The 120,433-nt window shown below is 43.1% G+C and overlaps 4 protein-coding genes across 5 annotated transcripts; all 4 read left to right on the forward strand.

Annotated features, from left to right (window-relative positions):
* The first annotated feature begins 1,487 nt into the window (after positions 1-1,487).
* LOC139459404 (uncharacterized) lies at positions 1,488-12,007 on the forward strand. Its single transcript, XM_071240856.1, has 10 exons — positions 1,488-1,594; positions 7,266-7,370; positions 8,429-8,489; positions 9,200-9,410; positions 9,613-9,879; positions 10,255-10,402; positions 10,559-10,671; positions 10,896-11,162; positions 11,538-11,685; positions 11,842-12,007. Exons 1-10 carry the CDS (start codon positions 1,488-1,490, stop codon positions 12,005-12,007), a joined length of 1,593 nt encoding a protein of 530 aa, XP_071096957.1.
* A 13,789-nt stretch (positions 12,008-25,796) lies between these two features.
* Positions 25,797-86,514, forward strand: LOC139458741 (coiled-coil-helix-coiled-coil-helix domain-containing protein 5-like). 2 transcript variants are annotated; one of them, XM_071240150.1, is made up of 5 exons: positions 25,797-25,848; positions 26,883-26,951; positions 30,368-30,508; positions 31,262-31,407; positions 86,141-86,514. In XM_071240150.1, coding segments are annotated over exons 2-5 (318 nt in total). In that variant the 5' UTR covers positions 25,797-25,848; positions 26,883-26,949; the 3' UTR covers positions 86,170-86,514. The 2 variants fall into 2 exon arrangements, with proteins under 2 accessions (XP_071096251.1, XP_071096252.1); XM_071240151.1 differs by lacking the exons at positions 25,797-25,848; positions 26,883-26,951; positions 30,368-30,508; positions 31,262-31,407 and adding exons at positions 80,488-80,525; positions 81,559-81,627; positions 83,774-83,914; positions 84,693-84,838.
* Positions 42,586-43,667, forward strand: LOC139459373 (uncharacterized). The gene is made up of 4 exons (XM_071240833.1): positions 42,586-42,620; positions 42,890-42,942; positions 43,141-43,203; positions 43,429-43,667. The coding sequence occupies exons 1-4, from the start codon at positions 42,586-42,588 to the stop codon at positions 43,665-43,667; spliced, it is 390 nt and encodes a 129-aa protein (XP_071096934.1).
* An 8,496-nt stretch (positions 86,515-95,010) lies between the features above and the next one.
* Positions 95,011-96,098, forward strand: LOC139459405 (uncharacterized). The gene is made up of 4 exons (XM_071240857.1): positions 95,011-95,045; positions 95,328-95,380; positions 95,579-95,641; positions 95,866-96,098. The coding sequence occupies exons 1-4, from the start codon at positions 95,011-95,013 to the stop codon at positions 96,096-96,098; spliced, it is 384 nt and encodes a 127-aa protein (XP_071096958.1).
* Positions 96,099-120,433: the final 24,335 nt, after the last annotated feature.

Consider the following 120,433-nt stretch of genomic DNA (forward strand, 5'->3'; position numbering starts at 1 on the left):
AGAAGATATATTTATGAAAACATAATGTAAGCTGTTTGTTTATGAAGGGATGTAGAGGATTTGTTTGTGACGGGTGTTTGTTTGTTATGGGTGTTTGATTATGATGGGAGGCTGGGTGTTTGTTTGTGACGGGTGTTTGTTTATGATGGGATGTAGGGTGTTTGTTTGTGACGGGTGTTTGTTTATGATGGGATTTTGGGTGTTTGTTTGTGATGGGTGTTTGATTATGATGGGATTTTGGGTGTTTGTTTGTGACGGGTGTTTGTTTATGATGGGATGTAGGGTGTTTGTTTGTGACGGATGTTTGTTTATGATGGGATGTAGGGTGTTTGTTTGTGATGGGTGTTTGTTTGTGACGGGTGTTTGTTTGTGATGGGATGTAGGGTGTTTGTTTGTGATGGGTGTTTGATTATGATGGGAGGCTGGGTGTTTGTTTGTGATGGGTGTTTGTTTCTGATGGGTGTTTGTTTCTGATGGAATGTAGGGTGTTTGTTTGTGATGGATGTTTGTTTATGATGGGATGTAGGTTGTTTGTTTGTGATGGGTGTTTGATTATGATGGGAGGCTGGGTGTTTGTTTGTGACGGGTGTTTGTTTATGATGGGATGTAGGGTGTTTGTTTGTGATGGGTGTTTGATTATGATGGGAGGTTGGGTGTTTGTTTGTGACGGGTGTTTGTTTATGATGGGATGTAGGGTGTTTGTTTGTGATGGGTGTTTGATTATGATGGGAGGCTGGGTGTTTGTTTGTGACGGGTTTTTGTTTCTGATGGAATTTTGGGTGTTTGTTTGTGATGGGTGTTTGTTTATGATGGGATGTGGGTGTTTGTTTGTGAGGGGTGTTTGTTTGTGACGGGTTTTTGTTTCTGATGGGATGTAGGGGATGTGTTTGTGACGGGTGTTTGATTATGTTGGCATGCAGGTATTTGGTTGTGACGGGTGTTTGTTTATGAAGGTCATTCACACTACGTACGATCTTCTAGCATTCAATCAACATGTGACCAGCCTTTGCAGCATTATGTACTTTGCATAACTTAAAGAGATTTGTTGGCGCCACACGACATCAGTTTTTATATTTGCACAGACAAGAACAGAATCATGCAGTACGGGAAGATGGTGGTGTTGAGGATGTACCAGATGAGTTCCCCCCGGAGGACACCCCCGATATGCCCCCCTCTGTACACGACGCAGTGACCGAGGGGGGACACAAGCAGCAGCACTCCGGTGCCAACAGCCAGACAGGTCCGACATCAGCTTGACCACAATGTTGTTATGGTAGAGACTGTAATGTAGAAAATGTTCGTATCCATGAAAAGTATCAGTTGTTCTATTGCTTTCATACATATGTTCAAAAGTAAGAAGTTATTTTTTTTTATACGCCATCTCTTGGGGACAAGGTAATACACAGATTCTGATGGTTAATGGTTAAAATCACAATGATAAAAGTGCACCATGTCTGTCTTGATACCATTTCCCTCAATCTACCATTATGTTTAGGGCTGCTCCCCGCGCGGGACACGAGAACAGAGATCTCGGGGCTGGGGATGACTGCAAGGATGAATTGTCCCACCCCAGGTCACCAGGCCCTCCACCCAGGTAAGATAGCGATCACTGGATGTATTGTTTCCCCCACAACACATTATGTTTCAGAACATCCATTAAGTCCAGTGAACGGGAATAATATGCAAATATAAACTTTTGATGAGATTTGTCTATACCGGTTTTTAATGAATCCAAGAATTATTATCTGGCATCTGTTGTTTCTATTGACAGACGGGTTATATAACATAGGAAAATTAGACTGGAAAGTTGGTTTTAACGATATCGTATTGTTGCCTATCGCCACAAATATGCAAACTCCACAATAGAATAACGAAATTTACAGTATTCACGAAGGTAGAAAAAAATGTTTCTTTGTTGTTTAACCCCGCTCTCAGCAATATTCCAGCTATATGACGGCGATCTTTAAATAATCGAGTCCTATAACTATATTTCGTTATACTTTCTGGTCTTTGCAGGGATCCCGAAGTTGCCTTGAATCGAAGCACAGACAACTTGTAAGTTATAAACCATTAACTAGTTATTCTCCACTAACTTAACTGTTTTTTTTCTCTATACTGACATCAGCCATGACCTGTTGGATACAGACAGTGATACACCATACATTGTTTATTCTCCACTCTCTATACTGACATCAGCCATGACCTGTTGGATACAGACAGTGATACACCATACATTGTTTATTCTCCACTCTCTATACTGACAACAGCCAGGACCTGATGGATACAGACATACATACACCATACATTGTTTATTCTCCACTCTCTACACTGTCATCAGCCATGGCCTGCTAGGTACAGACATACATACATACACCATACATTGTTTATTCTCCACTCTCTATATTGACATCGGCCATGACCTGATGGATACAGACAGTGATACACCATACATTGTTTATTCTCCACTCTCTATACTGACATCAGCCATGACCTGTTGGATACAGACAGTGATACACCATACATTGTTTATTCTCCACTCTCTATACTGACAACAGCCATGACCTGATGGATACAGACATACATACATACACCATACATTGTTTATTCTCCACTCTCTATACTGACAACAGCCATGACCTGATGGATACAGACAGTGATACAACATACATTGTTTAATCTCCACTCTCTATACTGACAACAGCCATGACCTGATGGATACAGACAGTGATACACCATACATTGTATATTCTCCACTCTCTATACTGACATCAGCCATGGCCTGCTAGGTACAGACATACATACATACACCATGCATTGTATATTCTCCACTCTCTATATTGACATCAGCCATGACCTGCTGGATACAGACAGTGATACACCATACATTGTATATTCTCCACTCTCTATACTGACATCAGCCATGGCCTGCTAGGTACAGACATACATACATACACCATACATTGTTTATTCTCCACTCTCTATACTGACATCAACCATGACCTGATGGATACAGACAGTGATATGTCATACATTGTTTATTCTCCACTCTCTATACTGACATCAGCCATGACCTGCTGGATACAGACAGTGATATATCATACAATGTTTATTCTCCACTCTCTATACTGACATCAACCATGACCTGATGGATATAGACAGTGATACACCATACATTGTATATTCTCCACTCTCTATACTGACATCAGCCATGACCTGTTGGATACAGACAGTGATACACCATACATTGTATATTCTCCACTCTCTATGCTGACATCAGCCATGACCTGTTGGATACAGACAGTGATACACCATACATTGTATATTCTCCACTCTCTATGCTGACATCAGCCATGACCTGTTGGATACAGACAGTGATACACCATACATTGTATATTCTCCACTCTCTATGCTGACATCAGCCATGACCTGTTGGATACAGACAGTGATACACCATACATTGTTTATTCTCCACTCTCTATACTGACATCAACCATGACCTGATGGATACAGACAGTGATACACCATACATTGTATATTCTCCACTCTCTATGCTGACATCAGCCATGACCTGTTGGATACAGACAGTGATACACCATACATTGTATATTCTCCACTCTCTATGCTGACATCAGCCATGACCTGTTGGATACAGACAGTGATACACCATACATTGTTTATTCTCCACTCTCTATACTGACATCAGCCATGACCTGTTGGATACAGACAGTGATACACCATACATTGTTTAATCTCCACTCTCTATACTGACAACAGCCATGACCTGATGGATACAGACATACATACATACACCATACATTGTTTATTCTCCACTCTCTATACTGACAACAGCCATGACCTGATGGATACAGACAGTGATACAACATACATTGTTTAATCTCCACTCTCTATACTGACAACAGCCATGACCTGATGGATACAGACAGTGATACACCATACATTGTATATTCTCCACTCTCTATACTGACATCAGCCATGGCCTGCTAGGTACAGACATACATACATACACCATGCATTGTATATTCTCCACTCTCTATATTGACATCAGCCATGACCTGTTGGATACAGACAGTGATACACCATACATTGTATATTCTCCACTCTGAATACTGACATCAGCCATGGCCTGCTAGGTACAGACATACATACATACACCATACATTGTTTATTCTCCACTCTCTATACTGACATCAACCATGACCTGATGGATACAGACAGTGATATATCATACATTGTTTATTCTCCACTCTCTATACTGACATCAGCCATGACCTGCTGGATACAGACAGTGATATATCATACAATGTTTATTCTCCACTCTCTATACTGACATCAACCATGACCTGATGGATATAGACAGTGATACACCATACATTGTATATTCTCCACTCTCTATACTGACATCAGCCATGACCTGTTGGATACAGACAGTGATACACCATACATTGTATATTCTCCACTCTCTATGCTGACATCAGCCATGACCTGTTGGATACAGACAGTGATACACCATACATTGTATATTCTCCACTCTCTATGCTGACATCAGCCATGACCTGTTGGATACAGACAGTGATACACCATACATTGTATATTCTCCACTCTCTATGCTGACATCAGCCATGACCTGTTGGATACAGACAGTGATACACCATACATTGTTTATTCTCCACTCTCTATACTGACATCAACCATGACCTGATGGATACAGACAGTGATACACCATACATTGTATATTCTCCACTCTCTATGCTGACATCAGCCATGACCTGTTGGATACAGACAGTGATACAACATACATTGTTTAATCTCCACTCTCTATACTGACAACAGCCATGACCTGATGGATACAGACAGTGATACACCATACATTGTATATTCTCCACTCTCTATACTGACATCAGCCATTGCCTGCTAGGTACAGACATACATACATACACCATGCATTGTATATTCTCCACTCTCTATATTGACATCAGCCATGACCTGTTGGATACAGACAGTGATACACCATACATTGTATATTCTCCACTCTCTATACTGACATCAGCCATGGCCTGCTAGGTACAGACATACATACATACACCATACATTGTTTATTCTCCACTCTCTATACTGACATCAACCATGACCTGATGGATACAGACAGTGATATATCATACATTGTTTATTCTCCACTCTCTATACTGACATCAGCCATGACCTGCTGGATACAGACAGTGATATATCATACAATGTTTATTCTCCACTCTCTATACTGACATCAACCATGACCTGATGGATATAGACAGTGATACACCATACATTGTATATTCTCCACTCTCTATACTGACATCAGCCATGACCTGTTGGATACAGACAGTGATACACCATACATTGTATATTCTCCACTCTCTATGCTGACATCAGCCATGACCTGTTGGATACAGACAGTGATACACCATACATTGTATGTTCTCCACTCTCTATGCTGACATCAGCCATGACCTGTTGGATACAGACAGTGATACACCATACATTGTATATTCTCCACTCTCTATGCTGACATCAGCCATGACCTGTTGGATACAGACAGTGATACACCATACATTGTTTATTCTCCACTCTCTATACTGACATCAACCATGACCTGATGGATACAGACAGTGATACACCATACATTGTATATTCTCCACTCTCTATGCTGACATCAGCCATGACCTGTTGGATACAGACAGTGATACACCATACATTGTATATTCTCCACTCTCTATGCTGACATCAGCCATGACCTGTTGGATACAGACAGTGATACACCATACATTGTTTATTCTCCACTCTCTACACTGTCATCAGCCATGGCCTGCTAGGTACAGACATACATACATACACCATACATTGTTTATTCTCCACTAACTATATTGACATCAACCATGACCTGATGGATACAGACAGTGATACACCATACATTGTTTATTCTCCACTCTCTATACTGACATCAGCCATGACCTGTTGGATACAGACAGTGATACACCATACATTGTTTATTCTCCACTCTCTATACTGACATCAGCCATGACCTGATGGATAAAGACAGTGATACACCATACATTGTATATTCTCCACTCTCTACTCTGACATCAGCCATGGCCTGCTAGGTACAGACATACATACATACACCATACATTGTTTATTCTCCACTATCTATACTGACATCAGCCATGACCTGTTGTATACAGACAGTGATACACCATACATTGTTTATTCTCCACTCTCTATACTGACATCAGCCATGGCCTGCTAGGTACAGACATACATACATACACCATACATTGTTTATTCTCCACTCTCTATACTGGCATCAGCCATGACCTGCTAGGTACAGACATACATACACCATACATTGTTTATTCTCCACTCTCTATACTGACATCAGCCATGACCTGATGGATACAGACAGTAATACACCATACATTGTTTATTCTCCACTCTCTATACTGACATCAGCCATGACCTGCTGGATACAGACAGTGATACACCATACATTGTTTATTCTCCACTCTCTATACTGACATCAGCCATGACCTGATGGATACAGACAGTAATACACCATACATTGTTTATTCTCCACTCTTTTTACAGACATCAGCCATGACCTGATGGATACAGACAGTGATACACCATACATTGTTTAATCTCCACTCTCTATACTGGCATCAGCCATGACCTGCTGGATACAGACAGTAATACACCATACATTGTTTATTCTCCACTCTCTATGCTGACATCAGCCATGACCTGATGGATACAGACAAACATACACCATACATTGTGTAATCTCCACTCTCTATACTGGCATCAGCCATGACCTGTTGGATACAGACAGTGATACACCATACATTGTTTATTCTCCACTCTCTATACTGACATCAGCCATGATCTGCTGGATACAGACAGTGATACACCATACATTGTTTATTCTCCACTCTCTATACTGACATCAGCCATGACCTGATGGATACAGACAGTGATACACCATACATTGTTTATTCTCCACTCTCTATACTGACATCAACCATGACCTGATGGATACAGACAGTGATACACCATACATTGTTTATTCTCCACTCTCTATACTGACATCAACCATGACCTGATGGATACAGACAGTGATATATCATACACTGTTTATTCTCCACTCTCTATACTGACATCAGCCATGATCTGCTGGATACAGGCAGTAATACAGTGTTATTCTCTGTATGTAGGCACAAGTCATCTGGCCTAATCTCAACAAGCAGCATCAGCATCAGCAACAGCACCACGAGCAACATCAGCATCATATCGTTCTACTACATCGATGAAGTGGATAGGTGACTTATACTCATTTACTGTGTTTTAATTATCACAGTATGTACAATAAAATTGAAAACAACATGTCTTGAAAAGAATTACTAGGTTAAAGAGCAGTTAATTATGGCCGACAGTTCGATCCCAGACAACAAGTTGGTCGGACAGCCTCTTGCAAAGTTGACAATAGCTGTCGAATGTTTATCATCACTTATTATTAATAATTAACAAATCATACAACTTTAAGACATGCATGTGAGTTATTCGCGTCAGAGCCGATACGTTTAATGATTAAATAATTCCATTAACTTTTCATCAAACTTGGTATGAGACTGAGACAATAGGGCTAATAATTGAGATACTTTTTGTACGAACATCCTGATGCCCTCTATATGCGTCCTCATCTTTCGTAAAGGCAATGACACTATGGAAGCAGTGACACTATGGAAGCAGTGACACTATGGAAGCAGTGACACTATGGAAGCAGTGACACTATGGAAGTAATGACACTATGGAAGCTGTGACACTATGGAAGCAGTGACACTATGGAAGCTGTGACACTATGGAAGCAGTGACACTATGGAAGCAGTGACACTATGGAAGCAGTGACACTATGGAAGTAATGACACTATGGAAGCAATGACACTATGGAAGCAGTGACACTATGGAAGCAGTGACACTATGGAAGCAGTGACACTATGGAAGTAATGACACTATGGAAGCTGTGACACTATGGAAGTAATGACACTATGGAAGCTGTGACACTATGGAAGCAATGACACTTTGGAAGCACTGACACTATGGAAGCAGTGACACTATGGAAGCAGTGACACTATGGAAGCAGTGACACTATGGAAGTAATGACACTATGGAAGCAATGACACTATGGAAGCAGTGACACTATGGAAGCAATGACACTATGGAAGCAGTGACACTATGGAAGCAATGACACTATGGAAGTAATGACACTATGGAAGCAATGACACTAGGGAAGCAGTGACACTATGGAAGCATGCACGCTGCCAGATTACCTGCTAGAAACTGTAAACTGGTTGGTAGACAATGACAATTCTTCCTACAGTGATTTCATTGGATTCCTCCTCATTCCAGAGTTCCTGAAGCACACTCCGCCACCTTCTCAGGTACCTATATTGTCAAGAGTTTGTAAACCTGTGAATATCCGCCCTTCCTTACAATACAATACAGATCTGATGAATTTGTGTGGGAAGTTGTAGAATTGCCATTACATATTTCTTGTTTCATGACAAAACGTATATGTTCATTTCCCTACGGGAATACGCGTAGAGCTACGAATAGATAGTATAACATGTGAAATACATGAACTTTGAATCGCGAATTGGAGATAAACCAGAGACCATATGGCCACTGAGACAAACAAATGTGCTTTCTTCAACAGCCAATTCCAACAAAAGGAAGTCCAGGATTCGCCGCATGGGAAGAGTGATTCTCAGGGTACGTACATCTATAATGTATCAACCACACGCGTTACCAACATCCATCAAATACACACATAACACACGTGTATCATGAACGAATCGGTGAAACTAGTATCCAACATAAAATTTATTTTTATGTTTGATGTGTCAAGACTCGACCTTTTTTATTTCCTTCTGTTTCAGGGACTACGTATCTTGGCCCGACCATTTGTTGCATGCTGCAGCTGCTAAATGTTCCGTTAATGTTGACTACCTGACATCTTTACATGGAACAAAAAAACGCTGAATTTATTTCGATATCTCTTCATGCACACTGTAATAATAATTTTATTGTAATACAAAACTGTAGCTGATAAATTCAAATCTCTGTCGATGTCGGGTTGTCGTCCGGGTAGGTTGTCAAGCCAGGAACTGACCCAGTACCCGGAAGCGGCTGTCCAGGGGGACCGAGTTGTGATGTTCCTCGCCCACCCTCCGACTGTCTGACGACCCCCACCCTCCGACGGTCTGACGACCCCCACCCTTCCTCAGGGCCAGGACTCGCCGGTCAACTGGTCAGTCTGACCGGGGGACCGTGTTCTGATGTTCCTCGCCCACCCTCCGACTGTCTGACGACCCCCACCCTCCGACTGTCTGACGACACCCACCCCTCCTCAGGGCCTTGACTCGCCGGTCAACTGGTCAGTCTGACCGGGGGACCGAGTTGTGATGTTCATCGCCCACCCTCCGACTGTCTGACGACCCCCACACTCCGACTGTGTGACGACCCCCACCCTCCGACGGTCTGACGACCCCCACCCCTCCTCAGGGCCAGGACTCGCCGGTCAACTGGTCAGTCTGACCGGGGGACCGAGTTGTGATGTTCCTCGCCCACCCTCCGTCTGTCTGACGACCCCCACCCTCCGACTGTCTGACGACCCCCACCCCTCCTCAGGGCCAGGACTCGCCGGTCAACTGGTCAGTCTGTCCGGGGGACCGAGTTGTGATGTTCCTCGCCCACCCTCCGACTGTCTGACGACCCACACCCTCCGACGGCCTGATGACCCCCATCCCTCCTCAGGGCCAGGACTCACCGGTCAGCTGGTCACCCTCCGACTGTCTGACGACCCCCACCCTCCGACGGTCTGACGACCCCCACCCCTCCTCAGGGCCTTGACTCGCCGGTCAACTGGCCAGTCTGACCGGGGGACCGAGTTGTGATGTTCATCGCCCACCCTCCGACTGTCTGACGACCCCAACCCTCCGACTGTCTGACGACCCCCACCCTCCGACGGTCTGACGACCCCCACCCCTCCTCAGGGCCAGGACTCGCCGGTCAACTAGTCAGTCTGACCGGGAGACCGAGTTGTGATGTTCATCGCCCACCCTCCGACTGTCTGACGACCCCAACCCTCCGACTGTCTGACGACCCCCACCCTCCGACGGTCTGACGACCCCCACCCCTCCTCAGGGCCAGGACTCGCCGGTCAACTAGTCAGCCTGACCGGGAGGCCGAGTTGTGATGTTCCTCGCCCACCCTCCGACGGTCTGACGACCCCACCCTCCGACTGTCTGACAACCCCCACCCCTCCTCAGGGCCAGGACTCGCCGGTCAGCTGGTCAGTCTGACCGGGTGACCGAGTTGTGATGTTCATCGCCCACCCTCCGACTGTCTGACGACCCCCACCCTCCGACTGTCTGACGACCCCCACCCTCCGACCTTCTGACGACCCCCACCCCTCCTGAGGGCCAGGACTCGCCGATCAACTGGTCAGTCTGACCGGGGGACCGAGTTGTGATGTTCATCGCCCATCCTCCGACTGTCTGACGACCCCCACCCTCCGACGGTCTGATGACCCCCACCCCTCCTCAGGGCGAGGACTCGCCGGTCAGCTGGTCACCCTCCGACTGTCTGACGACCCCCACCCTCCGACGGTCTGACGACCCCCACCCCTCCTCAGGGCCTTGACTCGCCGGTCAACTGGCCAGTCTGACCGGGGAACCGAGTTGTGATGTTCATCGCCCACCCTCCGACTGTCTGACGACCCCAACCCTCCGACTGTCTGACGACCCCCACCCTCCGACGATCTGACGACCCCCACCCCTCCTCAGGGCCAGGACTCGCCGGTCAACTGGTCAGTCTGACCGGGGGACCGAGTTGTGATGTTCCTCGCCCACCCTCCGTCTGTCTGACGACCCCCACCCTCCGACTGTCTGACGACCCCCACCCCTCCTCAGGGCCAGGACTCGCCGGTCAACTGGTCAGTCTGTCCGGGGGACCGAGTTGTGATGTTCCTCGCCCACCCTCCGACTGTCTGACGACCCACACCCTCCGACGGCCTGATGACCCCCATCCCTCCTCAGGGCCAGGACTCACCGGTCAGCTGGTCACCCTCCGACTGTCTGACGACCCCCACCCTCCGACGGTCTGACGACCCCCACCCCTCCTCAGGGCCTTGACTCGCCGGTCAACTGGCCAGTCTGACCGGGGGACCGAGTTGTGATGTTCATCGCCCACCCTCCGACTGTCTGACGACCCCAACCCTCCGACTGTCTGACGACCCCCACCCTCCGACGGTCTGACGACCCCCACCCCTCCTCAGGGCCAGGACTCGCCGGTCAACTAGTCAGTCTGACCGGGAGACCGAGTTGTGATGTTCATCGCCCACCCTCCGACTGTCTGACGACCCCAACCCTCCGACTGTCTGACGACCCCCACCCTCCGACGGTCTGACGACCCCCACCCCTCCTCAGGGCCAGGACTCGCCGGTCAACTAGTCAGCCTGACCGGGAGGCCGAGTTGTGATGTTCCTCGCCCACCCTCCGACGGTCTGACGACCCCACCCTCCGACTGTCTGACAACCCCCACCCCTCCTCAGGGCCAGGACTCGCCGGTCAGCTGGTCAGTCTGACCGGGTGACCGAGTTGTGATGTTCATCGCCCACCCTCCGACTGTCTGACGACCCCCACCCTCCGACTGTCTGACGACCCCCACCCTCCGACCTTCTGACGACCCCCACCCCTCCTGAGGGCCAGGACTCGCCGATCAACTGGTCAGTCTGACCGGGGGACCGAGTTGTGATGTTCATCGCCCATCCTCCGACTGTCTGACGACCCCCACCCTCCGACGGTCTGATGACCCCCACCCCTCCTCAGGGCGAGGACTCGCCGGTCAGCTGGTCACCCTCCGACTGTCTGACGACCCCCACCCTCCGACGGTCTGACGACCCCCACCCCTCCTCAGGGCCTTGACTCGCCGGTCAACTGGCCAGTCTGACCGGGGAACCGAGTTGTGATGTTCATCGCCCACCCTCCGACTGTCTGACGACCCCAACCCTCCGACTGTCTGACGACCCCCACCCTCCGACGATCTGACGACCCCCACCCCTCCTCAGGGCCAGGACTCGCCGGTCAACTAGTCAGTCTGACCGGTAGGCCGAGTTGTGATGTTCCTCGCCCACCCTCCGACTGTCTGATGACCCCCACCCCTCCTCAGGGCCAGGACTCGCCGGTCAGCTGGTCAGTCTGACCGGGGGACCGAGTTGTGATGTTCATCGCCCACCCTCCGACTGTCTGACGACCCCAACCCTCCGACTGTCTGACGACCCCCACCCTCCGACGGTCTGACGACCCCCACCCCTCCTCAGGGCCTTGACTCGCCGGTCAACTGGTGAGTCTGACCGGGGGACCGAGTTGTGATGTTCCTCGCCCACCCTCCGACTGTCTGACGACCCCCACCCTCCGACTGTCTGACGACCCCCACCCTCCGACTGTCTGACGACCCCCACCCCTCCTCAGGGCCTTGACTCGCCGGTCAACTGGTCAGTCTGACCGGGGGACCGAGTTGTGATGTTCCTCGCCCACCCTCCGACTGTCTGACGACCCCTACCCTCCGACTGTCTGACGACCCCCACCCTCCGACGGTCTGACGACCCCCACCCCTCCTCAGGGCCAGGACTTGCCGGTCAACTGGTCAGTCTGACCGGGGGACCGAGTTGTGATGTTCCTCGCCCACCCTCCGACTGTCTGACGACCCCCACCCTCCGACTGTCTGACGACCCCCACCCTCCGACGGTCTGACGACCCCCACCCCTCCTCAGGGCCTTGTCTCGCCGGTCAACTGGTCAGTCTGACCGGGGGACCGAGTTGTGATGTTCCTCGCCCACCCTCCGACTGTCTGACGACCCCCACCCTCCGACTGTCTGACGACCCCCACCCTCCGACGGTCTGACGACCCCCACCCCTCCTGAGGGCCAGGACTCGCCTGTCAACTGGTCAGTCTGACCGGGGGACCGAGTTGTGATGTTCCTCGCCCACCCTCCGACTGTCTGACAACCCCCACCCTCCGACTGTCTGACGACCCCCACCCTCCGACGGTCTGACGACCCCCACCCCTCCCCAGGGCCTTGACTCGCCGGTCAACTGGTCAGTCTGACCGGGGGACCGAATTGTGATGTTCCTCGCCCACCCTCCGACTGTCTGACGACCCCCACCCTCCGACTGTCTGACGACCCCCATCCCTCCTCAGGGCCTTGACTCGCCAGTCAACTGGTCAGTCTGACCGGGGGACCGAGTTGTGATGTTCCTCGCCCACCCTTCGACTGTCTGACGACCCCCACCCCTCCTCAGGGCCTTGACTCGCCGGTCAACTGGTCAGTCTGACCGGGGGACTGAGTTGTGATGTTCCTCGCCCACCCTCCGACTGTCTGACGACCCCCACCCTCCGACTGTCTGACGACCCCCACCCTCCGACGGTCTGACGACCCCCACCCCTCCTCAGGGCCTTGACTCGCCGGTCAACTGGTCAGTCTGACCGGGGGACCGAGTTGTGATGTTCCTCGCCCACCCTCCGACTGTCTGACGACCCCCACCCTCCGACTGTCTGACGACCCCCACCCTCCGACGGTCTGACGACCCCCACCCCTCCTCAGGGCCTTGACTCGCCGGTCAACTGGTCAGTCTGACCGGGGGACCGAGTTGTGATGTTCCTCGCCCACCCTCCGACTGTCTGACGACCCCCACCCTCCGACTGTCTGACGACCCCCATCCCTCCTCAGGGCCTTGACTCGCCAGTCAACTGGTCAGTCTGACCGGGGGACCGAGGTGTGATGTTCCTCGCCCAGCCTCCGACTGTCTGACGACCCCCTCCCTCCGACTGTCTGACGACCCCCACCCTCCGACTGTCTGACGACCCCCACCCCTCCTAAGGGCCAGGACTCGCCGGTCAACTGGTCAGTCTGACCGGGGGACCGAGTTGTGATGTTCCTCGCCCACCCTCCGACTGTCTGACGACCCCCACCCTCCGACGGTCTGACGACCCCCACCCCTCCTCAGGGCCAGGACTCACCGGTCAACTGGTCAGTCTGACCGGGGGACCGAGTTGTGATGTTCCTCGTGGGGGAGACCGAGTTGTGATGTTCCTCGCCCATCCTCCGACTGTCTGACGACCCCCACCCATCCTCAGGGCGAGGACTCGTCGGTCAGCTGGTCAGTCTGACCGGATGTTGCGTTGTACAGTCCTGATTGCACTCGTCTGGTGATAGTCCCGCTTCGTCCTTCAATGTCGAAATTCGAACTTATCATTGGAATACTCATATTTCTGGCACATTGGCACACGTTTTTCATTTTGGGGTAATTGTAGGATGTCAGTTCAGTCAACGTGCTTGAACATCATTGGGTCACCTCTATACTTGTGCACTTCATAGACTGAGCAGTTCAGTCTTTTATTTGTTTACTTGGATTCATATTTATCATGTTGTATTTTCTTATTGAATGAATGTTTATCACTTTTCAAGAATAAATGTGTTGTTGTATATAATTATTTAAATACACAACAGTTAATTTACATTACACAAAGACTCAATTCTGAGCCTTATACTTACCTTCAAGGAGAACTTATGAGTCGAACAAAGTATTTTGTAATCGTAAAGGCGGCTTCACACGGAAAACATACGTTGGCAAACATGCGTTGGCAAACTCCAAAATGTTTCAATGGTGAGGTGGAGCCTGTAAAGTTTCAGCTTCATTCGTCCAGTGGGTTCTGATGTGATGTTTACAGTGCGAGCACGTGCATTTTGAGAGAATTTCGGAGCATGGTGCAGAGGTCAAATCAAGGTCAAATTTTAAATATCGCAAAGAACAGAACAGAAATCGGATTTGGACATCCTGAACGGATTCGAGTATCACAGAAGCACGTGCAGTTTCAGCTTCATTGGTCAGGTGGTTTCTGTGGAAAGATGGTCACAGACGACGATGCCGGACCCCGGACAAGCAGGCCAAATGTGGCATAGGCTCACGTGGTTTTCAGTCGCGTGAGACAAAGTCTTAGTTAGGGGAATGTTTAGAATATGATCGTCATTAGCCAAGTTTTAGAAATATCAATACAAGGACCATCAATGCAAACCATCAGCACTACAGGGTTCGTGGTTATAGTGAGAGATTGACTATGGGCTAGCTTTGAACAGTGTTTCAGTAATATCCCGGCATGCCAGCTTTATATAGAAGGAAAGTCCGAAGTGATGCGGGTCTAAGATATTTACTACTTGGTGAAACACACGAGCACGAGCACGGAGCTGAGAAAGATTCACAAGATATAAATACTACCGACATATCAAACAGATTCCGTCATGTGCATAGCTTTATGCTGTTGCCCAAATCAATCTCTTGTCTAACTCTAGGAAGAAGACATCATCAGCAAATAGTACCAGAATATATGCCACTGCCTTTAACAAGGTATTTGCCTGATGAAGAACATACTTTTCTACAGACACTGGGCAATGAAAGAATAAGTAAGTTGAAATCAACACGTCCACTCTGTCTTCACTGATACTACAGTTTCTACACTTACTATACCATGTGATTCACCAGTCAGTGTCAACGAATATCACTACTTCTTCAAATTATCTTGATGTCTATATAACACACTGAACTATGGTGCCTATAACTAAGATGCATATAAATGAAATAGCTCTATGTATATAGGCCTATATATACATTCCTGCTTTGTATTGTGTCCGCATTTTCTGAAAAGAGTCGAGTGGTTGGACGTGTTGAAGAACGGGACGGAATCTCAAAACATATCTTCAGCATCACCGTCAATAACAGATAATAGAAAATTGTCTTCAGCGATAGTACTGGCGTTTGAATGGGCTGTTTTTCAGCACCGACTTCTGTGAAAAATTGCTAAAAGCAAACCGAAATTCTATAACCATCCAACATTTGTATCTACCGTTTCTCAATTAGCGCATGTGTTCAGGCTCCAATACGACTTCAGCTGACAATACAATAGCCTTTCTGTGGGACTAGGGTACCGTTGGCGTGGACAGCACCCGTAACTCATTCTTACACTTCACCATGAATGCGGAAGGTTATACTTTCCCGATTACTATATCTACTGACCACATTCTTAACATGGAAAGTCCAGCATAGCATGGCTTTCGCAGAATGGAGCCCACGTGACCATGAGCAGTTATTGATGCACCGGAATGGACTTGATCTTCACAAAAAACAAAACTGTAATGAGATAATGTTCTCCAGAAAAAAAAGATAAACAATTTGTGGTTAAAAACTTCGTTCCCATAAATAGCCACACAACCTAGGGAGAGAATTTACTAAACTGACAGACTATATTTGCATTGACAAGTCTCATTTATCACAAGGTAACGTGTCCCCCAAAGCAACTGGGAGGTGTTTTTCATTTAATTCAAATAGAATCAGAAAATTGGGAATCGGGACTTTTCAAAAGTTGTTATCCTATCCAGAGTGCTGGGGCCTTTTCTAACCCGGGTTCCAACGAGTTGAGAATCAGTAATAGAGTATAAACCTAAGTCATTTTTTTCCAAACTTTCTATGTTAATACACTGTATATTTCTGATGAACCTCTGCCTATTTAAATACCTATAACAAACTTTCTATTGTTACGTCGTAATACGCTTTTACGATCCGGGATAGAATAGGTCTTCACGAACCCATGCTTGCCGTAAGAGGCAACTAACGGGATCGGGTGGTCAGGCTAGCTGACGGTTTATGCATGTCATCGTATCCCAATTGCGTGGTCGCAACTTGATGTGTAGAGTGTAGCCAACCTACCTTTTTAATATGGTTCTGAATAAACAAGTCGTCTAAGTGTCGCAACTTGATGTGTAGAGTTGCGTCCCTTAGGCGTACCAGAACCCTCTGATCGTGGTTCCATTCCTTGTTTCGCCCTAATTATGATTCTTGGTTTGCCATTGCAATACCCGGCTCTTAGGTTTCAGGAAAGAGATAAATGTCTTAGACCTGCGTCAATTCCCGAAAACTCCATTGACATGCTCGGATATAATTGAAATATTGCATGTTCAAAGGGTCAGTAAACTACACTCACTCACAAGATCACTTTGCTCCTGTCCTCTTGAGCAGTATATGTCCTTCTGAGAAAGCATCATCTTGCATCAAATACTGACACCGATTTAAACCATGGTCCCCGAGCGGGAAGAATGAAAAGTCACACTACACCTAACGCTAACTCTTTATTTTCATCCTCACAACATTTTACAATTATTGAAGTTTGACTAAAAACCACCATGTTAATACATCAATAAGTTCGGATAAACCGTATGAAATTGTAATGCTGATATGAATGAAAGGGGCTTTGTGAAATGATTAAACTTTCATTAAAATAAACAGCCGGCAAGGAAGTATACACCGATGTTGATGGCTAAAACTGAAACAATCAAGAATGGTTAATTTATGGTGATGTATTGGATACGGGCATCAAAGTCGTGTCTTGGACCTAAAGTACGCTGTGTTTCGGCCACTGTTTTCAGTCTAATAAGGGGGCACGGGTGGCCCAGTCGTAAAAGGCCCCGCGATTTGCTGTGCAGAGTTGCGTCCCTTGGGCACGCCAGAAACCTATGATTGTGGGTTCGAACCCCGTTTCGCTCCGATTATGTTTCTAGGTTTGTCAGCACTATACCCGTGCTCATGGATTTCACCGAAGTTGTTAACGTCTGAGACCTTCATCACTTTCCTCCCACATTAAACTGACACGCCGCGATATAACTGGAATACTGTGTAATTTTTTGGTCAAATCGCTGTTCAAGTCCCGACAGTTTGGTTCATGGTGACCCTCCAAAATGCGTGTCTACTTCAAGGAATATTGATGAATCACAAAGTGTTTTCACCATTCCCTACTTGTCCTACCACCACTTTCCCCTACTGGCGAATGAGACACGAATGAATGTCCCTCAGTGTCAAAGATCACAGTAGCGATGACATTCTTAATTCTCACCAATCCGTGATCAACTCAAAATGTACAACAGCCAATGGGAAACGTTGCACAATTGCCTAATGAAAAGAAGCTGCACATGAGAGTTGGCGCTAAAGTACACAGGGCATTGAATGAGGGCCTGATTCGGACAAAGTACACCATGGCCAGCTACTTACAAACTCGCAAACAAAGTCAAAACTAGTTTCTTAGTACTAAAGAGTTTATATTCGTCGTAAAATAAACTTCCCATCGAATTATCTCTAGCGCTATGGAAACCAAACTATGCTTTGTTTGAGTAAAACATGGAGTAAACTTGGTACCCACGCAACAAAATTCCAACATTGTTGAAAAAGTCAAAGATGATCTATCACGAAGACATATATGAAGAAATCTGAAATACTATGGGTTGTTTCATTGACATTAAGGTGTTGTTTTAACATTGGAAACTTATTTTTATCCGGAAAGCTCAACTATTTCTTCAATGTCTGAAAGCAGCATTTAGAGACACCACTGTCCAAGAATCCTGGGTTAATTGGTTTCATAGATATCGTATATAAATCTCAGTATGCGAAAGTTAACGGCCAACTACAGACGTGTAGGGGGTGGGGGCGGGTGTGCGTGTGTGTGTGTGTGTGTAATGGCCAGTATTCAAATCGAACCTGAGATGTGTTTTAGAGACACCGGTCTTGAGATGAACCATGCAAAAGTCGGTCGGTCAAATAGTTTCCTCTGTTTCATCTACTGGTTACAGAAGGCCGAGATGTACAACTGTATGCGAATAAGCTTCGGTCATATTGGACATCGGACAAGAGAGAGTTATCTCCCTTTACCTATTTCCTCCAAGTTTGAAAGCATGTTGTGGAGTCCTAAATGTTAGGCTTTAGTTAAAGGAGGAAGTTAGAATTCTATAATCTTCAACAAAACAAATGAAGACCAATCTAAAATCTACTTTTCCATTTTATATGTCAACAAATTAATTTCATTAATCTTTGCGTTTTCTCATTTACCTGTTGTGTTGTGAGACCATTCAAGTTGAATCATGATGGTTATTTAGTCATTAATGCCTATTGATTTAACGTTCTTTAATGTGTAAAAGTAATGAATGATACAGTGTCCTACATGGAATCTGGCAATAATTTCTAGAAATCATAACATACTCCATTCAAATAGAAACACTTTTGAGTTGACAAGCTTCAGCTAGTCTTCAACCAGTTCAGATCAGTCTAATCTGCCTAAACAGGTTTAGTCCGACCCCATGGATCCAGTTTTGTGTTTGATGTCTTCATCTTCTTCTTCATCATCGTAGTCCCCTTCTCCTTCCTCGTCGTCGTCCTCCTCCTCCCTTTCTTCCTCATTCCCTGCCCGGGGGCCGGCAACAAAGCCCTGCATGGCCGACCCAGCCCAGGTCATGCCGACCTTCTCTGACTTCAGAGAGGCTAGGTCAGAGTGACCTGGTTGACTGTCACTGCGACCTAGGCTGTGAGAGGGCACCTGCAAAAATCAAATGGAACGTAAAGCAAGTTTTCTTAGCCAGTCTGAAACAAGTATTATATCACTGCATTTACACCTTGACATTCCAGTAATGTGTGTAAGACTTTACACATGCACGTGCACTGTGCCACACTGGACAAGCATGCATACATATGGCAGTAAGTAAGAAGGAATGTACTACATCACGACATCTACACTGTCCTGTTATTCCAAGGCTGGTAAAAATCCGGAGGTACACCTAAAATGCAAGTTAATAATGGTATTGTGCCCATTGTCGGTCAAGGTCAAGACGTTGTAATTAGTGCCTTGTGTAATGGTTAGTCATGAAGTGCATGATTTATGTACAACATACTATTACATATAGATTTTGCAGACTTACAAAGTGGTGTTGTGGAATTTTAATCAAACCTACAAGGACTCCCAATTGGCCCAAAACTATAGTCCTCATCTTTACACGACAGCGTTACTACAATTGTAATAAGGAAATAGATACGATCTTGTTAGGAGGTGTAAGTGATATTGGTCACTATCAATGTTGTCTTGTAGCAATTCGTGTTACTTACCACTGATTTTATTCTTTGAAAATAAATAGACAGATCTTAATTCGTGCTTTATGAGAAAGGATATCTCAAAGCACATTCTCACATTTCTAAAGGTGAAAGAATTTATCAAATGATCTTTGTATCACAACTGTCCATGGGAGGATAACAATACACTGATAAAATATCAATAGTTAACATTGATGCTGCACTACACAACACTTCACTACCACGTTACAGTTCTGTGATGTCACACACGTTTACAGTGTTTTGACGTCACACAAGGTAACATTACTGGGATGTGTCACATGGTTACAGTGATGTGATGTCACACAAGGTTACAGTGATTTGACGTCACACAAGGTTACAGTGCTGTGATGTCACACAAGGTTACAGTACTGTGATGTCACACAAGTTTACAGTGATTTGACGTCACACAAGGTTACAGTACTGTGATGTATGGTCCCTCACTTTTCACACCCGCATAGTGCCAGGGGACCATATATGGTCCCGAGAAAATGCCCTTTTTAAACTGTGAATTTTGATATTTAACACGGAGTGCGCAAAGTCAAAACTATAACCATCATCACCCCAATCATCTTAGCTTTGAAATTGTGTAACTCATACTTTATACAATGCTACGGATTGCGAAATATGGCGAGATTAGTAAAGTGGCTACCGCTCTTCTCGGCCTTTTCTGCCATGTTTGAACACCAAACGAATGACTGCGAATTTTGATTATGCACCAATGGCACATACACGTAAATATTTTCAGATAAAATCCTTGTTCATAAGAACAAATATGACCTGAGTGATCAGAAAGACATATTTTTCCAAACTGTATACTTATTCACGTAAATACAATTCTGTTCACTCCTTTATGAACAAGTTTATTTACACGTTTTGTATATTTTTATCGACTATCGGTAATGGCGGAATGGTCGGTACACATGAGAAAACGACAGTGTATATTTCCATTACATTTATGACGTACATTGAATGAATTTATAACCATCATCACCCTTATCATCTCAACTTTAATATCGTGTAACTCATATTTTATGCAGTGCTACGGATTGCGAAATATGGCGAGATTAGTAATGTGGTTACCGCGCTTCTCGATCGTTTTCTGCCATGTTTGAACACCAAGCGAAAGAAGGCAATGTTTATTATGCACCCATGTCACATACACGTAACTATTATTATATCAGACAGCCAGTTTGAAAAAGAAATCTGATCGGACTGATCAGAAATGATTTACTTGTCCCCACTGTACAGTTATTGGCGTAAGAGTACTAAGGTTTAGTCGGCCACGGTAGTTTTTTGTTCCAAGTATTGCATATGTTTATCGACTGTGTGTCATGGCGATTTAGCACGGCGCTACATACCAACCGACAGTGCAGATTGTCTTTTTGTTTATGATGCTGATTTACAGAAAATATTCAAATCAAAGATACGGAAATATAGATATAATCGTTAATATTAAGTTGGTATAGTGTATATTTATGGGCAGGAGGTTCATGATCAAAACCTAAACATTGAATGGCCAAGCCCGAAGTGATGAACAGTACACGTTCGCATCATAGCAGTGCCGCGATTTCTTGTTTACCGGTTGTCCTACATACTCGCTCGTTCAGACAAATAACTGCTACTTTTCTCATATGAAATGACTAAGAGTCATGTGTGATTGCTCAAACTAGCTGATCGTGTGAGTGACTTGCCCTAACTGTTTCACATTTTGTCGCAAATGGAGATTTTAAAAGTGTGGCCACGACATCTAACGTGAGTCGACGCAATATTGTAAACAAATTGTGTCAAGGTCGGTTCCACATGTGGTAGCTCGGCCCCCGTTTCTGTCGATGGTACACGCGTACAAACCTAATGCAACTACTGAAAACATCAACATAACTTCTACAATGATGCCAGCAATACCTTTTTGCATTTGGGTTAACCGCTTATGGATACGATGTGTTGTAAAGTTCGATTTCGATCTGTTTTTCCTTTCATTGAAACTGTGATAATGGCGCTGTGATTGGTTTGCTGAAATAGTATTTTCCATGTGTCTAATGTACATGGTACATGCTGTGATTGTAGGAGATAATTGATAACCAATTGTGTATGCATATATATCATCAAATACACATTACTAATCTCTTCAGAAAATGGAACATATTATAGCTCGTTTTCAAACATTCTGCCATGGATATTAGATCAAAAATTAATATTAGATTTACAAATTATTTATGTACACTCTACTCTCGATTAACGTATGATAATCAATTGCAAGTCTTCAACTCTTATTTGATATGTCATCGGAAATGTCAGCAATGATTAAAATTTATTTTATTTCGTTACAATCTGCAATTTTATTCAAATAGGCTAATAGACGGTCGGTGATTTCCCGCCGCTGTGAATTTGTCGTCTGGACAGGTGCGCGTGATTTGACCTCGCGTGTTGTGACGTGGATGACGTCACATGAAACAGCTGATCTAATGTTGTGGTAGTATAATGGATACACGTGGTTTCATTTTCCAAATAACTATATTCTCTTTGACTGAACTAGACAGCATATCTAGAACATCACGATTGGAAAATGTCTACGGCGACCGAGTGAATGAGACCGCATATCATTTGACGAACAGTGTTCGAATATTTGGTGCAGTTTTCTAATTTTGGTATGTTGACATGTGCTTTTCATATCTCTTTGAATGCTTGATATTCCAAAAATATAATGTGCATTTAGTTGAGTACAGTGAGAAAGCTGTCAAAATGGATCCAATATTAAACAACCTAGATTTTTAACATTTTAGCTTCATCTATTGGAATCTCGAATGGTTCAATTTATAACATAAACAGTAAAAGTAATTAGATCTACTCACAATATATAGATAATCAATTTCTGAAAGACAAAAAGTTTTCAGTGTAAATGTGATTTTGTTTTGATGTTTTATATAGTTATATTTATTTCTTTTTTTTCACTTTGCATTATCTAAATTACCAAATACTTCGACCGGTGACATAGTAGTAATTAGATTCCACTTTGTTTTGTATCCTAAGTATGAAATAGATATTTTTTTTTAAATAGATATTTGTCTAAGAGCAAAATCAATGCATTCTTGTGGGTTTTTTTTCACCATTTTAATTTGTATAAAATTCCCTCCAAGCTGTAGTTTAGCTAGGCCAAAATTAATAATAAACCATTTTTATTAAAGATTTTGCTGGTTAAATTTTCGAAGTTCAATACCAAGAATATATTTTTCCTTTTATGACAAATAATTCCATTACTTTCATTGACCTACGATCATTATCTATTTCAAACTTTTCCTTTAGTAGAATGGGATGGAATGGGAAACTAGTGGAAATAAACTATCACGTATGTCCTTAAATGTACATGTACATATATACCTGGCTAGGTGTGAATACACTTCTAAAGTCGTATTTATAAATCAAATGAATAAATGAAAGAAAAAGTGGTATTTCATGGACTGGCCATACAAGTATATTTTGAGCAAAGGTCAAAGTTAGGCAGCCAAGTGCGAAATACGAGCCGATACGAGGATTTATCATATAATGGGTAGGTTTCTCGGCAGGATAAAGCCAACGGATAAAAACGATATCCGTTGGGGTCATCAGTGGTCATATGCGGATAGAGATGCAAATATCAAAGGTCAAGTAGGGACTACTTTCACTGTTTATAAACAAACATGGCGTCGCACTCGTCATTCGGCGATCGAGTCAGAATTAACCATCGTGAATCTGGATAAACTACAGGGATATTTGATACAATTATTTAAAAAAACAGTCTTATATACTGAAAGTCAGTGTCGAACTGCGACGTAACTAAGGCATTTTATAAGTTTGGGCAACTTTGGAGATATAAATTTCGAAACAATTTTGCGAGGGCACTAGGCCTAGCCAAGCCGGATCAGAAGCCATATCTGTGCTTGTAGACCTCTGCGGCTTGAAACCTTTTCCACAAATAAAAATAGTTGGGTTTAGGCGAAATATGTATGAATTGTTACCTTGTTTCGTTTTGGCGCTGTGTATACATCTGACTACACTTCTTAACGTTATGACAGAACAGGCCGACTGTGAACAATCACAGGCCGTGATGTCTCATAGACTAGGGTTAGAGTAGCTTCCCTTTGACAAAGGGCAGTTACTCTAGCGGACAGACCGATGGATTGTCGCGAAAGGCAAGTAAAACAACTGTTGTTTTGCGTGTATGTTGCTTCGCCACTGTATAAGAAACAGATTTCAGTTTGAACTATATTGGCTACTGTCACTGTCCGATTGACACATCACCTACCCTGTGACGTAATAAATATTAATGCGCGCATTCCAGGAAAACTCGCAATGTTTAGGTAATGTTTGTGAGTGAGGGGAAGCGATTTTCAAGCACGGAATTGAAGAATGACATTATATGATAAAGAGGTTATCACGCTTGTGTGTTTAGGGATGGTAAATATCCTGTATTAGGAATAAACACTATGTATTTAGCTCGCCAAGGCTCGCTAAATACAATGTTTATTCCTAATGCAGGATATTTACCATCCCCAAACACACTCGCGTGATAACCTCTTTGTATGTTTTCTGGTGGCCATAGTGAAACAATGACATATGGCGCCCGAGTTGCGAGTGATCGAAAATAGTTTTGTTGAATAGATTTGCTGCCCATGAAAACGTTTCAACAATTTTGATTGAATCTACATGTACTTACTCTTGGGTTGTGTAGCGTTAGTATAATCTTGTTAATTATTAAGAAATAATAATGATGCCCGATATTGAGCGATGTCAATTTGAGTATTGTTAGGGCTGTTTAGCGATCTTTCACATTTTGTCCTTTGAAAATGTACGATGTCAGTTACCCCGAAGTTGTTTTTATAACTAATAAAAGAGCACGGTCACTGAAACATACATGGACGTAACCGGGATTTCTTCAAGATATACATTCCAAACTGTCATTCGTATTGGGACATAATCTTTGAAACAGTCTGCGTATGATCATTAATTACGACCACTTCCGTCAATTTTGTTTTGACGTCAAAAACACGCACAATTTCATCGGGATTTATTATCGGTAAATATAACTCACGGAAAATTCTCAGTGAATGTGTACTTCAACATAAATATCATATGTCTATCACTGTTAGGACATGTACTTGCCAAAGATATGAATTATTGGTCATTTAGATTTCAAACAAGGGCGCTTACTTGACTTTGCTTGCCATATTCGGGTGCGTCCATATTACGATTAATGTGGAAAATTAGGAAACTTATAATACCAGCACTTTTATCGATGGCTGGGCAGTGCATAGATCTTTTGGATTTGGTGACTTTAGATACTGTTGGAAAGACAATCAGCTCGAGTTGCATGTTATACAATTTGGTTACACTGTGTGAAGAAATAAAGACGTTGCAACACTTTTAATACAATGTATACGTTTTTGTAACCGCGACGTCAGCACAGTGCGGCACTGAGCGGTTTGCAGGCTGACTGACGTCCAGGCACCATGAGGGTTAAGGGCGCAGCCATCTTGAAGTCTCAAATTCCGCAGCAAATGTTTTCCACGGTTACAATTCCATGAAAGTTGATAATTAATTCAAAATTACGTCTAATTTGGGACTTGAATGATTGCATCATTGACTATTTAGTAAAATGTTATTATTCTGATATATATATTTTTATCATTGACGTGATCAACAACTCGGCTGGTTTCATGTAATTTTCTCCGACGTGCAAAACATGTGTTTCTGTTGTGGATAAGGAATCTTGAGTTCAAAAAGTGTAAGGCAAAACACGGCGGTCAGCTGATGATAACATTACACAATTGCATGCTTTTACATAACAGTCAGCATCGTCACTTATCAGTTATGTTTACTTTGAACAGATAAAGCTGAGCGTCAGAGACATGCTTCTAATAGCAGCATCTTCAACATTATTATATTATTACATGATACATACTGCATTATAGAGAACTAGATGTGATATTCATTAGGGCTGGGACGAGTTCACATTTACTACCCAGGTACCCACCACCCTATTACCCGACACTACCCGGGTACCCGCTGTAGGTCTCAGAGAAGAGTCCAAATGTCCGTTTGGGAATAGTTTGACGTAGCCCTGGCAAAGTATATTTAGATAGAATCTACTCGTATAAAACGATTTGGCCATGCATAAACTGAAGTTGAGAGAAGTTTTATCTTTATTCAAAAATATAAAGTCCAGAGGAGCGGCACATAGTCAGAAAGAAATGGAAACATTAGTCACTTATAGTGTAACCAAAGAGTTCTAGATAATCTTTGCCATTAAACGATATATCACGTGATTAAACACGTGTCTGGGTAGTCCTGTGGGTACCCGGGTCCTGCTCGGTACCCACCTGACCCGAGTTCACAAGTTACCCGTCCCAGCCCTAATATTCATTACACATTTTGTCCAGTTTGATACATATTGAAAAGACCAAACTGATTATTTTTTACAGAATCTTTTATTTCTGAAATTCATGTCTTGAATATTTGACAGTGTAGAATCACATACTTTATTATAAGAGTTACAGCATACATGTATTTTTTAAAGTTGGTAGAAACAAAACATATTTTGCAATTTAATTAGTTTTATTTACTCAAGGCTCAGGAATATGATAAAGAAAGTTGCATGTCTTAGTCATGCCAGGATCCGCTGTTTGTGGGTTCAGTTCAGAGACCTCCACTGGTTATCACCCTGATGACCCTTGCTTGTAGGATTCACAAAAATAGTATGGAAGTCTCTGACCTGTATCATCATCATGCTGATTATCATCTTTCAATCCATGTATGCAGGTACAAGGATGCAGAGTTGAAATGTGACAGCTCGTGTATTCAGCTGAAGGAACTGGACTTGGACAAAATGTAGGTGATCTTGGTGATCATTTCTTGTTTGGTTTCATATACAACAGGATTTATCTCACCTTACATTTAAATACTAGCTTCTGATTAGTTAATTATTTGGGTAATTATTTTTCTTGTAGCCCAATGTACCCCGCTGAGAAATCAATCGTAACGCACCTTAGGTAACTTGCTTATCTCTAATAAGTATTGTTGAGCTGAACTTAACTGATGTTTATCCAAATGCATTGGTTAAAGGGAAGAAACTCGTTTGTTTCCTTCGTCTGCTAGCTGTCAAAATATCTGAATCAAAGTGTTTTACTCAATGTAACTTTGGACATATTCCGGATCTGTAGGATTAAATGTTGGTGAGATAAATTTGTTGTCAACCTATCCCTCGGGGCATAAGGTGTAGTGTACCTGTGTTCCACATGGGCTCACACACAGGGTACATAGGCTCACACACAGGGTACATGGGCTCACACACAGGGTACATGGGCTCACACACAGGGTACATATGCTCACACATGGGGCACATGGGCTCACACACAGGGAACATAGGCTCACACACAGGGTACATAGGCTCACACACAGGGTACATAGGCTCACACACAGGGTACATGGGCTCACACACCAGGTACATAGGCTCACACACAGGGCACATGGGCTCACACACCAGGTACATGGGCTCACACACAGGGTACATGGGCTCACACACAGGGTACATGGGCTCACACACCAGGTACATAGGCTCACACACAGGGCACATGGGCTCACACACCAGGTACATGGGCTCACACACAGGGTACATGGGCTCACACAGGGTACATAGGCTCACACACAGGGTACATAGGCTCACACACAGGGCACATGGGCTCACACACCAGGTACATGGGCTCACACACAGGGTACATATGCTCACACACAGGGTACATGGGCTCACACACCAGGTACATGGGCTCACACACCAAGTACATGGGCTCACACACAGGGTACATGGGCTCACACACCAGGTACATGGTCTCACACACCAGGTACATGGGCTCACACACAGGGCACATGGGCTCACACACAGGGCACATGGGCTCACACACAGGGTACAGGGGCTCACACACAGGGTACAGGGGCTCACACACAGGGTACAGGGGCTCACACACAGGGTACAGGGGCTCACACACAGGGTACAGGGGCTCACACACCAGGTACAGGGGCTCACACACAGGGTACATGGGCTCACACACCAGGTACATGGGCTCACACACAGGGCACATCGGCTCACACACAGGGTACATGGGCTCACACACATGGTACATGGGCTCACACACAGGGTACATGGGCTCACACACAGGGTACATGGGCTCACACAAAGGGTACATGGGCTCACACAAAGGGTACATGGGCTCACACACAGGTTACAGGGGCTCACACACAGGGTACATAGGCTCACACACAGGGTACATGGGCTCACACACAGGATACATAGGCTCACACACATGGTACATGGGCTCACACACAGGGTACATAGGCTCACACACAGGGTACATAGGCTCACACACAGGATACATAGGCTCACACACATGGTACATGGGCTCACACACAGGGTACATGGGCTCACACACATGGTACATAGGCTCACACACAGGGTACATAGGCTCACACACAGGATACATAGGCTCACACACATGGTACATGGGCTCACACACAGGGTACATGGGCTCACACACAGGGCACATCGGCTCACACACAGGGTACATGGGCTCACACACAGGGCACATCGGCTCACACAAAGGGTACATGGGCTCACACAAAGGGTACATGGGCTCACACACAGGTTACAGGGGCTCACACACAGGGCACATGGGCTCACACACAGGGTACATAGGCTCACACACAGGGCACATCGGCTCACACACAGGGTACATGGGCTCACACACATGGTACATGGGCTCACACACAGGGTACATGGGCTCACACACAGGGTACATGGGCTCACACAAAGGGTACATGGGCTCACACAAAGGGTACATGGGCTCACACACAGGTTACAGGGGCTCACACACAGGGCACATGGGCTCACACACAGGGTACATAGGCTCACACACAGGGTACATGGGCTCACACACAGGGTACATAGGCTCACACACCAGGTACATGGGCTCACACACAGGGTACATGGGCTCACACACAGGGTACATGGGCTCACACACAGGGTACAGGGGCTCACAAACAGGGCACATGGGCTCACACACCAGGTACATGGGCTCACACACAGGGTACGTGGGCTCTCACATCAGGTACATGGCCTCACACACCAGGTACATGGGCTCACACACAGGGCACATGGGCTCACACACAGGGTACATGGGCTCACACACATGGTACATGGGCTCACACACAGGGTACATGGGCTCGCACACAGGGTACATAGGCTCACACACAGGGTACATGGGCTCACACACAGGGTACAGGGGCTCACAAACAGGGCACATGGGCTCACACACAGGGTACATGGGCTCACACAAAGGGTACATAGGCTCACACAAAGGGTACATGGGCTCACACACAGGGTACATAGGCTCACACACAGGGTACATAGGCTCACACACAGAGTACATGGGCTCACACAAAGGGTACATAGGCTCACACACAGGGTACATGGGCTCACACAAAGGGTACATGGGCTCACACACAGGGTACAGGGGCTCACAAACAGGGCACATGGGCTCACACACCAGGTACATGGGCTCACACACAGGGTACGTGGGCTCTCACATCAGGTACATAGGCTCACCTACAGAGCACATGGGCTCACACACAGGGTACGTGGGCTCACACACACGGTACGTGGGCTTACACACAGGGTACGTGGGCTCACACACAGGGCACATGGGCTCACACACAGGGTACATATGCTCACACACAGGGTACAGGGGCTCACACACAGGGTACATATGCTCACACACAGGGTACATGGGCTCACACACAGGGTACATGGGCTCAAACACAGGGTACATGGGCTCACACAGGGTACATGGGCTCACACACAGGGTACATGGGCTCACACAGGGTACATGGGCTCACACAGGGTACATGGGCTAACACACCAGGTACATGGGCTCACACACAGGGTACATAACTCACACACAGGGTACATGGGCTAACACACCAGGTACATGGGCTCACACACCAGGTACATGGGCTAACACACCAGGTACATCGGCTCACGTTGTACCTCATCTGTCATCCTCTGTCTGAAACTTTCAGCTTCTCCAAACCTCCAGAAGGAATGAGCCTGAACCAAGAATGATGCCTGTCACCATGATCAGGGTGACATGACTGAATAGTTGGTCATGTTGATAGTGCTTCATTAAAAATATATTTGTCTTTAATATAGAAAAGTGGCTGTGAATGTTACTAAGTTTGTATACTGTTTTGACCAGGAATGCCTCCATGCAACTGGTGGAGCGTCAGTGTGGCCGCTACCTCAACACCTACGCCACCTGCATCAGCAACTTCCCCGACACCTGGCACCTGGACTGCAACAAGCAAAGGCTGAAACTAGCCAGCTGTGCTGAGACTGAGTACGTTGTCGGGGCTCTTCTTGTATTGACTTCCAAGGAGAAGTGACATTCACACACAGATTAAGGGCAATTATTGGGCTGGGGGCATGGGTGGCCCAGTCGTCTGAAGCTCTGCGATTTGCTGTGCAGAGTTGTGTCCCTTGGGCACGCCAGAAACCTATGATCGTGAGTTCGAATCCTGGTTCGCCCCGATTATGTTTCTAGGTTTGTCAGCACCATACCCGTGCTCGTGGGATTCACCAAAGTGGTAAACGTCTGAGACCTGCATCACTTCGGTTAAAAACTATGTCATTACATTTGGACAAAAGTGAAAAAGGACAGATTCTGTCAGGATTGCGTGGCAGAACAGGTTCCCAGTGCTAGTCTTAGGAGCCAATTGAATGAGGATCAGATGGTTACAATGTGTAGCCGGATTTTCCATACTGGCACTATGCTTTTGAAGTCAGTCACTCGTAATCAGGGACAAAATGTCTTACACACTAACTTACACCTGTGCATGTGTTACAGACTAACACCGGTGACTATTACAGGCTAACACCTGTGACTATGTTACAGACTAACACCTGTGACTATGTTACAGACTAACACCTGTGACTATGTTACAGACTAACACCTGTGACTATGTAACAGACTAACTCCTTTGACTATGTTACAGATTAACATCTGTGACTATGTTACAAGCTAACACCTGTGACTATGTTACAGGCTAACACCTGTGACTATTACAGGCTAACACCTGTGACTATGTTACAGGCCTACCATTAAGAAGATCAAGACAGTCTGTGCCTCTGAGTTTGAGAAGTATGAGTCATGTGTGGTGGCCAACCCAATACATAGTGAGCACTGCCGGCCTCAGTTTGACCAGTTCAACAAGTGTGCTCAGAAAGTGTCTTCATACAGTAAGTAGTGTCTGACAGCTAGTCATGACAGACAAAACATCAGCTGCACATGATCTTCAGTGGTACATGTCAGGTGTATGGTGATGAAGATCTAATCCAGGAAAATACATGAGGCATATGGCATTCACTCCTGAATACAACAATATGCTCATTGTTTCATCCACAGCCACACACATCATTGAATCATTCATACACCTCGAGAAGATTGGGGGGAGAATAGGTCTTCAGCAACCCATGCTGAAAGGCGACTATGCTTGTCGTAAGAGGCGACTAACGGGATCGGGTGGTCAGGCTCACTGACTTGGTTGATGCATGTCATCATATCACAATTGTGTGGATAGATGCTCATGATCACTTGATTGTCTGGTCCTGATTCGATTATGTTTCAGACCGCCATCATACAGCTGGATGTTGCCGAGTGTGGCGTTAAACAAGTAAACAAACAAACAAGACAATCATACACGTCGATGAACCAGCCATATACATAACTTCTTTGAAGCCAACTAATCCCATGCAGTGCTCCAGATAAGTCGCGTATCTGCGTAAAATACGCATCAGAAATGCAGAAATATGCAGTAAAATAAAATCATCAAATATCAAATACGCAACGAACATTACAGATACGCTACAAGAATAAAACTTGTGCGTATCATCAAAATATTGTGAAGTAACCCTGCTTATTCGATTAGCAAATCAGCAACTTATTTTGAAATTAAAAACAGACATTCCGTCAACCTTGCCAAACTCCAAGATGACAGTTACATCATGATCATTTGCCATCACACTTTCTTGTGGAAGTATCATGGTATTTTTGAGTCCTATAAAGCTCTCGAGCCCACACGACACCAGTTTGTCAGGGACTAGATGAATAGTGTTTTTAAATATTTAACTTAAATACCCACATGTGTAAAAACTAGTGGGTAACAGAAATTTGAATACCCAGATAGAATTACTGATACCCAATGATTTTAAAATGTATGCGTAAATGTATACCCACAACACCAAAAGCTTATCTGGAGCTGTGATCCCATGCTGTTTACTGCTGGTTGTGTATGTGAAGTGTAAACATATCACGACACTATAGTTTTACTTGGTGATATGTTACATGATTTACCAAGACAGTCTACTTGTCGTAGTAATTTTGAATTACACTTTGCTGATAGCTTCTCAAATTGGTTAATCATCTCAGCTCTTGTGCAATATTCGTCTGTGTTTTTTGTCAGTTCAGGCGTTCATGCCTTATGGTTTATCAGTTCATCACTCTTCCTGATGTTGTTGTCTTTATAATTACATGTAATGATGACCAACACGCTGAGACATGACCTCAATATTCCACACAGAAGAAAGATGCTTTGCATCGGACCCAGACACCAGCATACAGTGAGTGAGTGAGTGTGTTTGTCCTCACACAGGGGTACTAGCAAACTGATTGTGGGTATGGGAGAGGTGTGAGTCCGTGAGTGTGTGTGTGTTTATTTGTTGGTGTCAAGGACTATATGAGGACAGTCGTGACTTCGACATGCAGACAATGACGTCATGCAGTAAGAAACAGTCACACAACTGTTCAAAACTTTATTGGGTCAGTATACATGTATACAGAGGACCTGCCTGAAATAATATAAATGTTTTGGACCAATCTGGCCATGATTAGACCATGTCTTTTAATAGATATGTCACAATGTCTAGAATGTTTATTGTAATTATAAAGTACTGTATTAAACCAGATTTGAAGCAAGACTGCAGAGTGTTCTTGATTGGTAACGGAATTGTTGAATTATATTATACATGTATAAACCACACCTATCCAGATACGACCCATGAAGAACTGGGGTAGAATAGGTCTTTCAGCAACCCATGCTTGTCGTAAGAGGCGACTAGCGGAATCGGGTGGTCAGACTTGCTGACTTGATTGAAACATGTCATCGTATCCCAACTGCATGGATGGATGCTCATGATATCAATCACTAGATTATCTGGTCCAGAATTGATTATGTACAGATCGCCGTCATATAGCTGGAATATTGCTGAGTGAGGCGTTAAACAACCAACCAACCAACCAAACTATCTAGATACAATTATCTGCTCAAATGTGGTTTATTTGTACCCAACCCGTGGATCCACATCCATTCCAGTCATCATTTTTCAACTCCCTGGGTAGTATATTACGCAAGCTGCCTATGGGCGCTAGAGGGTTTTCACATCCATCTCACATTTCGGGTACCCATTCTCTGCTGGGTGAACAGAGGCACATTTGAACTTAGTCACTTGCCCAGGTTGATGCCGATTTCTGGTGTCCCCCGCCAGGATATTGCTGGAATATTGCTAAAAGCGGCGTAAATCCATACTCACTCACTCACTAGTATAAAATGTGGGATGGCCTGTGAGAGTAAGGAACACTATTGACATGGTAAATCAGTATTTTGTCTTACAAGCAAGTCCCGAGTCCCGAATGTTAGTCCCACCATAACAGAAGGATAAAGTGATGGAGAGATTCCATGAAAAGTGGTCTTGTACAGAGGCCTGACAGTTTGACCTGTCCACTGTGACTGGGCCAGCCATGCTGTTGTCTCAGAACCTCACCTCCTACTTGTCACTATTGTACCTCAAAAACTATATTGCTTTTGTGTTAGGTTTGAGGCAAGGGTACGCACGTAGGCTAAAAACAGAACTCATTACAGTTTACAAAAAGATAAATAGAAAAGTGGTGTGTTTTGTGAGATAGCACTGGTACAACAGACTGATTGAGTGTAATTCTGGTGTCCGTAGTCCTGTTAGCAAAGTAGATGGGACAAGTTGTGACCAGGTAGTTGTACTGTTTTATCTGTTGCTAAATGTTCAGAACGGATGAAGCCATAGACCAAGGAAAGTCGGAAGACCTAAGGTTTTGTTTGTTAGTGTAAATATACTCTTCAAAAATAGATACTCAAAAGTGATTTTAGATGTATATTTATTTTTTATTTAAATAGTCAACAGATGGTTATCGATTGTTCAAAATTGACACACATTGTCATTGACCCAGTGCCATATGGCACACATGGAACAGTAGATTTACAAGGTGAAAGTCATCTATTCTCAACAGCTTGTATGGCCACCATTAGAGCCCAAAACTGACTGACATCGTCGTCCTGTGGAAGCAATCAGATCACGAATTGTGGACTGGGGAATGTTCACCCACTCTCCCTGCAGTGATTGTGCCAACTGTCGGAGGTTCTGTGGTTGTTGCTGATTGATGAGCTTTTTGAATATTTTAGGGCACAGAATGAAAATAGTGAGATTGAAACAGATACGAACATTTAATACAGACTCACATGATACTGTTCTGAATCAGCCAATAACAACACCTGAAATTTTGCCTGCTATACCACAGCTGAAACACAACAAGGCAGGTGTGATAGACAACATTATAAATGAATTTATCACAAGTACACAACATATTATGCTTAAAACTTATGAACTTTTGTTTAACAAGATACTTGACAGTGGACATTTCCCAACAACATGGCTAAAAGGAATCATAAAACCAATTTACAAAAACAAAGAAGACATTAATAATCCAGAGAATTACCGGCCAATTACATTAGTCAGTTGTCTGAGTAAACTATTCACCTGGGTTCTTAATAACAGACTTACCACATTTTTGGACATAATAGATGCTATATCAGAGTGCAAGCAGGATTTAGGAAGGGATATTAGACAATGGATCACATATTTACTCTTTTTAGCCTAATAGACATCTTGAAGAATCGAAAACAAAAATTATTCTGTTGTTTTATTGACTTTGAAAAAGAATTTGACAATATTTGGAGAATTGGACTTTGGGGTAAACTTATTAAAGAAGGTATACACGGTTAATGTCTACGAGATATCCTCAATATGTATAAAGGAATTAAATCATGTGTGACTAACAAAGATGAAAAAAGTCCAATGTTCTCATGTACTAAAGGTGTCAGACAGGGAGAGAACTTATCCCTTCTTCTTTTCTCCATCTTCCTAACGTCGCTTTAAAGCGCAATAATCTTGGACGCGACGTTAAACCCCATTTCACCTCACCTCACCATCTTCCTAAATGACCTTGAACCTTTTCTTATATCTCAAGACTGTCACAGATGACACAGTACTAATAGCAAACTGTAAGGAAGACCTACAGAAACTACTAGATGGATTCAAACAATGCTGTTAACACTGGAAATTGAAAATTAACATAAAGAAGTCCCAAGTAAAATGTTTTGGAGGAATCAAGAAACCACGAAACCAAATTCTCTCTGTGCAATAAACATTTAGAAAACGTTAAATCATACAAATACTTAGGTATTATATTTAATAAAAGCTGTACATTGAATGTATACAAGAAAGAACTGTGTGAGAAGGCAGCGATGGCAGTCCATTTTATCTTAACAAAATCTAGATATTATAACTTATCTATAAGTTGTCAGTTAAAACTACTTGATGCTATTGTTCTACCAATGTTAATATATGGATGTGAAGTATGGGCTTTTGAAAATTTATCAATGATTGAAAATGTACATTTATCTTTTTTAAGAAAACTAATTCCTGTAAAGAAAAGTACACCTTTATATATGATATACGGCGAAACAGGCCGAAAACCTCTGTATATTACTGTCATGACAAGAATCATCACATTTTGGGGAACATTGCTATCTGGAAAAGCCACCAAACTTTCATTAATTGTGTATAAAAATTTGTATTATAACTACACTGTAAATAATCAACACCAAAGTTTGTTAAATATATTCTTGTTATGACAGGTAATAACAATGTTTGGATAAATCAGTCATTTTCATCAGTTGATTGGCTTACCTGTGTGATTAGAACTTGTTTGGAAGATCAGTTTATACAACGGCGGAATTCTGATGTCACAAATTCAAGTAAAGGAAAATTTTATAAAGTCATTAAAGATAATATCTCACTGGAAACATATCTGTGTAATTTCCCAAAACGAGTGTACATACCACTACTACCGTTTTCAGAACTTGCCATTATTTACCGAGTGAATGTGGAAGATGGAATCACACCCCTTTATTAGATAGAAAGTGTACTGTTTGTAAAAGCCAAGACATTGCGGATGAATATCATTATATTTTTAGATGTGAATATTTTAAAGAAGTAAGACAAATATACATACCAAAGACTCTTATTGTACATCCATCTATGTTTAAACTTCAACAAATGTTTCATTGTAAAAATACTATCTTCTTGAAAATTATCAAAATATTGTAAAATAGTAATGGCTACATTGAAATAACTTTTAAAGCTGCCATCACTATTATACGTCACATCTCCTGTTTAACCTCAACATGCTATTTTTTGTAGCCTTGGGCGTAATAAAGTTCTGTTCTGTTCTGATGTGCTCGCAGTCGTTGATCCAGTGCATCCCATAAATGTTCCACTGGAGACCCGGAGGGCCATGGCAGGACATGGATGCTGCGATTCCTCAAAAAGGCTGCTGTCAGTCTTGCTTTGTGAGGTCGGACGTTGTCTTCTTGACAAAATGATGTTCACTTGTTGCCTCAAGGGAAGGACGTGTGGCGGAAGAATTTATCCATGTAACATTGTGCCGTTAAATTCCCCAGAACTTGCACCAAGTCTGTTCTATCAGTGTAGGAGATGGACGCCCACATCATCACACTGCCATCACCAAATCTGTCCTGTATGCAGTTTCGTGCATGACGTCTACCATCACTCAGCGAAGCATGAAACAGGACCAAACTAAACCAAACTTGCCTCCATCGCAGTTGTGGACATGACACCTTGAACCGGTCGTCTAGCGCAAAAACATCAGCACGTAAATGCACCCTCACTGTCTGGGCGGATATTCTATGCAATCCTTGTATTGGCGTAGTTGTAGAGGTGGCCGTGGTGGTTCTATCATGTAAGTGACGTAGCCGTATGAATCTGTTCTGTTCTCTAGTTGTGATTACATGGTAATGAGATCTGGGGAGTCTGATAACGGTTCCACAGTCTTGTAATGGTGTTGGTGCAGCGTGGAAACCCTGGGCTACAGCTGGAAGGGGATCTCCTGTTTGCAGTCGGCCGATGGTGTTGTTGAGTTTGGCTTCCGTCAGTCTTGACATTTTTGCTGTTTACTTGCTGTAAGATTGTGATGGCATGCAAATGAAAACCCAATGTTTTTACAGCCCAACAAAGTGCATGTGCATGTCATGTTGGTGTGTTTCGGCGCCAGGTTCTCACGTGGTTGTGGTTGAGATTTTTCCATCTTTTCACCAACTTTCTGCAGTACTTCATTCTTTCAACACAAATTAAGCCAAATCCATGCAGAACTGACCAATTCATTTTGGGTATTAATTTTGTATGGATGTCAGCAACACTGTCAGATATTTACGATTTTACTATATTTGCGTTTCTTTTTATGCCAAGTATATGTTATTTCAGAAGGCCCAGCTGAAACATATAGTGCTTGAAAGTAAGACAGAAGGTTGAATAAAACAAGGGATTTAGTTTTGCATGAATAGTGTAATAATGTTATACTACTCAAAAGAAGTTAAGACCACCCCAATTCTTTCATATTACTACAGTTAGACCAACTACAGTAATATGACACAATCTATAGAAATATAATCTTCAAAAAAGAAATGCAATACGGATTCTCTTGGCCATAAAAGCAAAATTAGCGGACCAAGAGGTGCAAAATGAAGAGGTTTAATGTGTTACAGTGTCAGTGACAAATGTCCGGGATCAAAGTGATCACAACAAGGGAAATACGTACGAATCGGAAAACAAAAGGGCCATGGAGCTGCACGTACTGCACGTGCAGCAGCACTATGAACGGTATTAAAGTGCAGGGTGTTTGATTGCATGGCATCTCCGTCAATCGAACAGTGACAGTTCAACAACATGCCAAGATTATCAGAAGTGCAAAGAAACAACGCCGCTTGCGGGCAGGGGAATCCCGATCAGCTGTAGCCAGGACTTTCAGTTTAGCACCCAACACCATCACAAGGCTATGGGATCGGTTTCAACAGCATGGGTCAACACGTGATCGGCAAAGGTCGGGACGACAAAGAGTAACCACCCCCGCTCAAGATCGCTACATCCGACTGCACCACCTGCGCCAAGGACGGCCACAGCCGCCTCAACCGCATCCCAAATACCCGGACTGCGCATAATCTCCGACCAGACCGTACGAAACCGTTTAAGAAAAGCAGGTCTACGAGCGTCCTGTTCGACGCGTCATATTGAGTCAAGAACATCGTCAACAACGACTACATTGGTGTCCTCAACACTGGGTATGGCATCAACTGCGATGGAGAGATGTCTGGTCCAGCGACGAATCGAGGGGATGGAAGAGCAGGGGTCTACAGACGCCGGGAAGAACGTTAAGCCAGAAATTGCATTTTCCTCCCACATCAAGCTGACACACCGTGACTTAACAGACATTCCGTTCAGAGCGGCGTTCAACCAAACTCACGTAGTTTTAAAATTAACTTTGACTCGAAATCAACCCAGCCCTGGTGTCCAACCTAATGCCTTGGAAACGCAAAAAGTAATCTTTAAGAAACTTATAAATAACAAAAGGTACTTTCAGCACGTTTACTGGTATGTTTGCATATGTTTACGTTATGTTCCGGAATTGTGCCTTTTCTTAACCTGACGTAGAATAAACTGGTCTGGCTGCCCTGGTGTAACATCCTACACGAACCACAGCCTGGCTGTACTGGTGTAGCATCGTACCCGAACCATGAACTGGTTGTCCTGGTATCGCATCATACCCAAACTTTAAACTGCCTGCCCTGGTGTAGCATCATACCTGAACCATGGCCTGGCTGTCCTGGTGTAGCATCATACCCAACCCATGGCCTGGCTGTCCTGGTGTAGCATCATACCTGAACCATGGCCTGGCTGTCCTGGTGTAGTATCATACCAAACCCATGGCCTGGTTGTCCTGGTGTAGCGTTATACCTGACTCATGGCCTGGCTGTCCTGGTGTAGCGTCATACCTGAACCATGGCCTGGCTGTCCTGGTGTAGTATCATACCCAACCCATGGCCTGGCAGTCCTGATGTAGCATCATACCTGAACCATGGCCTGGCTGCCCTGGTGTAGTATCATACCCAACCCATGGCCTGGCTGTCCTGGTGTAGCGTTATACCTGACTCATGGTCTGGCTGCCCTGGTGTAGTATCATACCAAACCCATGGCCTGGTTGGCCTGGTGTAGCGTTATACCTGAACCATGGCCTGGCTGTCCTGGTGTAGCGTCATACCTGACTCATGGCCTGGCTGTCCTGGTGTAGCGTCATACCTGAACCATGGCCTAGCTGTCTTGGTGTAGTATCATACCCAACCCATGGCCTGGCTGTCCTGGTGTAGTATCATACCCAACCCATGGCCTGGCTGTCCTGGTGTAGCATCATACCCGATCCATGGCCAGGCTGCCCTGGTATTGCATCATTCCCGAACCATAGCCTGGCTGCCGTGGTGTAGCATTATACCTAACCATAGCCTGGCTGTGCTGGTGAAGGATCATACCCGAACCATGGTCTATATACCACACCTATCAAGACGGCCCGTGAAGATCCGGGGTAGAATAGGTCTTCAGCAACCCATGCTTACTTTTCTCAAACGGACTGATCATTTTATATACGTGGGTACTTCGAAAATACTGACCAAAGTATTTTCGTTTGAACGAAAAAACGCTTGTTTACTGGAGATGGTGTCTACTACTTTCAGAGGAACAAACTATGCTTGCCGTAAAAGGCGACTACGCTTGTCGTAAGAGGCGACTAACGGGATCGGGTGGTCAGGCTCGCTGACTTGGTTGATGCATGTCATCGATCCAAATTGCGTGGATCGATGCTTAGATATTAATCACTGGATTGTCTGGTCCATATCTGCCTGGTGAAAATATAAAAATCTTTCTCCGCCAAGGACAGAATAAGAAGAACCATATAAGATTATTTTTATATCAAATACCAACCGCTATATTTTTTTCTCTGATGGAAAATACCCGAGGCAGTGAAGTAGTCGTGAATTGTAAACACTCTACGACCTGAACACACATATACACAGTAAAAAAAGTGTTGCACCCCCTATACTTTTTCATGGAGGGGTGTTTTGAAAGGGTGTAAAGAAAACCGAATTAATATTATAACCAGGATTTAGTGTATACCAACAAACCAGTGTATTGTCTATACAATGAACTTAAATGGGGTATTCCATGACCTTATGGCATGTAATAATCTCATGCTGAACTTTTACGAAAAATGAACGAACAACGAAGACGCATTAAGTATGGTGACATCTCAATAATTTTTAGTGACCAAATTCATCCAATGGGGTAAGAATGTCATATGGAGATTTGACGAACACAGTAAGTCAATATCGAGAACTTCCACCAAGCACTTGGATCACAGCTTGAAGTCTTCGTCTCATACCCCTCACCAGACGTTGGAATCGCTCCATGGGCAGCTGCTGCCACTCCTCGTGTAATGCTGCTTCCAATTCACGCAAGTTCTGTGGAGGAGGGTCCCGACGATAAATCAGGCGTCCCAAAATGTCCCATACATGTTCCAGAGGATTCAGATCTGGACTCATTGCTGGCCATGGAATCTGCGTCAGAGCATTGTTGTGGATAACCTGGGTCACAGCTCGTGAACGATGTGGTCTGGCATTGTCATCCATGAATATCGGTCTGGTGGCCAGTTTATAATTGTCAAAATGGGGCACCACAACTGGATTCAGCACCTCTTGGATGTAGCGCTCCCCTGTCAAGTTGCCTCGTATGGTCACTAAATCAAGCTTACAATCAAATGAGAAGCATCCCCAGACCATAACAGATCCACCTCCATATGGTACAGTTTGCATGATGTTTCTTGCAGTATAAGCTGTTCCAGGACGCCTCCATACTCTCACTCTGCCATCCACAACATGCAGAAGGAACCTGCTTTCGTCCGACCAGTGGACTCTTCTTCAGGACCTCAAGTTCCAGTTCTGTCTGAGTCTACACCAGGCTAGACGTAGTCGTTTGTGGTTGTCTGTGAGTTTAGGTCGCTTGATAACCCTTCTGGACTTCAACCCTGCAGCTTTAAGACGATTTCTCACGGTCTGGGTACTGAACTGTTGACGAGGAAGCCAAAGACGTTTCAAGGTTGTGCTTGTAGCAAATGGATGACGCCTTACCACCCTCAACAACGCTCTGTCATCTCTAACTGTGGTCTTACGTGGTCTGCCAGAGGGTCTGCGATTCCTTACATCATTAGTTTGTGCGTGTTTTCTGACCAAACGGCTTATTGTTGAGTAGTGATGTCCGGTTCTTCTGCCAATCTCCTTGAACGAAAGACCTGCTCCATGAAGGCCAATAATCTGCCACTTGACTGCTTCTGACAATCGTCTACCCGGCATTGTGGGTTACAATAAACTGGGCTGTCAGAGAACATCTTTTATAGGCGATGTTGAGCTTAAGAAGATACTGCAATCTGCAAATGTCATGCACCATGCAATTCACGTGCTGATTGCTACGTTTTGGTGATCATCTTCCCTCCGAAAACATTACACATTTCACATCAGATCCCCAAGGAATACCTACCATTAAAACCTGAGTCGGGGGTTTTAAATGTTGTGATGTATCAAACGTATTAATGTGGGGGTGCAACACTTTTTTTACTGTGTATATATATATATAAGGTCCGACTGTCTTAATGTTTGTGGTGAACTAAGATAAACCAGAAAGAATATATTAAATATGGAATCCAACTCAGTCCAGAAAGATAAGGCAAATCTTGCATGCATCAGCTCCTGAAATTTACCATTTTTCTGGGCCCTATTTGAATATTACTTTGTAGTTTAAGGATATATGTTCTTAAATGAGATAACTGTATTTTTGGGACTAATTTTGTTAGTCTACTAAGTCTAGATTTTGCGCCGCGACACCTTTGAAATACGACAATCTTATCGCTAAGGCAGATAGGATGGCGTCTACTGTATCACTGACCACAAGAACTAGTTTGACCACAAGGACCCCTCTCAAAAATGGCAATTATCAGTCACGTCATAGACACATAAACATATGACGTCACATTTGTTGAATTTTATGTCACAATGGTAACTAAGTTCAATGACGTCATAATCATGACAATCACTTTCTATCACTTGGTGCCAACTTTTCACGCTCTTCGTTTTCTCCGTCATTTTGTCCATCAACATGTATCCCATCTGGACTGTACCAGGGCATCCCAGGTGAGATAACCTTATCTTTACATGGAATCGAACAATGGATGGAAATCATCAATAGGAACCTTTAATTGTCTCTTGACTCTTAGTCACAACTAAGCGTGAGAAGGGAATTTGTTGTGACAGAATCTAATCGACATCTTTTTTTTCCAATAATGTCAACACAACAGCTTGTCACGGCTAATCATTTGCACCTAAAATGTTAATTGACATTCTTATAACAATATACATACTCAACAATCAACTTGACCTTTTTCATGAAAATCCGTCCTCAGTTTCAGCACAACAGCCTCGTCAGCTGGTGTCACCTCCTATGTTTCTTTCCGTGGTGAGTATATCCTTTATATACCACCAGCAAACAACTGATGTTAGTCTAAAGCTATTTGATATATCTAGGTGTAATAAAAAGATGTCTATGTCAAATATCGAACTCAAATATTACTAAACTGACCGTGAACCATCATCTACGATGAACCAGTGCGTCATTGTGTGACTACTGAAGTAATACGTCACTTTTATTTTGCAGATATCTCGTGGTTTTGCCCTGGCAAGATCTATGTTGTCGCTCTCACAATAATGGCAGCAATCGGTAGGCTGATTTTGTTTAATCTTCGCGTCTTACATATTATATTTCATAAATATAACCATCCTCTTACCCACTCTCCATATCAAAAATATTTCTGTATGTATGCTTTGTCCTAAAACGTGTTATATGAAATCATATGATGAATAGAAATAACCACAGATTGTTACATTTATCTGAAATATATATCTGATGTTGACAGCTTATCAATCTGTTTTGCCTCTATTTCAGCTGTATTGGTCAGTGTCTACTACCTGTGGAAGACGTTCGGCAAAGCACACAACCCTGCATGGCGGAGAAGCAATCGTCGCCTCTCTCGCTCCGTGGACGCTGAGTTTGCATGTGTAGACATTCCTGATATCATGGACACTCAAATGCTGCAACCGAACGCACCAAACCCAGTTTCTGACCAAATGGTGACGTGTCACTGGCGACTCGATGTGATTGAGGAGGAGGAGGGGGAGTTGTAGATGTGTGTCGAGATGGAAATGTCCACTTTCCTCCATATGACTTTTATACAAGAAAAGAGATCAATTGTACATAATGTGATTTTATTTTAAACCCAATTTGCTCCTAATGTTTATTTTATGCATACTTGCATATAAATGAAATAAACCTGTATATCTTTTGTATTTATTTCACTGTCATGCTATACGGCGACGCCTGTTTCAGCCATGCGTATATAAGTTACCATATATACATTTATATCCCCCCCTCCCCCTCCACAGAAGATACTGTCAGGCCTCAAAGCTGCAACTAAAACGATCGCCAAATCCACCTAAATTTCAATTTGTCTACTGTCTAAAATTCAGATGTAGCCAAATGTCTACCTTGAAAAAATATCTTGCGGCAACTAAATTCTATTGCTTCACATTTGAAGACACAGAAATAAATAATAGCTGATTGTGGAAATAATTCCTCCTAAAGTCGACAATGAACAGACTTACATAAATATTAATGTAATTAGTATTATATTTCAGTTGATAAGCAAGGATATACCTTCATAATCTAGTACCATAAATTGCATCATTGTTTGAGCCTGAACTAACAAAAATCAAGTACAGTTTCCACTTATATACAATTTCAAGACTAGTGCTATGACATGTACATATTATAATAGTTATTTCAGAAAGATCATTTCAAATGCCTTTGGCTACTTCCAATATTGGCTTGACTTCTTGATTTTACCAGTGGCTACCTGGAATAAAATGCTTGTAGCCATATGGCTACTAGGTATAAATTAAATATTGAGGCCTTCACTGCGTGGTGAGTTGTACCCTAGGGCTATCTGTACTACAGGACACTGCGTGGTGAATTATCCTAGGACACTCTGTACTACAGGAGACTGCGTGGTGAATGGATCCTAGGACACTCTGTACTACAGGAGTCTGCGTGGTGTATGTACCCCAGGACACTCTGTACTACAGGACACTGCGTGGTGGATGTACCCTAGGACACTGTACTACAGGACACTGTGTGATGAATGTACCCTAGGACACTCTGTACTACAGGACACTGCGTGGCGAATGTACCCTAGGACACTCTGTACTACAGGACACTGTCTGTGTGAATGTACCCTAGGACACTCTGTACTACAGGACACTGTCTGGTGAATGTATCCTTGGACGCTCTGTACTACAGGACACTGCATGGTGAATGCACCCTAGGACACTCTTTACAACAATACACTACGTGGTGAATATATTCTAGAACACTCTGTACTACAGGACACTGCATGATGAATGTACCCTTGGCCACTCTGTACTAAAGGACACTGCGTGGTGAATGTATTCTAGAACACTCTGTACTACAGGACACTGCGTGGTGAATGTTCCCTAGGACTCTCTGTACTACAGGACACTGCATGATGAATGTATCTTAGAACACTCTTTACTACAGGACACTACGTGGTGAATGTTCCCTAGGACTCTCTGTACTAAAGGACACTGCGTGGTGAATGTATCTTAGAACACTCTTTACTACAGGACACTACGTGGTGAATGTTCCCTAGGACACTCTGTACTAAAGGACACTGCGTGGTGAATCTTCCCTAGAACACTCTGTACTAAAGGACACTGCGTGGTGAATGTATCTTAGAACACTGTTTACTACAGGACACTACGTGGTGAATGTTCCCTAGAACACTCTGTACTAAAGGACACTACGTGGTGAATGTTCCCTAGGACACTCTGTACTAAAGGACACTGCGTGGTGAATGCATCTTAGAACACTCTTTACTACAGGACACTACGTGGTGAATATTCCCTAGGACACTCTGTACTAAAGGACACTGTGTGGTAATGTATCTTAGAACACTCTTTACTACAGGACACTACGTGGTGAATGTTCCCTAGGACACTGTACTAAAGGACACTACGTGGTGAATGTATCTTAGAACACTCTTTACTACAGGACACTGCGTGGTGAATGTATCTTAGAACACTCTTTACTACAGGACACTGCGTGGTGAATGTTCCCTAGGACTCTCTGTACTAAAGGACACAGCGTGGTAATGTATCTTAGAACACTCTTTACTACAGAACACTACGTGGTGAATGTTCCCCAGGACACTCTGTACTGAAGGACACTACGTGGTGAATGTATTCTAGAACACTCTTTACTACAGGACACTACGCGGTGAATATTCCCTAGGACTCTCTGTACTAAAGGACACTGCGTGGTGAATGTATACTAGAACACTCTTTAATACAGGACACTGCGTGGTGAATGTTCCCTAGGCATTCATGTTAAACTGCGGCATGGTAACTCAGTGTGCTAGCACTATAAATCGGCATCAGTCCGGACTAGTACAAGCAGCCACACACACACATATACACGTGCATGCACGTCGCTATATAAGTGCAATAATCTTGGACGCGACGTTAAACCCCATTTCACCTCATCTCACCTACAGGACACTGCATGGTGGATGTATCCTTGGACTCTCTGTACTAAAGGACACTGCATGGTGAATGTATCCTAGAACACTCTGTACTACAGGACACTGTGTGGTGAATGTATCCAAGGACAATCTGTACTACAGGACACTGCATGGCGAATGTACCCCATGGCACTCTGTACTACATGACACTGCATGGCGAATGTACCCCAGGGCACTCTGGACTACCGGAAACTGCGTGGTGAATGTACTATAGGGCACTCTGTACTACAGGACACTGCGTGGTTAATGTACCCTTGGACACTCTGTACTACAGGACACTGCGTGGTGAATGTACCCTAGGACACTCTGTACTTCAGGACACTGTGTGGTGAATATATCCAAGGACACTCTGTACTACAGGACACTGCATGGCGAATGTACCCCATGGCACTCTGTACTACATGACTCTGCGTGGCGAATGTACCCCAGGGCACTCTGGACTACAGGACACTGCGTGGTGAATGTACCCTAGGACACTCTGTACTACAGGACACTGTGTGGTGAATGTACCCTAGGACACTCTGTACTACAGGACACTGTCTGGTGAATGTACCCTAGGACACTGTACTACAGGACACTGTGTGATGAATGTACCCTAGGGCACTCTGTGCTACAGGACACTGTGTGGCGAATGTACCCTAGGGCACTCTGTACTATGGGACACTGCGTGGCGAATGTACCCTAGGACACTGTACTACAGGATACTACGTGGCGAATGTACCCTTAGACGCTGTGTACTAGAGGACACTGCGTGGCGAATGTACCCTAGGGCACTCTGTACTACAGGACACTGCGTGGCGAATGTACCCTAGGGCACTCTGTACTACAGGACACTGCATGGTGGATGTACCCTAGGACACTGTACTACAGGACACTGTGTGATGAATGTACCCTAGGACACTCTGTACTACAGGACACTGCGTGGTGAATGTACCCTAGACACTCTTTACTACAGGACACTGTCTGGTGAATTCACCCTAGGGCACTCTGTACTACAGGACACTGCGTGGTGAATGTACCCTAGGACACTCTGTGCTACAGGACACTGCGTGGTGAATGTACCCTAGGACACTCTGTACTACAGGACACTGCATGGCGAATGTACCCTAGGACACTCTGTACTTCAGGACACTGTGTGGTGAATATATCCAAGGACACTCTGTACTACAGGACACTGCGTGGTGAATGTACCCTAGGACACTGTACTACAGGACACTGCATGGTGAATGTACCCTAGGACACTGTACTACAGGACACTGCATGGTGAATGTACCCTAGGACCTTGCATGGTGAATATACCCTAGGACACTGTACTACAGGACACTGCGTGGTGAATGTACCCTAGGACACTCTGTACTACAGGACACTGCGTGGTGAATGTACACTAGGACACTCTGTAATACAGGACACTGCGTGGCGAATGTACCCTAGGGCCCTCTGTACTACAGACACTGCGTGGCGAATGTACCCTAGGACACTGTACTACAGGACACTGCGTGGTGAATGTACCCTAGGACACTCTGTACTACAGGACACTGTGTGGCGAATGTACCCTAGGGCACTCTGTATTTCAGGACACTGCATGGAGGATGTACCCTAGGACACTCTGTAATACAGGACACTGCGTGGCGAATGTACCCTAGGGCCCTCTGTACTACAGACACTGCGTGGTGAATGTACCCTAGGACACTCTGTACTACAGGACACTGCGTGGTGAATGTACCCTAGGACACTCTGTACTACAGGACACTGTGTGGCGAATGTACCCTAGGGCACTCTGTATTTCAGGACACTGCATGGAGGATGTACCCTAGGACACTCTGTAATACAGGACACTGCGTGGCGAATGTACCCTAGGGCCCTCTGTACTACAGACACTGCGTGGTGAATGTACCCTAGGACACTCTGTACTACAGGACACTGCGTGGCGAATGTACCCTAGGGCACTCTGTATTTCAGGACACTGCATGGAGGATGTACCCTAGGACACTGTACTACAGGACACTGTGTGATGAATGCACCCTAGGACACTCTGTACTACAGGACACTCCGTGGCGAATGTACCCTTGGACGCTGTGTACTACAGGACACTGCGTGGTGAATGTACCCTAGGGCACTCTGTACTACAGGCCACTGCGTGGTGAATGTATCCTAGGGCACTCTGTACTATGGGACATTGCATTGTGAATGTACACTTGGACGCTCTGTAATACAGGACACTGTGTGGTGAATGTACCCTAGGACACTCTGTACTACAGGACACTGTCTGGTAAATGTACCCTAGGGCACTCTGTACTACAGGACACTGCGTGGTGAATGTACCCTAGGGCACTCCGTGCTACAGGACACTGCGTGGTGAATGTACCCTAGGACACTCTGCACTACAGGACACTGCGTGGTGAATGTACCCTAGGACACTCTGCACTACAGGACACTGTATGGTGAATGTACCCTAGGACACTGCATGGTGAATGTACCCTAGGACGCTCTGTACTACAGGACACTGCGTGGTGAATGTACCCTAGGACACTCTGTACTACAGGACACTGCGTGGTGAATGTACACTAGGACACTCTGTAATACAGGACACTGCGTGGCGAATGTACCCTCGGGCCCTCTGTACTACAGACACTGCGTGGTGAATGTACACTAGGGCACTCTGTAATACAAGACACTGCGTGGTGAATGTATCCTAGGGCACTCTGTACTATGGGACATTGCATTGTGAATGTACACTTGGACGCTCTGTACTACAGGACACTGCATGGTGAATGTATCCTTGGGCACTCTGTACTACAGGGCACTGCGTGGCGAATGTATCCAAGGACACTCTGTACTACAGGGCACTGCCCTGCCGGATATTCCTTGGTAACATTTATTAAAACATTTTTATTTGAACATGGATTTGGCTAACATGGGTTATTCGAGACTTCAAGATTCAAGACTTAACTAACTTGTGTTGAAAACAACACGTTACAGATGGCACTTTTAAAATTTCGACGCAGCAACCACAAGCTAGAAGGGATAAAAGGGAGAAGAACTGGAATAGGTGTTCAAAACAGAATCTGTACATATTGTGAACGTTATGGTTTTAATTGAGTTGACAATGAATAGCACTTTCTTCTCGTGTGCACTTCCTACTCAGAACTTAGACGCCGCTATTTACCTCCGACAGCACAACAATCCCTGTCTATCTCTGTCTACCATGCTTACTACAAGTACTAAATGTTTGCCAGACCTTTCAAAATGTCTTTTTCGCTTTTAAACTTAGAATGTCAATCATTATTTACATATACATGAACTTCACCTTGCTTAAATTTAGCCAAATTATACCCATACTATTCGTTTCATCAAATATTTTGTACGATGGGTCAGAGGCCTTTCTATCTTGGAAATAAAGGTGGCATACAGGATCGTGCGGGAACGTCTTGGGATTTCCTCCACTCTTCATTTTAACAAAATATCAAAGTCGCACGTTCAGAATAGTCCAACACGCCGCTGTCGTAGCCAGGTACCATATCAGCGGGGTATCATGCTAAACGATCTTTTAAAATGCTTCCTTTACTCAGTTCAATTCTTTCAGTGTATTCCCACGCTTGTTTACCACCTCTACATATATAATGCATATGTATAAGAAAACGTGTACAATTTAGAATGGTGGATAATATTTTAGCTCCACTAAGCTATCGTTAACTTTTGGCCCACGATCCACACACTGAATGGATAATGAAACATAACCTATTTAAATTATAAACTATCCATTTTAGAGGTGTTGAATTATATTCAAAACCGAAATACGTCTCTTAAAGGGGAAGTGTACACGCAAAAATCACTTTCTTTCTTTTTCTAAACAAAACGCAATTTTAGAATTAGTTAGTATCTGTGTTTGAAAATATTCACTCATTTTTTTCACAGTGAAAGTAGGAAGCTCACAATAGTGTGAAAGTGATATGCCGTTATGAGGCCTTCGTTTTACGAGCGAAATAGGCCTGAGTTATCCCCCTTAGATTATGACGTAATTGGTGCCAATTCAACTGGGTCCCTGTCTATTCTCAACGCAAAAGATATCAAGGACCAGTTTGCGGTAAAACAACATGGTCTACGACACACTCCGGCGCAGTGGTGACTCAGCATAACACAATTCTGGCTGGCATCTGAGATGCTAGAATCACAAAACTGTACCTACACCACGTGAAGCGGCTCTAACAAAGCATGATGACGTCATAATGTTTATCAATTGGCACCAATGACGTCATATTGCAAGGGACATAAGCCATGGTGTTTTTGTTATGGAAATAGAACACTTGGTAAATGTGAAAAATATAAATCGTTTTAGTGCAAAAAATATGTTAATTAAATATGATGTTTTTTTATATTTTTGTCTATGACACTTCTATGTTAACACTTTTAATGTGGAAAAAGTACAAGAAAAAAAGGTTCATTTCCGTGTGAACTTGCCCTTTAACGTAAGGGTGGAGGCGATGAGTGGAAGAGCCCGTCGGTTAGCCATGTTTGAAGATTTTCAGTTTACGTCACAGGTCATTACAGATTGGTTTTTAAATCCAGCTCCAATGAAACACAAGGTTAGTCTTAAATTTGGCATCTTAGAAAAGTAATAAAGTTTGCCCTGACCCTATGTTCAGTGTAACAAAGTATACTTATACCCTGAACTATTATAGTTAAAGCACAAAGACATTATAACTTTAAAGTCCCAACCGGACTATAAATAGCGCGGTATTTTGCGAAAAAGCAGACTCACTGGCGAAGCTAGCTCTAGACAAAGCGGATATACAGCCTATTCCCTTTAGTAAACTAGAGATAAAAAGCAAAATCAAAGCCTCCATAGCAAAAAGATGGCAAGCCCAATGGGACGAAAGTAGAATCGGCAGATGGCTATACAAAATTCAACCCAAGGTCCAACAAAAGCCAAACTCATACTCGAATGAAAGGAAAATTGAAACTGCTATCTCACGCCTCAGACTTGGTCACAAAAAGCACTATGACAAGGTTTGTTCATCTTGCAATCAGGCTGAAACCATTGACCACCTGTTACTAGAATGTCAAGACCATGCCCCAGCCCGGGCTAGGTTAAAACAAGAATTGCAGTCAGATCCGCTATCTGTCATAGATGCAATAGCGAAGACCAAACTAACTCTATTTCTGAGAGATGGACAGCTGCTCGAACATATATAAACAGAGCAACCAAGGATAAAAATGAAATCATATCAATATAAGAAAATAGAAATCATATCAATGCAAAAACAGAAACTATGTGAACACCGAACTCACAATAGATATGTGAACCCTTCTCACACACAGGAGTCCCAAAGAGGGACAGGTCAGCCGAAATTTCCTAGGCAGAAGGCGACCTCTTAAACACCTAATGCAACAACAACAACAACAACGAGATCTTAGTGTTTGACAGACGTTGCGATGATCGGTCAGCCAGTAATCGGTGACCCAAAATCTTGAATAACTAAAGAACGAGACAACATTAACATCCAAATCTTGGCAGACAAATTTGCCCTACACCAGTGAATGTAACAAAAGTCACACCATATGAAAAAATATTACATTCGATCTGATGTTTGGTTGTAAAAAATTCAGTCGTCTGTGAAACAACTTTACACAACAGAAGTAGGAGGAGATAGCCTTTGGTCAGCTGACATCTACTGCGTGAGCGAATCTAATTATAGTAACCCACGTGGCGAACTCGCACATGGCACAACTTCTCGAAGTGTTTGTTTACTTGCAACGAAACTGCCAAGAAACTACCAAATGGCATTACAAAGACGTTAAGTTCAGTACCACAATGAACACATACCCATACAGTTTACGACTGTTTTATGCAGGTATGTTGTGAAGTTGCCGAATGGAAACTATTTTGACTTGCATTGAAATGTCACATCCGCATGAAACAATCTGTGAGTCAGACCCAACAACTTTTTACACGGGAATTCCGAATAAAATATATCTAGATCTAGCTACTGAAACCTCATTACAGTTTGCTTATATTTCTTTCACATTTATGCGCCAAAAGGACAAACACGACAGGTCTAGTCATTGTAAGGAGTGCGGGCTAAAACGGCACCTCAACAAAACGTCACCGATTTCTCTGGCGAAAACGGCACCGCATATGGCGAAAACATTGTAAAAGCGACTATGCAAATTAACTTATACAAAATAAATAAAAGTTATGTCGACAATATGTAGTTTATTTATACACAAATATATCATCTTTGGTGGACATGTTATTATAACAGTTTACACATGTACACAATATGAAGTAATTCTTGATTCGATTTCTACAAATCACATGATCAGTTTGAAATATGTAGACAGTGCTTGTTTATAGAAATATGCAGGTTATGAATAGTCGATGTTTACTTCAGGAGACGTCTTACCTTTCAACTTATTTAGCATATTTATCACCACGTATGTTCCATAAAATCCATATTCAGAAAATACAATGTATTTGAATCCACGAGCACATGCATGATTCAAAACACAATCAGGCATAATTTCACGGCGCACACTAGTCCGAATTATCATCAACAGTTTCGTACAGTCACGAGTCAACAGTCTTGAAAAGATCCCTCGATGATTCCTCAAAGCATTCCTTCTGTCCAACATCGTCCAACAGTTCTTGGAAAGAGTTTTGAGGACTACCACCACCTATGTCCCATATAATCCCGATTAGGAATGTTTGGATATAATCCACGAACATGGTTCAAAACACAATTGGGCATAATTTCCCGGCGCACACAAACAACAGTTTCGTCCAAATGGTCACGATTCAACAGTCGTCTTCTTGAAAAGATACCTTGGGATTCCTCCATGCATTTCGTCTATCCAACAACGACCAATAGTTCTTGTAAAGAGTCCTGCGAACCCCACTATTTCTGTCGTGAGGGGCGGAGCCTCGGCCAAGCCATCTTTGAGGAAATGTTGTCACACACGGGCGGCAAAACCGAAATTCACATTCCTGAATTTCCTGGAAACGATCGTCGATACTGACATTCAGATCACAATCTAAAACGTTCACTCCATCCTCAGCATCAATAAAAGTAGGGGGTTTCTCTGACGAATCTTCTTCACCGGTGACATCTACACTTGCATCACTCAACTTCTCTTCCATGGCTTCCGTCAATCGTTGCATCACTTTCCCGCGTCTGAACACTGGCATCCCACGACGAAACGTCCTGCACTGCGGCATCGTGATCCCATCCCGAGTAATTGAATAAACTTCGAATGGCTTCTTGTTGCATTTCATCAACATTTAGTGCAATAGTGAACTTGGATGACATCATGAAAGCGTTGAAATATATAAGCAGTGAACGAACGTGAATGCGACCTGTCAAAATTTTCTTCGTTGAGACACCCATTAGAAACCGATAGAATTTGGAAGCGCTCATTATATGAAAGATATATTACACATCATGAAAAAGTTTGATGAATATACGATTTGTAGCGATTTAAGGAATGTTTCATTATTTACCGTAAATAAGTATCATTTCACATTACAAATATGCATATTTAGGCATGGCTAGTCGTCATAAATCAAAATTTCAACTTATGGAAAACACCCTCTACAACCCTCAAAATAATGGTAGCGCGTTGTTTTGGTCAGCTGTTTCTTATGTCGCGTGACCCAAGCGTTGGTGGGTAGTCTAATACACGACGGGTTGGATGGGTTGTTTGGTCTGGAGGGTTAATGGCATTCATTGCATTCAAACAATCAAAACCGACCAATTTTGTATTATATAAACAAAACTTGTGGGAAACGAAATAATATATGCAACTCAAGTTAGGTTCTCGAAAAAGTCTCAAAGTTAAATTCTTATCAAAAGCAAGGGTCACCTGTCACACCCCTATGGGTTACATAAGCCACGCCCAATCTCCCGCTTTTCTCTAGTTGTTGTCTGCTGATTTTATGCAACCGATCTGTAGATCTAGAGTAACGAATATTGTTAAACATGGCAGGTATTGCTAGAATGATAAGCGATACTAACGGGATTAAGAGAAAATATTCAAAAGACAATCCAGAAGCTGTGAAACGAAGAAATTCGGAGAGAAAAACTTCGCCACAAGGAAAAAATAACTTTTCAGCTGAAAACAGAGACGAGATTGATTTCATTTATGAACAAGCGAAGAAAATCAAAACTTTTCTTGGAGAAGGGAACCCTAATCTTGTGACAAACAAACAACTTCTCGATAATACTTTTTCATCTTTTATTGAGAAAAATATCGACCCAGTCCGTGCAAACGTTTTAACAGATGATGCAAACGATGGGAATATAACTGACGAATCTTTTACGCGTGATTCTTCATTCTGCAAGTGTGAAAATACGGATGAATGCAATCAAAAGATGTTTTGTGCCTCTGAAAATGCCCTTGAAAAGCTCTGTGATCGACTTTATTCGCACAGTTTGTCATGCTCGTTTCCTGCTCAGAAATTGGACATGAAAATGATTGGACATGTTGCCTATGTTACTTTCAGATGTGAAAAAGATCATTTGATAATATGGCCCAGTTCACCCTATCTTGGTAACAAATATTTGGTAAACCCTCGCATGTGTCATGGATACCTTGTGTCTGGAATGTTACCCAATCAGTACGACAGATTTGCGAAAGCAGCTGACATTGGAAGACTTGGTTCAGCTTACATATCTGACATGTTTTCAAACTATAAAAAAGTCGTTTGTGATTTAAGTCGTGAATCATGCGAGGATGCACTTTTAGAAGAAATTGTGACCTACCCGAATATGGATAGAATTAATATTCTCACTGACGCTCGCCATGCCACACGGAAAAACTCCCGTTTTACTGATGTTGTTTGCATTGGAGGTAACACTCACAAAGTTATCAGGACGGAAACTGTATCAAAAGTAGACAATGCCTGCACACAAAAACACGAACTTATTGGAACTCAGCGTATCTATGAATATCTTGATAGTGTTGACAATGTTGTCGGAGTACATGTGAAATTACATGTGAAATGTCGCCATTTTCCACGAGTAAACGTAGGTAAATTTTTTAAAATGATTTTAATAGATTAACAACGTTAATTTGTTACCTACGATGATGTGCATAATGGTGTTCACCTGTTGCCGATTACCGCATGTATTTTAGATTGAGACACGTGGGTTACTATAAATAGTAAGCTCCGCCCATTTTCCTTATACGTAAAATATTTACTGCGCATGCACCCCGATTAGGCTGATCGGATGTTGGGGCTTGGTACTGCGCGGAGCGTCGATGACGTCACAATCTAATGACGTCATAGAAGAGGAAAGACCCCCATTCAGTTGTCTGGATATCGACTTCAGAGCATAAGTGTTTAGACAACTGGGACCGTCAAAATGGAAAGGTAAGCATAATATAATGCAAGCTCTCAGAATAGGTACCTGATTCCGGGTTAGAATAGATCCCTGGCAACCTATGCTTGTCAACACTAGGCGATTTAATGGATCGGGTGGTCAGGCTCAGTGATTTGGATGATTAGGTATCATCGTACCTATGCTATTTATGGCTCAAAATAATATTCATTCTTATTATACAAGAAATCCTTTCTGTTAATCTGTTACAAATGTTGTTAAGTGATTAGTGTACATAATGCCGACATGTATGTCTATATATTGATCTCTGTTAACATGCTATGTCTTGTAGCCTTGAGCGAAATCAAGTTCGGTTCAGTACCCAATAGCGAGGGACGTTGTTCATACTACCAAACACTGGTTTGTCTGGCCAAGATTCTATTATTTGCAGGTTGCAGTGATATTAGGCGTTAAACAACCCACTGTATTATCAATGTGACGAGCCGGGCCCAATGCCATTCCTGCCCCCAGTTGCCCCCAAATTGTTGTCATATGTCAAAAGTCTTTTGTTCTTATCAATCTATGTCATGCTATTGTCTCATGCTTGTCAGATTACAATATTTAGGGAATAAATTAGCCATAGTTAATTCTCTGTTAAGGATCAGCAGAGGCTGAGACCTAAAGTCCTTGCGTGCATACTCACTCATTAGCATTCCATCAGGACTGTCCAATGCTGATCATTTATAATCATTCAACACCCGTGCTCATTCACAACGCTGCTTCGTCCCAAGCTCTCCGGTCCGATATTTCATCTGAGACAGAATTCAATAATACATTTACAAGATAACTAATTTTCCAAACAAATCCAGTATGTCATTTCGTAGCAGTACTTGAAATACATGTATATGACGTTTTGTAGGCGTGTTTATATAACTGTAAACAAAATATTCCAAAATATTGAGTTAGATTAATCAGGGTAAGTTTTAACTTAATATTTAACACATGCTACTATAAAAAGAGTTCGAGATAACTAGGAAATCGACACAACCGGGTTAAAAGAGGGGGAAATAATTAGGAGTATGTCGGTCCCGGACTGTAAGTTCGACATAATAAGGGATTCGAAACATCCCACGCGTGGTTTGACTGTATATGCTTGTGATGGGTGTTAATTCAATGTAAGGTAGCTCGGGGTTTTGAGAGCGTAGCTGTACACTAATAAAACCATATCTTATTTATAACCCAATCCTACCAATGTATGTTTATACATGTATCTGAACTCAATAGAAGATATATATATGAAAACATAATGTAAGCTGTTTGTTTATGAAGGGATGTAGAGGATTTGTTTGTGACGGGTGTTTGTTTGTGACGGGTGTTTGATTATGATGGGAGGCTGGGTGTTTGTTTGTGACGGGTGTTTGTTTATGATGGGATTTAGGGTGTTTGTTTGTGACGGGTGTTTGTTTATGATGGGATTTTGGGTGTTTGTTTGTGATGGGTGTTTGATTATGATGGGATTTCGGATGTTTGTTTGTGACGGGTGTTTGTTTATGATGGGATGTAGGGTGTTTGTTTGTGATGGGTGTTTGATTATGATGGGAGGCTGGGTGTTTGTTTGTGATGGGTGTTTGTTTATGATGGGATGTAGGGTGTTTGTTTGTGATGGTGTTTGTTTATGATGGGATTTAAGATGTTTGTTTGTGACGGGTGTTTGTTTATGATGGGATGTAGGGTGTTTGTTTGTGATGGGTGTTTGATTATGATGGAAGGCTGGGTGTTTGTTTGTGACGGGTGTTTGATTATGATGGGAGGCTGGGTGTTTGTTTGTGATGGGTGTTTGTTTATGATGGGATTTAGGGTGTTTGTTTGTGACGGGTGTTTGTTTATGATGGGATTTTGGGTGTTTGTTTGTGATGGGTGTTTGATTATGATGGGATGTAGGGTGTTTGTTTGTGATGGGTGTTTGTTTATGATGGGATGTAGGGTGTTTGTTTGTGATGGGTGTTTGATTATGATGGGAGGCTGGGTGTTTGTTTGTGATGGGTGTTTGATTATGATGGGATGTAGGGTGTTTGTTTGTGATGGTGTTTGTTTATGATGGGATTTAGGGTGTTTGTTTGTGACGGGTGTTTGTTTATGATGGGATGTAGGGTGTTTGTTTGTGATGGGTGTTTGATTATGATGGGAGGCTGGGTGTTTGTTTCTGACGGGTGTTTGATTATGATGGGAGGCTGGGTGTTTGTTTGTGATGGGTGTTTGTTTATGATGGGATTTAGGGTATTTGTTTGTGACGGGTGTTTGTTTATGATGGGATGTAGGGTGTTTGTTTGTGATGGGTGTTTGATTATGATGGGAGGCTGGGTGTTTGTTTGTGATGGGTGTTTGTTTATGATGGGATTTAGGGTGTTTGTTTGTGACGGGTGTTTGTTTATGATGGGATGTAGGGTGTTTGTTTGTGATGGGTGTTTGATTATGATGGGAGGCTGGGTGTTTGTTTGTGATGGGTGTTTGATTATGATGGGAGGCTGGGTGTTTGTTTGTGATGGTGTTTGTTTATGATGGGATTTAGGGTGTTTGTTTGTGACGGGTGTTTGTTTATGATGGGATGTAGGGTGTTTGTTTGTGATGGGTGTTTGATTATGATGGGATGTAGGGTGTTTGTTTGTGATGGGTGTTTGTTTGTGATGGGTGTTTGTTTCTGATGGGATGTAGGGTGTTTGTTTGTGACGGATGTTTGTTTATGATGGGATGTAGGGTGTTTGTTTGTAATGGGTGTTTGATTATGATGGGAGGCTGGGTGTTTGTTTGTGACGGGTGTTTGTTTATGATGGGATGTAGGGTGTTTGTTTGTGATGAGTGTTTGATTATGATGGGAGGCTGGGTGTTTGTTTGTGATGGGTGTTTGTTTGTGATGGGTGTTTGATTATGATGGGAGGCTGGGTGTTTGTTTGTGACGGGTGTTTGTTTATGATGGGATGTAGGGTGTTTGTTTGTGATGGGTGTTTGATTATGATGGGAGGCTGGGTGTTTGTTTGTGACGGGTTTTTGTTTCTGATGGGATTTTGGGTGTTTGTTTGTGATGGGTGTTTGTTTATGATGGGATGTGGGTGTTTGTTTGTGACGGGTGTTTGTTTGTGACGGGTTTTTGTTTCTGATGGGATGTAGGGGATTTGTTTGTGACGGGTGTTTGATTATGTTGGCATGCAGGTATTTGGTTGTGACGGGTGTTTGTTTATGAAGGTCATTCACACTACGTACGATCTTCTAACATTCAATCAACATGTGACCAGCCTTTGCAGCATTATGTACTTTGCATAACTTAAAGAGATTTGTTGGCGCCACACGACATCAGTTTTTATATCTGCACAGACAAGAACAGAATCATGCAGTACGGGAAGATGGTGGTGTTGAGGATGTACCAGATGAGTTACCCCCGGAGGACACCCCCGATATGCCCCCCTCTGTACACGACGCAGTGACCGAGGGGGGACACAAGAGGCGGCCCCTCCCAGCAGCACTCCGGTGCCAACAGCCAGACAGGTCCGACATCAGCTTGACCAAAATGTTGTTATGGTAGAGACTGTAATGTAGAAAATGTTCGTATCCATGAAAAGTATCAGTTGTTCTATTGCTTTCATACATATGTTCAAAAGTAAGAAGTTGGTTTTTTTATACGCCATCTCTTGGAGACAAGGTAATACACAGATTCTCATGGTTAATGGTTAAAATCACAATGATAAAAGTGCACCATGTCTGTCTTGATACCTTTTCCCTCAATCTACCATTATCTGTTGTTTAGGGCTGCTCCCCGAGCGGGACACGAGAACAGAGATCTCGGGGCTGGGGATGACTGCAAGGATGAATTGTCCCACCCCAGGTCACCAGGTCCTCCACCCAGGTAAGATGGCGATCACTGGATGTATTGTTTCCCCCACAGCACATTTTGTTTCAGAACATCCATTAAGTCCAGTGAACGGGATTAATATGCAAATATAAACTTTTGATGAGATTTGTCTATACCGGTTTTTAATTAATCCAAGAATTATTATCTGGCATCTGTTGTTTCTATTGACAGACGGGTTATATAACATAGGAAAATTAGACTGGAAAGTTGGTTTTAACGATATCGTATTGTTGCCTATCGCCACAAATATGCAAACTCCACAATAGAATAACGAAATTTACAGTATTCACGAAGGTAGAAAAAAATGTTTCTTTGTTGTTTAACCCCGCTCTCAGCAATATTCCAGCTATATGACGGCGATCTTTAAATAATCGAGTCCTATAACTATATTTCGTTATACTTTCTGGTCTTTGCAGGGATCCCGAAGTTGCCTTGAATCGAAGCACAGACAACTTGTAAGTTATAAACCATTAACTAGTTATTCTCCACTAACTTTTCTGTTTTTTTTTCTCTATACTGACATCAGCCATGATCTGTTGGATACAGACAGTGATACACCATACATTGTATATTCTCCACTCTCTATGCTGACATTAGCCATGGCCTGCTAGGTACAGACATACATACATACACCATACATTGTTTATTCTCCACTCTCTATACTGACATCAACCATGACCTGATGGATACAGACAGTGATACACCATACATTGTTTATTCTCCACTCTCTATACTGACATCAGCCATGACCTGTTGGATACAGACAGTGATACACCATACATTGTTTATTCTCCACTCTCTATACTGACATAAGCCATGACCTGCTGGATACAGACAGTGATATATCATACATTGTATATTCTCCACTCTCTATACTGACATCAACCATGACCTGATGGATACAGACAGTGATACACCATACATTGTATATTCTCCACTCTCTATGCTGACATCAGCCATGACCTGTTGGATACAGACAGTGATACACCATACATTGTATATTCTCCACTCTCTATGCTGACATCATCCATGACCTGTTGGATACAGACGGTGATACACCATACATTGTTTATTCTCCACTCTCTACACTGTCATCAGCCATGGCCTGCTAGGTACAGACATACATACATACACCATACATTGTTTATTCTCCACTCTCTATATTGACATCAGCCATGACCTGATGGATACAGACAGTGATACACCATACATTGTTTATTCTCCACTCTCTATACTGACATCAGCCATGACCTGTTGGATACAGACAGTGATACACCATACATTGTTTATTCTCCACTCTCTATACTGACATCAGCCATGACCTGATGGATACAGACAGTGATACACCATACATTGTATATTCTCCACTCTCTATACTGACATGAGCCATGACCTGTTGGATACAGACAGTGATACTCCATACATTGTATATTCTCCACTCTCTACACTGACATCAGCCATGGCCTGCTAGGTACAGACATACATACATACAGCATACATTGTTTATTCTCCACTATCTATACTGACATCAGCCATGACCTATTGGATACAGACAGTGACACACCATACATTGTTTATCCTCCACTCTCTGTACTGACATCAGCCATGGCCTGCTAGGTACAGACATACATACATACACCATACATTGTTTATTCTCCACTCTCTACACTGACATCAGCCATGACCTGATGGATACAGACAAACATACACCATACATTGTTTAATCTCCACTCTCTATACTGGCATCAGCCATGACCTGTTGGATACAGACAGTGATACACCATACATTGTTTATTCTCCACTCTATATACTGACATCAGCCATGACCTGATGGATACATACAGTGATACACCATACATTGTTTAATCTCCACTCTCTATACTGACAACAGCCAGGACCTGATGGATACAGACATACATACACCATACATTGTTTATTCTCCACTCTATAAACTGACATCAGCCATGACCTGATGGATACAGACAGTGATATATCATACATTGTTTATTCTCCACTCTCTATACTGACATCAGCCATGACCTGATGGATACAGACAGTGATATATCATACATTGTTTATTCTCCACTCTCTATACTGACATCAGCCATGACCTGTTGGATACAGACAGTGATACACCATACATTGTTTATTCTCCACTCTCTATACTGACATCAGCCATGACCTGTTGGATACAGACAGTGATACACCATACATTGTTTATTCTCCACTCTCTATACTGACATCAACCATGACCTGATGGATACAGGCAGTGATATATCATACATTGTTTATTCTCCACTCTCTATACTGACATCAGCCATGATCTGCTGGATACAGACAGTAATACAGTGTTATTCTCTGTATGTAGGCACAAGTCATCTGGCCTAATCTCAACAAGCAGCATCAGCATCAGCAACAGCACCACGAGCAACATCAGCATCATATCGTTCTACTACATCGATGAAGTGGATAGGTGACTTATACTCATTTACTGTGTTTTAATTATCACAGTATGTACAATAAAATTGAAGACAACATGTCTTGAAAAGAATTACTAGGTTAAAGAGCAGTTAATTATGGCCGACAGTTCGATCCCAGACAACAAGTTGGTCGGACAGCCTCTTGCAAAGTTGACAATAGCTGTCGAATGTTTATCATCACTTATTATTAATAATTAACAAATCATACAACTTTAAGACATGCATGTGAGTTATTCGCGTCAGAGCCGATACGTTTAATGATTAAATAATTCCATTAACATTTCATCAAACTTGGTATGAGACTGAGACAATAGGGCTAATAATTGAGATACTTTTTGTACGAACATCCTGATGCCCTCTATATGCGTCCTCATCTTTCGTAAAGGCAATGACACCATGGAAGCAATGACACTATGGAAGCTGTGACACTATGGAAGCAGTGACACTATGGAAGCAGTGACACTATGGAAGCTGTGACACTATGGAAGCAGTGACACTATGGAAGCTGTGACACCATGGAAGCAATGACACTATGGAAGCTGTGACACTATGGAAGCAGTGACACTATGGAAGCAGTGACACTATGGAAGCTGTGACACTATGGAAGCAGTGACACTATGGAAGCAATGACACCATGGAAGCAATGACACTATGGAAGCAGTGACACTATGGAAGCAATGACACTATGGAAGCAGTGATACTATGGAAGCAATGACACTATGGAAGCAATGACACTATGGAAGCTGTGACACTATGGAAGCAGTGACACTATGGAAGCAGTGACACTATGGAAGCAGTGACACTGACACTATGGAAGCAGTGACACTATGGAAGCAATGACACTATGGAAGCAGTGACACTATGGAAGCAGTGATACTATGGAAGCAGTGGCACTATGGAAGTAATGACACTATGGAAGCAATGACACTATGGAAGCAATGACACTATGGAAGCAGTGACACTATGGAAGCATGCACGCTGCCAATTTACCTGCTAGAAACTGTAAACCGGTTGGTAGACAATGACAATTCTTCCTACAGTGATTTCATTGGATTCTTCCTCATTCCAGAGTTCCTGAAGCACACTCCGCCACCTTCTCAGGTACCTATATTGTCAAGAGTTCGTAAACCTGTGAATACAGATCTGATGAATTTGTGTGGGAAGTTGTAGAATTGCCATTACATATTTCTTGTTTCATGACGAAACGTATATGTTCATTTCCCTACGGGAATACGCGTAGAGCTACGAATAGATAGTATAACATGTGAAATACATGAACTTTGAATCGCGAATTGGAGATAAACCAGAGACCATATGGTCACTGAGACAAACAAATGTGCTTTCTTCAACAGCCAATTCCAACAAAAGGAAGTCCAGGATTCGCCGCATGGGAAGAGTGATTCTCAGGGTACGTACATCTATAATGTATCAACCACACGCGTCACCCACATCCATCAAATACACACATAACACACGTGTATCATGAACGAATCGGTGAAACTAGTATCCAACATAAAATTTATTTTTATGTTTGATGTGTCAAGACTCGACCTTTTTTATTTCCTTCTGTTTCAGGGACTACGTATCTTGGCCCGACCATTTGTTGCATGCTGCAGCTGCTAAATGTTCCGTTAATGTTGACTACCTGACATCTTTACATGGAACAAAAAAACGCTGAATTTATTTTGATATCTCTTCATGCACACTGTAATAATAATTTTATTGTAATACAAAACTGTAGCTGATAAATTCAAATCTCTGGCGATGTCGGGTTGTCGTCCGGGTAGGTTGTCAAGCCAGGAACTGACTAAGTACCCGGAAGCGGCTGTCCAGGGGGACCGAGTTGTGATGTTCCTCGCCCACCCTCCGACTGTCTGACGACCCCCACCCTCCGACTGTCTGACGACCCCCACCCCTCCTCAGGGCCAGGACTCGCCGGTCAACTGGTCAGTCTGACTGGGGGACCGAGTTGTGATGTTCCTCGCCCACCCTCCGACTGTCTAACGACCCCCACCCTCCGACTGTCTGACGACCCCCACCCTCCGACGGTCTGACGACCCCCACCCCTCCTCAGGGCCTTGACTCGCCGGTCAACTGGTCAGTCTGACCGGGGGACCGAGTTGTGATGTTCCTCGCCCACCCTCCGACTGTCTGACGACCCCCACCCTCCGACTGTCTGACGACCCCCACCCTCCGACGGTCTGACGACCCCCACCCCTCCTCAGGGCCTTGACTCGCCGGTCAACTGGTCAGTCTGACCGGGGGACCGAGTTGTGATGTTCCTCGCCCACCCTCCGACAGTCTGACGACCCCCACCCTCCGACTGTCTGACGACCCCCACCCTCCGACTGTCTGACGACCCCCACCCTCCGACGGTCTGACGACCCCCACCCCTCCTCAGGGCCTTGACTCGCCGGTCAACTGGTCAGTCTGACCGGGGGACCGAGTTGTGATGTTCCTCGCCCACCCTCCGACTGTCTGACGACCCCCACCCTCCGACGGTCTGACGACCCCCACCCCTCCTCAGGGCCAGGACTCGCCGGTCAACTGGTCAGTCTGACCGGGGGACCGAGTTGTGATGTTCCTCGCCCACCCTCCGACTGTCTGACGACCCCCACCCTCCGACTGTCTGACGACCCCCACCCCTCCTCAGGGCCTTGACTCGCCGGTCAACTGGTCAGTCTGACCGGGGGACCGAGTTGCCATGTTCCTCGCCCACCCTCCGACTGTCTGACGACCCCCACCCTCCGACTGTCTGACGACCCCCACCCTCCGACGGTCTGACGACCCCCACCCCTCCTGAGGGCCAGGACTCGCCGGTCAACTGGTCAGTCTGACCGGGGGACCGAGTTGTGATGTTCCTCGCCCACCCTCCGACTGTCTGACGACCCCCACCCTCCGACTGTCTGACGACCCCCACCCCTCCTCAGGGCCAGGACTTGCGGGTCAACTGGTCAGTCTGACCGGGGGACCGAGTTGTGATGTTCCTCGCCCACCCTCCGACTGTCTGACGACCCCCACCCTCCGACTGTCTGACGACCCCCACCCTCCGACTGTCTGACGACCCCCACCCCTCCTCAGGGCCTTGACTCGCCGGTCAACTGGTCAGTCTGACCGGGGGACCGAGTTGTGATGTTCCTCGCCCACCCTCCGACTGTCTGACGACCCCCACCCTCCGACTGTCTGACGACCCCCACCATCCGACTGTCTGACGACCCCCACCCTCCGACTGTCTGACGACCCCCACCCCTCCTCAGGGCCTTGACTCGCCAGTCAACTGGTCAGTCTGACCGGGGGACCGAGTTGTGATGTTCCTCGCCCACTCTCCGACTGTCTGACGACCCCCACCCTCCGACTGTCTGACAACCCCACCCCTCCTAAGGGCCAGGACTCTCCGGTCAACTGGTCAGTCTGACCGGGGGACCGAGTTGTGATGTTCCTCGCCCACCCTCCGACTGTCTGACGACCCCCACCCTCCGACTGTCTGACGACCCCCACCCCTCCTCAGGGCCAGGACTCGCCGGTCAACTGGTCAGTCTGACCGGGGAACCGAGTTGTGATGTTCCTCGCCCACCCTCCGACTGTCTGACGACCCCCACCCTCCGACTGTCTGACGACCCCCACCCCTCCTCAGGGCCTTGACTCGCCGGTCAACTGGTCAGTCTGACCGGGGGACCGAGTTGTGATGTTCCTCGCCCACCCTCCGACTGTCTGACGACCCCCACCCTCCGACTGTCTGACGACCCCAACCCCTCCTCAGGGCCTTGACTCGCCGGTCAACTGGTCAGTCTGACCGGGGGACCGAGTTGTGATGTTCCTCGCCGACCCTCCGACTGTCTGACGACCCCCACCCTCCGACTGTCTGACGACCCCCACCCCTACTCAGGGCCTTGACACGCCGGTCAACTGGTCAGTCTGACCGGGGGACCGAGTTGTGATGTTCCTCGCCTACCCTCCGACTGTCTGACGACCCCCTCCCTCCGACTGTCTGACGACCCCCACCCTCCGACTGTCTTACGACCCCCACCCCTCCTCAGGGCCTTGACTCGCCGGTCAACTGGTCAGTCTGACCGGGGGACCGAGTTGTGATGTTCCTCGCCCACCCTCCGACTGTCTGACGACCCCCACCCTTCGACTGCCTGACGACACCCACCCCTCCTCAGGGCCTGGACTCACCGGTCAAGTGGTCAGTCTGACCGTAAGACCGAGTTGTGATGTTCCTCGTGGGGGAGACCGAGTTGTGATGTTCCTCGCCCATCCTCCGACTGTCTGACGACCCCCACCCATCCTCAGGGCGAGGACTCGTCGGTCAGCTGGTCAGTCTGACCGGATGTTGCGTTGTACAGTCCTGATTGCACTCGTCTGGTGATAGTCCCGCTTCGTCCTTCAATGTCGAAATTCGAACTTATCATTGGAATACTCATATTTCTGGCACATTGGCACACGTTTTTCATTTTGGGGTAATTGTAGGATGTCAGTTCAGTCAACATGCTTGAACATCATTGGGTCACCTCTATACTTGTGCACTTCATAGACTGAGCAGTTCAGTCTTTTATTTGTTTACTTGGATTCATATTTATCATGTTGTATTTTCTTATTGAATGAATGTTTATCACTTTTCAAGAATAAATGTGTTGTTGTATATAATTATTTAAATACACAACAGTTAATTTACATTACACAAAGACTCAATTCTGAGCCTTATACTTACCTTCAAGGAGAACGTATGAGTCGAACAAAGTATTTTGTAATCGTAAAGGCGGCTTCACACGGAAAACATACGTTGGCAAACATGCGTTGGCAAACTCCAAAATGTTTCAATGGTGAGGTGGAGCCTGTAAAGTTTCAGCTTCATTCGTCCAGTGGGTTCTGATGTGATGTTACAGTGCGAGCACGTGCATTTTGAGAGAATTTCGGAGCATGGTGCAGAGGTCAAATCAAGGTCAAATTTTAAATATCGCAAAGAACAGAACAGAAATCGGATTTGAACATCCTGAACGGATTCGAGTATCACAGAAGCACGTGCAGTTTCAGCTTCATTGGTCAGGTGGTTTCTGTGGAAAGATGGTCACAGACGACGATGCCGGACCCCGGACAAGCAGGCCAAATGTGGCATAGGCTCACGTGGTTTTCAGTCGCGTGAGACAAAGTCTTCGTTAGGGGAATGTTTAGAATATGATCGTCATTAGCCAAGTTTTAGAAATATCAATACAAGGACCATCAATGCAAACCATCAGCACTACAGGGTTCGTGGTTATAGTGAGAGATTGAGAATGGGCTAGCTTTGAACAGTGTTTCAGTAATATCCCGGCATGCCAGCTTTATATAGAAGGAAAGTCCGAAGTGATGCGGGTCTAAGATATTTACCACTTGGTGAAACACACGAGCACGAGCACGGAGCTGAGAAAGATTCACAAGATATAAATACTACCGACATATCAAACAGATTCCGTCATGTGCATAGCTTTATGCTGTTGCCTAAATCAATCTCTTGTCTAACTCTAGGAAGAAGACATCATCAGCAAATAGTACCAGAATATATGCCACTGCCTTTAACAAGGTATTTGCCTGATGAAGAACATACTTTTCTACAGACGCTGGGCAATGACAGAATGAGGAAGCTGAAATCAACACGTCCACTCTGTCTTCACTGATACTACAGTTTCTACACTTACTATACCATGTGATTCACCAGTCAGTGTCAACGAATATCACTACTTCTTCAAATTATCTTGATGTCTATATAACACACTGAACTATGGTGCCTATAACTAAGATGCATATAAATGAAATAGCTCTATGTATATAGGCCTATATATACATTCCTGCTTTATATTGTGTCCGCATTTTCTGAAAAGAGTCGAGTGGTTGGACGTGTTGAAGAACGGGACGGAATCTCAAAACATATCTTCAGCATCCCCGTCAAAAACAGATAATAGAAAATTGTCTTCAGCGATAGTACTGGCGTTTGAATGGGCTGTTTTTCAGCACCGACTTCTGTGAAAAATTGCTAAAAGCAAACCGAAATTCTATAACCATCCAACATTTGTATCTACCTTTTCACAATTAGCGCATGTGTTCAGGCTTCAATACGACTTCAGCTGACAATACAACTGCCTTTCTGTGGGACTAGGGTACCGTTGGCGTGGACAGCACCCGCAACTCATTCTTACACTTCACCATGAATGCGGAAGGTTATACTTTCCCCATTACTCGGAACATTCTGACCAGCAAAATACACCCCTATATCTACTGACCACATTCTTAACATGGAAAGTCCAGCATAGCATGGCTTTCGCAGAATGGAGCCCTCGTGACCATGAGCAGTTATTGATGCACCGGAATGGACTTGATCTTCACAAAAACAAAACTGTAAGAGATAATGTTCTCCAGAAAAAAAAGATAAACAATTTGTGGTTAAAAACTTCGTTCCCATAAATAGTCACACAACCTAGGGAGAGAATTTACTAAACTGACAGACTATATTTGCATTGACAAGTCTCATTTATCACAAAGTAACGTGTCCCCCAAAGCAACTGGGAGGTGTTTTTCATTTAATTCAAATAGACTCAGAATCATTTTTTTCCAAACTTTCTATGTTAATACACTGTATATTTCTGATGAACCTCTGCCTACTTAAATACCTATAACAAACTTTCTATTGTTACGTCGTAATACGCTTTTACGATTCGGGGTAGAATAGGTCTTCAAAAACCCATGCTTGCCGTAAGAGGCAACTAACGGGATCGGGTGGTCAGGCTAGCTGACTTGGTTTATGCATGTCATCGTATCCCAATTGCATGGTTCGATGCTCATGATGCCAATCACTGGATTGTCTGATCCAGACTCGATTATTTATAGACCGCCGTCATATAGCTGGAATAATGCTGAGTGCGGCGTTAAGCAACAAACAAACAATAAGCTTTACACACCTTCCACAAGTCTATACCATTTAGTAAAATCCAGACGTAAGTACAGAGACCATCAAAATACATTTTATGGTCACTGGTAAGAACAAAATATTTTATGAAGATCACGTGGACCAATCAGATCTCATCATTTTGACATGAAGGTATGATAAGTCAGTATTTCAATTATCAGACTTTACATCATTGCAATAAAGTAAATAGAAGTTCCTAGTTATCGACTTTGTTATAAGGAGTTTAACGATAGAAACATTACTTCAGTGGTAAAGTCGGGATACGCGATACGCAGACTCTGTTATGTCAGTTGAAGTAATACTTGTTTTACCACATACCGTCGGCAGAAACACAATTGTCCACATGTAAAGTCTGGTATGAATTATAACATTTAATAATACATTCGCAAACTACAGAGAAGGAAAGCCACATCAGTGAATTGTTTCCACCCCAGCATATACTGTTGAAAGCAGTGTTGCTGTCTATTCAGCCACTCTTTATAACACTAAATGTTGCAATTGCTGAAGTTGTGAATATTGTCAACATTATGTGGCAAGAAATAGATTACTGAATTATACATTTCTGCACTTATCTTACCGTTATTTCCAACGTTGCTTCCGAAATCACTGCATGGCAAGAAATTAAGTTGAAAAACGTTTCTTGTGCCTTCGTAATAAACATCTAAAAATATTCATTGAAGCGCCTAAATTGTAGAAACAACAATAATAAGCGTTTAAGGTAATTTTCATCTCGATTTTAAATGGACTCCGTCAGTTTTGTGAAATAAATTTAACATGCGCCGGTGCAGGTGTTCAATATACGCCACTACTGCTTCCATTCATGACGTCTGGAATAAACGCGCATCAAAAAGTCGTGCAAAGGAAGTGCAACCCGATTGGTGTAACGCGTAGCTATGACATCACGTGGCAACGCTGGTGAACACCTGCGTGAAATATACAACGCTTCAAAATGACACGTGTTTATGTAAATATGTTTAACACGACGAAGCTGACGTAAAGGAGAGACATAGAAGGGACGGTGGGGGTAGCCTCGTGGCTAAAGCGCTGGTTAGACACGGGAACACGCACCCTTACATGGGTACAATGTGTATAACCCGTTCTTGGTGTCCCTCATGATGTGACTGGGATAATGCGACAAGCGCCGATAAGCCCAACTCACTCACTTAAAGATGTACTGTGCCCCACTACCATTTCCAGGCCAAGTCTAGTTCTAATTATAGATAGCGCCTTTTGTGAAGTAACACGGTAACTGCGTTGATTTAAGATTAATGGAGGCTAAAATATGATCAAGATTATGCAATTTGAGTAAGTTGAGTAACAACAAGTAGCAGCTTTTGATATGACGCGGCCGGGGACCTTCCGCTGTCCGGGTGGACGCTCTACCACTAGACCACGGAGGCGGTCCTCTACCACTAGACCACGGAGGCGGTCCTCTACCACTAGACCACGGAGTCGGTCCTCTACCACTAGACCACGGAGGCGGTCCTCTACCACTAGACCACGGAGGCGGTCTCCATGCATATTACATCAAGACCAGCGGTTGTGTGAAGATCATTGTTTTCACCCTGGATATCCAACCTATCCAACTGTTGTTGTAATTACTTTGCAATAATTTGTATTGATTTGTCAACCTAGTACATTTTAATTGTATAACATGTGTTGGTGGTCTGAGGGTTTCCCACGGAATTCTTTTGCGTATAGATTTCAGGGTTAACTGATTCTTTCAATTTGGAAGTCGTTACGTAACAATATGATATTGATATGCAAATTACTTGTACTAGGTTTTCTCTACTTTTAGGCCTGGGATCTTTCAGTACTATCAACTTTTATTTTCATATTCGCCATATCCTTTGTAACTGCTGAAATGTTTTGGATATGATACAAGCAACTGTCTAAGTACAACTTACAGCCGCTCCTCTCTAAATCTAGTGTCATCACTACAGACGGAAACAAGCATGGCAAGTTTCATCTGCATTGGTTTTGTCATTTCACTGAGATGGGGGAGCTGAAAATGGAGTTTAATCCGGACTTACGCTGATTTTAGGTGATGCTAGCCCATTGAGATAGCATGCCAAACGTCTGGCAGGACTACAAAAAGTACCATCTTTTAACTTCTTTTCGCATGGCGCGGCCAGGGCATCGAACTACCGACCTTCCGCTCTCCGGGCAGACGCTTTATTACGGATTAAGGGAGATGAATGATTGCAGATGACGACAGACAAACAGGTCGTGACATAAACTGAGATTCTGACACTGGCACGTGTGAGTAGACAGAGAGACCAGTATATGCAAACAGGGCCAAGAATAAGTAGAATTACCTGCGCAACTCTCGTGATGCATTTTCACCTGTAGCCAACCTACCTTTTTAATATGGTTCTGAATAAACAAGAAACAGTTATCACTTGGCGCAGGTAATTCAGTCGTCTAAGTGTCGCAACTTGATGTGTAGAGTTGCTTCCCGTAGGCGTACCAGAACCCTCTGATCGTGGTTCCATTCCTTGTTTCGCCCTAATTATGATTCTTGGTTTGCCATTGCCATACCCGGCTCTTAGGTTTCAGGAAAGAGATAAATGTCTTAGACCTGCGTCAATTCCCGAAAACTCTATTGACATGCTCGGATATAATTGAAATATTGCACGTTCAAAGGGTCAGCAAACTACACTCACTCACAAAATCACTTTGCTCCTGTCCTCTTGAGCAGTATATGTCCTTCTGAGAAAGCATCATCTTGCATCAAATACTGACACCGATTTAAACCATGGTCCCCGAGCGGGAAGAATGAAAAGTCACACTACATCTAACGCTAACTCTTTATTTTCATCCTCACAACATTTTACAATTATTGAAGTTTGACTAAAAACCACCAGGTTAATACATCAATAAGTTCGGATAAACCGTATGAAATTGTAATGCTGATATGAATGAAAGGGGCTTTGTGAAATGATTAAACTTTCATTAAAATAAACAGCCGGCAAGGAAGTATACACCGATGTTGATGGCTAAAACTGAAACAATCAAGATGGTTAATTTATGGTGATGTATTGGATACGGGCATCAAAGTCGTGTCTTGGACCTAAAGTACGCTGTGTTTCGGCCACTGTTTTCAGTCTAATAAGGGGGCACGGGTGGCCCAGTCGTAAAAGGCCCCGCGATTTGCTGTGCAGAGTTGCGTCCCTTGGGCACGCCAGAAACCTATGATTGTGGGTTCGAACCCCGTTTCGCTCCGATTATGTTTCTAGGTTTGTCAGCACTATACCCGTGCTCATGGGTTTCACCGAAGTTGTTAACGTCTGAGACCTTCATCACTTTCCTCCCACATTAAACTGACACGCCGCGATATAACTGGAATACTGTGTAATTTTTTGGTCAAATCCACTATTCAAGTCCCGACAGTTTGGTTCATGGTGACCCTCCAAAATGCGTGTCTACTTCAAGGAATATTGATGAATCACAAAGTGTTTTCACCATTCCCTACTTGTCCTACCACCACTTTCCCCTACTGGCGAATGAGACACGAATGAATGTCCCTCGGTGTCAAAGATCACAGTAGCGATGACATTCTTAATTCTCACCAATCCGTGATCAACTCAAAATGTACAACAGCCAATGGGAAACGTTGCACAATTGCCTAATGAAAAGAAGCTGCACATGAGAGTTGGCGCTAAAGTACACAGGGCATTGAATGAGGGCCTGATTCGGACAAGGTACACCATGGCCAGCTACTTACAAACTCGCAAACAAAGTCAAAACTAGTTTCTTAGTACTAAAGACTTTATATTCTTTGTAAAATAAACTTCCCATCGAATTATCTCTAGCGCTATGGAAACCAAACTATGCTTTGTTTGAGTAAAACATGGAGTAAACTTGGTACCCACGCAACAAAATTCCAACATTGTTGAAAAAGTCAAAGATGATCTATCACGAAGACATATATGAAGAAATCTGAAATACTATGGTCTGTTTCATTGACATTGAGGTGTTGTTTTAACATTGGAAACTTATTTTTATCCGGAAAGCTCAACTATTTCTTCAATGTCTGAAAGCAGCGTTTAGAGACACCACTGTCCAAGAATCCTGGGCTAATTGGTTTCATAGATATCGTATATAAATCTCAGTATGCGAAAGTTAACGGCCAACTACAGACGTGTAGGGGGTGGGGGCGGGTGTGCGTGTGTGTGTGTGTGTGTGTGTGTGTGTGTTTGTGTAATGGCCAGTATTCAAATCGAACCTGAGATGTGTTTTAGAGACACCGGTCTTGAGATGAACCATGCAAAAGTCGGCCGGTCAAATAGTTTCCTCTGTTTCATCTACTGGTTACAGAAGGCCGAGATGTACAACTGTATGCGAATACGCTTCGGTCATATTGGACATCGGACAAGAGAGAGTTATCTCCCTTTACCTATTTCCTCCAAGTTTGAAAGCATGTTGTGGAGTCCTAAATGTTAGGCTTTAGTTAAAGGAGGAAGTTAGAATTCTATAATCTTCAACAAAACAAATGAAGACCAATCTAAAATCTACTTTTCCATTTTATATGTCAACAAATTAATTTCATTAATCTTTGCGTTTTCTCATTTACCTGTTGTGTTGTGAGACCATTCAAGTTGAATCATGATGGTTATTTAGTCATTAATGCCTATTGATTTAACGTTCTTTCATGTGTAAAAGTAATGAATGATACAGTGTCCTACATGGAATCTGGCAATAATTTCTAGAAATCATAACATACTCCATTCAAATAGAAACACTTTTGAGTTGACAAGCTTCAGCTAGTCTTCAACCAGTTCAGATCAGTCTAATCTGCCTAAACAGGTTTAGTCCGACCCCATGGATCCAGTTTTGTGTTTGATGTCTTCATCTTCTTCTTCTTCATCGTAGTCCCCTTCCCCTTCCTCGTCGTCGTCCTCCTCCTCCCTTTCTTCCTCATTCCCTGCCCGGGGGCCGGCAACAAAGCCCTGCATGGCCGACCCAGCCCAGGTCATGCCGACCTTCTCTGACTTCAGAGAGGCTAGGTCAGACTGACCTGGTTGACTGTCACTGCGACCTAGGCTGTGAGAGGGCACCTGCAAAAATCAAATGGAACGTAAAGCAAGTTTTCTTAGCCAGTCTGAAACAAGTATTATATCACTGCATTTACACCTTGACATTCCAGTAATGTGTGTAAGACTGTACACATGCACGTGCACTATGCCACACTGGACAAGCATGCATACATATGGCAGTAAGTAAGAAGGAATGTACTACATCACGACATCTACACTGTCCTGTTATTCCAAGGCTGGTAAAAATCCGGAGGTACACCTAAAATGCAAGCTAATAATGGTATTGTGCCCATTGTCGGTCAAGATCAAGACGTTGTAATTAGTGCCTTGTGTAATGGTTAGTCATGAAGTGCATGATTTATGTACAACATACTATTACATATAGATTTTGCAGACTTACAAAGTGGTGTTGTGGAATTTTAATCAAACCTACAGGGACTCCCAATTGGCCCAAAACTATAGTCCTCATCTTTACACGACAGCGTTACTACAATTGTAATAAGGAAATAGATACGATCTTGTTAGGAGGTGTAAGTGATATTGGTCACTATCAATGTTGTCTTGTAGCAATTCGTGTTACCACTGATTTTATTCTTTGAAAATAAATAGACAGATCTTAATTCGTGCTTTATGAGAAAGGATATCTCAAAGCACATTCTCACATTTCTAAAGGTGAAAGAATTTATCAAATGATCTTTGTATCACAACTGTCCATGGGTGGATAACAATACACTGATAAAATATCAATAGTTAACATTGATGCTGCACTACACAACACTTCACTACCACGTTACAGTTCTGTGATGTCACACACGTTTACAGTGTTTTGACGTCACACAAGGTAACATTACTGGGATGTGTCACATGGTTACAGTGATGTGATGTCACACAAGGTTACAGTGATTTGACGTCACACAAGGTTACAGTGCTGTGATGTCACACAAGGTTACAGTACTGTGATGTCACACAAGTTTACAGTGATTTGACGTCACACAAGGTTACAGTACTGTGATGTATGGTCCCTCACTTTTCACACCCGCATAGTGCCAGGGGACCATATATGGTCCCGAGAAAATGCCCTTTTTAAACTGTGAATTTTGATATTTAACACGGAGTGCGCAAAGTCAAAACTATAACCATCATAACCCCAATCATCTTAGCTTTAACATCGTGTAACTCATACTTTATACAATGCTACGGATTGCGAAATATGGCGAGATTAGTAAAGTGGCTACCGCTCTTCTCGGCCTTTTCTGCCATGTTTGAACACCAAACGAATGACTGCGAATTTTGATTATGCACCAATGTCACATACACGTAAATATTTTCAGATAAAATCCTTGTTCATAAGAACAAATATGACCTGAGTGATCAGAAAGACATATTTTTCCCAACTGTATACTTATTCACGTAAATACAATTCTGTTCACTCCTTTATGAACAAGTTTATTTACACGTTTTGTATATTTTTATCGACTATTGGTAATGGCGGAATGGTCGGTACACATGAGAAAACGACAGTGTATATTTCCATTACATTTATGACGTACATTGAATGAATTTATAACCATCATCACCCTAATCATCTCAACTTTAATATCGTGTAACTCATATTTTATGCAGTGCTACGGATTGCGAAATATGGCGAGATTAGTAATGTGGTTACCGCGCTTCTCGATCTTTATCTGCCATGTTTGAACACCAAGCGAATGAAGGCAATGTTTATTATGCACCCATGTCACATACACGTAACTATTATTATATCAGACAGCCAGTTTGAAAAAGAAATCTGATCGGACTGATCTGAAATGATTTACTTGTCCCCACTGTACAGTTATTGGCGTAAGAGTACTAAGGTTTAGTCGGCCACGGTAGTTTTTTGTTCCAAGTATTGCATATGTTTATCGACTGTGTGTCATGGCGATTTAGCACGGTGAGGTGAGGTGAGGTGAAATTTGGTTTAACGTCGCGTCCAAGATTATTGCACTTATATAGCGACGTGCATGCATGTGTATGTGTGTGTGTGGCTGCTTGTACTAGTCCGGGCTGATGCCGATTTATAGTGCTAGCTCACTGAGATACCATGCCGCAGTTTAACATGAATACCCCACTCAGACACAGTATACTGACTCCGAGCCGACCAGTCCTTGTTTTAGCCCCTTAATGCCGAGCGCCAGACAGGGTAACAACAAGTACAATCTTTTAACGTCTTTTTGTATGACGCGGCCCGGGATCGAACCCTGGACCTTCCGCTCTCCGGGCGGACGCTCTACCACAGGACCACGGAGGCGGTCCGATTTAGCACGGCGCTACATACCAACCGACAGTGCAGATTGTCTTTTTGTTTATGATGCTGATTTACAGAAAATATTCAAATCAAAGATACGGAAATATAGATATAATCGTTAATATTAAGTTGGAATAGTGTATATTTATGGGCAGGAGGTTCATGATCAAAACCTAAACATTGAATGGCCAAGCCCGAAGTGATGAACAGTACACGTTCGCATCATAGCAGTGCCGCGATTTCTTGTTTACCGGTTGTCCTACAAACTCGCTCGTTCAGACAAATAACTGCTACTTTTCTCATATGAAATGAATAAGAGTCATGTGTGATTGCTCAAACTAGCTGATCGTGTGAGTGACTTGCCCTAACTGTTTCACATTTTGTCGCAAATGGAGATTTTAAAAGTGTGGCCACGACATCTAACGTGAGTCGACGCCATATTGTAAACAAATTGTGTCAAGGTCGGTTCCACATGTGGTAGCTCGGCCCCCGTTTCTGTCGATGGTACACGCGTACAAACCTAATGCAACTACTGAAAACATCAACATAACTTCTACAATGATGCCAGCAATACCTTTTTGCATTTGGGTTAACCGCTTATGGATACGATGTGTTGTAAAGTTCGATTTCGATCTGTTTTTCCTTTCATTGAAACTGTGATAATGGCGCTGTGATTGGTTTGCTGAAATAGTATTTTCCATGTGTCTAATGTACATGGTACATGCTGTGATTGTAGGAGATAATTGATAACCAATTGTGTATGCATATATATCATCAAATACACATTACTAATCTCTTCAGAAAATGGAACATATTATAGCTCGTTTTCAAACATTCTGCCATGGATATTAGATCAAAATTTAATATTAGATTTACAAATTATTTATGTACACTGTACTCTCGATTAACGTATGATAATCAATTGCAAGTCTTCAACTCTTATTTGATATGTCATCGGAAATGTCAGCAATGATTAAAATTTATTTTATTTCGTTACAATCTGCAATTTTATTCAAATAGGCTAATAGACGGTCGGTGATTTCCCGCTGCTGTGAATTTGTCGTCTGGACAGGTGCGCGTGATTTGACCTCGCGTGTTGTGACGTGGATGACGTCACATGAAACAGCTGATCTAATGTTGTGGTAGTATAATGGATACACGTGGTTTCATTTTCCAAATAACTATATTCTCTTTGACTGAACTAGACAGCATATCTAGAACATCACGATTGGAAAATGTCTACGGCGACCGAGTGAATGAGACCGCATATCATTTGACGAACAGTGTTCGAATATTTGGTGCAGTTTTCTAATTTTGGTATGTTGACATGTGCTTTTCATATCTGTTTGAATGCTTGATATTCCAAAAATATAATGTGCATTTAGTTGAGTACAGTGAGAAAGCTGTCAAAATGGATCCAATATTAAACAACCTAGATTTTTAACATTTTAGCTTCATCTATTGGAATCTCGAATGGTTCAATTTATAACATAAACAGTAAAAGTAATTAGATCTACTCACAATATATAGATAATCAATTTCTGAAAGACAAAAAGTTTTCAGTGTAAATGTGATTTTGTTTTGATGTTTTATATAGTTATATTTATTTCTTTTTTTTCACTTTGCATTATCTAAATTACCAAATACTTCGACCGGTGACATAGTAGTAATTAGATTCCACTTTGTTTTGTATCCTAAGTATGAAATAGATATTTTTTTTAAAATAAATATTTGTCTAAGAGCAAAATCAATGCATTCTTGTGGGTTTTTTTTCACCATTTTAATTTGTATAAAATTCCCTCCAAGATGTAGTTTAGCTAGGCCAAAATTAATAATAAACCATTTTTATTAAAGATTTTGCTGGTTAAATTTTCGAAGTTCAATACCAAGAATATATTTTTCCTTTTATGACAAATAATTCCATTACTTTCATTGACCTACGATCATTATCTATTTCAAACTTTTCCTTTAGTAGAATGGGATGGAATGGGAAACTAGTGGAAATAAACTATCACGTATGTCCTTAAATGTACATGTACATATATACCTGGCTAGGTGTAAATACACTTCTAAAGTCGTATTTATAAATCAAATGAATAAATGAAAGAAAAAGTGGTATTTCATGGACTGGCCATACAAGTATATTTTGAGCAAAGGTCAAAGTTAGGCAGCCAAGTGCGAAATACGAGCTGATACGAGGATTTATCATATAATGGGTAGGTTTCTCGGCAGGATAAAGCCAACGGATAAAAACGATATCCGTTGGGGTCATATGCGGATAGAGATGCAAATATCAAAGGTCAAGTAGGGACTACTTTCACTGTTTATAAACAAACATGGCGTCGCACTCGTCATTCGGCGATCGAGTCAGAATTAACCATCGTGAATCTGGATAAACTACAGGGATATTTGATACAATTATTTAAAAAAACAGTCTTATATACTGAAAGTCAGTGTCGAACTGCGACGTAACGAAGGCATTTTATAAGTTTGGGCAACTTTGGAGATATAAATTTCGAAACAATTTTGCGAGGGCACTAGGCCTAGCCAAGCCGGATCAGAAGCCATATCTGTGCTTGTAGACCTCTGCGGCTTGAAACCTTTTCCACAAATAAAAATAGTTGGGTTTAGGCGAAATATGTATGAATTGTTACCTTGTTTCGTTTGTGCGCTGTGTATACATCTGACTACACTTCTTAACGTTATGACAGAACAGGCCGACTGTGAACAATCACTGGCCGTGATGTCTCATAGACTAGGGTTAGAGTAGCTTCCCTTTGATAAAGGGCAGTTACTCTAGCGGACAGACCGATGGATTGTCGCGAAAGGCAAGTAAAACAACTGTTGTTTTGCGTGTATGTTGCTTCGCCACTGTATAAGAAACAGATTTCAGTTTGAACTATATTGGCTACTGTCACTGTCCGATTGACACATCACCTACCCTGTGACGTAATAAATATTAATGCGCGCATTCCAGGAAAACTCGCAATGTTTAGGTAATGTTTGTGAGTGAGGGGAAGCGATTTTCAAGCACAGAATTGAAGAATGACATTATATGATAAAGAGGTTATCACGCTTGTGTGTTTAGGGATGGTAAATATCCTGTATTAGGAATAAACACTATGTATTTAGCTCGCCAAGGCTCGCTAAATACAATGTTTATTCCTAATGCAGGATATTTACCATCCCCAAACACACTCGCGTGATAACCTCTTTGTATGTTTTCTGGTGGCCATAGTGAAACAATGACATATGGCGCCCGAGTTGCGAGTGATCGAAAATAGTTTTGTTGAATAGATTTGCTGCCCATGAAAACGTTTCAACAATTTTGATTGAATCTACATGTACTTACTCTTGGGTTGTGTAACGTTAGTATAATCTTGTTAATTATTAAGAAATAATAATGATGCCCGATATTGAGCGATGTCAATTTGAGTATTGTTAGGGCTGTTTAGCGATCTTTCACATTTTGTCCTTTGAAAATGTACGATGTCAGTTACCCCGAAGTTGTTTTTATAACTAATAAAAGAGCACGGTCACTGAAACATACATGGACGTAACCGGGATTTCTTCAAGATATACATTCCAAACTGTCATTCGTTTTGGGACATAATCTTTGAAACAGTCTGCGTATGATCATTAAATACGACCACTTCCGTCAATTTTGTTTTGACGTCAAAAACACGCACAATTTCATCGGGATTTATTATCGGTAAATATAACTCACGGAAAATTCTCAGTGAATGTGTACTTCAACATAAATATCATATGTCTATCACTGTTAGGACATGTACTTGCCAAAGATATGAATTATTGGTCATTTAGATTTCAAACAAGGGCGCTTACTTGACTTTGCTTGCCATATTCGGGTGCGTCCATATTACGATTAATGTGGAAAATTAGGAAACTTATAATACCAGCACTTTTATCGATGGCTGGGCAGTGCATAGATCTTTTGGATTTGGTGACTTTAGATACTGTTGGAAAGACAATCAACTCGAGTTGCATGTTATACAATTTGGTTACACTGTGTGAAGAAAAAAAGACGTTGCAACACTTTTAATACAATGTATACGTTTTTGTAACCGCGACGTCAGCACAGTGCGGCACTGAGCGGTTTGCAGGCTGACTGACGTCCAGGCACCATGAGGGTTAAGGGCGCAGCCATCTTGAAGTCTCAAATTCCGCAGCAAATGTTTTCCACGGTTACAATTCCATGAAAGTTGATAATTAATTCAAAATTACGTCTAATTTGGGACTTGAATGATTGCATCATTGACTATTTAGTAAAATGTTATTATTCTAATATATATATTTTTATCATTGACGTGATCAACAACTCGGCTTGTTTCATGTAATTTTCTCCGACGTGCAAAACATGTGTTTCTGTCGTGGATAAGGAATCTTGAGTTCAAAAAGTGTAAGGCAAAACACGGCGGTCAGCTGATGATAACATTACACAATTGCATGCTTTTACATAACAGTCAGCATCGTCACTTATCAGTTATGTTTACTTTGAACAGATAAAGCTGAGCGTCAGAGACATGCTTCTAATAGCAGCATCTTCAACATTATTATATTATTACATGATACATACTGCATTATAGAGAACTAGATGTGATATTCATTAGGGCTGGGACGAGTTCACATTTACTACCCAGGTACCCACCACCCTATTACCCGACACTACCCGGGTACCCGCTGTAGGTCTCAGAGAAGAGTCCAAATGTCCGTTTGGGAATAGTTTGACGTAGCTCTGGCAAAGTATATTTAGATAGAATCTACTCGTATAAAACGATTTGGCCATGCATAAACTGAAGTTGAGAGAAGTTTTATCTTTATTCAAAAATATAAAGTCCAAAGGAGCGGCACATAGTCAGAAAGAAATGGAAACATTAGTCACTTATAGTGTAACCAAAGAGTTCTAGATAATCCTGCCATTAAACGATATATCACGTGATTAAACACGTGTCTGGGTAGTCCTGTGGGTACCCGGGTCCTGCTCGGTACCCACCTGACCCGAGTTCACAAGTTACCCGTCCCAGCCCTAATATTCATTACACATTTTGTCCAGTTTGATGCATATTGAAAAGACCAAACTGATTATTTTTTACAGAATCTTTTATTTCTGAAATTCATGTCTTGAATATTTGACAGTGTAGAATCACATACTTTATTATAAGAGTTACAGCATACATGTATTTTTTAAAGTTGGTAGAAACAAAACATATTTTGCACTTTAATTAGTTTTATTTACTCAAGGCTCAGGAATATGATGAAGAAAGTTACATGTCTTAGTCATGCCAGGATCCGCTGTTTGTGGGTTCAATTCAGAGACCTGCACTGGTTATCACCCTGATGACCCTTGCTTGTAGGATTCACAAAAATAGTATGGATGTCTCTGACCTGTATCATCATCATGCTGATTATCATCTTTCAATCCATGTATGCAGGTACAAGGATGCAGAGTTGAAATGTGACAGCTCGTGTATTCAGCTGAAGGAACTGGACTTGGACAAAATGTAGGTGATCTTGGTGATCATTCCTTGTTTGGTTTCATATATAACAGGATTTATCTCACCTTACATTTAAATACTAGCTTCTGATTAGTTAATTATTTGGGTAATTATTTTTCTTGTAGCCCAATGTACCCCGCTGAGAAATCAATCGTAACGCACCTTAGGTAACTTGCTTATCTCTCATAAGTATTGTTGAGCTGAACTTCACTGATGTTTATCCAAATGCATTGGTTAAAGGGAAGTAACTCAGTTTGTTTCCTTCGTCTGCTATCTGTCAAAATATCTGAATCAAAGTGTTTTACTCAGTGTAACTTTGGACATATTCCGGATCTGTAGGAATAAATGTTGGTGAAATAAATTTGTTGTCAGCCTATCCCTCGGGGCATAAGGTGTAGTGTACCTGTGTTCCACATGGGCTCACACAAAGGGTACATGGGCTCACACACAGGGTACAGGGGCTCACACACAGGGCACATGGGCTCACACACAGGGTACATGGGCTCACACACAGGGCACATGGGCTCACACACAGGGTACGTGGGCTCACACACACGGTACGTGGGCTTACACACAGGGTACATCGGCTCACAAACAAGGGACATGAGCTCACACACAGGGTACATAGGCTCACATAAAAGGGTACATGGGCTCACACACAGGGTACATGGGCTCACACACAGGGTACATGGGCTCACACACCGGATACATGGGCTCACACACAGGGTACATAGGCTCACACACAGGGTACATAGGCTCACACACAGGGTACATGGGCTCACACACAAAGTACATGGGCTCACAAACAGGGTACATCGGCTCACACACCAGGTACATGGGCTCACACACCAGGTACATGGGCTCACACACAGGGTACATGGGCTCACACACCAGGTACATGGGCTCACACACAGGGTACATCGGCTCACACACCAGGTACATGGGCTCACACACCAGGTACATGGGCTCACACACAGGGTACATGGGCTCACACACCAGGTACATGGGCTCACACACAGGGTACATGGGCTCACACACAGGGTACATGGGCTCACACACAGGGTACATAGGCTCACACACAGGGTACATGGGCTCACACACATAGTACATGGGCTCACACACAGGGTACATGGGCTCACACACAGGGTACATGGGCTCACACACATAGTACATGGGCTCACACACAGGGTACATGGGCTCACACACAGGGTACATAGGCTCACACACAGGGTACATGGGCTCACACACATAGTACATGGGCTCACACACAGGGTACATAGGCTCACACACAGGGTACATAGGCTCACACACATAGTACATGGGCTCACACACAGGGAACATAGGCTCACACACAGGGTACATGGGCTCACACACAGGGTACATGGGCTCACACACAGGGTACATGGGCTCACACACAGGGTACATGGGCTCACACACAGGGTACATGGGCTCACACACAGGGTACATGGGCTCACACACAGGGCACATGGGCTCACACATCAGGTACATGGGCTCACACACAGGGCACATGGGCTCACACACCAGGTACATGGGCTCACACACAGGGTACATAGGCTCACACACCAGGTACATGGGCTCACACACAGGGTACATGGGCTCACACACAGGGTACATGGGCTCACACACAGGGCACATGGGCTCACACACAGGGTACATGGGCTCACACACAGGGTACATGGGCTCACACACAGGGCACATGGGCTCACACACAGGGTACATGGGCTCACACACAGGGTACATGGGCTCACACACCAGGTACATGGGCTCACACACAGGGTACATAGGCTCACACACCAGGTACATGGGCTCACACACAGGGTACATGGGCTCACACACAGGGTACATAAGCTCACACACAGGGTACATAGGCTCACACACAGGGTACAGGGGCTCACACACAGGGTACATCGGCTCACGTTGTACCTCATCTGTCATCCTCTGTCTGAAACTTTCAGCTTCTCCAAACCTCCAGAAGGAATGAGCCTGAACCAAGAATGATGCCTGTCACCATGATCAGGGTGACATGACTGAATAGTTGGTCATGTTGATAGTGCTTCATTAAAAATATATTTGTCTTTAATATAGAAAAGTGGCTGTGAATGTTACTAAGTTTGTATACTGTTTTGACCAGGAATGCCTCCATGCAACTGGTGGAGCGTCAGTGTGGCCGCTACCTCAACACCTACGCCACCTGCATCAACAACTTTCCCGACACCTGGCACCTGGACTGCAACAAGCAAAAGCTGAAACTAGCCAGCTGTGCTGAGACTGAGTACGTTGTCGGGGCTCTTCTTGTATTGACTTCCAAGGAGAAGTGACATTCACACACAGATTAAGGGCAATTATTGGGCTGGGGGCATGGGTGGCCCAGTCGTCTGAAGCTCTGCGATTTGCTGTGCAGAGTTGTGTCCCTTGGGCACGCCAGAAACCTATGATCGTGAGTTCGAATCCTGGTTCGCCCCGATTATGTTTCTAGGTTTGTCAGCACCATACCCGTGCTCGTGGGATTCACCAAAGTGGTAAACGTCTGAGACCTGCATCACTTCGGTTAAAAACTATGTCATTACATTTGGACAAAAGTGAAAAAGGACAGATTCTGTCAGGATTGCGTGGCAGAACAGGTTCCCAGTGCTAGTCTTAGGAGCCAATTGAATGAGGATCAGATGGTTACAATGTGTAGCCGGATTTTCCATACTGGCACTATGCTTTTGAAGTCAGTCACTCGTAATCAGGGACAAAATGTCTTACACACTAACTTACACCTGTGCATGTGTTACAGACTAACACCGGTGACTATTACAGGCTAACACCTGTGACTATGTTACAGACTAACACCTGTGACTATGTTACAGACTAACACCTGTGACTATGTTACAGACTAACACCTGTGACTATGTAACAGACTAACACCTTTGACTATGTTACAGACTAACACCTGTGACTATGTTACAGATTAACATCTGTGACTATGTTACAAGCTAACACCTGTGACTATGTTACAGGCTAACACCTGTGACTATTACAGGCTAACACCTGTGACTATGTTACAGGCCTACCATTAAGAAGATCAAGACAGTCAGTGCCTCTGAGTTTGAGAAGTATGAGTCATGTGTGGTGGCCAACCCAATACATAGTGAGCACTGCCGGCCTCAGTTTGACCAGTTCAACAAGTGTGCCCAGAAAGTGTCTTCATACAGTAAGTAGTGTCTGACAGCTAGTCATGACAGACAAAACATCAGCTGCACATGATCTTCAGTGGTACATGTCAGGTGTATGGTGATGAAGATCTAATCCAGGAAAATACTTGAGGCATATGGCATTCACTCCTGAATACAACAATATACTCATTGTTTCATCCACAGCCACACACATCATTGAATCATTCATACACCTCGAGAAGATCGGAGGGAGAATAGGTCTTCAGCAACCCATGCTGAAAGGCGACTATGCTTGTCGTAAGAGGCGACTAACGGGATCGGGTGGTCAGACTCACTGACTTGGTTGATGCATGTCATCATATCCCAATTGTGTGGATAGATGCTCATGATCACTTGATTGTCTGGTCCTGATTCGATTATGTTTCAGACCGCCATCATACAGCTGGAATATTGCTGGAATATTGCCGAGTGCGGCGTTAAACAAGTAAACAAACAAACAAGACAAACATACACGTCGATGAACCAGCCATATACATAACTTCTTTGAAGCCGACTAATCCCATGCAGTGCTCCAGATAAGTCGCGTATCTGCGTAAAATACGCATCAGAAATGCAGAAATATGCAATAAAATAAAATCATCAAATATCAAATACGCAACGAACATTACAGATAGGCTACAAGAATAAAACTTGTGCGTATCATCAAAATATTGGGAAGTAACCCTGCATATTCGATTAGCAAATCAGCAACTTATTTTGAAATTAAAAACGGACATTCCGTCAACCTTGCCAAACTCCAAGATGACAGTTACATCATGATCATTTGCCATCACACTTTCTTGTGGAAGTATCATGGTATTTTTGAGTCCTATAAAGCTCTCGAGCCCACACGACACCAGTTTGTCAGGGACTAGATGAATAGTGTTTTTAAATATTTAACTTAAATACCCACATGTGTAAAAACTAGTGGGTAACAGAAATTTGAATACCCAGATAGAATTACTGATACCCAATGATTTTAAAATGTATGCATAAAATACCCACAACACCAAAAGCTTATCTGGAGCTGTGATCCCATGCTGTTTACTGCTGGTTGTGTATGTGAAGTGTAAACATATCACGACACTATAGTTTTACTTGGTGATATGTTACATGATTTACCAAGACAGTCTACTTGTCGTAGTAATTTTGAATTACACTTTGCTGATAGCTTCTCAAATTGGTTAATCATCTCAGCTCTTGTGCAATATTTGTCTGTGTTTTTTGTCAGTTCAGGCGTTCATGCCTTATGGTTTATCAGTTCATCACTCTTCCTGATGTTGTTGTCTTTATAATTACAGGTAATGATGACCAACACGCTGAGACATGACCTCAATATTCCACACAGAAGAAAGATGCTTTGCATCGGACCCAGACACCAGCATACAGTGAGTGAGTGAGTGTGTTTGTCCTCACACAGGGGTACTAGCAAACTGATTGTGGGTATGGGAGAGGTGTGAGTCCGTGAGTGTGTGTGTGTTTATTTGTTGGTGTCAAGGACTATATGAGGACAGTCGTGACTTCGACATGCAGACAATGACGTCATGCAGTAAGGAACAGTCACACAACTGTTCAAAACTTTATTGGGTCAGTATACATGTATACAGAGGACCTGCCTGAAATAATATAAATGTTTTGGACCAATCTGGCCATGATTAGACCATGTCTTTTAATAGATATGTCACAATGTCTAGAATGTTTATTGTAATTATTAAGTACTGTATTAAACAAGATTTGAAGCAAGACTGCAGAGTGTTCTTGATTGGTAACAGAATTGTTGAATTATATTATACATGTATAAACCACACCTATCCAGACCCATGAAGAACTGGGGTAGAATAGGTCTTCAGCAACCCATGCTTGTCGTAAGAGGCGACTAGCGGAATCGGGTGGTCAGACTTGCTGACTTGATTGAAACATGTCATCGTATCCCAACTGCATGGATCGATGCTCATGATATCAATCACTGGATTATCTGGTCCAGAATTGATTATGTACAGATCGCCGTCATATAGCTGGAATATTGCTGAGTGAGGCGTTAAACAACCAACCAACCAAACTATCTAGATACAATTATCTGCTCAAATGTGGTTTATTTGTACCCAACCCGTGGATCCACATCCATTCCAGTCATCATTTTCAACTCCCTGGGTAGTATATTACGCAAGCTGCCTATGGGCGCTAGAGGGTTTTCACATCCATCTCACATTTCGGGTACCCATTCTCTGCTGGGTGAACAGAGGCCCATTTGAACTTAGTCACTTGCCCAGGTTGATGCCGATTTCTGGTGTCCCCCGCCGGGATATTGCTGGAATATTGCTAAAAGCGGCGTAAATCCATACTCACTCACTCACTAGTATAAAATGTTGGATGGCCTGTGAGAGTAAGGAACACTATTGACATGGTAAATCAGTATTTTGTCTTACAAGCAAGTCCCGAGTCCCGAATGTTAGTCCCACCATAACAGAAGGATAAAGTGATGGAGAGATTCCATGAAAAGTGGTCTTGTACAGAGGCCTGACAGTTTGACCTGTCCACTGTGACTGGGCCAGCCATGCTGTTGTCTCAGAACCTCACCTCCTGCTTGTCACTATTGTACCTCAAAAACTATATTGCTTTTGTGTTAGGTTTGAGGCAAGGGTACGCACGTAGGCTAAAAACAGAACTCATTACAGTTTACAAAAAGATAAATAGAAAAGTGGTGTGTTTTGTGAGATAGCAATGGTACAACAGACTGATTGAGTGTAATTCTGGTGTCCGTAGTCCTGTTAGCAAAGTAGATGGGACAAGTTGTGACCAGGTAGTTGTACTGTTTTATCTGTTGCTAAATGTTCAGAACGGATGAAGCCATAGACCAAGGAAAGTCGGAAGACCTAAGGTTTTGTTTGTTAGTGTAAATATACTCTTCAAAAATAGATACTCAAAAGTGATTTTAGATGTATATTTATTTTTTATTTAAATAGTCAACAGATGGTTATCGATTGTTCAAAATTGACACACATTGTCATTGACCCAGTGCCATATGGCACACATGGAACAGTAGATTTTCAAGGTGAAAGTCATCTATTCTCAACATCTTGTATGGCCACCATTAGAGCCCAAAACTGACTGACATCGTCGTCCTGTGGAAGCAATCAGATCACGAATTGTGGCCTGGGGAATGTTCACCCACTCTCCCTGCAGTGATTGTGCCAACTGTCGGAGGTTCTGTGGTTGTTGCTGATTGATGAGCTTTTTGAATATTTTAGGGCACAGAATGAAAATAGTGAGATTGAAACAGATGCGAACATTGACTTTAATACAGACTCACATGATACTGTACTGAATCAGCCAATAACAACACCTGAAATATTGCCTGCTATACCACAGCTGAAACACAACAAGGCAGGTGGAATAGACAACATTATAAATGAATTTATCATTTAACTAAAGCATTTATCCATGACATAAGCTTATGACATAAAAACATGTATGTCATACCCCAATGACATAAGTATGCAAATTAGATATGCAAATTAGATAACCGGAAGTGGGACTTTTTTCGCCAGTGCACGTGAGTAGGTGTTTACAAACAACATGGATACCTTTGATGTTGGAGACATTATTTCAATTATTCTGTAAAAGTCTGTTCAAGTATTTTGTTTAAAATAATCCGAGGAACTTTTTTTCTCAGCGAAGGAATATGCCATAAAGGAGTTAAGAGGTTGTTTATTTTGGTTTACACGGATATGGAAAACATGTATCACTACGCACGATCTATAAGTAAGATTTCCACAAGTTGCTGATGTTAATGTTTAATGCAATTATTCCTTAATTGGGAAGCAAAAATGTGAAAATGATAAATAGAATTCATCACTCGTGTTTTTTAATATGGGAAATATCAACCTCGTCCCGTTAATCGGTATTTGCCTCGCCAAAGGCTCGGCAAATACCGATTAACTAAGACTCGGTTGATATTTCCCATATTAAAAAACACTCGTGATGAATCCTCTATATATCACAAGTACACAACATATTATGCTTAAAACTTATGAACTTTTGTTTAACAAGATACTTGACAGTGGACATTTCCCAACAACATGGCTAAAAGGAATCATAAAACCAATTTACAAAAACAAAGAAGACATTGATAATACAGAGAATTACCGACCAATTACATTAGTCAGTTGTCTGAGTAAACAATTCACCTGGGTTCTTAATAACAGACTTACCACATTTTTGGACTTAATAGATGCTATATCAGAGTGCAAGCAGGATTTAGGAAGGGATATTCGACAATGGATCACATATTTACTCTTTATAGCCTAATATACATCTTGAAGAATCGAGAACAAAAATTATTCTGTTGTTTTTATTGACTTTGAAAAAGAATTTGACAATATTTGGAGAATTGGACTTTGGGGTAAACTTATTAAAGAAGGTATACAGGGTTAATGTCTACAAGTTATCCTCAATATGTATAAAGGAATTAAATCATGTGTGACTAACAAAGATGAAACAAGTCCAATGTTCTCATGTACTAAAGGTGTCGGACAGGGAGAGAACTTATCACCTCTTCTTTTCTCCATCTTCCTAACGTCGCTATATAAGCGCAATAATCTTGGACGCGACGTTAACCCCATTTCGCCTCACCTCACCATCTTCCTAAATGACCTTGAACCTTTTCTTATATCTCAAGACTGTCACAGATGACACAGTACTAATAGCAAACTGTAAGGAAGACCTACAGAAACTACTAGATGGATTCAAACAATGCTGTAAACACTGGAAATTGAAAATTAACGTAAAGAAGTCCCAAGTAAAATTTTTTGGAGGAATCAAGAAACTACGAAACCAAATTCTCTCTGTGCAATAAACATTTAGAAAACGTTAAATCACTTACTTATAAGTTGTCAGTTAAAACTATTTGATGCTATTGTTCTACCAATTCTAACATATAGATGTGAAGTATGGGCTTTTGAAAATTTATCAATGATTGAAAATGTACATTTATCTTTTTTTAAGAAAACTAATTCCTGTAAAGAAAAGTACACCTTTATATATGATATACGGCAAAACAGGCCGAAAACCTCTGTATATTACTGTCATGACAACAATCATCACATTTTGGGGAACACTGCTATCTGGAAAAGCCACCAAACTTTCATTAATTGTGTATAAAAATTTGTATTATAACTACACTGTAAATAATCAACACCAAAGTTTGTTAAACATATTCTTGTTATGACAGGTAATAACAATGTTTGGATAAATCAGTCATTTTCATCAGTTGATTGGCTTACATGTGTGATTAGAACTTGTTTGGAAGATCAGTTTATACAACGGTGGAATTCTGATGTCACAAATTCAAGTAAAGGAAAATTTTATAAAGTCATTAAAGATAATATCTCACTGGAAACATATCTGTGTAATTTCCCCAAACGAGTGTACATACCACTACTACCGTTTTCAAAACTTGCCATTATTTACCGATTGAATGTGGAAGATGGAATCACACCCCTTTATTAGATAGAAAGTGTACTGTTTGTAAAAGCCAAGACATTGCGGATGAATATCATTATATTTTTAGATGTGAATATTTTAAAGAAGTAAGACAAATTTACATACCAAAGACTCTTATCGTACATCCATCTATGTTTAAACTTCAACAAATGTTTCATTGTAAAAATAATATCTTCTTGAAAATTATCAAAATATTGTAAAATAGTAATGGCTACATTGAAATAACTTTTAAAGCTGCCATCACTATTAAACGTCACATCTCCTGTTTAACCTCAACATGCTATTTTTTGTAGCCTTGGGCATAATAAAGTTCTGTTCTGTTCTGATGTGCTCGCAGTCGTTGAACCAGTGCATCCCATAAATGTTCCACTGGAGACCCGGACATGGATGCTGCGATTCCTCAAAAAGGCTGCTGTCAGTCTTGCTTTGTGAGGTCGGACGTTGTCTTCTTGACAAAATGATGTTCACTTGTTGCCTCAAGGGAAGGAAGTGTGGCGGAAGAATTTATCCATGTAACATTGTGCCGTTAAATTCCCCAGAACTTGCACCAAGTCTGTTCTATCAGTGTAGGAGATGGACGCCCACATCATCACACTGCCATCACCAAATCTGTCCTGTATGCAGTTTCGTGCATGACGTCTACCATCACTCAGCGAAGCATGAAACGGGACCAAACTAAACCAAACTTGTCTCCATCGCAGTTGTGGACATGACACCTTGAACCGGTCGTCCAGCGCAAAAACATCAGCGCGTAAATGCACCCTCACTGTCTGGGCGGATATTCAATGCATTTCTTGTATTGACGTAGTTGTAGAGGTGGCCGTGGTGGTTCTATCATGTAAGAGACGAAGCCGTATGAATCTGTTCTGTTCTCTAGTTGTGATTACATGGTAATGAGATCTGGGGAGTCTGATAACGGTTCCACAGTCTTGTAATGGTGTTGGTGCTGCGTGGAAACCCTGGGCTACAGCTGGAGGGGGATCTCCTGTTTGCAGTCGGCCGATGGTGTTGTTGAGTTTGGCTTCCGTCAGTCTTGACATTTTTGCTGTTTACTTGCTGTTAGATTGTGATGGCATTCAAATGAAAACCCAATGTTTTTACAGCCCAACAAGGTGCATGTGCATGTCATGTTGGTGTGTTTCGGCGCCAGGTTCTCACGTGGTTGTGGTTGAGATTTTTCCATCTTTTCACCAACTTGCTGCAGTACTTCATTCTTTCAACACAAATTAAGACAAATCCATGCAGAACTGACCAATTCATTTTGGGTATTAATTTTGTATGGATGTCAGCAACACTGTCAGATATTTACGATTTTACTATATTTGCGTTTCTTTTTATGCCAAGTATATGTTATTTCAGAAGGCCCAGCTGAAACATATAGTGTTTGAAAGTAAGACAGAAGGTTGAATAAAACAAGGGATTTAGTTTTGCATGAATAGTGTAATAATGTTATACTACTCAAAAGAAGTTAAGACCACCCCAATTCTTTCATATTACTCTAGTTAGACCAACTATACAGTAATATGACACAATCTATAGAAATATAATCTTCAAAAAAGAAATGTAATACGGATTCTCTTGGCCATAAAAGCAAAAGTAGCGGACCAAGAGGCGCAAAATGAAGAGGTTTAATGTGTTACAGTGTCAGTGACAAATGTCCGGGATCAAAGTGATCACAACAAGGGAAATACGTACGAATCGGAAAAACGCACCCAGTGCATTAACAAAAAGGCCATGGAGCTGCACGTACTGCACGTGCAGCAGCACTATGAACGGTATTAAAGTGCAGGGTGTTTGATTGCATGGCATCTCCGTCAATCGAACAGTGACAGTTCAACAACATGCCAAGATTATCAGAAGTGCAAAGAAACAACGCCGCTTGCGGGCAGGGGAATCCCGATCAGCTGTAGCCAGGACTTTCAGTTTAGCACCCAACACCATCACAAGGCTATGGGATCGGTTTCAACAGCATGGGTCAACACGTGATCGGCCAAGGTCGGGACGACAAAGAGTAACCACCCCCGCTCAAGATCGCTACATCCGACTGCGCCACCTGCGCCAAGGACGGCCACAGCCGCCTCAACCGCATCCCAAATACCCGGACTGCGCATAATCTCCGACCAGACCGTACGAAACCGTTTAAGAAAAGCAGGTCTACGAGCGTCCTGTTCGACGTGTCATATTGAGTCGAGAACATCGTCAACAACGACTACATTGGTGTCCTCAACACTGGGTATGGCATCAACTGCGATGGAGAGATGTCTGGTCCAGCGACGAATCGAGGGGATGGAAGAGCAGGGGTCTACAGACGCCGGGAAGAACGTTAAGCCAGAAATTGCATTTTCCTCCCACATCAAGCTGACACACCGTGACTTAACAGACATTCCGTTCAGAGCGGCGTTCAACCAAACTCACGTAGGATTCAACGGCATTTGTACAACTGTGAGAGGTCGAAAAGAAGTGAAAACTGAGACTTTAACATGTGTTCACACACGATCAATTAAACATGCGAATAGCAAAAAGAAACTACTTTCGCTTTTGTCTGGTTTTTTTTGGCAAAGTTTTAAAATTAACTTTGACTCGAAATCAACCCAGGTATCCAACCTAATGCCTTGGAAACGCAAAAAGTAATCTTTAAGAAACTTATAAATAACAAAAGGTACTTTCAGCACGTTTACTGGTATGTTTGCATATGTTTACGTTATGTTCCGGAATTGTGCCTTTTCTTAACCTGACGTAGAATAAACTGGTCTGGCTGCCCTGGTGTAACATCCTACACGAACCACAGCCTGGCTGTACTGGTGTAGCATCGTACCCGAACCATGAACTGGTTGTCCTGGTATCGCATCATACCCAAACTTTAAACTGCCTGCCCTGGTGTAGCATCATACCTGAACCATGGCCTGGCTGTCCTGGTGTAGCATCATACCCAACCCATGGCCTGGCTGTCCTGGTGTAGCATCATACCTGAACCATGGCCTGGCTGTCCTGGTGTAGTATCATACCAAACCCATGGCCTGGTTGTCCTGGTGTAGCGTTATACCTGACTCATGGCCTGGCTTTCCTGGTGTAGCGTCATACCTGAATCATGGCCTGGTTGTCCTGGTGTAGTATCATACCCAACCCATGGCTTGGCTGTCCTGGTGTAGCATCATACCTGACTCATGGCCTGGCTGTCCTGGTGTAGTATCATACCCAACCCATGGCCTGGCTGTCCTGGTGTAGCGTTATACCTGACTCATGGCCTGGCAGCCCTGGTGTAGTATCATACCCAACCCATGGCCTGGTTGTCCTGGTGTAGCGTTATACCTGACTCATGGCCTGGCTGTCCTGGTGTAGCGTCATACCTGACTCATGGCCTGGCTGTCCTGGTGTAGCGTCATACCGGAACCATGGCCTAGCTGTCTTGGTGTAGTATCATACCCAACCCATGGCCTGGCTGTCCTGGTGTAGCATCATACCTGACCCATGGTCTGGCTGTCCTGGTGTAGCATCATACCCGATCCATGGCCAGGCTGCCCTGGTATTGCATCATTCCCGAACCATAGCCTGGCTGCCGTGGTGTAGCATTATACCTAACCATAGCCTGGCTGTGCTGGTGAAGGATCATACCCGAACCATGGTCTAAATACCACACCTATCAAGACGGCCCGTGAAGATCCGGGGTAGAATAGGTCTTCAGCAACCCATGCTTACTTTTCTCAAACGGACTGATCATTTTATATAAGTGGGTACTTCGAAAATACTGACCAAAGTATTTTCGTTTGAACGAAAAAACGCTTGTTTACTGGAGATGGTGTCTACTACTTTCAGAGGAACAAACTATGTTTGCCGTAAAAGGCGACTATGCTTGTCGTAAGAGGCGACTAACGGGATCGGGTGGTCAGGCTCGCTGACTTGGTTGATGCATGTCATCGATCCAAATTGCGTGGATTGATGCTCATGATATTAATCACTGGATTGTCTGGTCCATATCTGCCTGGTGAAAATATAAAAATCTTTCTCCGCCAAGGACAGAATAAGAAGAACCATATAAGATTATTTTTATATCAAATACCAACCGCTATATTTTTTTCTCTGATGGAAAATACCCGAGGCAGTGAAGTAGTCGTGAATTGTAAACACTCTACGACCTGAACACAGATATATAAGGTCCGACTGTCTTAATGTTTGTGGTGAACTAAGATAACCCAGAAAGAATATATTAAATATGGAATCCAACTCAGTCCAGAAAGATAAGGCAAATCTTGCATGCATCAGCTCCTGAAATTTACCATTTTTCTGGGCCCTATTTGAATATTACTTTGTAGTTTAAGGATATATGTTCTTAAATGAGATAACTGTATTTTTGGGACTAATTTTGTTAGTCTACTAAGTCTAGATTTTGCGCCGCGACACCTTTGAAATACGACAATCTTATCGCTAAGGCAGATAGGATGGCGTCTACTGTATCACTGACCACAAGAACTTGTTTGACCACAAGGAACTCTCTCAAAAATGGCAATTATCAGTCACATCATAGACACATAAACATATGACGTCACATTTGTTGTATTTTACGTCACAATGGTAACTAAGTTCAATGACGTCATAATCATGACAATCACTTTCTATCACTTGGTGCCAACTTTTCACGCTCTTCGTTTTCTCCGTCATTTTGTCCATCAACATGTATCCCATCTGGACTGTACCAGGGCATCCCAGGTGAGATAACCTTATCTTTACATGGAATCGAACAATGGATGCAAATTATCAATAGGAACCTTTAATTGTCTCTTGACTCTTAGTCACAACTAAACGTGAGAAGGGAAACGATGTTGTAAATTTGTTGTGACAGAATCTAATCGACATCTTTTTTTTCCAATAATGTCAACACAACAGCTTGTCACGGCTAATCATTTGCACCTAAAATGTTAATTGACATTCTTATAACAATATACATACTCAACAATCAACTTGACCTTTTTCATGAAAATCCGTCCTCAGTTTCAGCACAACAGCCTCGTCAGCTGGTGTCACCTCCTATGTTTCTTTCCGTGGTGAGTATATCCTTTATATACCACCAGCAAACAACTGATGTTAGTCTAAAGCTATTTGATATATCTAGATGTAATAAAAAGATGTCTATGTCAAATATCTAAATCAAATATTACTAAACTGACCGTGAACCATCATCTACGATGAACCAGTGCGTCATTGTATGACTACTGAAGTAATACGTCACTTTTATTTTGCAGATATCTCGTGGTTTTGCCCTGGCAAGATCTATGTTGTCGCTCTCACAATAATGGCAGCAATCGGTAGGCTGATTTTGTTTAATCTTCCCGTCTTACATATTATATTTCATAAATATAACCATCCTCTTACCCACTCTCCATATCAAAAATATTTCTGTATGTATGCTTTATCCTAAAACGTGTTATATGAAATCATATGATGAATAGAAATAACCACAGATTGTTACATTTATCTGAAATATATATCTGATGTTGACAGCTTATCAATCTGTTTTCCTCTATTTCAGCTGTATTGGTCAATGTCTACTACCTGTGGAAGACGTTCGGCAAAGCACACAACCCTGCATGGCGGAGAAGCAACCGTCGCCTCTCTCGCTCGGTGGAGTTTGCATGTGTAGACATTCCTGATATCATGGACACTCAAATGCTGCAACCGAACGCACCAAACCCAGTTTCTGACCAAATGGTCACGTGTCACTGGCGACTCGATGTGATTGGGGAGGAGGAGGGGGAGTTGTAGATGTGTGTCGAGATGGAAATGTCCACTTTCCTCCATATGACTTTTATACAAGAAAAGAGATCAATTGTACATGATGTGATTTTATTTTAAACCCAATTTGCTCCTAATGTTTATTTTATGCATACTTGCATATAAATGAAATAAACCTGTATATCTTTTGTATTTATTTCACTGTCATGCTATACGGCGACGCCTGTTTCAGCCATGTGTATATATGTTACCATAAATACACTTATATTCAAGACTAGTGCTATGACATGTACATATTATAATAGTTATTTGAGAAAAGATAATTTCAAATGCCTTTGGCTACCTCCAATATTGGCTTGACTTCTTGATTTTACCAGCGGCTACCTGGAATAAAATGCTTGTAGCCATATGGCTACTAGTAATAAATTAAACACTGAGGCCTTCACTGCGTGGTGAGTGTACCCTAGGGCTATCTGTACTACAGGAGTCTGCGTGGTGTATGTACCCCAGGACACTCTGTACTACAGGACACTGCGTGGTGAATGTACCCTAGGACACTCTGTACTACAGGACACTGCGTGGTGAATGTACCCTAGGACACTCTGTACTACAGGACACTGTCTGGTGAATGTACCGTAGGACGCTCTGTACTACAGGACACTCCGTGGCGAATGTACCCTAGGACACTCTGTACTACAGGACACTGTCTGGTGAATGTATCCTTGGACACTCTTTACTACAAGACACTACGTGGTGAATGTATTCTAGAACTCTCTGTACTACAGGACACTGCATGATGAATGTACCATTGGCCACTCTGTACTAAAAAACACTGCGTGGTAAATGTATTCTAGAACACTCTGTACTACAGGACACTGCGTGGTGAATGTACCATTGGCCACTCTGTACTAAAGGACACTGCGTGGTAAATGTATTCTAGAACACTCTGTACTACAGGACACTGCGTGGTGAATGTACCGTAGGACACTCTGTACTACAGGACACTCCGTGGCGAATGTACCCTAGGACACTCTGTACTACAGGACACTGTCTGGTGAATGTATCCTTGGACACTCTGTACTACAGGACACTGCATGGTGAATGCACCCTAGGACACTCTTTACTACAAGACACTACGTGGTGAATGTATTCTAGAACTCTCTGTACTACAGGACACTGCATGATGAATGTACCATTGGCCACTCTGTACTAAAGGACACTGCGTGGTAAATGTATTCTAGAACACTCTGTACTACAAGACACTGCGTGGTGAATGTTCCCTAGGACTCTCTGTACTACAGGACACTGCATGATGAATGTATCTTAGATCACTCTTTACTACAGGACACTACGTGGTGAATGTTCCCTAGGACACTCTGTACTAAAGGACACTACGTGGTGACTGATCTTAGAACACTCTTTACTACAGGACACTACGTGGTGACTGATCTTAGAACACTCTTTACTACAGGACACTACGTGGTGACTGATCTTAGAACACTCTTTACTACAGGACACTACGTGGTGACTGATCTTAGAACACTCTTTACTACAGGACACTGCGTGGTGAATGTATCTTAGAACACTCTTTACTACAGGACACTGCGTGGTAATGTATCTTAGAACACTCTTTACTACAGGACACTACGTCGCTATATAAGTGCAATAATCTTGGACGCGACGTTAAACCCCATTTCACCTCATCTCACCTACAGGACACTGCATGGTGGATGTATCCTTGGACTCTCTGTACTAAAGGACACTGCGTGGTGAATGTATCCTAGAAATATGTTGTTGCCGAATGGAAACTATTTTGACTTGCATTGAAATGTCACATCCGCATGAAACAATCTGTGAGTCAGACCCAACAACTTTTTACACGGGAATTCCAAATAAAATATATCTAGATCTAGCTACTGAAACCTCATTACAGTTTGCTTATATTTCTTTCACATTTATGCGCCAAAAGGACAAACACGACAGGTCTAGTCATTGTAAACGGTGCGGGCTAAAACGGCACCTCAACAAAACGTCACCGATTTCTCTGGCGAAAACGGCACCGCATTTGGCGAAAACATTGTAAAAGCGACTATGCAAATTAACTTATACAAAATAAATAAAAGTTATGTCGACAATATGTAGTTTATTTTTATACAAATATATCATCTTTGGTGGACATGTTAATATAACAGTTTACACATATACACAATATGAAGTAATTCTTCATTCGATTTCTACAAATCAGATGATCAATTTGAAATATGTAGACAGTGCTTGTTTATAGAAATATGCAGGTTATGAATAGTCGATGTTTACTTCAGGAGACGTCTTACCTTTCAACTTATTTAGCATATTTATCACCACGTATGTTCCATAAAATCCATATTCAGAAAATACAATGTATTTGAATCCACGAGCACATGCATGATTCAAAACACAATGGGGCATAATTTCACGGCGCACACTAGTCCGAATTATCATCAACAGTTTCGTACAGTCACGAGTAAACAGTCTTGAAAAGATCCCTCGATGATTCCTCAAAGCATTCCTTCTGTCCAACATCGTCCAACAGTTCATGGAAAGAGTTTTGAGGACTACCACCACCTATGTCCCATATAATCCCGATTAGGAATGTTTGGATATAATCCACGAACATGGTTCAAAACACAATTGGGCATAATTACCCGGCGCACACAAACAACAGTTTCGTTCAAATGGTCACGATTCAACAGTCTTGTCTTCTTGGAAAGATACCTTGGATTCCTCCATGCATTTCGTCTATCCAACATCGACCAATAGTTCTTGTAAATAGTCCTGCGAACCCCACTATTTCTGTCGTGAGGGGCGGAGCCTCGGCCAAGCCATCTTTGAGGAAATGTTGTCACACACGGGCGGCAAAAACGAAATTCACATTCCTGAATTTCCTGGAAACGATCGTCGATACTGACATTCAGATCACAATCTAAAACGTTCACTCCATCCTCGGCATCAATAAAAGTAGGGGGTTTCTCTGACGAATCTTCTTCACCGGTGACATCTACACTTGCATCACTCAACTTCTCTTCCATGGCTTCGTCAATCGTTCCATCACTTCCCCGCGTCTGAACACTGGCATCACACGACGAAACGTCCTGCACTGCGGCATCGTAATCCCATCCCGAGTAACTGAATAAACTTCAAATGGCTTCTTGTTGCATTTCATCAACATTTAGTGCAATACTGAACTTGGATGACATCATGAAAGCGTTGAAATATATAAGCAGTGAACGAACGTGAAAGCGACCTGTCAAAATTTTCTTGGTTGAGACACCCATTAGAAACCGATAGAATTTGGAAGCGCTCATTATATGAAAGATATATTACACCTCATGAAAAAGTTTGATGAATATACGATTTGCAGCGATTTAAGGAATGTTTCATTATTTACCGTAAATAAGTATCATTTCACATTACAAATATGCATATTTAGGCATGGCTAGTCGTCATAAATCAAAATTTCAACTTATGGAAAGCACACTCTACAACCCTCAAATGGTAGCGCGTTGTTTTGGTCAGCTGTTTCTTATGTCGCGTGACCCAAGCGTTGGTGGGTAGTCTAATACACGACGGGTTGGATGGGTTGTGTTGGTCTGGAGGGTTAATGGCATTCATTGCATTCAAACAATCAAAACCGACCAATTTTGTATTATATAAACAAAACTTGTGGGAAACGAAATAATATATGCAACTCAAGTTAGGTTCTCGAAAAAGTCTCAAAGTTAAACTCTTATCAAAAGCAAGGGGTCACCTGTCACACCCCTATGGATTACATAAGCCACGCCCAATTTCCCGCTTTTCTCTATTTGTTGTCTGCTGATTTTATGCAACCGATCTGTAGATCTAGAGTGACGAATATTGTTAAAAATGGCAGGTATTGCTAGAATGTTAAGCGATAGTAACGGGATTAAGAGAAAATATTCAAAAGACAATCCAGAAGCTTTGAAACGAAGAAATTCGGGGAGAAAAACTTCGCCACAAGGAAAAATTAACTTTTCAGCTGAAAACAGAGACGAGATTGATTTCATTTATGAACAAGCGAAGAAAATCAAAACTTTTCTTGGAGAAGGGAACCCTAATCTGATGACAAACAAACAACTTCTCTATAATACTTTCTCATCTTTTATTGAGAAAAATATCGACCCAGTCCGTGCAAACGTTTTAACAGATGATGCAAACGATGGGAATATAACTGACGAATCTTTTACGCGTGATTCTTCATTCTGCAAGTGTGAAAATACGGATGAATGCAATCAAAAGATGTTTTGTGCCTCTGAAAATGCCCTTGAAAAGCTCTGTGATCGACTTTATTCGCACAGTGTGTCATGCTCGTTTCCTGCTCAGAAATTGGACATGAAAATGATTGGACATGTTGCCTATGTTACTTTCAGATGTGATAAAGATCATGTGATAATATGGCCCAGTTCACCCTATCTTGGTAACAAATATTTGGTAAACTCTCGCATGTGTCATGGATACCTTGTGTCTGGAATGTTACCCAATCAGTACGACAGATTTGCGAAAGCAGCTGACATTGGAAGACTTGGTTCAGCTTACATATCTGACATGTTTTCAAACTATAAAGAAGTCGTTTGTGATTTAAGTCGTGAATCATGCGAGGATGCACTTTTAGAAGAAATTGTGACCTACCCGAATATGGATAGAATTAATATTCTCACTGACGCTCGCCATGCCACACGGAAAAACTCCCGTTTTACTGATGTTGTTTGCATTGGAGGTAACACTCGGATGCAGGATGCTCGGAACAGGACGGAAACTGTATCAAAAGTAGACAATGCCTGCACACAAAAACACGAACTTATTGGAACTCAGCGTATCTATGAATATCTTGATAGTGTTGACAATGTTGTCGGAGTACATGTGAAATTACATGTGAAATGTCGCCATTTTCCACGAGTAAACGTAGGTAATTTTTTTTAAATGATTTTAATAGATTAACAACGTTAATTTGTTACCTACGATGATGTGCATAATGGTGTTCACCTGTTGCCGATTACCGCATGTATTTTAGATTGAGACACGTGGGTTACTATAAATAGTAAGCTCCGCCCATTTTCCTTATACGTAAAATATTTACTGCGCATGCACCCCGATTAGGCTGATCGGATGTTGGGGCTTGGTACTGCGCGGACTGTCGATGACGTCACAATCTAATGACGTCATAGAAGAGGAAAGACCCCCATTCAGTTGTCTGGATATCGACTTCAGAGCATAAGTGTTTAGACAACTGGGACCGTCAAAATGGAAAGGTAAGCATTATATAATGCATGCTCTCAGAATAGGTACCTGATTCCGGGTTAGAATAGATCCCTGGCAACCTATGCTTGTCAACACTAGGCGATTTAATGGATCGGGTGGTCAGGCTCAGTGGTTTGGATGATTAGGTATCATCGTACCTATGCTATTTATGGCTCAAAATAATATTCATTCTTATTATACAAGAAATCCTTTCTGTTAATCTGTTACAAATGTTGTTAAGTGATTAGTGTACATAATGCCGCCATGTATGTCTATATATTGATCTCTGTTAACATGCTATGTCTTGTAGCCTTGAGCGAAATCAAGTTCGGTTCAGTACCCAACAGCGAGGGACGTTGTTCATACTACCAAACACTGGTTTGTCTGGCCAAGATTCTATTATTTGCAGGTTGCAGTGATATTAGGCGTTAAACAACCCACTGTATTATCAATGTGACGAGCCGGGCCCAATGCCATTCCTGCCCCCAGTTGCCCCCAAATTGTTGTCATATGTCAAAAGTCTTTTGTTCTTATCAATCTATGTCATGCTATTGTCTCATGCTTGTCAGATTACAATATTTAGGGAATAAATTAGCCATAGTTAATTCTCTGTTAAGGATCAGCAGAGGCTGAGACCTAAAGTCCTTGCGTACATACTCACTCATTAGCATTCCATCAGGACTGTCCAATGCTGATCATTTATAATCATTCAACACCCGTGCTCATTCACAACGCTGCTTCGTCCCAAGCTCTCCGGTCCGATATTTCATCTGAGACAGAATTCAATAATACATTTACCAGGTAACTAATTTTCCAAACAAATCCAGTATGTCATTTCGTAGCAGTACTTGAAATACATGTATATGCCGTTTTGTAGGCGTGTTTATATAACTGTAAACAAAATATTCCAAAATATTGAGTTAGATTAATCAGGGTAAGTTTTAACTTAATATTTAACACATGCTACTATAAAAAGAGTTCGAGATAACTAGGAAATCGACACAACCGGGTTAAAAGAGGGGGAAATAATTAGGAGTATGTCGGTCCCGGACTGTAAGTTCGACATAATAAGGGATTCGAAACATCCCACGCGTGGTTTGACTGTATATGCTTGTGATGGGTGTTAATTCAATGTAAGGTAGCTCGGGGTTTTGAGAGCGTAGCTGTACACTAATAAAACCATATCTTATTTATAACCCAATCCTACCAATGTAGGTTTATACATGTATCTGAACTCAATAGAAGATATATATATGAAAACATAATGTAAGCTGTTTGTTTATGAAGGGATGTAGAGGATTTGTTTGTGACGGGTGTTTGTTTGTGATGGGTGTTTGATTATGATGGGAGGCTGGGTGTTTGTTTGTGACGGGTGTTTGTTTATGATGGGATTTAGGGTGTTTGTTTGTGACGGGTGTTTGATATGATGGGATGTAGGGTGTTTGTTTGTGAGGGGTGTTTGTTTGTGACGGGTTTTTGTTTCTGATGGGATGTAGGGGATTTGTTTGTGACGGGTGTTTGATTATGTTTATGAAGGTCATTCACACTACGTACGATCTTCTAGCATTCAATCAACATGTGACCAGCCTTTGCAGCATTATGTACTTTGCATAACTTAAAGAGATTTGTTGGCGCCACACGACATCAGTTTTTATATTTGCACAGACAAGAACAGAATCATGCAGTACGGGAAGATGGTGGTGTTGAGGATGTACCAGATGAGTTCCCCCCGGAAGACACCCCCGATATGCCCCCCTCTGTACACGACGCAGTGACCGAGGGAGGACACAAGAGGCGGCCCCTCCCAGCAGCACTCCGGTGCCAACAGCCAGACAGGTCCGACATCAGCTTGACCAAAATGTTGTTATGGTAGAGACTGTAATGTAGAAAATGTTCGTATCCATGAAAAGTATCTGTTGTTCTATTGCTTTCATACATATGTTCAAAAGTAAGAAGTTGGTTTTTTTATACGACATCTGTTGGAGACAAGGTAATACACAGATTCTCATGGTTAATGGTTAAAATCACAATGATAAAAGTGCACCATGTCTGTCTTGATACCATTTCCCTCAATCTACCATTATCTGTTGTTTAGGGCTGCTCCCCGCGCGGGACAAGAGAACAGAGATCTCGGGGCTGGGGATGACTGCAAGGATGAATTGTCCCACCCCAGGTCACCTGGTCCTCCACCCAGGTAAGATAGCGATCACTGGATGTATTGTTTCCCCCACAGCACATTATGTTTCAGAACATCCATTAAGTCCAGTGAACGGGATTAATATGCAAATATAAACTTTTGATGAGATTTGTCTATACCGGTTTTTAATGAATCCAAGAATTATTATCTGGCATCTGTTGTTTCTATTGACAGACGGGTTATATAACATAGGAAAATTAGACTGGAAAGTTGGTTTTAACGATATCGTATTGTTGCCTATCGCCACAAATATGCAAACTCCACAATAGAATAACGAAATTTACAGTATTCACGAAGGTAGAAAAAATGTTTCTTTGTTGTTTAACGCCGCTCTCAGCAATATTCAAGCTATATGACGGCGATCTTTAAATAATCGAGTCCTATAACTATATTTCGTTATACTTTCTGGTCATTGCAGGGATCCCGAAGTTGCCTTGAATCGAAGCATAGACAACTTATAAGTTATAAACCATTAACTAGTTATTCTCTACTAACTTAACTGGTTTTTTTTCTCTATACTGACATCAGCCATGACCTGTTGGATACAGACAGTGATACACCATACATTGTATATTCTCCACTCTCTATACTGACATCAGCCATGACCTGATGGATACAGACAGTGATACACCATACATTGTTTATTCTCCACTCTCTATACTGACATCAGCCATGACCTGATGGATACAGACAGTGATACACCATACATTGTTTATTCTCCACTCTCTATACTGACATCAGCCATGACCTGCTGGATACAAACATACATACATACACCATACATTGTTTATTCTCCACTCTCTATACTGACACCAGCCATGACCTGTTGGATACAGACAGTGATATATCATACATTGTTTATTCTCCACTCTCTATACTGACATCAGCCATGACCTGCTGGATACAAACATACATACATACACCATACATTGTTTATTCTCCACTCTCTATACTGACACCAGCCATGACCTGTTGGATACAGACAGTGATACACCATACATTGTTTATTCTCCACTCTCTATACTGACATCAGCCATGACCTGCTGGATACAAACATACATACATACACCATACATTGTTTATTCTCCACTCTCTATACTGACACCAGCCATGACCTGTTGGATACAGACAGTGATACACCATACATTGTTTATTCTCCACTCTCTATACTGACATCAGCCATGACCTGCTGGATACAAACATACATACATACACCATACATTGTTTATTCTCCACTCTCTATACTGACATCAGCCATGACCTGTTGGATACAGACAGTGATATATCATACATTGTTTATTCTCCACTCTCTATACTGACATCAGCCATGACTTGATGGATACAGACGGTGATATATCATACATTGTTTATTCTCCACTCTCTATACTGACATCAGCCATGACCTGATGGATACAGACGGTGATATATCATACATTGTTTATTCTCCACTCACTTAATTGTTTTTTCTCTATACTGACATCAGCCATGACCTGTTGGATACAGACAGTGATACACCTTACATTGTTTATTCTCCACTCTCTATACTGACATCAGCCATGACCTGATGGATACAGACAGTGATACACCATACATTGTTTATTCTCCACTCTCTATACTGACATCAGCCATGACCTGTTGGATACAGACAGTGATATATCATACATTGTTTATTCTCCACTCTCTATACTGACATCAGCCATGACCTGCTGGATACAGACATACATACATACATCATACATTGTTTATTCTCCACTCTCTATACTGACATCAGCCATGACCTGATGGATACAGACAGTGATACAACATACATTGTTTATTCTCCACTCTCTATACTGACATCAGCCATGACCTGCTGGATACAAACATACATACATACACCATACATTGTTTATTCTCCACTCTCTATACTGACATCAGCCATGGCCTGCTAGGTACATACATACATACATACATACACCATACATTGTTTATTCTCCACTCTCTATATTTACATCAGGCATGACCTGATGGATACAGACAGTGATACACCATACATTGTATATTCTCCACTCTTTTTACAGACATCAGCCATGACCTGCTGGATACAGAAAAACATACACCAAGCATTGTTTATTCTCCACTCTCTATACTGACATCAGCCATGACCTGCTGGATACAGACAGTGATATATCATACATTGTTTATTCTCCACTCTCTATACTGACATCAGCCATGACCTGCTGAATACAGACAGTAATACAGTGTTATTCTCTGTATGTAGGCACAAATCATCTGGCCTAATCTCAACAAGCAGCACCAGCATCAGCAACAGCACCACGAGCAACATCAGCATCATATCGTTCTACTACATCGATGAAGTGGATAGGTGACTTATACTCATTTACTGTGTTTTAATTATCACAGTATGTACAATAAACAACATGTCTTGAAAAGAATTACTAGGTTAAAGAGCAGTTAATTATGGCCGACAGTTCGATCACAGACAACAAGTTGGTCGGACAGCCTCTTGCAAAGTTGACAATAGCTGTCGAATGTTTATCATCACTTATTATTGATAATTAACAAATCATACAACTATAAGACATGCATGTGAGTTATTCGCGTCAGAGCCGCTACGTTTAATGATTAAATAATTCCATTAACTTTTCATCAAACTTGGTATGAGACTGAGACAATAGGGCTAATAATTGAGATACTTTTTGTACGAACATCCTGATGCCCTCTATATGCGTCCTCATCTCATGTAAAGACAATGACACCATGGAAGCAATGACACTATGGAAGCAGTGACACTATGGAAGCAATGACACTATGGAAGCAGTGACACTATGGAAGCCGTGACACTATGGAAGCAATGCCACTATGGAAGCAATCACACTTTGGAAGCAGTGACACTATGGAAGCAATGACACTATGGAAGCAGTGACACTATGGAAGCAGTGACACTATGGAAGCAGTGACACTATGGAAGCAATGACACTATGGAAGCAGTGACACCATGGAAGCAGTGACACTATGGAAGCAATGACACCATGGAAGCAATGACACCATGGAAGCAATGACACTATGGAAGCAGTGACACTATGGAAGCAATGACACTATGGAAGCAGTGACACTATGGAAGCAGTGACACCATGGAAGCAATGACACTATGGAAGCAGTGACACTATCGAAGCAGTGACACTATGGAAGCAATGACACTATGGAAGCAATGACACTACGGAAGCAGTGACACTATGGAAGCAGTGACACTATGGAAGCAATGACACTATGGAAGCAGTGACCCTATGGAAGCAGTGACATTATGGAAGCAGTGACACTATGGAAGCAATGACACTATGGAAGCAATGACACTATGGAAGCAGTGACACTATGGAAGCAGTGAAACTATGGAAGCAATGACACCATGGAAGCAGTGACACCATGGAAGCAGTGACACCATGGAAGCAGTGACACTATGGAAGCAGTGACACTATGGAAGCAATGACACTATGGAAGCAATGACACTATGGAAGCAGTAACACTATGGAAGCAGTGACACTATGGAAGCAGTAAACTATGGAAGCAATGACACCATGGAAGCAGTGACACCATGGAAGCAGTGACACTATGGAAGCAGTGACACTATGGAAGCAGTGACACTATGGAAGCAATGACACTATGGAAGCAATGACACTATGGAAGCAGTAACACTATGGAAGCAGTGACACTATGGAAGCAGTGACACTATGGAAGCAACGACACTATGGAAGCAATGACACTATGGAAGCAGTGACACTAGGGAAGCAGTGACACTATGGAAGCATGCACGCTGCCAGATTACCTGCTAGAAACTGTAAACCGGTTGGTAGACAATGACAATTCTTCCTACAGTGATTTCATTGGATTCCTCCTCATTCCAGAGTTCCTGAAGCACACTCCGCCACCTTCTCAGGTACCTATATTGTCAAGAGTTCGTAAACCTGTGAATATCCGCCCTTCCCTACAATACAATACATTGTTGCATGCTGCAGCTGCTAAATGTTCCGTTAATGTTGACTACCTGACATCTTTACATGGAACAAAAAAACGCTGAATAAATTTCGATATCTCTTCATGCACACTGTAATAATAATTTCATTGTAATACAAAACTGTAGCTGATAAATTCAAATCTCTGGCGATGTCGGGTTGTCGTCCGGGTAGGTTGAAAAGCCAGGAACTGACCCAGTACCCGGAAGCGGCTGTCCAGGGGGACCGAGTTGTGATGTTCCTCGCCCACCCTCCGACTGTCTGACGACCCCCACCCTCCGACTATCTGACGACCCCCACCCCTCCTCAGGGCCTTGACTCGCCGGTCAACTGGTCAGTCTGACCGGGGGACCGAGTTGTGATGTTCCTCGCCCACCCTCCGACTGTCTGACGACCCCCACCCTCCGACTGTCTGACGACCCCGACCCTCCGTCTGTCTGACGACCCCCACCCCTCCTCAGGGCCAGGACTCGCCGGTCAACTGGTCAGTCTGACCGGGGGACCGAGTTGTGATGTTCCTCGCCCACCCTCCGACTGTCTGACGACCCCCTCCCTCCGACTGTCTGACGAACCCTCCGACTGTCTGACGACCCCCACCCTCCGACGGTCTGACGACCCCCACCCCTCCTCAGGGCCAGGACTCGCCGGTCAAATGGTCAGTCTGACCGGGGGACCGAGTTGTGATGTTCCTCGCCCGCCCTCCGACTGTCTGACGACCCCCTCCCTCCGACTGTCTGACGACCCCCACCCTCCGATTGTCTGACGACCCCCACCCTCCGACTGTCTGACGAACCCTCCGACTGTCTGACGACCCCCACCCTCCGACGGTCTGACGACCCCCACCCCTCCTCAGGGCCAGGACTCGCCGGTCAACTGGTCAGTCTGACCGGGGGACCGAGTTTTGATGTTCCTCGCCCACCCTCCGACTGTCTGACGACCCCCTCCCTGCGACTGTCTGACGACCCCCACCCTCCGACTGTCTGACGACCCCCACCCCTCCTCAGGGCCTGGACTCGCCGGTCAACTGGTCAGTCTGACCGGGGGACCGAGTTGTGATGTTCCTCGCCCACCCTCCGACTGTCTGACGACCCCTCCCTCCGACTGTCTGACGACCCCCACCCTCCGACTGTCTGACGACCCCCACCCTCCGACTGTCTGACGACCCCCACCCTCCGACTGTCTGACGACCCCCACCCTCCGACTGTCTGACGACCCCACCCCTCCTCAGGGCCAGGACTCGCCGGTCAACTGGTCAGTCTGACCGGGGGACCGAGTTGTGATGTTCCTCGCTCACCCTCCGACTGTCTGACGACCCCCACCCTCCGACTGTCTGACGACCCCCACCCTCCGACGGTCTGACGACCCCCACCCCTCCTCAGGGCCAGGACTCGCCGGTCAACTGGTCAGTCTGACCGGGGGACCGAGTTGTAATGTTCCTCGCCCACCCTCCGACTGTCTGACGACCCCCTCCCTCCGACTGTCTGACGACCCCCACCCTCCGACTATCTCACGACCCCCACCCCTCCTCAGGGCCTTGACACGCCGGTCAACTGGTCAGTCTGACCGGGGGACCGAGTTGTGATGTTCCTCGCCCACCCTCCGACTGTCTGACGACCCCCTCCCTCCGACTGTCTGACGACCCCCACCCTCCGACTGTCTGACGACCCCCACCCCTCCTCAGGGCCTTGACTCGCTGGTCAACTGGTCAGTCTGACCGGGGGACCGAGTTGTGATGTTCCTCGCCCACCCTCCGACTGTCTGACGACCCCCTCCCTCCGACTGTCTGACGACCCCCACCCTCCGACTGTCTGACGACCCCCACCTCTCCTCAGGGCCTTGACTCGCTGGTCAACTGGTCAGTCTGACCGGGGGACCGAGTTGTGATGTTCCTCGCCCACCCTCCGACTGTCTGACGACCCCCACCCTCCGACTGTCTGACGACCCCCACCCTCCGACTGTCTGACGACCCCCACCCCTCCTCAGGGCCAGGACTCGCCGGTCAACTGGTCAGTCTGACCGGGGGACCGAGTTGTGATGTTCCTCGTGGGGGAGACCGAGTTGTGATGTTCCTCACCCACCCGCCGACTGTCTGACGACCCCCACCCTCCGACTGTCTGCCGACCCCCACCCCTCCTCAGGGCCTTGACTCGCTGGTCAACTGGTCAGTCTGACCGGGGGACCGAGTTGTGATGTTCCTCGCCCACCCTCCGACTGTCTGACGACCCCCACCCTCCGACTGTTTGACGACCCCCACCTCTCCTCAGTGCCTTGACTCGCTGGTCAACTGGTCAGTCTGACCGGGGGACCGAGTTGTGATGTTCCTCGCCCACCCTCCGACTGTCTGACGACCCCCTCCCTCCGACTGTCTGACGACCCCCACCCTCCGACTGTCTGACGACCCCCACCCCTCCTCAGGGCCAGGACTCGCCGGTCAACTGGTCAGTCTGACCGGGGGAACGAGTTGTGATGTTCCTCGCCCACCCTCCGACTGTCTGACGACCCCCACCCTCCGACTGTCTGACGACCCCCACCCTCCGACTGTCTGACGACCCCCACCCCTCCTCAGGGCCAGGACTCGCCGGTCAACTGGTCAGTCTGACCGGGGGACCGAGTTGTGATGTTCCTCGTGGGGGAGACCGAGTTGTGATGTTCCTCACCCACCCTCCGACTGTCTGACGACCCCCTCCCTCCGACTGTCTGACGACCCCCACCCTCTGACTGTCTGACGACCCCCAACCCTCCTCAGGGCCTTGACACGCCGGTCAACTGGTCAGTCTGACCGGGCGACCGAGTTGTGATGTTTCTCGCCCACCCTCCGACTGTCTGACGACCCCCTCCCTCCGACTGTCTGACGACCCCGACCCTCCGACTGTCTGACGACCCCCACCCTCCGACTGTCTGACGACCCCGACCCTCCGTTTGTCTGACGACCCCCACCCCTCCTCAGGGCCTTGACTCGCCGGTCAACTGGTCAGTCTAATCGGGGGACCGAGTTGTGATGTTCCTCGCCCACCCTCCGACTGTCTGACGACCCCCACCCTCCGACTGTCTGACGACCCCCACCCCTCCTCAGGGCCAGGACTCGCCGGTCAACTGGTCAGTCTGACCGGGGGACCGAGTTGTGATGTTCCTCGTGGGGGAGACCGAGTTGTGATGTTCCTCGCCCATCCTCCGACTGTTTGCCGACCCCCACCCCTCCTGAGGGCGAGGACTCGTCGGTCAGCTGGTCAGTCTGACCGGATGTTGCGTTGTACAGTCCTGATTGCACTCGTCTGGTGATAGTCCCGCTTCGTCCTTCAATGTCGAAATACGAACTTATCATTGGAATACTCACATTTCTGGCACATTGGCACACGTTTTTCATTTTGGGGTAATTGTAGGATGTCAGTTCAGTCAACATGCTTGAACATCATTGGGTCACCTCTATACTTGTGCACTTCATAGACTGAGCAGTTCAGTCTTTTATTTGTTTACTTGGATTCATATTTATCATGTTGTATTTTCTTATTGAATGAATGTTTATCACTTTTCAAGAATAAATGTGTTGTTGTATATAATTATTTAAATACACAACAGTTAATTTACATTACACAAAGACTCAAATCTGAGCCTTATACTTACCTTCAAGGAGAACGTATGAGTCGAACAAAGTATTTTGTAATCGTAAGGGCGGCTTCACACGGAAAACATACGTTGGCAAACATGCGTTGGCAAACTCCAAAATGTTTCAATGGTGAGGTGAAGCCTGTGAAGTTTCAGCTTCATTCGTCCAGTGGGTTCTGATGTGATGTTTACAGTGCGAGCACGTGCATTTTGAGAGAATTTCGGAGCATGGTGCAGAGGTCAAATCAAGGTCAAATTTTAAATATCGCAAAGAACAGAACAGAAATCGGATTTGAACATCCTGAACGGATTCGAGTATCACAGAAGCACGTGCAGTTTCAGCTTCATTGGTCAGGTGGTTTCTGTGGAAAGATGGTCACAGACGACGATGCCGGACCCCGGACAAGCAGGCCAAATGTGGCATAGGCTCACGTGGTTTTCAGTCGGGTGAGACAAAGTCTTCGTTAGGGGAATGTTTAGAATATGATCGTCATTAGCCAAGTTTTAGAAATATCAATACAAGGACCATCAATGCAAACCATCAGCACTACAGGGTTCGTGGTTATAGTGAGAGATTGAGTATGGGCTAGCTTTGAACAGTGTTTCAGTAATATCCCGGCATGCCAGCTTTATATAGAAGGAAAGTCCGAAGTGATGCGGGTCTAAGATATTTACCACTTGGTGAAACACACGAGCACGAGCACGGAGCTGAGAAACATTCACAAGATATAAATACTACCGACATATCAAACAGATTCCGTCATGTGCATAGCTTTATGCTGTTGCCCAAATCAATCTCTTGTCTAACTCTAGGAAGAAGACATCATCAGCAAATAGTACCAGAATATATGCCACTGCCTTTAACAAGGTATTTGCCTGATGAAGAACATACTTTTCTACAGACACTGGGCAATGAAAGAATAAGGAAGTTGAAATCAACACGTCCACTCTGTCTTCACTGATACTACAGTTTCTACACTTACTATACCATGTGATTCACCAGTCAGTGTCAACGAATATCACTACTTCTTCAAATTATCTTGATGTCTATATAACACACTGAACTATGGTGCCTATAACTAAGATGCATATAAATGAAATAGCTCTATGTATATAGGCCTATATATACATTCCTGCTTTATATTGTGTCCGCATTTTCTGAAAAGAGTCGAGTGGTTGGACGTGTTGAAGAACGGGACGGAATCTCAAAACATATCTTCAGCATCCCCGTCAATAACAGATAATAGAAAATTGTCTGCAGCGATAGTACTGGCGTTTGAATGGGCTGTTTTTCAGCACCGACTTCTGTGAAAAATTGCTAAAAGCAAACCGAAATTCTATAACCATCCAACATTTGTATCTACCTTTTCTCAATTAGCGCATGTGTTCAGGCTTCAATACGACTTCAGCTGACAATACAATAGCCTTTCTGTGGGACTAGGGTACCGTTGGCGTGGACAGCACCCGTAACTCATTCTTACACTTCACCATGAATGCGGAAGGTTATACTTTCCCGATTACTATTTCTACTGACCACATTCTTAACATGGAAAGTCCAGCATAGCATGGCTTTCGCAGAATGGAGCCCACGTGACCATGAGCAGTTATTGATGCACCGGAATGGACTTGATCTTCACAAAAACAAAACTGTAATGAGATAATGTTCTCCAGAAAAAAAAGATAAACAATTTGTGGTTAAAAACTTCGTTCCCATAAATAGCCACACAACCTAGGGAGAGAATTTACTAAACTGACAGACTATATTTGCATTGACAAGTCTCATTTATCACAAGGTAACGTGTCCCCCAAAGCAACTGGGAGGTGTTTTTCATTTAATTCAAATAGAATCAGAAAATTGGGAATCGGGACTTTTCAAAAGTTGTTATCCTATCCAGAGTGCTGGGGCCTTTTCTAACCCGGGTTCCAACGAGTTGAGAATCAGTAATAGAGTATAAACCCAAGTCATTTTTTTCCAAACTTTCTATGTTAATACACTGTATATTTCTGATGAACCTCTGCCTATTTAAATACCTATAACAAACTTTCTATTGTTACGTCGTAATACGCTTTTACGATCCGGGATAGAATAGGTCTTCAGCAACCCATGCTTGCCGTAAGAGGCAACTAACGGGATCGGGTGGTCAGGCTAGCTGACGGTTTATGCATGTCATCGTATCCCAATTGCGTGGTCGCAACTTGATGTGTAGAGTGTAGCCAACCTACCTTTTTAATATGGTTCTGAATAAACAAGAAACAATTATCACTTGGCGCAGGTAATTCAGTCGTCTAAGTGTCGCAACTTGATGTGTAGAGTTGCGTCCCTTAGGCGTACCAAAACCCTCTGATCGTGGTTCCATTCCTTGTTTCGCCCTAATTATGATTCTTGGTTTGCCATTGCCATACCCGGCTCTTAGGTTTCAGGAAAGAGATAAATGTCTTAGACCTGCGTCAATTCCCGAAAACTCTATTGACATGCTCGGATATAATTGAAATATTGCATGTTCAAAGGGTCAGTAAACTACACTCACTCACAAGATCACTTTGCTCCTGTCCTCTTGAGCGGTATATGTCCTTCTGAGAAAGCATCATCTTGCTTCAAATACTGACACCGATTTAAACCATGGTCCCCGAGCGGGAAGAATGAAAAGTCACACTACACCTAACGCTAACTCTTTATTTTCATCCTCACAACATTTTACAATTATTGAAGTTTGACTAAAAACCACCAGGTAAATACATCAATAAGTTCGGATAAACCGTATGAAATTGTAATGCTGATATGAATGAAAGGGGCTTTGTGAAATGATTAAACTTTCATTAAAATAAACAGCCGGCATACACCGTATGTTGATGGCTAAAACTGAAACAATCAAGAATGGTTAATTTATGGTGATGTATTTGATACGGGCATCAAAGTCGTGTCTTGGACCTAAAGTACGCTGTGTTTCGGCCACTGTTTTCAGTCTAATAAGGGGGCACGGGTGGCCCAGTCGTAAAAGGCCCCGCGATTTGCTGTGCAGAGTTGCGTCCCTTGGGCACGCCAGAAACCTATGATTGTGGGTTCGAACCCCGTTTCGCTCCGATTATGTTTCTAGGTTTGTCAGCACTATTCCCGTGCTCATGGGTTTCACCGAAGTTGTTAACGTCTGAGACCTTCATCACTTTCCTCCCACATTAAACTGACACGCCGCGATATAACTGGAATACTGTGTAATTTTTTGGTCAAATCCACTATTCAAGTCCCGACAGTTTGGTTCATGGTGACCCTCCAAAATGCGTGTCTACTTCAAGGAATATTGATGAATCACAAAGTGTTTTCACCATTCCCTACTTGTCCTACCACCACTTTCCCCTACTGGCGAATGAGACACGAATGAATGTCCCTCAGTGTCAAAGATCACAGTAGCGATGACATTCTTAATTCTCACCAATCCGTGATCAACTCAAAATGTACAACAGCCAATGGGAAACGTTGCACAATTGCCTAATAAAAAGAAGCTGCACATGAGAGTTGGCGCTAAAGTACACAGGGCATTGAATGAGGGCCTGATTCGGACAAGGTACACCATGGCCAGCTACTTACAAACTCGCAAACAAAGTCAAAACTAGTTTCTTAGTACTAAAGAGTTTATATTCGTTGTAAAATAAACTTCCCATCGAATTATCTCTAGCGCTATGGAAACCAAACTAAGCTTTGTTTGAGTAAAACATGGAGTAAACTTGGTACCCACGCAACAAAATTCCAACATTGTTGAAAAAGTCAAAGATGATCTATCACGAAGACATATATGAAGAAATCTGAAATACTATGGTCTGTTTCATTGACATTAAGGTGTTGTTTTAACATTGGAAACTTATTTTTATCCGGAAAGCTCAACTATTTCTTCAATGTCTGAAAGCAGCGTTTAGAGACACCACTGTCCAAGAATCCTGGGCTAATTGGTTTCATAGATATCGTATATAAATCTCAGTATGCGAAAGTCAACGGCCAACTACAGACGTGTAGGGGGTGGGGGCGGGTGTGCGTGTGTGTGTGTGTGTGTGTGTGTGTGTGTTCGTGTAATGGCCAGTATTCAAATCGAACCTGAGATGTGTTTTAGAGACACCGGTCTTGAGATGAACCATGCAAAAGTCGGTCGGTCAAATAGTTTCCTGTTTCATCTACTGGTTACAGAAGGCCGAGATGTACAACTGTATGCGAATACGCTTCGGTCATATTGGACATCGGACAAGAGAGAGTTATCTCCCTTTACCTATTTCCTCCAAGTTTGAAAGCATGTTGTGGAGTCCTAAATGTTAGGCTTTAGTTAAAGGAGGAAGTTAGAATTCTATAATCTTCAACAAAACAAATGAAGACCAATCTAAAATCTACTTTTCCATTTTATATGTCAACAAATTAATTTCATTAATCTTTGCGTTTTCTCATTTACCTGTTGTGTTGTGAGACCATTCAAGTTGAATCATGATGGTTATTTAGTCATTAATGCCTATTGATTTGACGTTCTTTCATGTGTAAAAGTAATGAATGATACAGTGTCCTACATGGAATCTGGCAATAATTTCTAGAAATCATAACATACTCCATTCAAATAGAAACACTTTTGAGTTGACAAGCTTCAGCTAGTCTTCAACCAGTTCAGATCAGTCTAATCTGCCTAAACTGGTTTAGTCCGACCCCATGGATCCAGTTTTGTGTTTGATGTCTTCATCTTCTTCTTCATCATCGTAGTCCCCTTCCCCTTCCTCGTCGTCGTCCTCCTCCTCCCTTTCTTCCTCATTCCCTGCCCGGGGGCCGGCAACAAAGCCCTGCATGGCCGACCCAGCCCAGGTCATGCCGACCTTCTCTGACTTCAGAGAGGCTAGGTCAGAGTGACCTGGTTGACTGTCACTGCGACCTAGGCTGTGAGAGGGCACCTGCAAAAATCAAATGGAACGTAAAGCAAGTTTTCTTAGCCCGTCTGAAACAAGTATTATATCACTGCATTTACACCTTGACATTCCAGTAATGTGTGCAAGACTTTACACATACACGTGCACTGTGCCACACTGGACAAGCATGCATACATAGGGCAGTAAGTAAGAAGGAATGTACTACATCACGACATCTACACTGTCCTGTTATTCCAAGGCTGGTAAAAATCCGGAGGTACACCTAAAATGCAAGTTAATAATGGTATTGTGCCCATTGTCGGTCAAGGTCAAGACGTTGTAATTAGTGCCTTGTGTAATGGTTAGTCATGAAGTGCATGATTTATGTACAACATACTATTACAGATAGATTTTGCAGACTTACAAAGTGGTGTTGTGGAATTTTAATCAAACCTACAGGGACTCCCAATTGGCCCAAAACTATAGTCCTCATCTTTACACGACAGCGTTACTACAATTGTAATAAGGAAATAGATACGATCTTGTTAGGAGGTGTAATTGATATTGGTCACTATCAATGTTGTCTTGTAGCAATTCGTGTTACTTACCACTGAATTTATTCTTTGAAAATAAATAGCGAGATCTTAATTCGTGCTTTATGAGAAAGGATATCTCAAAGCACATTCTCACATTTCTAAAGGTGAAAGAATTTATCAAATGATCTTTGTATCACAACTGTCCATGGGAGGATAACAATACACTGATAAAATATCAATAGTTGACATTGATGCTGTACTACACAACAATTCACTACCACGTTACAGTTCTGTGATGTCACACACGTTTACAGTGTTTTGACGTCACACAAGGTAACATTACTGGGATGTGTCACATGGTTACAGTGATGTGATGTCACACAAGGTTACAGTGATTTGACGTCACACAAGGTTACAGTGCTGTGATGTCACACAAGGTTACAGTACTGTGATGTCACACAAGTTTACAGTGATTTGACGTCATACAAGTTTAGAGTACTGTGATGTCACACAAGGTTACAGTGCTGTGATGTCACGCAAGGTTACAGTACTGAGATGTCACACAAGGTTACAATGATTTGACGTCATACAAGTTTAGAGTACTGTGATGTCACACAAGGTTACAGTGATTTGACGTCACACAAGGTTACAGTGCTGTGATGTCACACAAGGTTACAGTACTGTGATGTCACACAAGTTTACAGTGATTTGACGTCACACAAGGTTACAGTACTGTGATGTATGGTCCCTCACTTTTCACACCCGCATAGTGCCAGGGGACCATATATGGTCCCGAGAAAATGCCCTTTTTAAACTGTGAATTTTGATATTTAACACGGAGTGCGCAAAGTCAAAACTATAACCATCATCACCCCAATCATCTTAGCTTCAACATCGTGTAACTCATACTTTATACAATGCTACGGATTGCGAAATATGGCGAGATTAGTAAAGTGGCTACCGCTCTTCTCGGCCTTTTCTGCCATGTTTGAACACCAAACGAATGACTGCGAATTTTGATTATGCACCAATGTCACATACACGTAAATATTTTCAGATAAAATCCTTGTTCATAAGAACAAATATGACCTGAGTGATCAGAAAGACATATTTTTCCCAACTGTATACATATTACCTAAATACAATTCTGTTCACTCCTTTATGAACAAGTTTATTTACACGTTTTGTATATTTTTATCGACTATCGGTAATGGCGGAATGGTCGGTACACATGAGAAAACGACAGTGTATATTTCCATTACATTTATGACGTACATTGAATGAATTTATAACCATCATCACCCTAATCATCTCAACTTTAATATCGTGTAACTCATATTTTATGCAGTGCTACGGATTGCGAAATATGGCGAGATTAGTAATGTGGTTACCGCGCTTCTCGATCTTTTTCTGCCATGTTTGAACACCAAGCGAATGAAGGCAATGTTTATTATGCACCCATGTCACATACACGTAACTATTATTATATCAGACAGCCAGTTTGAAAAAGAAATCTGATCGGACTGATCAGAAATGATTTACTTGTCCCCACTGTACAGTTATTGGCGTAAGAGTACTAAGGTTTAGTCGGCCACGGTAGTTTTTTGTTCCAAGTATTGCATATGTTTATCGACTGTGTGTCATGGAGATTTAGCACGGCGCTACATACCAACCGACAGTGCAGATTGTCTTTTTGTTTATGATGCTGATTTACAGAAAATATTCAAATCAAAGATACGGAAATATAGATATAATCGTTAATATTAAGTTGGTATAGTGTATATTTATGGGCAGGAGGTTCATGATCAAAACCTAAACATTGAATGGCCAAGCCCGAAGTGATGAACAGTACACGTTCGCATCATAGCAGTGCCGCGATTTCTTGTTTACCGGTTGTCCTACATACTCGCTCGTTCAGACAAATAACTGCTACTTTTCTCATATGAAATGACTAAGAGTCATGTGTGATTGCTCAAACTAGCTGATCGTGTGAGTGACTTGCCCTAACTGTTTCACATTTTGTCGCAAATGGAGATTTTAAAAGTGTGGCCACGACATCTAACGTGAGTCGACGCCATATTGTAAACAAATTGTGTCAAGGTCGGTTCCACATGTGGTAGCTCGGCCCCCGTTTCTGTCGATGGTACACGCGTACAAACCTAATGCAACTACTGAAAACATCAACATAACTTCTACAATGATGCCAGCAATACCTTTTTGCATTTGGGTTAACCGCTTATGGATACGATGTGTTGTAAAGTTCGATTTCGATCTGTTTTTCCTTTCATTGAAACTGTGATAATGGCGGTGTGATTGGTTTGCTGAAATAGTATTTTCCATGTGTCTAATGTACATGGTACATGCTGTGATTGTAGAAGATAATTGATAACCAATTGTGTATGCATATATATCATCAAATACACATTACTAATCTCTTCAGAAAATGGAACATATTATAGCTCGTTTTCAAACATTCTGCCATGGATATTAGATCAAAAATTAATATTAGATTTACAAATTATTTATGTACACTGTACTCTCGATTAACGTATGATAATCAATTGCAAGTCTTCAACTCTTATTTGATATGTCATCGGAAATGTCAGCAATGATTAAAATTTATTTTATTTCGTTACAATCTGCAATTTTATTTAAATAGGCTAATAGACGGTCGGTGATTTCCCGCCGCTGTGAATTTGTCGTCTGGACAGGTGCGCGTGATTTGACCTCGCGTGTTGTGACGTGGATGACGTCACATGAAACAGCTGATCTAATGTTGTGGTAGTATAATGGATACACGTGGTTTCATTTTCCAAATAACTATATTCTCTTTGACTGAACTAGACAGCATATCTAGAACATCACGATTGGAAAATGTCTACGGCGACCGAGTGAATGAGACCGCATATCATTTGACGAACAGTGTTCGAATATTTGGTGCAGTTTTCTAATTTTGGTATGTTGACATGTGCTTTTCATATCTGTTTGAATGCTTGATATTCCAAAAATATAATGTGCATTTAGTTGAGTACAGTGAGAAAGCTGTCAAAATGGATCCAATATTAAACAACCTAGATTTTTAACATTTTAGCTTCATCTATTGGAATCTCGAATGGTTCAATTTATAACATAAACAGTAAAAGTAATTAGATCTACTCACAATATATAGATAATCAATTTCTGAAAGACAAAAAGTTTTCAGTGTAAATGTGATTTTGTTTTGATGTTTTATATAGTTATATTTATTTCTTTTTTTTCACTTTGCATTATCTAAATTACCAAATACTTCGACCGGTGACATAGTAGTAATTAGATTCCACTTTGTTTTGTATCCTAAGTATGAAATAGATATTTTTTTAAAAATAAATATTTGTCTAAGAGCAAAATCAATGCATTCTTGTGGGGTTTTTTTTCACCATTTTAATTTGTATAAAATTCCCTCCAAGCTGTAGTTTAGCTAGGCCAAAATTAATAATAAACCATTTTTATTAAAGATTTTGCTGGTTAAATTTTCGAAGTTCAATACCAAGAATATATTTTTCCTTTTATGACAAATAATTCCATTACTTTCATTGACCTACGATCATTATCTATTTCAAACTTTTCCTTTAGTAGAATGGGATGGAATGGGAAACTAGTGGAAATAAACTATCACGTATGTCCTTAAATGTACATGTACATATATACCTGGCTAGGTGTAAATACACTTCTAAAGTCGTATTTATAAATCAAATGAATAAATGAAAGAAAAAGTGGTATTTCATGGACTGGCCATACAAGTATATTTTGAGCAAAGGTCAAAGTTAGGCAGCCAAGTGCGAAATACGAGCTGATACGAGGATTTATCATATAATG

This window comes from Haliotis cracherodii, unplaced genomic scaffold (genome assembly GCF_022045235.1).
Source record: "Haliotis cracherodii isolate W230 unplaced genomic scaffold, xgHalCrac1.p SCAF_13, whole genome shotgun sequence".
In the NCBI taxonomy this organism is placed as follows: domain Eukaryota; kingdom Metazoa; phylum Mollusca; class Gastropoda; order Lepetellida; family Haliotidae; genus Haliotis; species Haliotis cracherodii.

Excerpts from the sequence above, each read along its gene's own strand:
- LOC139459404 (XM_071240856.1), top strand. The coding sequence starts at position 1,488 with ATGTTTAGGGCTGCTCCCCGCGCGGGACACGAGAACAGAGATCTCGGG. Across the intron at positions 1,595-7,265 it reads TCACCAGGCCCTCCACCCAG|GCACAAGTCATCTGGCCTAA; the intron begins GTAAGATAGCGA and ends CTCTGTATGTAG. Across the intron at positions 7,371-8,428 it reads TACATCGATGAAGTGGATAG|TGATTTCATTGGATTCCTCC; the intron begins GTGACTTATACT and ends TTCTTCCTACAG.
- LOC139458741 (XM_071240150.1), top strand. Across the intron at positions 30,509-31,261 it reads GCCAGCTGTGCTGAGACTGA|GCCTACCATTAAGAAGATCA; the intron begins GTACGTTGTCGG and ends ACTATGTTACAG. Across the intron at positions 31,408-86,140 it reads TCAGAAAGTGTCTTCATACA|GTAATGATGACCAACACGCT; the intron begins GTAAGTAGTGTC and ends TTATAATTACAG.
- LOC139459373 (XM_071240833.1), top strand. The coding sequence starts at position 42,586 with ATGTATCCCATCTGGACTGTACCAGGGCATCCCAG. Across the intron at positions 42,943-43,140 it reads CTCCTATGTTTCTTTCCGTG|ATATCTCGTGGTTTTGCCCT; the intron begins GTGAGTATATCC and ends TTTATTTTGCAG. Across the intron at positions 43,204-43,428 it reads CACAATAATGGCAGCAATCG|CTGTATTGGTCAGTGTCTAC; the intron begins GTAGGCTGATTT and ends CCTCTATTTCAG.
- LOC139459405 (XM_071240857.1), top strand. The coding sequence starts at position 95,011 with ATGTATCCCATCTGGACTGTACCAGGGCATCCCAG. Across the intron at positions 95,381-95,578 it reads CTCCTATGTTTCTTTCCGTG|ATATCTCGTGGTTTTGCCCT; the intron begins GTGAGTATATCC and ends TTTATTTTGCAG. Across the intron at positions 95,642-95,865 it reads CACAATAATGGCAGCAATCG|CTGTATTGGTCAATGTCTAC; the intron begins GTAGGCTGATTT and ends CCTCTATTTCAG.